The sequence below is a fragment of the Dicentrarchus labrax genome, unplaced genomic scaffold, assembly GCF_905237075.1.
Source record: "Dicentrarchus labrax unplaced genomic scaffold, dlabrax2021, whole genome shotgun sequence".
NCBI lineage: Eukaryota > Metazoa > Chordata > Actinopteri > Moronidae > Dicentrarchus > Dicentrarchus labrax.
The window spans coordinates 20,846,133-20,968,028 of record NW_026136712.1 but is presented as its reverse complement, the minus strand read 5'-3'; the positions used below and the strand labels follow the sequence as shown (position 1 = coordinate 20,968,028).

At 40.8% G+C, this 121,896-nt stretch overlaps 4 protein-coding genes and 1 long non-coding RNA gene across 9 annotated transcripts in view; 2 read left to right on the top strand and 3 right to left on the bottom strand.

Moving 5' to 3' along the window:
* Positions 1-2,839: 2,839 nt before the first annotated feature.
* LOC127373319 (PH and SEC7 domain-containing protein 1) lies at positions 2,840-81,169 on the top strand. Of its 3 annotated transcripts, none has more exons than XM_051417684.1 (17): positions 2,840-3,145; positions 23,472-25,984; positions 27,143-27,260; positions 28,666-29,206; positions 29,528-29,995; positions 36,383-36,577; positions 38,647-38,727; positions 39,512-39,624; positions 40,344-40,402; positions 41,959-42,048; positions 60,481-60,524; positions 68,100-68,293; positions 70,486-70,556; positions 72,339-72,496; positions 73,464-73,608; positions 75,065-75,208; positions 75,316-81,169. In XM_051417684.1, exons 2-17 carry the CDS (start codon positions 23,753-23,755, stop codon positions 75,586-75,588), a joined length of 4,926 nt encoding a protein of 1,641 aa, XP_051273644.1. In that variant the 5' UTR covers positions 2,840-3,145; positions 23,472-23,752; the 3' UTR covers positions 75,589-81,169. The 3 variants fall into 3 exon arrangements, with proteins under 3 accessions (XP_051273644.1, XP_051273643.1, XP_051273645.1); XM_051417683.1 differs by lacking the exon at positions 2,840-3,145 and adding an exon at positions 11,838-12,003; XM_051417685.1 differs by lacking the exons at positions 2,840-3,145; positions 23,472-25,984; positions 27,143-27,260; positions 28,666-29,206; positions 29,528-29,995 and adding an exon at positions 33,281-33,802.
* On the bottom strand, positions 5,565-17,058 carry LOC127373335 (uncharacterized). The gene is made up of 3 exons (XR_007886900.1): positions 16,658-17,058; positions 5,709-5,860; positions 5,565-5,604 (listed from the first exon to the last, which is right to left on the bottom strand). It is a non-coding gene; the product is annotated as an uncharacterized LOC127373335 (long non-coding RNA).
* A 1,592-nt stretch (positions 81,170-82,761) lies between the features above and the next one.
* Positions 82,762-100,294, top strand: LOC127373323 (inhibitor of nuclear factor kappa-B kinase subunit alpha). Of its 3 annotated transcripts, none has more exons than XM_051417696.1 (22): positions 82,762-82,961; positions 83,905-84,023; positions 84,196-84,290; positions 84,550-84,667; positions 85,643-85,712; positions 85,816-85,904; positions 85,988-86,077; positions 86,379-86,503; positions 88,970-89,077; positions 89,227-89,362; positions 91,122-91,316; positions 91,727-91,829; positions 92,056-92,179; positions 93,012-93,163; positions 93,283-93,344; positions 93,432-93,541; positions 94,643-94,692; positions 94,832-94,925; positions 95,549-95,696; positions 96,251-96,387; positions 97,711-97,810; positions 98,607-100,294. In XM_051417696.1, exons 2-22 carry the CDS (start codon positions 83,919-83,921, stop codon positions 98,670-98,672), a joined length of 2,277 nt encoding a protein of 758 aa, XP_051273656.1. In that variant the 5' UTR covers positions 82,762-82,961; positions 83,905-83,918; the 3' UTR covers positions 98,673-100,294. The 3 variants fall into 3 exon arrangements, with proteins under 3 accessions (XP_051273656.1, XP_051273654.1, XP_051273655.1); XM_051417694.1 differs by having other exon boundaries at positions 94,820-94,925; XM_051417695.1 differs by lacking the exon at positions 82,762-82,961 and adding an exon at positions 83,015-83,162 and having other exon boundaries at positions 94,820-94,925.
* A 3,452-nt stretch (positions 100,295-103,746) lies between these two features.
* On the bottom strand, positions 103,747-119,207 carry adam8b (ADAM metallopeptidase domain 8b). The gene is made up of 23 exons (XM_051417693.1): positions 119,105-119,207; positions 118,587-118,693; positions 117,651-117,724; positions 117,471-117,546; positions 117,011-117,087; positions 115,940-116,138; positions 115,210-115,275; positions 115,073-115,135; positions 114,812-114,981; positions 114,630-114,711; positions 114,391-114,530; positions 113,703-113,889; positions 113,254-113,343; positions 112,187-112,385; positions 110,648-110,750; positions 110,066-110,231; positions 109,898-109,978; positions 109,686-109,770; positions 108,445-108,565; positions 108,189-108,348; positions 108,018-108,065; positions 106,625-106,675; positions 103,747-105,744 (listed from the first exon to the last, which is right to left on the bottom strand). The coding sequence occupies exons 1-23, from the start codon at positions 119,139-119,141 to the stop codon at positions 105,613-105,615; spliced, it is 2,514 nt and encodes an 837-aa protein (XP_051273653.1). The 5' UTR covers positions 119,142-119,207; the 3' UTR covers positions 103,747-105,612.
* Positions 119,208-120,337: 1,130 nt separating this feature from the next.
* tubgcp2 (tubulin, gamma complex associated protein 2) overlaps positions 120,338-121,896 on the bottom strand; it is an 8,611-nt gene continuing 7,052 nt past the window's right edge. The window contains exons 14-18 of the mRNA XM_051418256.1: positions 121,795-121,896; positions 121,522-121,665; positions 121,274-121,390; positions 121,027-121,190; positions 120,338-120,829 (exon numbers count right to left, since the gene is read on the bottom strand). The exon at positions 121,795-121,896 is cut by the window's right edge and continues 19 nt beyond it. Of these exons, the coding sequence (XP_051274216.1) occupies positions 120,754-120,829; positions 121,027-121,190; positions 121,274-121,390; positions 121,522-121,665; positions 121,795-121,896 (603 nt within the window). The 3' untranslated portion in view covers positions 120,338-120,753. The remainder of the gene's footprint in view (positions 120,830-121,026; positions 121,191-121,273; positions 121,391-121,521; positions 121,666-121,794) is intronic.

Below are 121,896 nucleotides of genomic sequence, written 5' to 3'. Positions count from 1 at the left end.
AGCGGTCTAAAAGTGTCTGTAAATCTCTACAACAGTGAGTACAGTAAGACAGTACAGCTGAGAAAAGAGCTGTGAAGTTTAAAGGATTTTAGGAAAGAAAGAAAGACTCTTAAAGTTTGTAAATTATAGTGAAAAATACATACATACTATGTATTGCACTGCTTAGACAAAGAGCGCCAGGAAACAAACAAAATATGTTCATTTCTTCTTCAGTTTTGTCTTTTTGAACCATTAATAAAATAATCTATACATCTATACATTAATACATCAAATCACATTATTTCGTTATAGTTCCTGCACATTTTACATACTGTTCAAAAATTACACATTTATATAATAAAACAGATGTCAAAACGTCTGATTTTGTCTTAATTGTGACCCAATATGTAATTACTGCATTTTGGCTCTGCGGGGTCGTCATTATCATTCAGATCAGAGGGATTGAAGATGAGTCCATTAACCCACATAAACAACGAGCCGGGCTATTGCACTCCAGAGGACAATGTGAGGAAACAGCTGAAGATGTCTCTCAGCGTCGCTTTAATCACACAGGAGAGTATTTATTTCCCAGTGGAAATAATCAATGTCATTATTGTCAGGACAGATTCTCACAAAATAAAACTTAACATGACAGGATGCAATTGTTTGTATTTCAGTAAATGTACTTTTCTTTCGCAGTTATTTATGTCAAGGTCTTCTTCGGGGTCTCTCATTTCAAAGTGGAGAACAACATTTTTCTCTCAGACCTTCTTTTCTGCCTGTTGAGCTCAGTGGAGAGAGGACAGTGAATGAGGGGAGACAGAGCGATATGGAGGATGATTTGTATGTATGTATATATATGTGTGTGTGTATGTAAGTTGATGTAAGGATATATGTAGGGCATGAATGTATATGTGTGTATATATATTATACTAACACATGCAGGCTTTGAAAACACATTTCTCTCCGGGGACGGCGCAGAAATAACTACTGTAAATATGAATGTAACATCTTCTGATCTGAGAAATAAAATACCTATATACAGTTCATATTCTCTCTCTATATATATTGTGTTGGATGTTATAATATAAGTATAATTTTTATTTTTTTAATGTCGTGTGAGCACCTTGAGCAACTGTAATGAGCAGATTTCCCCCTGGGGATCAATAAAGTTTCTCTGATTCTGAACACGTGCAGCCTTTGAACACACATTTCCCTCCAGTGACGACAAATAATAAATACAGTGAATATCAATGTGATGATTTTCTGATCTGGCACCATTGTGACCTTTTAAACCCGCTCTCAGGACTGGATTACCCTTCATGATCCTCAGGTTAACTCCAAACTCTGAATAAAGACTGATTCCCTGATAACGTTGGGACATTTTATAAATATGCTTATTAATTTTTATGATGTGGCTTCAATGTTTATGTTCTTATTGACTTCTTTTTGTTATTTGTCATTGTTTAATCTCTGTTTTTGTTATAATGTAATCTCGGCATCACCCCTCAGTGTATTCCCAAAAATATAATTCAACATTTTGGGAAATATCCTTCATCACTTTCTTGCTGAGAGTCAGATGAGAAGTTTGATACCACTCTCATATCTGTCTGGTTAATACTGAGCCAGCCAACACTGGAAACAGGGGGAAACAGCTAGCCTGGCTCCGTCTTAAGGTAACAAAAACCAAAGTTTAAGTAACCAAGTTGCAGTTTGTGACGACTCCAGGAAGTTACTGCCAGCCTAGCTCTACTTGAAGTTTCATATTTACAGACGTCCAAGATTCACATCCAGGTCGATCATCTCCTTCTTTTTCTCCACAAGAAGAAGAAGAAGTGTTTTTAACTGATACCCTTAACGTCACCTTCAGTTCTTGGCATCGAGCCTCAGGGATCACGGAGGCCTTTGAGTTTGTTGATCTCACCCTGATCCCTCATGTATTGATCCCTCTGGAGCGTTTGATCCTTTCTTTATGAGATGATGACAGCTTCAATGCTCCGTCACATAGTTTATATTCTCAGAGTATCTGAACACACAATGTAAATAATTCACATCATTTTCATACTCGTGAAGCTATTCAGTGATATGTTGTTGTCCCGTGTGTATGGAGGCATCTGCATGCTTTTTATTTATTCAGGTTTTAACTTTAACTTTAAATCCTGTTTCTATGTGTAACAGAAATAAACTGACATTAGCTTCTTAGCTCAAAGGCCTGCTCGCAGTAGACTCTTATTACAGTGCTCTCTCTGTGTGTGTGTATATATATAGCCTATAATGTAGATCATGTATACATATATGCTTTAGTTACTAGTTAGCACACTTTACAAATTAAAGGACCAGTGTGCAGGATTTAGTGGCATCTAGTGGTGTAAGTTTGTCCATTCTGGGCCACTGTAGAAACATGCATTATAATTTTTAACAATCAAACAGACCATTGTTCTATTAGACTATTTCATTTCCATTTACCTTTCTTTACAGACGTGAACCAGATGCTGAGATATTGTCCTATATTTTCTAAGTTATCTAGCACGCCTTAAAATGTAATGGGGGTCCCCCCCCCCGACACGCCCCTGTGTTAATGTGTGAACTGTACCATGGCTTTATTTGTAGGGAAGTGAATTAGTGATGAATCACACTTATGCATGAATCATACTTCAATAACAACCACATTTTACACGTGATCTATGATGATGAAGATACAGACAGACAGAAATCAATCTGACTAACTTAAAGCTGCAAGTAAGTAATAAACTGATGCTCATGAGGAAGCAGAGACTGGGCATGCCCAGCCCGGTGGGGAGGGGGGAGGGAGAGAGAGAGAGAGAGAGAGAGAGAGAGAGAGAGAGAGAGAGAGAGAGGGAGGGAGGGAGAGAAGAGTTGAGATGTCTGTGAGCTGAGGCGGACGGTAAAAACCCGACGGGGAGCTGTCCATTTTACAGCATCACGTCTGTGTTTCCACCTGACGTGAAACAGACCGTCCCCTTCTCCTCCTCACCCTGCACACGACGCACACACACACACACACACACACACACACACACACACACTGGAGCTGGAGGAAGCGGATCAATGTGGACCGCAGTGTCTCATTTGCAGCATCTCATCATCTCCAGCACCGGGGAGACCATCGCTGCTGCCCCCCCCACAGATAACACCACATCTCCTGGTGAGTAATCTCCTCTGCTGCCGTCCGTCGTGTTCACTGAAGGAATGACTGTTGCGGGGTTTTTTTTTTCTTCTTGCGGTGTTTCTCTCTCTCTGTGTGCGCGCTGCTGCCTCGGATGCACGCAGTATAAGTGCACAACTTGAGCCACGTACAGTGAGTGTGCACTGCATCATTGACACACACAGCCCGGACCTGTAGGGTGCAGAGCCGCGGGAGAAAGGTCACTAACGACCGCGGTCATTGACGCATCCGTGCGTGCCGCTCGCAGCTCTGCAGTTAAGTTTTTCGTCCTTGGCAGAAAAAAAGTTGGCACTGGACTGTTTTATCTGATAAGGTGAGTGTGTACGTGATAGGGTTTTAGATTAAGTTTGTTGCACCTGAACACAAGAGGCACACAGGTGACTGCAGACCTGCTGGGTTTTTGAATGAGTAATTCAGGGTTTTTTTGGTGTCCATATGTCCTCAGAAACACAGATAATTGGAGATGTTTGTCTGCCTGCTGCAGAATAATGAGATTTCCTGTTGAGTGAAAGCAGAAAATAGTGATAGCTTACTGCAGTTGGTTTATGTTTCATGATTTAATATGGGGTTTTTTGAGTCTTCAGCAGTGAGGCAAACACAAACTTTGCCATCCATCCATAGACTTTTCTAGATTTTACATCAATTGAAGCTGAAACAATCAATCGATTAACAGCAGAAAATCTGCAACAAGTTTGTTTTTTAAAGCAAAAATATTTCCAGCTCCTCCAATGTTCACATGTTCTAGTTATCTAATGCTTCTATGATCACATTTGAATCATTTGACGGACTGAAGCATTTGATTTCCTGACATTTGACGCCAGTGAACAAACAATGAATTGAGAATATGATCAGCAGATGAATCAATAATAGGGGGGGAAAAAGAATCCCTGAAGAAATCTAATAATCAATATTTGACAGGATTTGGCTGTATGCTAATGCGAGCTCCTGTTGACAAATGCCACTGCAGGAAAAGTCTCTGCAGAGAGGACAGAGCGGTTGAAGACCCCGTCAAACGTCTCCCCTCTTCCATACGAAGCACGACAGCAGATCCATCCTCGTCCACCAAGGGCAGCTGGAAGCATTTTGTCTTCATTTGTTGCAGTTTATGAATCCCCCCCCCCTCACCCTCCATCTGGGGCTCAGTCTAGACTCTGGGTTTCGGTGAATGGATGATGGGGGTAGAAAAAGACTCCATTCTTCTCACCTTTCCTGGAGAGAAGTAAAGCACACACACACACACACACACACACACACACACAGAAACACACATCTACCTCCCTCCCATCACGTCTGCAGGGCTGCCTGTCGGAGCGTCTCTCTGAAGGACTCCAGAAGTCAACTGCACTTTAACTGCTTAGTGTTTGTTGTGTTGCAGAACTAAATGTTACTTTAATTTGGATTAAATAGCAGCCTTCAATTACTAAATGTGTTCAGAGTGAAAAACCTTAAGTACAAAGACCAAAACCAGCAATATGTTTGTCGATCTATCGATTACTTTCCAACTTTCCTTCCCTGTCTGAAGCCCAGTGGTTCCTACCTATGTAGTTTTATATTTAAAAAACACCTGGGCATTGTAGTTTTTTAGCAAACGTTACTCAAACAGGAGTAAATTGTGTATTTGTTGGGGACTATTTTTAGCTGCGGATTAACACAAATTTGTTGATTTAGCTCGTATTAAGAGCAGCAGGAGGGTGTGTTATCTTGATTATCATCCTTTTTTTTCCTTTTTGGTTTTTTTTTCCCCCCTTTTTTTTAAAAAAAAATTTTTTAAGGGATTTAAAATAAAAAAAAATTTTAAAAAAAACCACACAAAAGAAAACAAAACCCTTTTAACCAAAAAAAAAATTTAAATATAATTTTTTGTGGGTGGGGGAGGGCAACCACCACCCGAAAAAAAAAAAAACCCAAACAAAAATTTTTAAAAAAAATTAATTAAAAAAAAAAAAAAAAAAAAAAATAAAAAAAAAAAAAAATAATTAATTTATAAAAAAAAATTAAAAAAAAAAAAAAAAAATATAAATAAAAAAAAAATTAATATTTTTTAAAAAATAAAAAAAAAAAAAAAAATATAAAAAAAAATAAAAAAAAAAAAAAAAAAAAAAAAAAAAAAAAAAAAAAAAACCTTTAAAAAAAAAAAAAAAAAAAAAAAAATAAAAAAAAAAAAAAAAACCCAAAAAAAAATTATTTTTTTCTCTTTTAAAAACTTAGAAAAAAAAAGAAAAAAAAAAAAAAACCCCCCTACCCCCCTAAAAAAAAAAAAAATAAAAAAAAAAAAAAAAAAAAAAAAAAAAATAAAAAAAAAAATTTAAAAAATAAAAAAAAAAAAAAAAAAATAATATAAAAAAAAAAAAAAAAAAATACCAACAACTCACTTTGTGTATCTTCATCTGAACCTTGCTGTCTCTCTCCTCCCACCAGTTCACCAAACTCTACCTCATCTGTAAATATAATAATATAATACCAAATATATTATACAGGAAAGTAATTCAGCTAAAGTTTTTCCAACAAAATGTTATCATATTTAATTTAGATTTCTTATTACCTGTTGGTTTCTTTTCCCAGACTTTCATTTGTCATTGAACGCATCTCCTGGTGCTTTCATGACGCCTTATTAACCTTATAAACAGAGCTGTTATAGGCCTAGTTTTACTATTTATCGAACCAGCAACCGCCGTCAGTTAGCAGAACATCAGCCTGAAAAATAGAGAAATATCTTTTAAAGCACAGGATCCTCTGATTGCTGATCATTACATTTATTGACACTAAGAAATCCAGAATATCCGCAGGCTTGTCCTTCAGTTAGAGGATAACGGGTTGTGTTGTGGAGAGCAAGGACACACACAGAGATGCCTCACTGGCCTGTGTGCGAGCTGTGATAACAAAGTGGTTAGCACTAACAATGTTTGGGTTCCCATCAGCTCTTATTGGAAGATTGAGATGGTCAGCCCTGTTTCCATTCTCACGTTGTTAATGCTGCTGAGAAATAACAGCATTAGTGACCAGAGCGGTCTTGAATTACAGTTTTTTTTCTCCTTCCCACGTTTGTTTTCATTTCTTCCTACACTCTCCCACTCTTTGCTCACCAGCCCATGGTTACTGCCTCTGTCTTTTACATCATTTGCTCAGTTTTGGGTTGCCTTTTTGTTTCAAAGGAACTAGCATATTTTGCAGGGAAGAACTTGAAAAGCCGGCGTAGCTGTAATGAGAAGAGCTGTGTGGTGTATCTTCTGCTCAAAGCCAGGAATACGTTTTCGGAGGTGTGGTAGTGGGAGTCGCATTCAGGAGGTGAGAGCGCTGGCAATGAATCGGGCCTTTTAGCATTTGGATAGGAGTGAGCTTGTGTGATGATGGCGAGCATTAGCGCTTTACAATCCTGCTGTGTTTCCGTATAATGAGTGGTCGTCTGCTGCTAGCTGCTCCAATCTGTGAGGCTTTTTCTGTATGTTGGCTGCGGTGCAGATGGAGCGCTTTGCAGTGGCCTGGATCCTGTGTGATTAATGAAACGCAAATCTGTTGTAGAGGCGCTTTCTCCTCGTTACACGTTGAAATGCCTCCTCATTTTGTCGTGATGGACACTGAGACACAGTGCAGTATGAGTCCGGGGATACAGACTTCATTCTTGGCTGTTTGGTAACATTTCAATGCCAGTAATTGATTTTTTTCCTCAATGCTTGATAGCCCAGAATGCCCTGCAAAGTGTTCAGCAGCAAGTGGTATCACAGTTTATCTGATTCCAAAGGGCTTAATGAAGGCGTCGAGTTACATGTATCACAAGTTCTGTAATGCACTTGTGAATATTTGGACTTGATTCGGGTTATGATGCCTCGATTTGAAGGAAATGTCTTGTATTATTCCACTTGCAGGCTAAGTAGTGCAATACAGAATGTCTTCCAGGCAGTGCTGTAGTCAAGACCACCTTTCTCGAGTCCAAGGCGAGTCCAAAACCAGGACTAGTCAAGACCGAGTCAAGAAATGAGAATGCTTTCACCACTGACCATGAGATGAGTTTTTGCTACTAAAGTAGATAAACCAACTGACATTGCCAACCTTGGGACTGTCTACTAGCTTTGATAAAAATGTCCTTTGGTTGCTTTGTACAGGTTTGTGAGCTTTTTGGGAATCTTGGTGGCGTTTTCACCCCAGCAATGTAAACCACAAACCACAGTGAAATGATTTGTGTTAGGAGGCCCTCTCTTCTTGTTCCAACATTTTTTTGTTGGAGTTGCGAGTAAAAACAGCAACAATTATGGATGAAACAATGTCATAAATGTTCCTTTAATTTCCAATAATTCTATTTATGAGTCAGTTTAAATTTAGGATTCAACCAACAATGGTTTCGCCTATAAAACAGTCAGAAGATATTTCAGATCAGAATTTCCCAGAGCCCTGAGGTGACGTGTTCAAATGTCCTTTTTTTGTTCATAAAGATATTGAATTTACAATTATATAAAGGTGACATCTGAGAACCAGTAACCTTGTTCTGTTTCTTGATAAATGACTCAAATGATTGGCAGATAGTTGTCGAATGATTTTTGTTGCTCAACTAATCCATTAATCAACTCCTGTATAGTCTTTACCTTAGCTAAGTGGGGTAAAGACAGTTGGGATTGAAGGACAGATTGAAAGAAAGAGAAGATCCAATCGTGATCCTCCACTTGTCACACTAAGGAGTTTATTTTTAAAACCCCATCGATCAATGAGTGGCATTGTTTGTCTCTGTAGGACTTTCAAGTTCACCCCACCACTGGCCGCTGGAGGCAATCAACGCCATCAATTAATTTGATTGTCCTTTAACGTTATTTGTCTGAAATAGGACGGCGGTCGAGATGGAGAGAGTTGTTGCTGCTTTTGAAAAAAACTAAAAAAACATCTGCCTTCAGGAGTTGCTGACACTGCTGGAAGGTAAAAGCTGGCTCGCTGCTGCTTGGTGCAGTCTGCAGAGATGGGCTCCTGCTGATAGCTGCCTGTCATTTTCACCTGTTTCACCTCACACACACACACACACACACACACACACACACACACACGGAGGAAATCAGGTGCGATCAGGCGGCTGACAAACTGTTTTTTCTAGTATTGTCGAGCCACACTTTGAGGAACAGGCTTAGAAAGCGACCTTGAATCCCTTGTCAGAGGTGCGTCAGTGTCGAACATACTAACATATTAATATGAGTAAACATAAGCTGCTTTAGCTGTAGGTTTTGCCTCGTCTGTTTTCTGTCTTCTTAGAGGACCTGAGGAGCTGATGTTGTTACCCAGACAGACTCTATCCTGGAGGAAGCTGTATGACGAGGGCCAGAGTTTGCTGACGTTTCAGCGTCTGTTTTATTTAGATAAATGAGCTGCCTGCTCCAAGGGCTGAGTAGAGGTCAAAGGATAAAAATGCATAACTGCTATCTATCTATCTATCTATCTATCTATCTATCTATCTATCTATCTATCTATCTATCTATCTATCTATCTATCTATCTATCTATCTATCTGTCTGTCTGTCTGTCTGTCTGTCTATCTGGATGGTTTCTGTTCTTCTAGTTTCTTCATGAGGCCCATTGTATCATAATGACATGTTCACATATGTTCAGGTATCTTTCCATCTATGTTTCTATCAAGAAAACCGATGTGATTTCTGACTCTGAGCCCATTTAAAAACTTCTCGACTCCCTAAAACGTTGATTTGGGGGTCTGTTGTGCTTACGAGGTTTCTCTTCTGAGTCCCCGAAGGACGATTTGGATGAGAGGAGAAGGAGAATAGTTATAGTCGTGAAGGCCAGAGTTTATCAGTGGTTGTAAATCTGAGAGGGACCTGGTGTCTTATGGGCAGTCACCCTGACATTGGACATCACAGAGATACATAAACAGAGCGACTGATTGCAGATCAGAGAAAGAGTGCACGAATACCAGCTGAAAGTGTGTGTGTGTGTGTGTGTGTGTGTGTTTGTTGAGTGTGTGTTTACAACCTGGGTCAGTTTTTGCATAAAACGGTAAACGTTTGTTGCGGTTTGCTCTTTTTTGGGGGCTCAGCAGCCTCCCAGTGAACACGACCTCAGGGACAGACAGAGGACAGATTGACGACAGCGGTACCGAGGTGATTTATGGAGTTTCCAGGTGGACTTGTTGCTAGAAGAAGCTAACTGTCGCTAACAGTAATGTTAGATGTCGTTAGCTAGTTAGCTCGACTTAACCCTGGGGTGCCAGGAGCCAAAACCAGCAATAAAACACCTCTGTACTTTATTTCCTGTCCTCAGTCGGCATCAGATGCTGCATTCAGTCCCGGTCTGGTTGTGCTGTTCAGTGGGAGCTCCCCGTCCAACAGAGTCAGCTAATGGGTCCGCTACAGCTGCTCGACCAGGGGGCTAGTCCCTCTCTAGCTGCCTGTTTTTACAGGAAATAAGTAAATATGTGGAAGCAAACAGCTCTATGATTTACATTTCATGTGGGCTTTCCTGGACGGTCGCCACGTCTGATAAAAATCCAGTGATTGTTAATTTTAGCCGACAAAATCTAATCCAAAAATTAGGAGCTGCTGTTGTTTAATTTGGTCTGAAATCAAGGACACACTGTTCAAAAATTACTACAAATTATGGTTTATATTTCTGAACCTTTGAAGGACTTTACCAAAGTCAAAAAATACCTTCAGCCAGTGTGGACTCTCTACAGGGAAACATTTTACTCTGCATAGTCTCACTGAGTGGGGTTAGGAGGCTCAAAATGACCTTTTTGTTGCCCCGTTTTGTGATTTAAGACAATAACAGCGGTGTACTTGTACACTTAGTGCAGCTTCAACCATAACTTTTGCTTGGATTTGGTCATAAACACAACATTGAGTGTACAAACCTTCAATAAATCAAGGATTGGAGGTAGTTTAAACCTGACTGTGGATGTTGAGTCAACATGTTCGTATGAAGATAAAATGAGAGTGAAAAAGTGTTTTTGTCCATTCAAGGCTTCCATGGGTCTCTTTAATATTTCAGTGGAGTGAGAGCAAGCTTTTTTCCTGCTCTTTTCTCTCTGATGTTTCCAGACCCTATAAAAGGTTTTTGATGAATCCAAGCTCACATATGTCAGTCAGTGTCTTTGTCTTCTTTGAGGAACTTTTTTTTATTTAATATTCATCATATACAGATGTCCTGTAATGGATCTGCTCCAACAGCAATAAGAGGAACTATCAGGGTGTTGCTCTTTATGCGCTATTTAATTATTCAAAAACTGGCACAAAATAACTTGAAGCAGCATATTGCTATACGTACCAAATATAGATGTTACACAACACGGTCGAATGTTTCTGGACGCCTGAACTTTACAGCCCCGTGTGATTGTTGAATGTCATCACAAACTCATAAATTGCTGCTATAATTTTTTCCACAACTCCACTGCAAAAAACCTGCGTAAAAACATCCAAACATGCGTCGCAAGTTGTTAGAAAAGCTGCCATGAAATCAGACATTTAATAGACCAGAACAATCCCAAAATAAACCCACAAAATCCTGGAGGGAACTGATTATTGTTCAAATATCATTGTGTGCTGTCGGATTAAGATCTGCCTTAATTGGAGCTGAGGGGCCGCGGCCGAACCATGAAAGGCAACCCCAGAACAAAAGTACACAAGGTACTGTTATTGTATGTGTCCATATACTTTTGGCCTACAGTGTAGTTCTGTCAGAAGTTTTTAGTTTTTACTTTATTGTCCAGAATATGGAAGTTTGGTATTTAGAATTAAAATCACCACAAGACATCAAAATATGGCATCAACAAACACGAGTTTTAAAAGACATTAATACAGAAGTACAGACGATTGCTTAGATTGAGACTTCTTTCTACTATTTCCTACAATATAAAAGGTGATAAAGTCTAGATTTTGTATGACTAACAGTACTGGGCAGGACAGCAATAATAAAAAAATTAAAAGGTAAAACTAACAATATAAAAAACTAAACAAATTTGGTTGTATCTTTATCTGTATGCCTGCCTTTATATTCAGCCACTCGAATCTGAAACAAAACCTTCAACATAGTAATTCTTCCTGATATTTCTGAGCATGATGAGTAAAGTAAAATAGTTCTCTATTATTCAATCTTCTACAACAATGCACAGAAAATATTACACAGCACTGTCAAAAAATGCTGTTTCACGTGTGGTATTATGTGTGAAATTGGTGATTTTGCACGTTAAAAAATGTGAATTTATCACATGTAAAAATTCCCTAAAACCCAAATTTTTATATGTAAATAATAATGAATGAATGAATTGCTGTTCTACATAAACTCACGTGGTATTTATGTTTCTAATGTAGTGACCAGCTAGACGTCTTCATTTCCCATCTTTTCATTAACCGCTGAGGTGTTTGGGAGGAGGGGTTCACACATGCTTGAGATGTTCCCACCCTACAGATCAGACCACATGTCCAGTTTTCATCCACTCACATCTGCCACTTATTTATTTATTTTTATTTTGAACCGTGTCCCACATGGAGGCGATCCAGCCTGTACGAGTATCCCCGGGGCCTTTAAACACTCCATGCCTCCTTGTCATGCACGTTCCCTCCGTGCCTCCCTCCATATACCCCTACTAACTACTCACTGACTCAGCATGCATGTGAAAGGCAGAGGGACGGGAAGGGGGCAGGGCTAGGTTGGCTGAGTGTGAGCATTGCTGCCGGGGAGGGAGAGAGGGAGGGAGAAGGCAGGCTGTGCTGGTCGAACAGGTCTGCACTGCTCTGCCTCAGAGAAGGAGGGAAGATGAGAAGGAAGGAAGAAGGAATAACAGAGAGGATGAGACAAGATAAACCATGTGGGAGGTGTAAATCCTGTATGGATGAAGCGGCTGTGAGAGGAGGAGAGGTGAGTGTGAGATTGAGATGAGAGGAGGAGATGAAAGATTTTGTGTATGTGTTGGTGTGTCTATAGTACAAATGTAGCTACTGGTGTCTCTGGCTTGTGCTGACAGCTCGGGGTCGATCCTGATAAACAGTCGCTGAGGTAGTTGGCAGGTTTTGCAAGATGATACAGATGATCCACATGTGCGTGTCACGCTGTGAGACTTACGAACTGATGACTAATGGGCAGAAAGAAGTGGGACTCTCTTCGGTATATGTGTGTGTGTTTGTGTGGGTGGGTGAGATAGTGAGTGTGAAGGCATGAATGAGAGAACATGTGTGAGGGTGTGTGAAATGAAGGACTGCATATTTCTGTATAATGAATGCATGTGAACATGTCAGTACATGCAATACCACACTCTTATCTACGCCAATAATGAGCTGCTGCTGGCTAATAGTTGTTATTGAATTTCAGTAAATATATTGTGATGTGATCAGTCTGGAAATGTATACGGTTCAAATTATAACACACTTTAAAGCTGCAGTAGGTAACTTTTATCAAAATAACTTTTTGTCATATTTGCTAAAACTTTCACTAAATCCTGACAGTAGAGCACGAGACAGATAATCTGTGGGAAAACTCAGGTTCCTCTGGCTCCTCCTGGTGCTCCTGATGGGATTTACAAGAATCCACCGGGCCTGAACGAAAACAACCAATCAGAGCCGAGAAAGATGCTTCAGGTTGGAAGTGTCAAGTGTGAACCTATCGTGACGTCACCCATCGGTTTGTGGAGAACCGTTTTGAAGCCTCGAGTTTATTCCAGATAAACAGTAAAATATGTTTGTGAACAGATTTGAGGAGAGAAATAGTCAACGCAGTAAGTTCAAAAGTTTTTTTGAGTTAGAATAATTTCTCATCTCATTACAGTCACTGTAAAACCAGATAAGTTGATTTAACTCAAAATAGTGTTGAGACCGATTACGCTGAACATTTCATGTAAAACGAACTATTTTGTAAGCTATAAAAATATTCTCGATCAATTAGCTTCAGTACTTTTAAGTGACACTAACTTTATTTTGTCATTTGTATTTGTGAAACAAAATACCTAAAAAGTACTTTCTGTAACTCACAAAATTCAGTTTGTGCTGCTTAAAATGTTCAATGTAATCAGTTTTAACAATTCTTTTGGGTTAAAATTATTATATTGTATCATGACAGCATTACCTTTGAGCAGATGCAGGTGTCCTTATTGATGGTACTGATGTTGACTGCAAGCTCTTCCTCACAGCTTGACCCCCTTTTTGACATTTAACAGAATTTATTTTAGGCTTTGGAAATAAAAACCACATGATGAGGCCGCTGAGTATCACTGCCATATATCAGCAGGCACATCTTCTGACCATTCTGAAAGTGTAGATGGTGACATTAATGTACTGTAGGCGCGCTGCAGCCGAGGCATTAGAGCGGACAGATGATTTTTCACTGAGCTGTGTTTTGGTGCGCTGAAGGGTCACTCATCAAAGGGAAGAAACAGTCGTTAGTTGCAGCCTTATTTTGTCGATAGCCACTAGTTTGGAGCCCCATTAGAAGAGTCTTTTGGCAGGACTGGATAACATGGTTGACTAATTCTCCGCTTGAACTCTAGGATAAAAAGTTAGTCATCTTGTTTTTTTCTGTCAAAGTTGTCTTTGGCTTTATCTCTAGAAGGGCGTTTAAAGTCTCTCCAGCCTGGCGTTGGAAGACAGAATAAGAGCTATTTTGTCTGCATCAGTGTCACTGTGCCGCTGTCCTCTCTAAAGCCTGGCACATTGACCTGTTCAGCAGAACGTGACCCCACAGCGGAGATAATAGGGCGAGCGAGGTCGCCCGCTGGGAATAAGTGGTTTCTGTTTCTGTTTCTGTCACTTTCTGTGAGATTATAAAGACATTGCTGGTTGGGGATCATTACATCATATTATAGGAAAATGGTTTATTTAGGGTTTTCCTGTCATATGGCAGCTCAGAGATGTAAAGGTCGTAAACGTGGGGCCAAAGATAGTTGATTGTCTCATTTCCGTCAAATATGGAGGCTGTTGGTTATGGTAGCGGGCCACACAACCCAACACGGTGTTAAACAGCGCATTTAACCATTAGCAGCATGGATCTAGAGATGGCAATGAGTCTCTCTGTCTGTCTGTCCACCACTTTGGTCCGGACTGAAATATCTCTACAACTGTTGTGCCATGAAATGTTGTTCAGACATTTGTGGTTTCTTGACGATGAATCCCAATGAGTTTAGAGGAGCTGCTAAACACAACTGGCATAGAAAATAACATAGAGTAGTTTATTTATTCACATTAAACACTGCAAAACAAACAGCCCTTCTAGAAACCAGCCAACTACTCTTAAATATAATCACATTTTCTTGTGTTGTGTAAATAAATCTGTGACTTTATCTTAAATGAAGGCTCCAGAAACATTCACAACAACTAAACAGCTGCTTCATTTCAACACTGGGAGCAAGAAGTTGTATAAATGGTCTTACTCTGAAAATAATAATAAAATAATGTTCCTCTGCTGGGATATTATGCAAACCATTGTTGTTACTGGTTAAATTGAGCTCAATATTTGGGCCTTTCACGTTTTTTGCAAGGTTCGCAGCCACCGTAGTTTATCTGACACATTTAATATCCTCTTCTCATTCCCAGGTCTTCAAATACAGGCGCGAGCAGTGTTCAGTTAGTTGCAATCTGCACCTTTCCCACTGGATGCTGCTAAATCCTACACACTGGTCCTTTAAATAGTCCAAAACCAGCTAAAAATAGGCTCCCGGGAAGAAAAAAAAGGGACACGGCGTCCAGTAGTGAGACTCTGCATCTTATTTAATTAATTTAAATAATTTATACTGGGTTTTTTTATGCTGCCTGGAGGCTTTTTGCCTGAAAATCCAGTGTCTTCTTATTTCCGTGTCATCTTGTGCACACAGAGCAGCAACTATAAACCTTTGGAGGTAATAACAAACCCTGTGCACGGAGAAAGTAATGACAGGTGGACAGACTGGATGAACACCTACAGTATGACACATCAGAAACAACACGTTGAATAAGCACGAGTTTGACGAGCAGCTGGTTTGAATATCAGAGATTTCTATGGATGATACAGTTTATTCTGCTGTAATGTTAAAGTTTCAGGTTGTTTATTGTACGTTAATGCAGCCTCTCGACTGAAGATTCCCGTGGGCATGTAAGGTAGTGAGTGGAGGAGGCAGCGAGGTCATGGCCAATGTGCTGCTGATTGAATGCCTCTCCCTTCTTCTCTCCCCCAATAAGCCTCTCTGCATCTTTCTTCTCTCACACACACACACACACACGCACACGTATATACACACTTTTTTGTGCCTCTGCATGAGTCAGAGGACCCATCTCTTTTGTCTGACTGTGTCTTTGAAGGCAGAAAAGGAGAAAAGGAGAAGCTGAAGGCAGCCTTGTATCAAATGCAAACAAAGTCATGTTTCTTAGACAGCGCTGACACTCGCCGCTTTAATTCCAGTTCATCCTCTTTAGCCGCCTCTCGGTTAATTACGATGCAGAGCGGTGGAAGTTCATCGAGCTTGAGCTGTGTATTTTGGGTGTGACAGTGAGCCCTCGGCCATTTCTTGGGAATTTGCACTAGTAGGCAGCTGTGCCAAATACAGTATGATGTAACCTAATATTACATGTAGAGGAATCAATACCCGCTTTGATCAATGTGAGTGGATGATCGAGGGGGTTGGGGAGCTGCGCTGGGATAGTGCCTGAATATCTGCTTCCTATTTCATTCAAACCTTCTTAATCTCTCGAGGCTTTAATGTGTTACTACCTGTCATGTTGCTGAAATCATAGCTGCAAGTGCACCACGCCAGCAACAAGCAAACTGAGAGCTAATATTAGCATGAGCCCCCGCCTCACCCCCATCGTATCCAGGGAGCTAATATTAGAGCAGCACATGCTGTTTGGGGTTTAATTACCTGTGTGATTTGACGCATAAACGCTCAGCCAAGGAGTTGATCCATCTTGTGTGTGTGTGTGTGTGTGTGTGTGTGTGTGTGTGTGTGTGTGTCCTTCTGTGAGCATTGTGACCCATTAGGACAACAGGAGGATGAGTCATCAACACTGAGCAGCTGTGGCTTTTTAATTTTTTTTTACCGATGTATGTCGAGAGGTGAAGCTAAAGTTTTACATTTTGTCCTTCAGTGCTCCTGTTCAGCTCTGACTCCATGTTTCAGTGTCTCTCAAATGGGGGTACACGTGCCCCTAGGGGTAGTTTGGAGTACTGTAAGGGGATATGTGATCATTCATTTTAAAATGCTCATTTAAAAGAATATCAGCCATGCATAATTCCTAAAATAATTATACTGTAGTTCAACAAGTCCATCAAGAAACTCATCCAACTGTCCTCACAGCAACCCTGCTACAAAATGCTGAAAATGAATCAACTTTTAGAGAAACACAACCCGACGTTGGTGGCTGAGAAAGAGAGAGCAGAGCTGGTAGAGTGAGACAGAGAGTGAATGAAGAGAGGGAGCAGCGGTAGTGAGAAATAAAAAGTTATTTTCTGAATAAACACACCTCCGCACAACCCTGCAGGAAGTGCTGCAACGCTTGATTTAGTGTGAATACAGACTGAGTTTGAAAATCTTTTGTGATTTAGGTGAACTTACCCTTTAAACGGTCTCTTTGCGCTTTCTCGCTGCAGAAGAAAAGGTGTTACGTTACATCTGCTGTTGTGTGCTTCTAACGTGGACCTTCCTGTAACTCTACACTCCCATCACTCTGGCCGACTGCCAGCAGAGCTTTCTCCTTCATATACATGACTCTCTCATCCTGCCTTCTTCCTCTCTCACCGCCCGTCTCCCTGTTTCCTGCTCGCCATCCATCTCTCGTGCTCTTTCTCTCACCCGTCTTTATCTCGCCTGCTCCCATCAACATCTGTCTCAGATGATGAGTCAATGGATCGAAGGGGCATGAATGAAGTTGAGGCTCATCTCGGCTCTTTCCAGAATCGATACCGGCCAATGTTCTCCCATCCTACAGGCTTCCTCTTTCGGTGGCGACGAAGATGACAAATCATATCTAAGAATAATCCCTGTCCCTCCACCCAGGGGCGGATGTAGAGGGGCGCCATCGGTTGGCAGATGCCACCTGTAACCCCAGCTGCTGTCGAATTGAACACATTAATTTAGATTCATTTTCAAAACAATACATTAAAAGGTGGAACTTAAAACCTTTTATTTAATTATGTGGCCACATTATCAAGGAATCAAGGAAATGTATTCATCGTTATGTAACACGGGGCTGTAAGTTTGTAGTTCCTTCATGCTACACACATAGAAACAACTCATAGAATAACATAACGGATAAATATAATAGAATAAATCAACATATATATAGTTTAATTTATATACTTATACACACTGGAAATAATTCTACAGTACATCTTTTGAATTTGTATATAGGGAACGTAAACAGCAGAAACATAATAAGCTAATATGGTTTAATTGTCACATAAAATAGGTTTAAGTGAAAATAATGTATTATTACATTTTTATTTTGTATGTGCTTGTTCCAACATTTAACAGAAAAATTCAATGTATTTTGCATCGTTTCATACATTTTCCCCACAGCTCAAACTATATTTGATATTTCTGAAGTGTTCAGAGTTTGCACGATGTTTGTCTACACAACCTACAGCCGTGGATCAATCGTATGCTCCAGCAGGGTCTAAGAGGTTAAAGTCTCCATGATACTCTCTTAAATATATCTCTAGATCCGGCCCTGCCTCCACCAGCTCCGTCTCATTTATGATGAAGAGTGTGCCACGCCCACCTCAGTGCAGCCTCATGCATTTTTAAAAAAGCAGGGCTTTTATTCCATTTGAAGATCCACTAACTTTACTGTCAAACAGCTCCTGACAGCCTAAGTCACTGGTTCTCAAACTATGGTACCACTGGTGGAGCTGCCTTTAGTGGTTTACATGGAGGAAATAGATTGATTTAAAAACATATAATACTTTTAAAATAGGCTACTAAAACATTAAAATGACAACACTTGAACTACAAGATTAATATACATTTTGTGTTTCCTGTAATATTTTATTTTTAGCCTACTACATAGTCATGTTCATGCACGTGGCGCACACATACATCCATGGTTAGTAGTGGGCTGAAATGTGACGGTAAGATAGTCAGTGGAGGTAAAATGAATAGTTCAGAAGCACTGCAGTCGTGGCTCCAAACTGGAACTATTATGAAGGGAAGTGTGGATCAGGAGGACCCCTTTCCCACCAAATTAGCTCTGGTTCTTAAACTGGTCTCGTTCAGGATTCAACAACAGTCGACAATAAATAATCTCCTCCTGTGTGAACTGTCTGAACAGGGTCGGCCTGCTCTGCTGTATCTTATTTTTTGGCTTATTTTTTTGGCTTGGGAACCGGAGGGTTCAAGTCCAGCATGGACCACAGTAGGGAGTGTGGACTGGTAGCTGGAGAGGTGCCAGTTGCACCTCCTGGGCACTGCTGAGGTGCCCTTGAGCAAGGCACTGAACCCCTAACTGCTCCCAGGGAACCACCATGTGGCAGCCCATTACTCCACAGTCTCTCCACATTTGCAGTTCTATAAAAATATAATTAAAAAAATGTAATAATTTCCCCATTGGGATTAATAAAGTAAATCTTTAACGTCAGTCATAATGATAGTTTCTGAGGTGGCACATGAGGTAAAAAGTTTAAGAAACTACTTCATTGTTTTCCAAGAGCTTTGTTTTCGTCGTCTACACTAAATGAAAGGCATTTTTTAAAAATGTGGACGGAATTTTTAATTGCAGCCAGCTTAATGTGAAAGATGACAAATCATATCTATAATCTGCTGAGTGGCTTCATCCCTTAAACCATCTCTATCACATTTGTGATGCAGCCCAAGGAGCCACGTCGTCTTCCTCACACCTTTATAAACAATGGGACCCTGTGGAGTCTCCAACAACTGGACAAAGGCCCTTTTTTGTGAATGGTGTAGCTGTGGGAACAGTAGCTCCGAGGTGTGAGAATGACAAATGATAGAGTGTGACAAATGGAGAGGCAGTAAAAGTTGTTTGCTAATTAGAAACATTTTTATTGCATTTTTATTCTCTTACCCACATAGTAAAAAACATAATTAGATAAGAGCCAGTAGTGGATGTAAGGGTCAAAACTGCAGCAAACAGCCGGACAAATGTCGCTGCGACTCCACGCAGAGAGGCTGGGTAAAATAATTGAGAGCCAGGAGGAGAATTTGTTAGGCTGAAAGGATTGGTGAGATTGAGTTTGGTCTCTTTGAAGCGAGGGCAGAAACATCATTTGGGGTCAAGGAGGGAAAGTTGCTCGCCTTGCGTGCCAAGTCCCTCACAAGTTCTCTTTGTTCTGTCAACTTCAATTTTCGACACACACGTTCTCTCCCACTGCTACCATAAGGCAACTCCAATCTGTCGCTGCTGGCAGCAGTCTGGAGTTCACCATCCTCGTTTGAGTGACTTTCTTTTCTTCCACACAAGTGTTCTGTTGTCTGCAGCTTTATTGGCGTGGAAAGTCGTTTTGCATGAACGCTAAACAGAAGGCTGACAATTGGAAAGAATTCAGCTCGGTTGGGTTGAGTAACCGCCGAGGGATTTAGCTCAACAAAGAGAAAAAAGTGGCTCGAGCACAGGATTTAAAACGCGGGATAATGAAGACATTTCTGCGATGAGAGTTTGGTGTTTGGTGCGTGATGTGGTTGAGAACCTGAGGTGAACCTGGATCTGATGTTTGACTCGTCAGTGAACCTCTGAGGTTTTAAGAGATGCGGGTTGAGAGAGGCAGAAGAGGAGCTGGTACTGTTTTTAAACACAGGAAGGTCTTCAGTATCTCTGCTGCATCAACGTCACAGCGATTCCTAAAATAAAATGTGATCGGATCAGGCTAATCTGATTTTCCATGATTCATTTGAGAACTGTATATTCTCTCACAATCAAGTACTCAATCCCTTTAATAGATTGATAATAGATTGACTGAATCCTGAGCGTTTAATTGTTTTATTCAGAATTTAGATAAAGCTCTGTCGCTGGGTCTTATCAATGGTGAGTCAGAGGGGAGGAGGTGAGGGATAATTTCCTGCTTCCTCTCCCAGCAGGATGAGCTCTCTCTGACTCCAAGTAACATCTACACACCTCACAGTGCAACGTATATCCCACGGAGGACGATACATACAGGAGATTCAAAGTATGCATATTTGAACAGTTGCTAAAAGCTAAAAGCACATATGACTATATGTATTTATATTGTCTGCAATACAAACCCTAACTACAATATCTGCACATCAAATAGTGGACAGAACTGTCTTAAAAAGTGTCTTAAACCTGCAGTCTGTGTAACGGCCAGCAGGGGGCAGCTCCACCATTCAGTCTTATGGAGAAATGAGTCGACTTCTCAGTTGATTTATGAGCTCAGTACACAGTTTCCTGATGAGTTTATGGTCTCAATCTCTAGTATCAGTCTTCTTCCAAACGACATCCCATTGTTTCCTAAACTATGCAACCAATGAGAGCAGCTCAACTCGCAGTACGTCACCCGCAGTGATGGCACAATAGGTTCACACTTATTTAAAAATGGGAGATTTATTATCTAATGTACTAGTTTCTATCTGTTCTTAAATTGATCACAAATTAGTCTTTTAAATGTCAGTTAGTCAGGAAATCTTAAAATTGAGTTATTTACTGGTAAAAAAGCTACATTACATAGAGTGAAGCCAGTCATACTGCACTGGTACTGAGTAGTTTTCCAATTGAATTGTTGATTTTTTTTCTTATTCCTTGGCCTTTAAGAATAATTGATTAACATTCAGTGTATTTCAGTTATTACTGTGCTGTAGGAAGTCTGATTTCAGCTTTTTTTAAATCTAAAAAACAGCATTTTTCACTTATTTATATATAAAGTTAGATTTAAACCTCAACTTAATTTACTTAAAATGATCTTGCACAGACAGAGAATTTCATTAGTATTTAGTGTTTAATTCTTGTATTTTAGCTTTCCTTTGCAGTTTAGCAGTTTGTACCTGCTGAAGTAGTGCTATATTTATATTTAAAACTGTGGTTTGTCCCAAGGTCCAATGCTTAATGTTACATAGACATGCAGATTATTATGATGTCAGCCCAGACCCATTTTCGGATGTCCAGGGTGGGTGGCTTCAATATCTGGCAGCCAAAATGTCTTTTCAAAACCAACTCTGAACCTCAATTCACCTTCATATCACACTCTCTACATCTCCTTCATCATCTCACTCAAAACCTCACAGCATCAGTGAATGAAAGGTTCAAAACCTACGGTCAGGATCAATTTTGAGCAACAAATATCTTCATTTTTTATAACAAAAACAGATGCCCCTGTTGTCTGACCTCAGCATGGAGTCACATCGTCAGCAGATGAATGCTTTGATCTGACAAATAGATGGCAAGTCTCTTTGAAAAGAGACAAGAGCACTGCCAAGGCGCAGTCATTCAGTACATTTACAGTTAAACCCACTGAAAGCACATTATCTGAAAGCCTTGGGATAGCGTACAATAACATCTCGACAAACCTGCTTTAACTGAAGAAAAAAAAGTGAATGTATTTGTTATTGAGTCCAACCGGTCTGTGTTTATGGCGGCGCCTTTGTAATGCATCAGTTTGCTGTAATGAGGCGGAATCAAATCAGCTGGCCTCGAACAAGTTATAGCATGTACATCCCTGTCTGCATGCATTTAGAAGAGGTGTGAATTAAATGGATTTGGGTTCAACCTAATCTGAAGAGAGGTTTTGTTTGATTTGCAGCTATTTTGAGGCTCTCTACTCTCTTCCACTGTACTTTGGCTAGCTATAGCTTTTTGTTTTGGCAAGAGCGAGTGCTGTTACTCTGCTTAAAGATAAAGGCTTAAAGTACTATTATTTATTTTCATATGAATCAATTAGCATGTCAAACAGCCTCAGTTTGTTTGTGTCGTATTTACTGGGGAATTAAGTAAGAGGCTGCCAGGAGAAAGAAAAATTACCTCTATGGATTTCACTCCACTGTTTGAGATCCAGTTACAGATGGTAATGAATAAGCCTGGTGATATGATATAAATGTGTTATTGTCAATAAATCCCCAGTCAGACTCACATACACCACCCTGCTGTAAAGTATTGTGTATGTGTATCAATCCAGAACTAAAACAGTAATTAGTTTTATTCGTGCAAATGTTTTTCAGCCCAAATAGCTCAGATAATTAAAGTGAGAGTTAAACTCAAAATACATATTGTGCTATTAATCCTTTTAGATTGTTTTGAAAGATGTCTGTCTTCTCTCGAATGTGATGTAACCAGATCGGCTTCGTTGTGGTCAAAGAGCCCAAAAATATTTCTTTGAAGAACTCAACAACAACGTCTCTTTCCAGAAATCATGAACCAGTTACTCAAGATAATCCCCCGACCTCGTGAGCAGTTTCATGTAGGAACTATCTTCTTGCTATGTTTGCGAGCTCAGTGGTTCTCAGATTATTCGTAACTATATACCAGTACCAGTGCAAAACTAGTGTATATAAAGAGGTACGGTATCATACAAAACAACATATCATCGTGAACGTGATTGTGTTTGTAACGTGGTTTTACGTCAGATTACGATTTGAAAATGACAATATTGAATATAAAATATGGTTTATCAAACTTGCAGTTACAGTTTTTATTGAATTTATTGTAGTATAATTATTTTAGGAATTATGCAGGACTGATATTTTTTAAATTCTCTGGTACCCCCTGCAGTACTGTAGAGAAAAGAAACACTGAGCTAGCTCACCTAGACATAGCTAACGTTCAACTACAGGTTGGCAGGTGTAGTTTAGTAGAAAGAAAATGGTGCTGTCATGTTCAAAAAGTGCCCTCTTGGAAGCCCTTATGGTAGATAAAACCCAATAAAGTGTCCTCTTGTGTGTCCTTCTAGTGGAGATAACGTGATAAAGTGCCCTTGAGGGTGCTAATCCTAACCCTGACTAAGCTGTTTCACCATAAATGCATCACAACCTTCTGCCTGCTGGTGCCCTTTTTATTTTATTTTGCCCCTCAAACAGCCTGCCACTGCCTCGCTGCATGACATGTTCTTGTGTGTCCCCTTGTATTCCCTCGTCCTTTCGTTTCACAGGCATAAATAGAAAATAGCAAAAACCCAGGACAGATTGAGGAGAGAGACGAGGGATAGTTTCACTTTCAGTAGCCGTTGTTTGAAGTACAAAGAAACTCCACTTCCAATTAGGGTTTTGGAGGTGCTACTTGCAGAATAATGCAGACAAACCAGCACACAAGTATACAGTAAATCCTCATCCTTTGTGACCTGTTTTTATTCTGATACAGTGAGAAGACACTAACACGTTATATGTCAACAAATGCTGGAATATCCTGTGTGTCTTTTGCGTCATTTGAGGATAAAAAAAGATAACGACTCCTCCTTTCTTTCATTCACAGGTATGAAGAATAGGGAGCTGTTGGAGGGGTCCCATGGGCATGTTTGTCCTCTGGCCGTTCAGCCTGTGTGTCTCTGCTCTGCACACAGACGCGCTGGGAGGGAGAAGAAAGACCGTCTAAAAATAAACTGACACCCACCACCTGCAGAAAAACAGAGAAAACAAACAAACCAACAAATAAAAGGACACAAAAATAAGTTGTTTTTGTCTCTTTCACCCTGTCTGACTCCCTCCCTGCTCCATTTCTGTTTCTCTGTCCTCATTACGGCCTGAGAGGAGGTCATGTCCCAGTCTGGAAAAGTCCTTCATTTGTATGTGGAAGTGAGGTCTGCCCCAGATCAGAAGGGAGGAAACGAGGAAGGGATTGCTCAGGGGCATTCGGTTCAGGACAGTCCTGCGGAGCTCCTATCTCAGCTAGCGAGCCAGACGGCCTGCCAGACCGTCACTAAGACCTCCACAGCTCACCGTCTGGTTCAGGACTGCACACACAGCCAGTCTCCTTCTAGAAACACTGTTAGCTTTCAGCTCCAGCAAGCCAGAAGCTCCCCTGCAGTCACCAAGCGTTGGAGTGCACCCTGTGATGAAGTGTCCGTCTTCCACTCTCCACCAATGACCTCCTCCGGAAAGGTCGCTCTCCCTCACACACCTCCCAACTTCCGGAGGTTTAACGAGGAAGAGGTCAGCGATGGAAAGCGGTCTGTAGTCACCTTCAGTTACATTGAGAAGTCCAATGTGAAGACCTTGGACAGTCCACGCAACTCTGTGTGCGAGAGAGGTACCAGAGAGGAAAGATCCACCCCGTCTTACTTTCGTAAAAGGCTCAGCGACCCAGTTTGGTTTGGAAGTCCCGATTCATCGTGCAGCTCCAGTCCCAAGCTGACTTTCCGATCTCCAGGAAGTCACCAGCAGACGTACTCTCCCGGCCTTCGCCAACCAGCCTTGGACCCCATCGGCAGGGCAGCTACCCAGAGAGCTGTGGAGGAGTTCGGCTCCCCTCTACTGAGGATTAAACTAGCCCATGCACTTGAGCACACCTCCTCCTCACGCTACAACCAACAGCCGCGCTGTCAGTCCTGGGCTGGGTCTCCCGTTCAGCGTCAGACCATCAGCGCAAACCACAAAGACCACATCACCGATAGGATCCAGGCTGTTTGTGGGCTGCCTCGGAGCCCTGCGTCAGACCAGCTATCCTCCCAGTCCAGACAGCCTCCTCACTCGAAGCCTGAGTCCTGTGTCAAGACCCAGAGTCCTCTTCACTGGTCAGGGCAGGACCGAGGTGTGACAGGCAGTCCAGTCACTAAAAAACATGTTCACAGGACTTGTAACAGGAGCACTTCACCGCAGGGAGCAATCGTCCAACTTGGCAATAATGTAATCGAGGGCTTGAACCAGTTAAGTGACAGTAAATCCTCCTCTCCGGCTCATAGCCCTGAAGTAGCCCGCAGGCTAGCAGAGGAGGCTACCAAAGTATCTTCTATTTTCACAGAGGCAAGAAGGTCCTCATTGCACAACGCTTTAGGTGAGCCTGCAAGCGGCTCGAACTCTGGAGAATTTCACAATTCAACTTCTAATGCACAACAGTCTAAGCAAACGCTTAAGATGAACATCCCTTTAAATGACCAACACACGGCAGCATCTGACAACACAGACTCTCACCAGCCTGAAAACTCGATCTTGCAGTCACAGTCACTTGAAACAAACTCCCATAATAATAATGAATCACACGACGAGGGCTGCATTCAGAAAACCCAGCATCAGAGCTCAATTTTATCAGCAGCTCAGAGTTCCCCCGGCATTCCCTCACGTGTTCTCCGCCCTTCTCATCCTCCCACCGAGCTCAGCTCTCCGATGAGGGACCCCAGGTTATTCCAAGCAGAGCTTCGAGCACCAGATACCCCCACCCTGCATCGCCGCCAGCTCCCGCGGTACACCAGAGACTCCTGGTCCCCGAGCCCGGACAAGAGGGGAGACCTGAGCTGCTTCGAGAGAGGGGACTGCACAGAGCTCGCTCGCAGGCTCTTTATTAATCAAAGTGTCGAGGAGGCACCAGTTAGCTGGACGTCCAGGCAGCAGTGGGGGAGTCAGGGGGAGAACAGCCCAAGGCCGAGCGCTGAGCCAGGAGTTGGATCCATCAATGGCCAAACTGCTGATCGTCAACCCGGTCTCCGGCGCCGGCCACTCAGTCCCACAGCCCAGCAGAAACGGGCCGAGCAGAGGAGGAGAGAGATCCTGCTTCTCGGACCAGTGGTGCTAGACTCTCCAGAGGAGGACGAGGGTTGTGATGAGGAAGGACAGGGCAATGAGATGGAGGGATTTGGGGCGGGGCAGCAACCGCACCTACAGAGGGTAGAAGAGCCTCCAGAGGCGGAGCAGAATGGAGCGATGGGAGGGTCGTCCTCGCGGAGCTCCAGTGGGGTGACAGGCAGTTTGGGGGACAGGGACTGTGTGTCCCCAGAGTCCAGTCAGTCCAGTCACCAGAGCAATGAGACTGGGGCCGCCACCTCAGGAATACAGGTGGGCACAAATTACGCTTGATACTGATCCACATTTTGAATCCTAAAACTGCATACTTTTTATATCATTTAGTTAAAATAATAGCTTGACATTTTGGGAAATATGCTTACGATTAAAAGAAATGTTAAAAATGAATGTCTGTGCTGTAAGTATGAAGCTGGAGCCAGGCAGCAGTCAGTGTAGCATAAAGCCTGGAAGTAGGAGGAAACAGCTTGCTTAGACTAAAAAACTAACAACTCTAACCCCACTAATGTATCACGTATTCTTGTTTGTTCAATCCCCACACGAACTGACATGAAAAAAACAACTGTTTTTGGTTATGGGGAGTTATATGCTGGCACTATTTATTTACAAAAAGCAGTTTATACTGTAGATACACTCTATACTTTCATACTATTTGCTTTCCTGCCAAGAGAATGATGAGAAAATTGATACCAAACTCATGTCAGTGGACTAAGTATTGAGCTAGAGCCAGGAGGTGATTAGCTTAGCTTAGCATAAAGACTGGAAGCAGGGGGAAACAGCTAGCCTGGCACTCAACTCCCCGTAAAACAAATAAGATGCATTTTAACTTTGTAGAGCTAGCTGTTTTTCCCCTTGCTCCAGTCTTTATACTAAGCTAAGCTAACCTCCTCCTTGCTCTGGTTACATACTTCACACATAGTAATAAGCACTGTCGGGCTAGTTACTCAAAAATTATTACTCATTACTCTTTTCAAAAGTAATATTACTTTACGTATTACTCCCTGTCGACAGTAATTAGTTACACTACTAGATATATTCGTTTTCTGCTAGTCCTCACTGTAATGCATTAAGTTAGTTTAACTCAGAATAAATGTTGGAAACGGATTACATCGAACACAAACAAAAAATTAAAAAAGATTCCTAATTAAACAGCTTTTATAAGTAATTTTAAGCAACACCGACTTACTGATTTTGTAAAAAAAAAGAAGAATTTACTCAGTGTCACTTAAAATAACTAAAGCTACTTTAGTCTACTCCCCAAAATTCAGCGTTGCGACGATTAAAATCCAGATTTATTTGTTAAAATCTGAGTAGTTTGGAGGCGTAACTGTTGCAGTCAGTAAATGTCTGACTGTTCCTTTAACGCTGCACTGCAGAGCTCTCCTCCACTTTGTCTCTGTGTGTATCTTTCAGACGGACAGTGGCTCTGCAGTTCCCGTGCCCTCGCTCCATTGTCAGAGGATCGCTCGTGCCAAGTGGGAGTTTTTATTCGGGACCCCAGCTGAGGAGGCTGCTAGCAGGGGGGAGAAAAGTGAGAGCACGTCCACCTCAATTTCATCTAGTTACTGCACTTCAGTTTTCATATCACACCAGAGTGAAGGATGTATTCCTTCATCCTTCATGCTTCACGAGATAATGTTTCAGGGTGATCTAAAGGAAATAGAGAAGCCAGAGTCACACTGTGAGTTGTCAGTGTCACTGGATGTCATTGAGGCCAACATACTCATTCGGTGCCTTGTATCATTTAAAAGCCTGATATATCCTATTTCTCTGTGTCATAGAGATCCATCCTGCTGTTTTAAATACTCACTAGAGCAGCAAATGTGAATTAATCCACCGCTGAAAATAGTCCCCAACAAATACACTGTATCATCCTGTCTGAGTAATATTTGTCTAAAAACTACTTCTAAGCTGCATTTAGTAATTTTTATATATTTTTTCATATTTGCTGAAACTTTCACTACATCAGAGCCAAGAAGGAAAATTGATTGTTGAGTCCTATTGGTGTGTTACATTTACCTCGGAAGTCCAAAGTCGGAGCTGGGAATAGCATCATCGTCAGCAATACCAGTGGACAACATCACATTACGCAGTGTTTTGCTCATACAAACATGTCCACAGTTGGACCGTAATGTGTGTATGTCTGATTCAACAGAATCAGGGGGGCGTTCAAGTCCGACTGGAAACTCATAAAGTCTGAAATACGTCATGTACTACTGCACCTTTATGGCTGGGCACAATGGGATTTGGGCTAGAAAATATAGAATATCGCCACCTTCACCATTTAAACTTCTTCATAATATCATAACAAAACTCCTCTCTGATATATTATGATTAATCTCTCCAAGGGAAGTTATCTTGCTTTCCTCAGGGTGGTATCTGAGGTTGTTTCTGGTTCCTATATATAGTCCAATAATTAGTCATGTGACATATAGATTACCAAATATACACAGTATTAAAAAAATAAACTTTTCATGTGAGGTTTTACAGAATACAATATTAACTTAGATAAAACATTTATCAAGAAAAATATAAATGTTCATAAATACAGAAGGGTTGAACCAGGGTTTGTGCTTCCTACAGGCGATATCATCAACGTAAGAACATCAGAGCTGGTGGCCCTGTATGCTCACTATTCAAGATGCTTATATCGGGTATATCGGAGAAGAGTTGTGGGATGTGTTTAATTTTGATAAACCTAGAAAAATCAGTAAATATCTGATTAAAGTAAACAAGATGACAGATCTAATCAGACATTTATTGCCATCTTTCAGTTCTTCAGGCACTTTTGGGTCAGTCCCAAAACAGTATTGAGGTTTGATATTCATCCCCAGCCTTTGATTATGATTCTGGACCAATTAAGAGCAAGTAAATCTTTTAAATATGTTTTCTGTGCAGTTACATCATTCATTGAGTTTGATGTTATTCATCTGCAGATTCTCTGGAAACCTCCACAGCTCCTCCCAGTGGTAACTCCAGTGAGTCTCCCACCCCGACTCCCCCTTCCTCCCTGCCTCTGCTCTCTGCCAATCACGAGGTGCAGCATGTGGAGGTAGAACTGGTGACCCCTCCCCCAGCCGTGATCGGGACTTCACCCAAAACCGGCATCATTCGCCGCACGCTAAAGTATTCAGAAACCGACCTGGACGCCATCCCGCTGCGCTGCTACCGTGAGACAGACATAGACGAGGTGCTGCTGGCTGAGCAGGACGACGCCGACTCTGCGTTTGGGAGTAACCGCAGCGTGCAGGGCACTTCAGGGACGGGCAGCAGCCCGCTGGGGGGTCTGCCTTATGGGAGGACAGACGGGGAGGTGGCAGAGAAGAGAAGGGAGGACGAGGAAGAGGAAGATGAGGAGGAGGAGGAGGAAGAGGAAGAGATGGTGAGCTGGGCCAGCGTGAGGATGCAAGGAGACAACAGGAAGCAGCAGTACGCGGCTCAGGAAGAGCCGGAGGTGTTTGGTCACCTGTTGAAGAGGTGCACATGAAACACACACAGTCAAACACACACAGTCAAACACACACGAGTTCACACACGTTCTGGTGAAGTGGGATTTTCCCCTGACCTATATTTTGATCTGAATTTGGATCTCACTCATAACCTATTTTTTCAAGTAAACAAGTTTGGTGGCATTTCTGCATGAATTAGTAACAGCACAGCACATCCTATAAAGACTTAATAAAGACACAATCTGAGTCCCTTTTTCTAGATGTGTCCTTGGTTAACACACGTTTACGCTTCTCTTTATAAACACAGCTGTGTTGTTGCAGTGTTTCTAAAACCTCCCTCTCTGTCCAGACCAATGGAAACGTTTTTTGACAACCACCACCCAGCCCTGAAATCCCCCATCCTGGTCTCCGGTCCTCGTTGTGCTGCAGAAGACACCTTCAGCCGCCACTTTGAGAGCATTATGGAGTCTCACCGAGCCAAAGGGACATCGTACAACAGCCTGGACAGCGAGGAGCTGCTGACCTCCAGCACCCAGACAGTCCTGACCTTTGACCTGCCCACACTAACCCCTGCCATCCACGCTCCGGTCTGTCAGAGCGCCAGGCAGATCGTCCAGCTTAGCTTCGCCCCGCTGGCTCACCATGAGAGGCCCAGTCTGTCTGATTCTATCTTTACCGTGACCGGGGACTCTGACGCCACCCGAGCCCCGTCCAGCGAGAGGCTGAGCAGCGGTTCAGACGACACGCCGCCCAGAGGACGAGAGTGTGCACAGCTGGGGAGCAGCTGGTACAGCAACATCTCTTTCTCATTGCCAAGGTGAGTTAGCATCCAGTAGTATTAAATATTATAAGCACTAAAACCTGCATTCATTGATTGTTATAGCTCTGTTTTGTTCTCCACCAACTCCCGAGGGAAATATCTGTAGCTGAAAAACGCTCCACTATGTTCACCAGCTAGTTGCCAACTGCGTGTGTCTGCTGTTTGGAGCTGTGCAGGGAGTGTACAGTGGATTTTTTTGTGGAAAAGATGCTGCCTAAAGTAATAAGACTGAAGCAAAACAGTCAATTTGTGGGTTGTAAAACCAAAACAATGAGCTGAAAGACACTAAAATACTGAGAGGAAATACAGTGTAACCCCTTTAACTTTACATGTAGTCATCCGAGTCCATTGTTAATAAAACAAATGTATTAAAGCAGCTTTAAATTCAGCATCAGAACTACTTTTAGTAAAAAACAATTGTATTATTAAAGAGAAAATAATGTTAGTTAGTGTTAGTTACAAATTATGACAGTATATTGTATTGTATTGTATATTGTTGTGATACACAATCAATATGTCGGTGCAGCGATACGTTCTGGTGTGTTTGAACACTGAACTGCTTTCTGGCAGAGGCTCTGACTTTATGCACTTCTGGCACAAACCATTTAATCCCAGCTGTCCATAAAACTGAAAGCTTTTAATAATTCAGATTGCAGTGGATGCAGAACATGGTTGATTTCTACGTTTAAAATATACCCCTAAAAAACTGCCACGGCAGGTGTTTTATCCTTATAAGTCTTATGATATCTCACATTATCGCAGAATCAGCAGCGCTGTCATAAAATATATGGCCAAAAGTGTGTAGACACCATATAGTTTAGTGGGGGCTGTTTTTCATGGATTGGGTTAATCATGTTTTTTCTTCTGTAAATGAAGTAGCTCCTTGTCACTGAGTGTGTGACTCTCCTCGATCGTCATTGGGTGTCTTATTTACAGTTAAAGCTGCATTTTGTGACATTTTCAACAATATTGAGGCGGCTGTGGTTCAGGAGGTAGAGTGGGTTGTCCTCTAATCAGAAGGTTAATGGTTCGATTCCCGGCTCCTCTTGCTATCACTGTATATTAGTGTGTGTGAATGGGTGAATCGTGGTCATGAGCCTTTATGAAGAGACCAAACACTTTGCATAGATTCCCTCTGCATGTAGAGAACCATTTATTACTCAGTTCTCTTTTCAAAAGTAACATCATTACTTTAGTTATTACTCCCTGGCAACAGCAATTAGTTACACTACTAGTTATAGTTTTAAGCAGCTCCTCAAAACCTTTTTGTAGATCTCCTTTCATGTGTTTATTTACTTATTTTTATTGTGTCTCTTTTCTTTATTCATCCATATGTTAGTATTTATGTGTTTTTTACGTATGTATATAAATTAATATTACTTTTCTTAAACACCCCGTCTCCCCAAAACTTCAGACTTATGACGATTAAAATCCAGTTTTGATTGTTAAAATCAAAGTAATATGAATATTTCCATCTTCCAAAGTTTGCTTCATGATTACAAAAATGAATCAAAGGATGTGATTGTAGGATTTTAAATCATTAGGAGGTTACAACAAAAGTAATGTTGTAACTAACCTTTTAGGAAGGGTAACTGTAACATTATTAATATGTAAATTTTAAAGAACGCTAAGATCGGGGGTCTCTGCCTAACATTGTCACTCCATAGCGTTAGATGGTGGACACACAAACCGATGGCTGTGTATATTTTATTGATACATGTCTCTCTGCACCTTCTGTCATATGAGTATTTATTAGTTTGGGCTCATAAACAGACACAAAAAGAGAACTTGGCTTCACGTCAACCCGTTTCCTTTTGAATAATCTTCTAAAAGAACCTCATAAGCGGTTACAAATTACAGAGTTTTAGACCTTAATTCAGTATTAATGCAGTTTTTATTGCCTCCTTTCTGAGGTCAGAACCTTGTTAATGGACTGTTGTCAGTCTCCAGACGGATGAGTGTCTCCGTCTCTCTCCTTGTGCAGAGCAGTCTGCTTCAGTGCTTTGATGAGGTAGACCGGCTCTGTGAATGTCAGAGTCCTAAAGACTTAACTTCTGATGACAGCACTGCAGGATTTATTTATACAAATTTTTTTTTTAAAATATTTTTAAAAAAAAAAAAGATTTTTAAAAATTTTTTTTTTAAAAAAAAAAAAAAAAGAGAAAGAAAAAAGACGTTTTTTTTTGTTGTGTGATGAGGTAGACCGGCTCTGTGAATGTCATCCTAACTTACTGTGACAGCACTGCAGAGGTAGAGTGAACGCACCGGGTCACCTTGTTGCTTTGACCACTAGGTGGCGGAAGAGGACAGCAATCAGTGCTGTGAGAGTGAGTCTAGTGTGTGTGTGTGTGTGTGTGTGTGTGTGTGTGTGTGTTACGTTTCAGTTGTTAATGCACAAATTCACCCTGAAAGGTCAAAAACAGCTTCATTTTTCTTTCTTTCCTCGCTATTTAAACATAACCTGACATAGTTATTCTCTCTTAACCTCCTTCTTCTCTCAGCTCTTTCATGTGAGAACCAAATCACTCTGGACTTCAGGTAAATGTTTGCTCAGCGCTGATCTTATCACAGTTTTATAACCGGTCCGAGAGCTGGCAGCCCCGGAGCTGTGGAATCCGGGAGGGATACGGCGAGACAAATATTTCTGAGGGCTTTGTCCATACTTTGATAAAAAAAAAAAGTAGGAATTTCCCTCCCCTCCTTCCTCCCTCACGTCCCCCTTTTCAGATGGTCTGCACTGTTAGACAGTGGCTCATTGTGCAGCGCTGCCCGGCGGACTGAGAGGGGGCTCGGTTAAAGCAGAGGCTGACACTGGGAATTCTCTCAGGACCTTTTCTACTTTGTGCCGGCTCCTGATGAGACAACAGGTGGCGGAGCCCTAAACCAGAATGCCGGCTTAATCCTTTGATTATGAACACTCCTGCAGGCCCCGATGAGGCGTTTGCTGTAAACAGACTCCACAATAGCCTCAGACGTTGACAAAAGGCCACCTATTCTTTCCTCTGGGCAACAGTTTAGCGGCACACACCCAACAGATATCGCTGCGTGTTTTAACCTGACACCTCATATCTTTGTTTTCTCTGTAGGTGTGCTAAAAGCTCACACCAGAAACAAGGTAGACTAGACTCTGTACAACACCCAAAGGATGGATATACTGAGTGTGTGTAATTGGAGCTGCAGAGAGAGTGAGAGAGGGGGGGGGAATGAATGGAAGGCAGAAAGGGAAGGGAGGAGGATTTTTAGGCAATAGACAAGCCAAGTTTCATGCCATGCTTCGAATTCAAGGTCAGCAGGGGGACGGTGAGAGTTTACACAGTGGAACAGGGAGGGAGAGAGAGGGAGGAGTGAAAAGAGGGAACAGAAACAACAGCAAACAGACTCAGAGGGAAAAAAGATAGAGGAGGAGAAGGCATTGCAGGACAAACAGCTCTTTTACTTTGGGGGGGGGGAGGAATCTTGCTGTGAAGATCAAATGACAGCAAACACAGAGGGAGAGTGAGAAAGTGGAGGACAGAAAAGGGGGACCCATGAAGTCTCAGTCAGACTCAAAACCAGAGCAGAGGAATGCCAAAGTCTGCGGGCCTCTCGGGAGCGACTACAGGTGTTCCTCGGCGCTAGCGCCCGCTCTCCGGACCGGGCGGTGATGCGTTCAGGTTACGAGGCCAGGAGGAGAGGAGGGGGCAGTCTGGTGAGGCGAGGTGCCGGTCAGGGGGCGGCAATGAGGACGCAGTCTGTCTTCTGCTGTCATGGTTCATCTGCAGTCGGAGAGGAGAGGTATTTGTCCATTAGGCGGTCCTACCAAAGGTACGTCCCCACCCAGGAACCTGTCTCACCTGTCTGCAATGTGGGTGTACCAGAGGATTTGAATATCACGTTTGGCCAGAAGGAAAATTCACGCTGTGTTTTTAGCTGTCAGGAGTTGTGAGTGTGTTTGGAGGCTGGTTCACTTCAGTTTTATAATAGTACTGATGCAGAGCAGATCTCAGCTGGGAAAACTGTGTGACTGCTGTAATACTCCTGAACCCAAAGGCCTCTGTGTTAAAGCTGCAGCACTGTATGTTGTAGCATTGCTAGCAGCATGGCTCTAACTTTAACAGACATTAACAGTCTTCAGAGGAGCCTATTGGATTGGTAAACCCTTGACTTTACCTCTAGCACCTCCATGAGACCGGCTGGTTACACTGCAGTGGAATTTGGTACAGACATTAATGTAATCTATCTGATGGTTTGTTACACACATAGACAATGCAGAAGTGCATTCTCTGTACTGGCCAGCAGGGGGCCGCTCCACTGGCTGCAGTAACACACCGATACCATTCAGTCTTATGGAGAAATGAGCCGACTTCTCAGTTGATTTATGAGCTCAGTAAACAGTTTCCTGATGAGTTTCTGGTCTCAGTCTCTAGTTTCAGTCTCCATACAGCATGATGTTCATTTAGTAACTGATTCTACCGGCTGATCAAAAACAAAACAGAAACAAAACCGCCTCCTGTTACGGCACATGGCCATGTCCGTAATTATGCATAACATTAATGAATCCTAATAACCTCGGTGACCACCTGAGAGCTCCTTTAGCGCCACCATCAGGTCAACATTTATTTAAATAGGCCTACTTATATCAATGGTTCCCAACCACTAGGGGTCAACTTCACAGGAGGGTCGTGAGGCCTTTTAGATTTTTGACGGGCGGCTGTGGTTCAGAGGCAGAGCGGGTCGTCCACTAATTGGCTCCTTCCGCCACATGTCAAAGTATCCTTGAGCAAGATACTGAGCCCCAAATTGCTCCCGATGCTGTGTATCGGTGTGTGAATGTGTGTGAAAGGGTGAATGTGGCACGTACTGTAAAAGCACTTTGAGTGGTCGGAAGACTAGAAAGGCGCTCTACAAGTACAGGTCCATTTACCATTTACCATATGATTGTTAACAAATACATAATACAGACAGATAATTGTATAAAACGTTCCCCAAACAGGAAATAATCAGCTCAAAATTCATCCAAATCTCTGGTTTTACACAAACTTCCTGCAGTTACTGAGTTCACTGTTCAGTTCATTGTACAGTTTATAATATAATATGAAATATCTAAAATAATATGTCACCTAAGAAGGGTCGTCAGTTTAATAAATGGGTCCCTTGAGGAAAAAGAAGGGAACCACTGACTTTTAATTAAATACCTGCAAAATAACAACTTTCCCATCAGCCTCAGCTGTACTCTGTGTTTTAGTAGCATATGTGAGCATGCTGCTGTTTGCATTAAACTTACTCACAGTGGTCTCTTCTGTGTATGCGTAGTGTACTTTGTACTTACTGTACTGAAACCACTGTAGCTTTCCTACCCGGTCGCCTTGTGTTATTAATTACTGTTTGCTCTGGTGTGATTTTGCCTGACTCATTGACAGTATGAAGATGTGTCAGTGTGGGAAGCAAAGCCCTGGGACTGTGGGTTTTGTTGGCTTGTTCCTGATGTCGAGAAATACAAATGAGAGCTCTGCTTGTTCAGGAAGTGTTTCTGGCTTTTTTTTTTTTTTTTTTTTTCATACAACTCTCAGCTGTCGGGGCCGTCATTGTTGTTCTCCCGGCCGGCTGGCGTGACCAGAATTGTCACACAGCTCTCGACGGCAGCGACAAATGTCAGCATCATGTCGAATCCTAAGTAACTGAACTCGCCGACCTCTTCGTTTCTGTCGTCCACATTCCAGCAAAGCCAGAAAAGCAGTTCTCTTTTAGCTCAGCGTGACATAACATGCTTAAATTATTATCACAGGATAATTCAGATGTAATAAGTTTTGCACTTCTGAAGGGGCCTAATTAGGACGTGATAACAAGGAAGCGAGGAAGCTGGAAAAAAGAGATTTTGAATGCAGTTATTAAAGTGTAATTATGCCAAATGTTGTGTCTGAATGTAAAATGATTTGCATATGTTCAGTTATACTTGAAATGAATGTAAAATATGAGCTTTGTTTACTACTACATCATATATTTCTGCTCTCTTATACTTTCTATCTCTCCATAATGTATTTAGAGTATTTAATTTAACAGATGTTTATCTTTCTTTTATTCTACCTTCACTGTTTTCTCCCCTTTTAGTGTTTTAGTATTCTTGTCGCATCACGTACAGCTCGAAACTCTGATTTAAGATCGGTGCTGAATCAGATATTAATATTAAATTATTGATGTGCTGGAGTTATTAGTTTTACTATTATATGACCATTATTCTTTGTTCCTCCTTTTATCCATTTCTCTCTTTCCTTTTCAATTATTTACCAGACTTTTTTCAACTGTACTCCAAAATATTTCTCATTTCCCATCTTTCCCTTCCTTTCCACATCCTTTTCTACCCATCTATTTGTGTCTTTAATCCCTCACTCTTTCTGCCCCTCTCAGCAGGGACAAGGCCCGTCTGGCGACCGATTCGGAGCTGGACCAGGACCTCAGCGAGAGGCTGGGCCTGGACAGCAGCGAGACCCTCACCAACGGCAGTCACCACGCCGACGTGGCAGCCGCCAAACGCTTGGCCAAACGCCTCTTCAACTTGGACGGCTTCAGGAAGTCGGATGTGGCGCGCCACCTCAGCAAGAAGTGAGCTGCCGGAGACTTATTGTGTTGTAAAAACCTCAAAAGCTGAATCCTCAGAAGTGTGCTAGTTGTGTGGCGTTCGAGCCCACGTATTGTAATCCCGCATATAGGTTTATTATTCTGTTGCTTCTTCCTGTAGCAACCTCCCTGAATAGACTAGCATCAGTTAGCTGTTGCTAGAAAGGCCCACAACACCCTAGCAACCACTTATAAAAGCCTTAAAGCAACAGCTTAGCAACCACTCGGAACTGCCCTAGCAACTGCTTCCCTTACCCTAGCAACCACACTGATCACCATAGCAACACTCAGTAACACCTTAGCAGCTAACATTAATGTGGAAATGAAACGCTAGATGAAGTTTACAGGATGGATACCCCACTCTACAAAGTTTAACAGCAGTCAGTGAAACTGGACAAAAAGTGTAGCGCCATATTGTCCTAACGTAGCATGTTAGCTCACATCAGCTAACTAGTGACAGCTGTCAATCCCTGACATAAAGCAAAATATGCCAAATTTTTATTGCCCCTGGAGGCAGCAATTCATTTTATAAAGTCAAAACTCAAGGAAAGATTGTTCACTCCTCTTAACGATAAGTTGTTGTGTTATTCTATTAAATTATTACAACTTTCTTTACTTCCCCAAAGAACGAAGGACAGTAAAAGCTTCAGGCAATCTGCAGAGAGGAAAAAAATGTTGAACGGAGAGACCCGGACAGTCTGTATGTGTCTGTGGCAAACACTTAGTCACAGGTTAGTTAATGATGTGACTGAGTAAATGTGAGCCGATTGCGTCTGTAGATTGAAGAGAATCAGAAAAAAGTCTCAGTGACGGTGGAAATAAAGTTTTTACTCTGAAAAAATACGTCCCTACCTTAAAACAGCCGTTTTTTGAATGGAGTTTGGTTTGACAGTGTGGAGCAGAGGGTATTTTAACCTTTATAATTCACATAAACTGAGCTGACCTACCTTCTAATAATGAACCTTGTAAACAACATAAAGTAAGGCAGGAAGTGGAGATAAAACCGACATGTTTTCTTCTTCAGCTCGTAGTAAAACGTTGAATAATAAACATATAACGACTGTTCGACAGTGACATAACATGATTGTTTGCCTTGCTGGCTGTAGGATTTTGCCTCCTAATGGCTAAAAATCTACACGGTATTCTTATTTTATGGGATTAAACTGGCAAAGACTTCAGAATTTACATTTAAGATTCAGTTTACTCACTGCAGCAGCTCCAGATACAACACTACAGATCAGAAAATACACATTGAATCAATAATAGAAAAGAAAGAAATGTGTGTAATTATTATAATTTTTTATTAATAATAGTTCTACAACAATGACTTCTGCTACTAAAACTGTACACGTACGTTTACTGCCACATCTATCAGTTATGAAATGGTGAATAATAATACCAATAGCCCTGCTGATACTCTTATAATTAATAAGAAGAATTAATGGCAGAAGAGAGACACTTTTTTTTACTGAACTCAGAATAAATATTGCACTTCTCTTAACCAACATGTTAAATCCTCTCTGAAGCTGTAGTGAGGCTCCTCTCTACTGCATCTAATGTTTATTTAATGAATTACTAATCTCACAGGACCAGTGCATATTCAGTTTCCTGCACATTTACTGTATGTCAGTTTAAATTCTGCCCACAAAAGTGCTGTGTTTTAGTAGCTCTGCGTTCCTCCAGCGCCGTGCTGCTCGATCAGCCCATCAGTGTGTCAGCTGCTTGCTCGTGCTGATGAGAAAGAATTTGGGATTAAAGGGTTTCCTCACTTTCTGACAGATGCACCCTGTGAGTCTCCTCCTTTTATCTTTTTTTTATTTTATTAATTTATTTCTTTTTTCTGGCCTCCGGTCTGCATCTCCAGCTGACTGTGCCAGTACACGCTGACTGACTGACAGCACAAACTGAGGCCATTCACTGAGCTGAGAAAGCTAGCATTTGATCGTTTGATTGACATTTTGTGCTTTTATTGAGAGGGTTTTTTTTTTCTTGTCTCTTCTTCCTGTGTTATTCCTCTGTTGCTGTATGACTCCTTTATATCTGTCTGTCTACAGTAATGACTTCAGCCGTATGGTAGCGGAAGAGTATCTGAGTTTCTTCAACTTCACAGGCCTCGCTCTCGACCAGGCTTTGCGGTGAGAACACACAATGCATCCCTGGAAATCTTTAAATGCATTTAATTCCCTCTCCTGGCGTAAGAAGACAGCAGCGTTGGCTTTTAAATGATCATGTTTTCACTATTTGAAACACTTTATGGTCCCTTTCTGCTCTAATAATTAGTTGACAGCTCTTTTATTCTGCTGCAGTAACCAACCTGTAAATATTTGTTCTATATCATCTTATTACTTATTACTGATCTTATCTTGATGTTTACAGTTGTTTGTTGTTGTTGTTGTTGTTTTTAAAATATTATATTATATATAATACAGTAAATTATTCCTGCTAGTTTGTTTAAAAATGTTAAATGAATGAATGCAAATAATAAACTCTTGTCTGGAACAATTCTAATTCTTTAGACTGTGACTGTGGTCCAACCGCGTGTTCGCTGCGCCTCACATGATTCTTAATCCTTCCTTCTGTGTGATGGTGGCTTTGATTTGGCCTCAATTAGATGAAAATCTGCAGACGTTTTGCTTTAATCTTTGTTAGTATGCAGTGGAGACTCTCCACTGTTAAACACTGCTCTCTAGAGGGCAGCTGTGGCTTTGCATTTAGAGTGAAAAGACTGTACAGTATGTACAGTAAGCACTTAACAGAGGTTCATATAGTATTTTACTTTTATCTATAAAGATATACTGAGCATGCGTCATCACCTGTATATTTATATGCAGGGCGGACTGCAGTAATAACCATAAAATGTTGGGAAGGAGTTAGGTGTTAAAGATCTGCTGCTGACTGTCCCTGTGTTTGTGGCTGCAGGACCTTCCTCAGGCAGTTTGCCCTGATGGGGGAGACTCAGGAGAGGGAGAGGGTGCTGTCACACTTTTCAAAGCGTTACTTGGACTGCAACCCAAGAGTCATACCATCAGAGGGTGAGTGCTGCAGAGAAAAATGGAGATTTATTTTTTATGTCGCAGCAGGCAGATGTTTTTCTATGGAGGCCCATTTCTGCCAAAGTGATGGGAGGAAAAAAAGAAAACATTATAATGAGAAACTTTCTCAAAATAATGACTTTCAGATACTAATTCAAAATATTGAAAACATTTGTCATTATTTTGAGATTCTAATTGAAAATACTGAGGAAGTTTCTCATTATTTAGAAATAATAAGTCAAAATATTGAGAAAGTCTCATTATAATGATTTACCAAATCTTTTTGTTTTTTCATCACATTGGTGGAAATCCATCCATCCATAGAAAAAGCTCTTAAATATTAACACAGTGGAGATCTTATGGGGGGTATTATGAATTCAGTGGTGGACGTCGTTAAGGACACGTTGATTAAAATGTGCATTGATTGGTTTGCAGTTTCAAGGCGACCCTTGAAACAGAAAGGAGACATACTTAAAGGTCCAGTGTGTAACATTTAGGAGAATCTATTGGCAGAAGTTGGATATAATATTCATAGATATGTTTTGTTTTTGTTTTAATATAGGCATCATCGTGTTTTCGTAACCTTAGAATGTTTCTACAGTAGCCCAGAACGGACAAACCAAACACTGGCTCTAGATTGTAGTTTCTCCTGTCTGTAAGTCTTATTTCTATGCGAAGGATGACCGAGCTAACGCCAACTTGCTGTTTCCATCCCTTAGATGCAGTCCACACTCTCACCTGTGCCCTCATGCTGCTGAACACCGATCTTCATGGCCAGGTGAGTTATATGTGTAGGTGAGAGACTCTGCTGCACAGTAAGTGTGCAGGTGTTTGGGGACAGGTGTGCTCAGTCAAGCAAAGGATAAACAAATAAAAGATTAAGTTTTTAAGAGCTGCAGTCTCCTTAAAGGCCCTTTTGATTAACTCTGGAGTTTTGGGAATATAAGACTCTGATCACCAGCTGATCTGGGTCTGCGGGTCTGCCTGCTGAGCTTCTTTCACCATCATTAATCTGCTACTTTTATAGTCAGAGCCTCCCTTTGCAAATCTGGGCCATTGGCGGCTCTCCTCAGTGATAGCACGGCTCTGCGGATGAATGATTAATTAAAGTGGCTGTAGAGGTGACTGGATAGGGGATCAGCTCCTTTAGGGAAAAGAGTGAATCTGGAAAGTTTCAACATATTTTAACAGAAATATACTGTAGGTTTAATCTCTGTTGTGACTGTGATCATCCTCACTGCCGTCCTCGTCTTTATTTGGAGACAGCGAGAGAGGAGACCGGTTTATGCAGGCTGTGACTTTTTAAACTTTTTGAGTAATCGTTTCTGAAGTGAGAGAAAGTAGTGCCGATCGTACCTCCTACCTCGGCTGACTGAGACTGTTAAACTGTCAAGCACAACACCGGATTTGCACACGTACTTTCAGAGGCTTTGCACATGTACACAGGCTTATTATATTCTGTTTAGTATTTAGTTTACATCTTTTATTATATTTGGTTGTATTTTCTTTACTCTTTGCACTGCTGTGCCAGTTTGAATTTCTCCTACAGGGGCTCAATAAAGGAACTTATCTACATCTTAACTCATCTTAATATCCCGGAGCTAAATATGACATCTTCATATTTATTGTTTTACCTCAAGTTCAATTTTAAAATAATCTAAAAACCAGACAAAAGCAGTGAATCCTCACATTTTAGAAGCTTGAATGGGCAAATGTTGAACTTTTTTGTTAACAAAATTTGTTGCGATTGTAATTGTAGGCTGGATATTATCGACGATACAAGTGCTGATGCGCATAAATGAATTTCATAACAGATGTTAAACCAGTACTTTATTCTTTAGCTGTCTCTGATGAAAAGATAAATTCCTGCACACTTAACATAAAAAACATTTATTTATAACGTTTCGGTTCAAGAAATCAGACAAAATCTGTCTGATGAAGGTCGTCTCTACTTTTGGATACTCATCCCAAATGCCAAATATTTGAGTTTATACATATAATACATTTCTTATTAAATGTTGTTATTAAATGATTTAAATTAGGAACTATTAGTAAAGGTATATACTAGATATTAAAGACAATCTTTCATTACTCTGATCCAAAATGTATAAATTATTTATACATTTTATATTTTTAACCCTCCAAAATGCTGTTTTTTTTTCATGCATAATATCTTTTCATAGACAGCAAATAAGAGCTTTTAATATAGAAAGGTGCTTTATTTAAACTGAATTAATAATTGAATAAACCACATAAGGGAGGCAGCTGGTCTTAAATAAAAGAGGAATGTTTGTAGTATTAGTGTGAAATAAAAGTATATTTATATTTATTCAGAACATCGGCAAGAGGATGTCGTGCACGCAGTTCATCGGCAACCTGGAAGGACTGAACGACGGCCAAGATTTTCACAAGGATCTGCTTAAAGTAAGCCACTTTCAAGTCTAAAATAGCACACATACATGCACATGCTGTCACACACAGACACACATCCCAAATGGGAGTGAGCAGACTGTGTGCGCCAGCATTGTATTGTCCCTCAGATCTGTGCGACTGAGCCTGGCTGTCTGGCCTGCGCTCACTGCCAGCTGGCATTCACCTCATCTCCAGAGGCCTCCAATCAGAGGCCTGCCTGGGCCCGCCACTTCCTGGTACACTCCACTTACAGCGCGAGCCGGAAGACTAATTGTTATGTGATCAGGAGACGGGGAGAACAAGACGTAGCCGCCCTTCGGGGTATCTGTGCGTGACTTTGACAGCATTAGATTAGGCTATTAGCTTAACCCAGTTGAGTTTGGTCGCAATAGATCGTGAAGCATCAGACAGGGTTCAGACAGAGGCCTGGGGGCCACATGATGTGGCAAAGTAACCCAATCAGTGCAGGCTGCCTGTCCATTGGTGCGCCTAATGATGATGCTGTTGATTAGTTTTGTCTGCAGAGTGGTCCGTCAACATGCCACAGGGCCCCAGAGTGCAAGTCAACAAGTTGTAATGGGGTATTTATAATGCATGAGGGGGGGAGAGAGAGAGAGGCCACGGCCGTCTGCTGAGATGACGGAGATTGTGAAATGAAAAGCTGTGCCTGTTATTAAGGGCAGATAGCATCCAGTGCTGCGGACATGTGACCTGGAGCGAGGAGAGGCGGAGAGAGAAAGAAACAGTCCTACAGACGTGCATTAGCTGTTTTACTTATGCTTGTACAGATCCAGGAACAGTCTGTAATCATGCCTTCCACTTTCCAGAAGCTGCCGCTCTTTTATTCTCTTTCTCTCTCTTCTTTCTTACCCTCGAGCGACACTCTCTTTTCTCTCTTTCTCTCACTCCCTTGTTCTCTCATTCTCTAAATGTTCGGCCTTACTCACTCGCCCCTTATCTTTGCTCTGTTAAGCCTCGGTGCAGTTTAAGGTTTATCTCCAGACTGTGTCTCACCGCCACCTTTATCTCCACTCTTTCACCTCCACCCAGTTCTGCTCTCTTTTTTTTTTCGTGCCTCCTCGCTCCTGACCTGTCATCTCATATCTTCTGCTTGTTGTGACTGTGTTGCAGCAGCTATTCATGAAACCATTACTAAGTTTAAGGCTTATTAGGTTGTTTCAGAAAAGTACTGATTCAGGTTGCGATATTAAAACTTTTAGGAGAGAGAAGGAATTGCGTATAAACCCTTTGAATAATGTCCTAGATGGTAAAGATCTTAGTTCTGTGTAAACATCTGTGTCATTGTACAATTACAGTAAACCAATCTATTATCTATGTAAACAGGAAGTACCTCCAGCATCATGAAGCAAAACTTCCAGAAAACAGTTTTATGTGGCCAAATAAAAGCAAATCCTTCATCCTTTAAAGACTCATTGACACTGAAATGTGTTTCAGACTGACTGTGATGGTTTTCATGTAGAGACGTTTCTGAACTAACCTTGTTGGTCATTCAGTTACTGCCACAGGGTTTTGTAATTTAAGGTATATTGTTATTGTGCATGAGTTATTATCTGGTTAATCAAGCATATTTTTGATACTCTTTGTCATAGATTGAGATTTGAGCTACTATACAGCAAATCTTAAAGTAGAAATCCACCAATTTTACACATTAAAGTCTGAAAACTGTGGCGGTAGCTGCGACTGTAAAACCAGATAAGTAACATAACATTTTCTCCAGCTGAACTGTTCGAGTTCGAGTTGCATCGTGGGTAATGTAGGCACCAAGTTTCGACAAGGACGAAGAGTACATTAGATAAAAACGATAAACGATCAGGTTCTGCTGCATCGATCATTTGGTGGCGAACTCTTTTTAAAAGCGACATAACCTGATAGCCAGGGAGCAAAATTCACCAGCCACCAGCCAAATCTTGGCGCTCCAAAATTCCAAAATTAACACCTGGCAAGGACCAAATCCCGGTAAATTTTGGGTTTTGCGTAATTTGTTGTTTTTATAATAATAATAGTGATGTAAGTTAAATTTGATTAGAACAGAGACATTGAATATTAAATTAATCCATCTTTAATCACTACATCGTAACCTTTCTTACCCTCAAGAGTGCTTCAGCTAAATGTTATGAACTCCTTTTTAAAATACAAAAGCCACCAGCATGCAATCATTTTAGTCAAAAAATGCATGATGCAGTTTTATAGCCGGTAACAAATATTTTTGGCTTGTAAATTCTTCTCAGTTTGACCCTGAAAGTTAATTTTGGACGGTGGTAAAATCTCCCCTAGTAAACAATTACTATAATCCCAGTTTGAAGGTACATTCAGCTCTGGCTCCAGTAGCCTTTTCCTCTCCTCCCTTTTTCCTCTGATATCGCTCCATCATTTCCTGCTACAAAATGATTGCCATTCCTCCCTGCTGCCATTCTTGTATCCCTCATTTCCTCCACTCATTTTCTTGCTTTCCCATTTCCCCTTTTGTGTCTGGTGTCCTGTGTTTGTATGCGCTGTAAATACATTAGGAATGAGCCAGAGAAAATCCTCATTTTCTCCCTGGTGCTCCTTCTGCACAACAACACACACACACACACACTCCATATCTCACACATTGTCCCAGACTCGGCACTTGTTTCCTCTTGTCACCATCACATCTTTCCTTTGTTTCTCCACCATCCTTCTCTCCTTCTGTCCCTCTCTCCTTCCATTATCTCTGGGTTTAAAGTGGTTTATTTTCATCCCAGTACAGCAAATAATTGTGGGAGCTTCACAAGGTTGGAAAATAAAGTGATCACCTCTTGAGGAATATCTTGATCAGATATTTATTCATTGCTAGATTGCACAGCAGCAAGGGGGGCCTGTTTATGTTCATGCTACTGACAGGGCTCTGTAGATGGCAGTGTCTGTTGGTCGGTCCACCACTTTGATGAAATATCTCCACATCTGCAGGATGGATTGCCATGAAATGTTGACATTCATGTTCCCCAGAAGGTGAACCTTAAGCCCCTGACAGACCAAACTGACATCAAAGAATGGCGGTGACAAAAGCCGACTGTTGTGTTGCCTCACATCGTCTGTACGTTCTGCGCCGGCGCCGGAGGTAATAACTTTCCATATCAGTAGGTGGCAGTAATCTGCCTTAATTATTCAAAGAAGAACAACAGAAGACCCGCAGATATTAACAAAAGCAGCCATATGGATGTTGGTTTGCCTGCTCTCACTTAGAAAGTTTACGTAAAACAGCAACTTCTAATCTCGAAATATCCGTGTATTTCAGTATTTAGATGACATTAAGTGGAAAACTGAGACGATGCTTTTGCAGGTGCCCTCTTGATGACGTCACTTTTATCACGTCCGTTTCTCTTCTCGTGCACTGATTCGCTTCCCTGAGCAGCCAATAATTTAACTACTTTTTTTACGGCTGCGGCCGAATCCCGGACGAGCCCCCATTTATGTTTCCAGCTCGAAAATGGTAAGTCAAACTTATTTATTTTAAGGAAATTAGACATCTTATACAAAATAAAAAAAGGGTGAGGCAAAACTACAAAATAAATTGAATAAATAAAAAGCTAAAACTATCTGTAATAAAGAAACACGTAAATAAAATCCTCACTACCTACTCGTACATCCAAACTAAAATACAGCCTAAAGAGCACCTCTGCTCTGTGTGTATCTACACACAGTGTAGCTAAATGAGTGCGATAATCAGTTTGCTTTGATTAAATCCAAACCACTAAACAACAATGGTGAGGCACATGTGGCAATCTGCAACTGAACCATCTGCCATGACTGTCGGTCTGATCAGGCTCTTACAGTCTCTGTCCCAGGTGCGTTGTTGTAATTGGATGTCCACAGTGAGTGCTGATCCAATCACGGTCTTCAGCTCTAGAGAGGGGCAATAGTAGGGACAGTGGTGGACCACACAATCCACTTCACATAAAACCACTAGAACAGAGTTAATTGCACAGGTTGGTGTTGACTGTAGCCGGACTAGTAGGTTGACATTTATGCTGATAAGTAAAATGTTTAATTCCAGTCAGCTTTTGAAAAATATTGTCCCTACACAAAGTGATTTATACAACTTTTAGTTTAAATCGTTAACTAATTACAGTGTTTTTATAGAATAAATACACAGGAGCAGAATTTTGACATTTTGTGATGCATTTCAGGCGGTCACTAAGCTTTGACTCATAAAGTCTGCACTTATTCAAAGTTGGATAAAGTCAAAGCTCTGCATTAATGTGGGCTTCATCCATCATGACGCCCAATGCAATGTGATTATTTAAGACTGGGCCATATGTTGAAGCGTTACTCTGAGGGACAGGAAACACTGGAGTGCTGCTGAACTATAGAGCCCTGTAGCTAAAACAGAAATCAGCTGCCTGGTGGACTGGAAAATAATGAGAGGGACTTTGCATCCCCATGACACCTCTGGATAGTCTCTCTCTTCCCTGAGGTAGACTACCCTCCCTCTATCATCATCAATTAGTTCCTTTCTTTCTCTATTTTTTTTTCTTTGTCTCGTTTTCAAGCCTTTTTTTTTGCTTCGTTTATCTTCCTCAATAACTCTTGTCAGTTGTCGCTGATTCTACCTTTCTCTGAATTGTTTCCTCTCAACTCTCCCTCTCTTTCTCTCTCTCTCACCAGTTCAGCTTACTTTGATTGAACCTTGTGATATGTTTCCCATTACCACCACAATAGAGGAGCAGAATTGAGCAATCTCCTGAACGTGGAGTGTGTGAAGCACTCTCTCTTTCACGCTTTCCAGCACACCAAAGTAATACCTGGAAAGACTTGTTTTTACTTCATAATTCTTTTTGCATTGTCACCTTTAATAGCAGGAGAATTAAGAAGATTAAGGAGGAGATTGTGACAGAAGTGCTTGACCAGATATAGAATCAGGGGATGACAGTTACATGGCAAACCTAAGTGTGAAAGTGACACTCTGAACTCACAAATTTACAGAAAATCTTTGCAACAAGATGATATAATTTAAAAAAGCACCGATCAAGACACCTTATAGCTCATCTGGTAGAGGTGCCCCCCCATGTACCAAGGCTGAGTCCCTGCTGCAAGGGCCAGGGGTTCGAGTCTGACCTGTGGCCCTTTGCTGCGTGTCGTCCCTCCTTTTCTTGTCTATCTTGAAGAAAATGGCAAAAAGCCCCCAAAAAATACTTTAAATCAAAACTCAAATGAATGAAAATGATGTACAAAACAGGATGGAAATATCACGTTTCTGTTTGTTTCATATATTAAGGTGAGGAAGGTTACGGTCTCCTCATCGCTCCAAACAAACCGGATGTTTTTGTCTGCTGCTGTTTTTCACTTTTTCAGTTGAGCGGAAGCTTTAGTTGACATTTAAAGCTGTAGTAGATAATTTATCTAAAAATAAGTTTTTGTCATATTTGCAGAAACCTTCCCTACGTCCTGACAGTAGAACGTGAGACAGATAATCTGTGAAAAAATCAGGTTCCTCTGGCTCGTTCTAGTGCTCCTAATGGCATTTACAAGACTCAGGGCCTGAACAAAAACAACCAATCAGAGCAGAGAAAGATAGTTGATTATAACACCAGGAGGAGCCAGAGGAACCTGATTTTCTCACAGATTATGCATCTTATGTTCTACTGTCAGGATATAGTGAAAGTTTAACCAAAAATTACAAAAGGTTGTTCTTATAAAAGTTACCTACTGCAGCTTTAAGTCACATTCTTCATGTAGGTCACGATTTGTCTCTACTATCTTGCAGTCGGAGGTTTAAACAAGTGTTTTTGAGAATTGCTACAATATCACAAAACAAACCATCCATCATGAGACAAACACCACTACATGTGATGTAGCTTCATCTATTCTGGACTCTCTGGTTCTTCCGTCAAAGGTCAGCACTGTCAAGATGGCACGCAGTTGAATACCAGCTCACCGAAGATGAATTTTACATGACAGACTACAAAAAATGTACTTTTTGAGTGAATCCACTGATTGCAGTGATTCCATACTCAATTGATCTGTTGTTACGATAAAGATATAAATTATTATAGCTGATTTGAAAGATGTTGCAGTGTTTTTTTCCTCATGTTTAATCTGAAAAATATGTTGTAGACCTTGAGGAACATATGACAATGTGATTAAACTGAGCTGATAGGTGTCCATGTCACTACATCCCACCAGTACCAGGATGGATGGAGGTTGTACAGAGTTTACATTCAGCACAGCAACACATGTCTATTCGAGCACCGATGCTTGTTTGTCTCAATCAGTGTGTTCTCGTTATAGGATTCATAATGAGGCAATAAACTATCTTAATGTACTCCAGAGGATATTTTCCTCCCCCAGTTTCCCACAGCGCACCATCAGTCAACAGAGATGTGACAGACTGACAGGCTGCTTACTGAGGCCAGTCAACATCTCTGTCATTTAAACACTCATTGTCAGTGATATGAATAATATACAAAGTCCTGTCTCTGACATTATTGGAAGCTCAGGATGATTCTGGTTTATTACAACTTGAGTCTAATTTATGTAGGAAACAATGGCGGCTCGCCTGGTCACACACAACCTCGTATTCTAGATAAACAGTAAAATATGTTTGTGAACAGATTTGAGGAGAGAAACAGTCAACGCAGTAGCAGAATCTGGATCCAGATCTGATCAGCACTGTTTGACAGTTTGATCTGAGTTTGGTGAGTTGAGCTGGACGGACTCACTGAGAATGAGCTGTCAATCACAAGGTAGCCCCGCCCTAAAGCATACCCTGCTTTATGGTCTATTTTACTCTAAATGGGACCATCAGTTACTAAATGAACATCATGCTGTATGGAAGAAGACTGAAACTAGAGACTGAGACCAGAAACTCATCAGGAAACTGTTTACTGAGCTCATAAATCAACTGAGAAGTCGACTCATTTCTCCATAAGACTGAATGCAAGCAGATGTAGCTTAACATGTTAATTAATAAACTGGTAGGAAGTGCTGGTTGGTAGAATTTGTTACATTTGGACAGAGCCAGGCTAGCTATTTCCAGTCTTTGTGCTAAGCTAAGCTAACCAACTACTGTCTGTAGATTCATATTTAACATATTAGAAAGCAAATAAGTATATTTCCCAAAAATATTCCTTTTAAGGTCCAGTGTGTAACATTCAGAAGGATCTATTGATAGAAATTAAATATAATATTCAGAGGTATGTTTTCATATGTGTTTAATCACCTGAATACAGGAATTGTGTTTTTATTACTTTAAAATGAGATGGCGGAGTCTGCCATGTTTCTACAGTAGCCCAGGAAGGTCAAACACTGGCTCCTGCATCCTTCTCAGTCCGTTCTCATTCCCAGGTCATCAAATACCTCGGTCATCACAGACTCGAGGGGTGTTCAGTTAGCTGCAACCTGCAACTTCACCCACTGATGCCACTACATCCTGCACACTGGTCCTCCAAATCTTGTTGTGAAATCTCCACAAAATTGAGTTGCAAACATGTGAAGTGGAATTTAATGAACCAAACACTGTAATTAGTCCACTTTTATAATTAATCTTGTTTATTTATTTACTTTCTCACTCGTTTCCGTCAAAGACTTTGCAGATTATGTTTTTAGCTGCACTGCAGTTTTTGGATGAAATGTGTCCATAACAACACTGTTTGGGCAATTACCACAAACAGATATGATTAAAGACTTGTGGTCCCAATGCCACAGTAAGCTTTTAAGCCTCGATAACTAGTGTATGTTCCTTCACCCTCCTATACCAGCTCGCATGGAAAACATATCTGCTGTGTTGCTACCACAGCTCCCTGCAGAATACGAAACTCTGGCTGCTGGCCCAAACTAGTGCTTTGGAGGAAACTTTCTTCCTTTATTGTGAGGCTCAGAGATACATAGGTTTGCACTCCCTCTCGCTCGCTCTCTCTCTCTCCTCAGCACTGCTCAGGGCTTAAAGCTTGAAGTGCGAGCTAATGATGCACTGAAGTAGGTTACCAGCCCGCATTAGAGCAGGAGAACAAATTCTGCTGAAATGAAAATGTTGTACAGCTCAATCAGACGCCGAACCACGCTCTTCAAACAGTAATTAGGTGCACTGATGTTATCGATTGCGTTAGCAGCATCGATGGCGAGGGGGGAGAAAGATAGATGACTTATTTGTTTTTGTAAATGAGGAGAAATCATTCTTGCATGTGTCGCTGCTGTCGGTCTGGCCCAGCTACGGATGTGTCTGAAATCTGCACAGGAGCTTTAGTTGCCAGTGCTTGACGGCCTCGCCAGCTTGGGCAAAGACAAGCAGGTCACATCTGAGGAGGGAGAGGAATTGAAAGACAGATGCTACTATTTACGCACATCATTACCGAGTTACACATTCAGTGTGTTAAAAATGGTAATACACATGATTTTTTTGTGCGTTTAGGGTCAGAAATTCACATTACTTTAGGGCCACGGGACAGTTTGTCCTCTCCTGAGGGGGCTACTTCAACACTCGCCAGAAAAATCTATTTTTAACAAAAAATTTCATCATTTTAAACTCTAAAGCTGCGCAACTCTGCTCTTCCTCATATAGCATACTGCCCTTCATGTTGAGTGGAGTAATGTTGCTTTCTCCTTGCAGAAGCAGCCACATTAAACTCTTAAACCAACAATGAATTGATCCAAAGCCGAATGAATGATAATAATAACTATATCTTCTTCCTCTGTGCCATAAAGCTGAACCATGAACACACACACAGTACTTTATTTTGACTCAATCACACATACACCGTCCTGCTGCCCCAAATACTCACTAGAGCACCAAATGTGTATTATTCCCTGGCTGGAAATAGTCCCCTGCAAATGCACAACTTTTTTCCTTTTTGAGTAACAGTGACAAGGTTTAATATCTGTATTTGACAACCTGAGAATGAGAATGGGCTGTGAAGTCCATATTTAGAGCCAGGGTTGGGTTTGTCCGCTCTGTGTTACTGTAGAAACACGGCGGTTCAACATGGGGGACTCCACTGAAGGCGACCCTGAGGGTAAAAACAATGATTATACACTAATGAAAACATACCTATGAATATTATTTTCCGTCTCTGCCTATAGATCCTCCTGAATGTTACACACTGGACCTTTAAATGCTCAGTGTTGAGGTTTTTTTTGCATTTCACTGATGAGAGATCAACTGTAAGTAAAACAGTCCAGCTGTCTTTTTCTAGTCAGTAAACAAAAAATCTGAAGCTGCTGCAGTAGAAAAAGAAAGATGGAGTCTGCACATTGGTTCGATTTATTTATGTTTTCATTTGTTCTGTATCTCAGTCTTAAAGCCGTTTGTCAAGTTAGAAACCCAGAAATAAGATTGATAAAGATAAAGCGTTCATTCTGGATACATCCTCTGAAATAATTGAATTTCTCCACTGAAAACACACCTGCTGTCCAGCGTCGACCGAGCGCAGCAAAGCAGGCATCGACTGACACACAAAATCTCACACATCTTAAAAATAAAACCTAATAAATGTGGCGCTGTCGAAGGTGAAGGGGCAGAGGGAGCAGTAGTGAAGGAGAACGACAGAGTGTGAAGAAGAGACAGCTGCTTAGGTCAGCAGAGACGCAACGCTGTGGATACACTCCCCCTCTCCCCGAGCTGTCTGGACTCTCTGTGAGGGACGGAGGGAGAGATTTAGACAGGATGTGAAATATTGAGTGGGTTGAAGAGAGGGAGGGGGAGACTGACAGCAGACGGGAAATCTGATAGAGGGCATAAGGTAACAAAAAAAAACAGATTTATTTTGCTTTTTGCCGTTTTTTGGTTGGATTTTGGTGAGCAGGTGTTCCCCTGTTGGGCTGCAGCTTCATTTGAGTAATTCGGGGGTTAGGTGCTTTGCTCGGGGGTGGTTTTATCGGGATTCGAGCTTCAAGCCACAAGCTGCCTGCAGAGTAAAGGAGGGGAGATAATTGCCAGAGGACTACAAAGACAGACACACACAGAGGCAGCGACAGAAGCCACCCCAGAGCCTCCTCCCTCCTGTCGTCTTCATGCAGGTTGTTTGGGGGTATTTTTGCAGTCAAAGGTTATCTGCAACTCCCCCCTCGGCTCGCTGATGTTCCTTTCTTTTCCCTCCTGATTGTCACAGACGCTGTAGGGGTCCTACATGTCAGCTCGCCGACATGTCCACCCTGATGGTGCACGTCAAAAGACAGACACTTGTCATTAGGGGGTTTTCTTTGCTGTTTTTTTTTTTTTTTTTTTTACTCCACCGTCGCAGCACCTATTAAACTTTTATAACATTTTGAATTTAGCAGAGAACAAAAGATACAGAACAGCAGCAGTAGGATGAGGCTGTCGATTGGATACAAACAAATACACAAGTAGCCTACAGTTCATTACACAGAGGTTTAAGATGCATTAAGTATTAAAATACCCAAATATAACAAGGAATAGGAAAAAGTAGAGCGTGAAACAATGTCTGTTTTCTTTTTTACTTGAGTACAAATCCTAGCTACTTGTGCTTTTCTGATACTCTACCATGCACTACATCTCACCCTTACCCTTATTTTCCAGATTTATTTTGCCTCCCAAGGTGAAAGTAGCTACAGCTCCCTTCGTTCTGACAAGAACAAACTAGGGATGTCCCAAATTGTCCAATCCACCGGAATCCGAGCTCATCAGTTCCTTATAATCGATACCGGCTACCGATGTTTTTCTGACAGCAAACTTGCCCCAAGAAGGAGTTATAGCAGAGTGGAAGAACCAGCCATAACTTAATTTCATTTTTATAACAACATTAGGGCCGTGCAGGCAACATTAGCAGAGTTTTCCTTTGACTAAGAAAACCTAAATGAAAACAAATATTAGCGATTAGGAAAATATAGAACCGGTTCCAAATGAAACAGCAGGATGCCTTTATTCTACCCTTTGGTTTCTGCACTGTGTTCAGACTCGCAGATAATAAAACAGCTGCGTTGTTTAGGCCTACTTCTATGAAAGGAATGAATAAGGGAATCAGTCAATAAAATCATAAATATTCCCATCCTTAAAGATAACTGGAGCTCAGTTCTGATTTTGGATTTTTCCATCAGGAAACTCTCAGACAGTTTGTAGAAGAACCTCCTCAAGTATTTCCTTTTTATCTATTATTCCCAATGTTTCCATTGTGTCATTTGTTGAGTTATTGTTCATTAGGGTGTACTATACTGTACTGTATAGTTTGCCTATGAATCCGCTGGTACTTCATTTTTTTTCCCTTTCATTTTTGGTTGCAAACACTGCACACAGTCTGTGCAAACTGGCCCCAAATATTTGACAATCTACTGTTTATAACACTGTACAGGTGTTGTTGTGATTATAGATCCCATAAAAATCAGCCCATTGTCTGTGAGCGACACAGTCATTAAATCAGACAGTCACACTCCTGTAGCTCCACACCGTCCCTGTGGTTCACTCTCGAGTCAATAATGCGATTTGACCAATTTTTCCTGAGGAAACACCTCATTCATTTGTCTAGTAAGCAAAGGTTTCTGTCAGATGCTCGATTTTCTCCTCCCTGCTTTCACTTGGCCTCATTATTGTGTGTTTTTTTTTGTCAAGGGGAATTTTAATATCTGGTTCCACGTCGGTTTTTATGGCACTTAAAGTGTTCTTTTTCATATTTGCTGCAAACGTTATGTTGCTTTTAAAATTTGATTTGAGGTGGGAATAGTTTCGCTGAATGCAGATACACACTGGCGTCTAACATTCATATAATCACTTAGACATCCCATAAGTCTGTGTGCTGTGATGAAGTAGTTTGCGTCGTCACATGAGGCTTTTTAGATCGCATTAAATCACAAACACACTAATCATCAGAGGCATTTGAGCAGACTAAAAAGAAAAGTGAAAATGTGGTTGAATGAGTATTTGTAGAACATTTAAAGGAGTAGTTCAACATTTTGGAAATATTCCACTTATTTGCTTTCTTTCTTTCCAAGAGTGATACGTGATGATTGATCTCTGTGCGTTAAAGTCTCATCATTGTTGTGTTTGCTGCAGCATTTCCAATAATAACCCCACTGTTACGACAGAAACAAACTGGAGACAAAACACTGAACTTATCCTTTAATTCAGTAGCAGTGCTGATTACGCACACTCTGGTCGTACACACCTTTTTCACACTGTCCCCACGCTGCCAATTCTTTGTTTCTTCCTCCTCTCACCTTACCACTCGCTCCCACAAGAGCACTCCTGAATACTAATTGCTATTTGCGAGTATATATTTTTTTTTAAAAGTGTTTTAGTGTGTGTGTGTGTGTGTGTGTGTGTGTGTGTGTGTGTGTGTGTGTGTGCATGGAAGAGGCAGTTGGGAGACTGTGATTTTCTGGCGATGACTGAGAGAAGGAGGGAGAGGGAGGGGGAGGGAGGGAGAGGGAGGGAGGTACGCATTGACGAAGCGAAGGGAGAGTGAGGCAGAGAGAGAGGGAGAGCACCGTCCCTCTCCGCTTCTCTTTTCGCTCTGCGATTCAGGCAGCAAGCTCTCCGTTCCTCTCCTCCTCCTCCTCCTCCTCCACCTCCTCCTCCTCCGCATCAGCAGCAGCAGCAGCAGCAGCAGCAGCCGGGAGAAAAAGGGAAGGAAGAACGCTGGATTAGACGAAACGGGACTGCAACAGATTGATAAAGCAGAGATCCACACATGAAGACGAGGAAGATAGGAAAGACATCAGCGGCAAGAGAGCGGCATTTTTCACCCCCCCTCAGACACCCACACCCGCCGAATGTGCGATGGGAAGAGGCTGAAGAGAGTCTGAGACAAAATACTGACTGAGAGAAGTGGATCACAGATGGGGGCTGAACAGTGACAGCGGACCTCCACACACTGGACCCGGAGGAAGAAGTGTAGATCTGAAAATCAGCTCTGTGGCTGTACAACTGATGGTATCCATTTTACTGTGGGAGCAACAGGAACGTTCAGCCTTCGTTGTGCCAAAATCTCCGCTCCTCTTTCTCTGCCTCCTTTTAGTCTTTTAAACGTATTTGTGTTTATTTTGTGACGAAATCGAGGGTGCTGTTTGGAATCTCTGCTCTGAAGTCCGAGGGCGGCTGTCCCAACCCTCCCTCCCACCCCCTTCTCCCGTATCTCCCTCTATTGTGTGTGTGTGTTTGTGTTCATATAAGCATAAATAGCTTATTGTATGTCTGTGGGTTTTTTTTTTAACCTCCTCGTTTCCGCATTTTGCACCCATCTGTTTCACGCTGGCTGTCCGTTCACACCTCTGCCAGTGCCTCATACCATCTGTGAGAGTGTCAGCTTATTGTGTGTGTGTGTGTGTGTGTGTGTGTATGTGTGTGTACCTGTGAGTGCATGTGAAAGGATTAATCTCTGTTGTGTGTTTGTGGCTGGCTCTCACTAAAAGGTGGCAGCTGGATAGGTGTCACCTTTTGGTAACTTGGCAGAGGCTCGTATCCTGTTGAGAGAGAGTGTGTTTACTCGCTTCGACACAGTCACCTGGAGAAATTACAGATTCAACTGCCCCGAACTGCAGTTTATTCCTCCTTCCTCCTCCTTTATTCCTTCCCCCCCGGTTTAAACTTGAGCACTTGCACTGGAAGAAGGAGTGCTGGATTTATTGCACCGCTGTGACCGATTCTCACCTGCACCAGAAGAGAGTCTCGCCTTCTTGTGGCAGCAAAAGGAGTCGTCTGTGTACATTTATAATACATGGCCGGGCCATCAATAATTCAGCATCAGGTGGGTATCCCGGTGTTGCCTGGTGGGCGTTGATCAAGACATTCAGGGACAAGGCTGTTGGGGGGTTTGATGCCTGCTGATAGCACGGTCCGCCGGTGCCGCTGACAGCAGCCTGGTGATGTGTCGCCTCCCTCCGCGGTCTCCCCGCTGATCACCGGCTGCTTTCTGTAACAGCTGAATTCACTTCCAGCTGTCTGTTGGCACATCAGCCTCAGCATCCCCTGGACAGCATCCACATCAGACGATCCTCATTTCACACTTTTTTTTATCTCCTTTGATCCTCCTCCTCCTTTTTTTTTTCTTTTTTCTTTCCTGCAAGATAAAAACTGAATCATTTGGAGCAGGTTTTGAATGTCCAGTGTTTTTTGGGCTGACCATGATCGGTGTTAACAGCCTGCACTCCGCAGGACGCCTACGCTCGCGCTCTCTTTGCACTGTGCGCTACGGGAGGGACTTCCGGATGATGGACCCGTTTCGCTATCCCAGAACCCCTCGCTCTCGCTCGCTCAAACCCCTGGTGTTCCCGGACCTGCTGGGCAAAGCTCAGGACGGACAGAATCACCCACAGGCCAGAAAGAGGAGGAAGGTACTGAAAAATCTGCTTCCTGTTACTTTTACACATCGCAGAGTCATCGCGACATTTATCTGTCAGTTGATCAGCAGCTCCTAAACTCCAGAGATGAATCATTGTTTTTTACAACTTTATTTCATACCAGTGTGACACATGTCCCAGTAAATGATATCTTATCCCACATAGCATTGAATAACAGCTCATTGTCATTTAAAGATCTCTCAGATGGTCTTGGGGGGGGTTCCATTGTGGATGATTTATTCCCCACATCTGTTTACCTTCCACACACAATCATTGCTTTATTACAGATTCTATTGTATCATAGTTTGATTATACGAAGGAGATTGGTCGGCTGCCAAACCCTGATTGGCCGCACAGCACAGCTCAGTACAGCATGTTGTGTAAAGCCGCCACTCACAGCTAATGGCTCTCATCTGCTGGCACTTGGTGACGTTGATGAAGCAAGTAGGTGAAGGTGACGAACATCCATCCTTGTCTCATTGAGCCCCCAGACTGAATGAGCTGAGACTGATTTATACTCCACCTCCGTCTACCTTTTCTTTTTTATATTATTATTTATTTACCTCCCTCTTTATCTCTAAATCCACAGAGTCCCTCTGCTGTTGATACTGTGTGTTCCCTTAGGATTTACAGTACGGGGAGATTTTCCTTTTTGTACAAATGAAAAATACTCTTCAGGAATAAATCAGCTGTAACACAGTTTCACACTGAATCTGTTTTAGAAATATATGAATACATTAATCACAAGAAAAACTCTCATATAGGAAAAGTGCACCATTAAAACAGTCGTTTTAATCCACTACAGCAACTATTTATACAGATTAATAGTTAAAAGTTTCACATATTTTTTATTGAGCCTTTTTTTAATTTTCAACTATATCAAATAATTATAACATATATTCATTAGATATAAGATAGATGAAATAAAAGATACAGGATTGAGAATGAAACAGTATCAAGCGATAAAGACAAAGAAAATAATTAGTTTGAATATAAAGTAAAAGGTCAAATAAATGTGCACATATAAAATGAGTGAGAGGTAAATTAAATCTAAATTTAAGAACAGGAGTATAATTCAGATAAGGCGGTGTAGGATACATTTTCCCAGCACAAATGCTAAATATACACCAGTTCCAGCGATTTTCTTGCTTTTGTGGGGATTTACTGCTTTTCTTTGTCTTAAGTAACAGTAAACTTAATATATTGGGGCTTTGGGACTGTTGTTCAGACAAAACAAGCTTAATAACGTCGGCTTTAAGCATTTTTCACTCATTTTAAACAATTTATGAACCAAACAGTAAATCGAGAACATTTTCTGCATTATCATTATTATTATGCACTATTACTGACTGTGTGTGTGTCATTATGAGATTTGCACGTCCTTTATTGTCACTTTGGTTGCAGGGTGAATGTATTATCTATTTATTTACCAGAGACAATGCACATTAATCAACATTGCGGTTTACACTTGAATGTAAATGTGTTAATAAGCTCATTTGCATCCGTGGTCCCTGGGCAGCTTAGAACAAATGAGTGCCAAATGTCACGGGGCTTCAACAAGTACTCCAAAACAATAAAAACACAATTTAATACATAAATACATTACAGAAGTGACAGAGACATATAGAAGCAATGAGATTATGTAAAGGCAGTGGCAGAGATGGGCTAAAAATGCCTTCTGGGCAAAGCTATACGTTTTGTTTTATTGCCAGGTCTCCTTCACATAATGAACTTCTGCAGACAGAATATGTTGTCAGTAAACTTTTACAGCTCACAGATTCACTGTTAATATTTGATGTTGGCCAGATTTACGCTACAGAAGCAGAAGTCTTAGAAATCGGTCGACTCCCGGAGAAGCTCAGCTGTTTTCCTGCCTGTGATTATTAAAATGTATGAGCACATTGGGTTTGAGACTTAGTTTGAATGCTAAGATTTTTACAGTGGAGCGTATGGAAACCAGGACTAAATCTGTAACGGTCCAGGCTGGATGGTCATTAATATTCATGGACTCTCTGTGGAAGTATTTCTGATTAGGCGCAGTCTCAGAGAAAACTCTGGGAATGAACCTGATTAGACGCACTGAATCAAACCCCATTATAAACGCAATTTCATTGGACTAAAAGTCACAATGCAACTAAATGATATTCATAATAGGTTGGGAGCCTAAAACAGTAGAATTCAAGTGAAGACCATTAGCAGCAGTTCTTTAATCAAAGGAATGTAATGGGAAATGATCGATTTTAGCTGAGTATGAGCTTTCTGTCCCCGCAGATAGAGTCCTGGCTGCAGATGAACTGCCTGTTAAGTGTCCTCTCCATCACCTCAGCCGTCACAGCTGTCCATCAGCAGCATCCTCTGCCTCGATATGTGTCTTAAACTCTGATGGCTTCATGCTGTCCCCCCCCCCAACTTGCTCCTCCGCTGCAGCCCGGCTGTGAAACTCATCGGTGTATCACATACAGCTGTTATCGGCCGTTGTCACCCGGGGGCCGTTTGAATGAGGAGCGTCTGGAGGTCTTTACCATCGCTACGGATTTTGAGGAAGCCAAAATGTGCTGCGTCTGCGCTGACCGACTCAGCTTATTAAACTCCCCCCCGCCCCCCCTTGTTGTGAAGTTTTTCTGTTGATTATGATGATAATGGAAGTAAAAGAGGGCCTTTCCCGGGAGAGGAAACAATGACCCAAAAAATAATAAAAACTGGTACAAAGAAGTGAAAGGGAGTCCAATCGCAATCACAAGTTGGAATGAAGTTGAAGAAACCCAAATAAAGTTTATGGGCATTAAACATACACACAGATAGATCCACTGCTGCATGTTTTCTAAAATGCGTGTTAGGAGCAGTTAGGAATGGTTGATGTACTGAATATGTCAACTGAAAAGTCATTGATACCGCTGATACCATCCCTTTACTGTACTACAGTGTCTCCGGTTGTATTAGACCTTAGTTGGTACTGCTGCAACTGCTTTTTTATGCTTTGATTCATCAGGTATTTCATGGAATTTGCTAAAAAACTGACATTCGTGTGTTCATTTTATCCATAAACAGCAGGGATGCTCGATATGCAATAGCTTTCTGTATCTTAAAAAGAAGTTCATAACCTGTAGTTCACAAACACTTGATGGTAAAAAAGGTTAAGATGTAGCGAGCAAGGATGGAAGATTTAATATTCTATAACTCTGAGCTACCCAAATAAATAACTGACATCACTGTTGTTAAAAACAACAAACAAACAAACAAACAAACAGTTCTGACTCTTCAAATGACTCTGAAAGTTCATCAAAAAACATTCTTAGACTGCAGCTTTAATCGTCTACTTTTCTCTTACACTATAAAAGGAGCCATTTAGCATAAAGAGTAGTTCATATTAATACAGTGTTTACTATCGCTTAAATCTAATTTTACAATGTGGTATTGCTAATTTTAGTAAAACACATTCAACATTGCACCTAGGCGCAACTAGTGATTGTTTCCATTGATCAATCTGTCAATTATTTTTAGATTAATTGAATTTATCCTTAAGTCAATACAATGAAATGTTGAAAAATGTCCGTCACAGTTTCCTGTAGCCCAGAGTGACGTCTTCAAATAGTTTCGTCTGAGCAAAAAAGCTATTCATTGGTCATTTAAAAAATACAAACCTGAGAAAAGCAGCAAATCAATCAATAAGATAATTGATTCGATGCTACAGCATTTAGACTGAAACGTAAAACCAACTCAGTATTTGTCGTGTTTTTGCTTTTTAAGTTCATGTCTCAAAGCTGTAACTTAATTTTGCTCCGTGCGGGTCGATGCGTCAAAGTCTGAATTATTTATTGACCGATTGATTTGCCGGTCTGTCCATTGACAGGCCAGGTGCTCGCTGGGTAATGGCTCTGTAACCGATGTTGTGGTGGTTGACTGATTGGATGATTGATGGATTGTTTGGCAAAGAAAATGAGTTAAGCTCGGGCAAAGGGCAGTTTGGGGCAGCGCGAAACGGGATGACATTTCTCTGAGTACAATTTATTGAATGAAGCTTGCTTGTTTACTGTGCAGCTTCCACGGACGAACACACATTACACCACCTTCACCCTGTAATGTGCGATCAAATCGACAATTGATGAAGCCAAAAAACACAGCTGCTATTTGTCATATATGTCTGAAAGTGTGATTGTTCTTGTCTTTCCTCTGCAGGCGCTCTACAACTCAATCAAGAATCAGAAGCTGCAATGGACAATGTAAGTCATTTTACATGAACTCTGTTTGCTTTCATCTTCTCCTCCTCTGTGGCTCTGTTTCTGTCCTTGTCTATGATTAGCTCACATTTAAACACATGCTCCACACACACACACACACACACACACACACACACACACACACACACACACACACACATTGTCCTGAAGGGCAGGAAACAATAAGAGATATTGATTAACTTGTTAGCATCCTCATTAATGACGTGAGTGTTGTCTGGCATGTGAAGGAAGCATTAGTGTGTCAAGGGTTGCTATTCTGGATCACAGCTCCAGAGTGCCTCAGAGATGCCAATTAAGTCACTAGTTTTCCAAGCTTTGTTGCCATAGTTACGGCACCATGGATACGACTCCATAGCTACCGCATTGCTCTTTCCTCCCTGTGTTCTCTCGGCAGCAAACACTCGCACACGCTAACAGATGGATTCGCTGTACACACAAATGTACACAGGAAATACATACGTGTCCGTGTGGACGTGGAAAAAGCAAGAAAGCACAAAGACTAAGAGAGAGAAGAGAGAGAGAGAGAGAGAGAGAGATATTTAAATGGCTCTTTACCTGCATCCTGTACAAAGGTGTGACCACAGACTCCCACTACCTCTCCAAAAATAGCTGCAGCAGCGCTCCCGAAGCAGCTGAATAAAAGTGGTCAGAGGAGCAGATCGAGGAGGAGATCCACAGAGAGGCAGGCAATCCAGTTCAAACATCTCCAATGACATATAGACGGCTATTTAAACACTGCCACCGCATAAGAGGCCGCGTGGGGATAGGGAGGGATGTCATTTTTAGACACGTAAACACCAAAGAAAGAGAGAATCCACCTACCCAAACCAAATGAATTACAGATTAAGAGATTCAGCCCACAGAGGTCTGTTGGGTTTTTTTTGAGGGGGGGGTGTTTTGGCAGCAGAGAGTTGTTCGTTTTTTAATATTTCAGCCGGCCGAGATCATTGAAAGAGAGTAAATTCTGTCTGTGGTGGAGTTCTGCTTTTGAAAACCCTATTTGGAGGCAGAGCACAGTGTCACTTTTGCCACCACTTTCACACCCTACTTGCTTAGTTGATGCATATTTCATCACACAGAGGACATTTCTTCACTTGCAAACTCAGTGACTGAGATCACAACACCCTTAGAGACGGACGCACTTCAGTTCTGTATCGATTCTCAGTCCACTTTTGTTTGTCCTCGTGCACGTCTTGTTGGGGAACCATACAGTCTGTGCATGTATATTTGATTCTTTCCTATATATAGATCGACCACAGCATTGATTTACTAATTTACAAAAACAAAAAACGCACTCTCTCCGCCACCACGCAGTGTAGTCAAAGGCCTGTGACAGAGGTGTGATTTTCAGACGCTAAAACAAACTGCTTGCTGTGATTATATGAATACAAATTGTATATGTAAACCCTGGCATATACATCTCATTACAGGTGTGTGTGTGTGTGTGTGTGTGTGTGTGTGTGTGTGTGGGCACGCAGAACACAACGCAAAACACAGCGATGGATGTTATTTCACACCCCCACAGAGAAAAAGACACGCACATGGCCACTCTCGACGGTTGCAGTTGGATGCACCCACATGTTCTTCACTCCACACACACACACACACACACACACACACATATAACGCAGACATATACAGCACACACATGCTTCCTCATTCAGGAGCGGGGGTGGAGAGCAGAGGGAGAGGTGGTGGTGGTGGTGGTGGTGGTGAGCACGCTGCAGTAAAAGAGAGACGCAACAAGTCGGCGGTACAGAAGAAAATGGCAGGAAGATAGTTTGGAGGATGCGATGAGCGAATGGAGAGACAGACAAGAACCATCTGCTCTATTATTCCTTTTATTCTGCTAATCCCTTTTCTCCTCCTCCCTCAATGGCTCTAATCATCTCGTCTCACTGTTTTCTGCCGCCGCCACCTCTCACCTACAGCGGGAGAGCAGCCTGCGTGCCATCGTATGACATTAAACAGCACGGCTGGGTATCGATGCTCAGTGTTTCTAATGCAAACCGAGTACCGAAACCTGGCATCGAACGCATGGGCGGACCCTTTGTTCAGTCTTCAGTCACACAGTTCCAGACTCCATTCAAAATTTTGCCAATTTTAGGCGATTTTATTCAAGCAAAGCTCCTGTGTGGCTGCTTGTTTGAGAAGTTTGGCTTCGAACGGAGGAGGTTTGTAGAAAAACAAGTTTACTCTCTGAAAGTATAGAAGGAAATAAAGAAAAGTTTTGGGTATCTGAACCAAAACTCTGCTGTTATTAGAGCTAACATCCATATTAAACGCTAGAGAGGCTGTAGAGGGTTCATATTATCACCAGTTTCAGTGTTTATTCAGGGTTCAGTGTGTAGGATTTAATGGCATATAGCGGTGTAGTTGCAGATTACCAGCTCCCTATCTACAGCCAGTGTTTGTCCATTCCAGGCTACTGTAGAAACCCAAATAATGAACTTAGTAACTGCAGGAAGTTTGTGTAAGATTAGTGATTTGGATGAATTTTGAGCAGATTATTTCCTGTTTAGGGAACTTTTTATACAATTCTCTGTCTGTATTATGTATTTATATATAATTTTTAACAATCATACAGACTTAATATGCTTCTTTTTGGACAAATTCAGTGTTTCCTTCTCCCTGACGCTTGGCCGTTGTTCACAGAAACTAACCAAATGCTGACGTATCAGCCTACAGTGTATATTTTAATCAAGGATCCTGAGATAAGTTATGATAATTGTTATTTGGCATTATACAAATAAAACTGAAGTTTTCTAGCAATCCTTTAAAATCAAGAACGTGTCGCGACCCCCTGGGAAGCGTTGGCTGCCCCTAGTTGGGGGTCCCGACCCCGAGGTTGGGAACCACAGATCTTTATTTAACTGGATCCACTGACACATTCATGTCCAATCTCTTTTGTAAGCTCTCAGCTAATGCACCAAGCTCAGCACTGATCCGAGGAGTCTGAGGGTGAAGTCCTGTGTTAGCCTGTTTGATGAGGAAGAGAAGCGAGGAAGACGAGAGAACACAGAGAGAAAAGAGCATAAATACCCACAAATCAGTGCTTTCTGAACCCAACAATCGGACCTTTCCTGAAGTCTGGTTGATGTGGAGTTACAGTGTGAGTGAGTGAGGAGATGTTTGCCGTGTATAAGAGAGGAAGAGTATGGATGAATTCATGTCCTCTTTCACTTCGCTGTGTTTTTTTTTTTTTTTTTTCGCCCTTTGGTGCGATGACTCGGTGTCACAGGTGAAACACAGCAAATGTGTTTCCATCGGCTACTGATGCAGCAACGACCCAGAATGCACTGCTGTCACCGGGCCAACGTTCAGACGTCTTTCCTTCATATTGCATCGACAACGTTTCCTCGTTTCCTTTCCTTCTTCTCGCCCATATTTTGTGTTTTCTTTTCCTCTCAAACCCTGCTCCTACTTTTTACTTTTATTTCCTTCTCTTATTTCTCTTTCTTTCTTTTCTTTCTTTTCTTCTCTTTTAGTGTTTGTTATTTTCATTGCCTTTCTCATTTTTCTAAGATCCATTCCTTTCTTCTCTCGTCCTCTCTCTCTTTCCTATCTTTCTGGTATTTTTTTTTTTTTACTTTTCATTTACTTTTTCATTCCTGTATTTTCCTTTCTTTCCTCTCTTCTCCTCTCCCTTTCTACCTCTTTTCTTCTTTTCCTCTGACTGATTTCCTTTTCATTCCTGTCTTTTGTTTTCATATCTCTCTTTTCTTCTTCCTAACCTTTTGTTTTCTCCTCCCCTCCTCCTCTCTCACTCATATTATTGAGGATAATGTTCTGCCATCTGAGAAGGATCATCTTTGTCTTTTTTTTCCTGTTCTCTCTCTCTCTCTCTCTCTCTCTCTCTGTCTCTCTCTCTCTCCCCCCCTCTCTCTGTTTCCTCACTTCTCTCTCTATCTCTCCCCTCCATCCATCCATCCCCCCTCTCTCCAGCTCCACTTTGTCTCTGTGTAGAATGGGATTCAGGCAGGCCAGCAGTTACCAGGCAACAGGCTACATGCTCATTGGCTCCGTCTCTGCCTCCCTTTCTCTCTCTGGCTCCTGCACGGGGTTAACTGCTGTTATGTACTGTTGGTTACTCATAGCGTGGTCTCGGGGGGGTTCGGCATCCAGCCATTATTCTATTTTCGGGCTGAACTTTTGCATGGGTGCCGCCTGGTGAGGTAACAAGTGGAATTGCCATGTTACCTCACCGAGCAGATGCAGAGACACTTGGTGCTGTAGCCTAAAGCATCTATCATCTCCTAATGTGACAAATCCCTTTAAAAACACTAAGAGAATGCATACAGCGCATTGTGAGGGATTATTTACAAGAGAATGGGATTAGCTGCTGTAGCGACGTGTATAGTAAGTATTGTCTATCATTCAAATACAAACACATACTCTCTCACTTACATGATTTATAATATACTGTGATAGAATAAGACTCAGAAACAGAGGTTTACAGGGAGTTTAACAAATGATGATAATAACAATGCAACATTTAAAAATGGTGATTAAACAGTGAGGAGATGGATAGAAGATAAAAAGGTGGCTCATAGACACGAATATACAGGAAGATGAAAACAAAAATGGATCTTAAAATGTTTAAAAACTGTAATAAACAGTAATAAAGTAAACAAAAACAAAGAAAGATTTAAAAAAGGGGCTAGTAAACAAGAATATACACTGAGATAAAAAGCAAAAATGGATGGTAAAATATTTTAAAATTAGTGTTGAAACTGTAATAAAATAAATAAAACACATAAAGAATAAAAAAGGAGGTGTACACAAGAATCTGCATTAAGATAAAGACAAAAATAGATTATAAAATGTTTAAAAACTGTCATAAAACATTAAAAAGTAAACGAAAACACACAAAGAATAAAAAAGGGGTTAGTAAATAAGAATATGTATTGATATAAAAACAAAATGGATGATAAAACGTTTTAAAATTGGTATTCAAAGTGTAATAAAATATTTATTTTATTTATTAGACAAGAACATACGATAAAAACAAGATTGTATGGGGCAATAAATACAGATTACAACAAAAATCTTTCGTTTTCTAAACAAAAACACAAATAAACTGCTCACTTTCTGGAAGAAGAGTTATAAAAGACATAAAGAGACTCGTTTTACGGGAAATCCCCCCCCCACACACACACACACACATACAGAGAAGCACACGATGCTCATGAGGGTAGTTAAGAAGAAATAAAGCTGCAGCTGAGCGCAGCCGGAGCTCGGCGGATCCTCGGTGATGGCTCCTCCAGGCCGGTTTCTAATGAGCCGAACTTCAGATCCGCCAGCAACAACTCTTAGCCTGAAAACGTACTTTAATAAAGAATGCAGTAAATTACAATTATGTTCTCAAACACGTCAGTGCTCCAGTTTCAAGTAAACTTACACATTTTCTTTCCAGATTTTGTAAACCTCTTTATTTGAAGATAAAAAGGTTAAATACAGTAGGTCAAAGTTGTTTTCTTGGCTTTTTTATATATATATTTTTGCCTTTATTTTGAAAGGACAGCTCAATGTGGACAGGAAACGGGTGGAGTGAGAGGGTTTGACACAGGTCAGACTCATCCATGGATGCTGCAGCAAGGACTCAGCTACCAGGGCGCCCTTCAAAGACTAGTTCTGAATTTCCTGACTTATAATAAAAAGTGCTGTAAATCAAATATGAGTACAAATATTGATCATATTTAGAGCTGCACAATTCATTGTAATATTATCGCAGTCGCAATATGTCCGAGTGCAATATGCAAATCACAGAGGCTGCATTTATTTCGCTAAAGGTAAAATGTGACAAACAGCATCATAATGAAGTAGAGCTGCAGAGATTCTCTGACCTACAAATGTTCAGATTTAAGAAAACATGTTTGTTTGGTTCAGACCCTCAAAAACATTTCACATCATCATCAATTTAACACTGAAAATTACATTTGTGATTCAAAAAGGATCCTTAATCACGAATCATATCCCATTATCTGTCAGAATAATCCCAATATGATGTTGTTACCGTATCATGCAGCCTTACTAATATTAATATTATTGATGTTGTCAAAGGCCGTCGTCGTGGAGACAAAAGACAAACATCTTCAACAAAAACTGCTGCAAAGTTAGAGAACGCAACCTCAAAGTGAAGCACACGTCGTTGTCGCTGTGGTTCGTGATGAAGTTACTGGAGTCGGCTAACTGAAGTCAGAAAATGAGCTGAAATAAATACGTGTGTTTGGTGAATCAGCTGAACTCAAGTTGGCTTATAAGTGAAGACTGAGAGCGTCGGCTGTATTACTGTGCTATATGAGTACCGGCAGTGTAGTTTATATACATATAGTATAATAATATAGTATAATATAATAGTATAGTATATAGTAAATAGTATCATTCTTGTGGCTGCTAATTTGAGATTTAAACATGTGATTTCTGCCACTAGTGGTCTCTTTCACATTAAAACAACAACAGTGCAGTATTACTTTACTTACAACTCCCTGCCGACAGTAATTAGTTACACTACTAGTTATATTACTTTTGTGCTACTTCACCACAAAATTGTGTCCCAAAATTAAGACGATTAAAATATACTTTTGTTAAAATCAGAGTAATGGAATATTTTTCAGTGTTTCCATCTTTCAAACGTTTCCTTACAAAATAATTTTAAAGTTTTTTTTCGACTCTTGAGATTCATTTCTTGCAGTGTGGAGTTGTTGTCTTCATTCTTAAACAACAACTATAACTATTGATGATAAAAATCTATCTGACATGACTCATAAAGTTAAATTAAAGTTTTATCCATTATATTACATTTACGTTTGCTGTCTTCCTCTCACTCTCTGAATGAAATTCCCTATTTCTCTGTGTTTGTTGGAAACATCTGGGGTAGTCTCATCATTTTTAGACCTTTAAATGTGGAAATGGAGCATATAGGAAGCTTCCTCTCTCTTTCTTTAAGTCTGTAAAGCGTTAAAAGCCACAAAAGTCTTTCTCACCTCTGTGAGGCTTCATGTGAGCATCAAGAGGAGGAAGAGTAACCGTGCGTCTGCATTTCTGAGAGGAGTTGGCCCCCCCTGGGTAACGATGCCCCTGTTTTTCACCTCAAAGCTGGAACAAGATAGATGGTGTCACTCTTTTGCTGTGGTACTTTTTGATCAAGGAGAGCGGACTGCTTCTCAGGAGAGCAGAGCACACAGAAAGAGAGAGAGAGAGAGAGAGAGAGAGAGAGAGAAAGGGGGGGGCACACCATTAAAGCTTTGAAGGCATTCATTCACTCAGGTTTCCCCCAGATACACGCTGCTTTGTAAATGTCTTGTGCAACAAAAGCTCCGCCAAGACAGCAGCAGTGGCCGGCGATATTACTCATGTGTTCTGTATGAAATGAAAGTTTCCCAGTAAGTGTGTGAAATCTGTGGACCTCTTGTCCTGTGCTGTTCCTTGTGTAACGAGCACAGAGTGAGAGAGCAAAGGGACAGGATGAATGATGATGTGTTTGCTAATGAGACATGACACATAAGTGTTGATCACCATGGAATCTTGTTTTTTATTTTTTTTTTGTCTCCATAGCGACGAGGAAGAGCTGCGGAAGTCGTTTTCGGAGCTCGGGGACAGCCTGTGTGACTCCAACGCCTCTAAATCGATGAAGCGGGTGGGCAGCAGTGGGAAGCCCCTGTCGGAGGAGACGGAGGCCTCCGGGTCGCTGCTGTACAAGAACGGGTTCCTGGTCCGTAAAGTCCACGCCGACTCGGACGGCAAGAGAAGTACGACCTTCTCCCATTCACACTTTCCCATCTCGAGTTTCAAGGTCCATTCAGTAACTGAACCTTTCATCACATCACATGATGATCATCGGCTGATAAAGTTGCCTTTAAAGTTGCCATTATCCATCTTCTTTTTCCTAAAATGCTGTTTTCTACGGTAGTCCTGCACCATCCCATGGTTCCCAGCCCATATTAGACACTAAAGAAACATCAGCTAGGTTGGCCCCACATCATAATGTACAGTTCCACAAATTCAGAAAGGAAACATTATGTTGGTTACAGTTCTCTCTGTCATGCATTTTCTATAAATCTTACTAAAACAAATGCAAATAGACAAAACAAATGCAAATTAAAGGACCAGTGTGTTGAATTTATAATGTAGTGGCATCTAGCAGTGAAGTTGCAACTAACTGAACACTGCTGGCGTCTGTATTTGACGACCTGCGAATGAGAATGGGCAGTTAAATGTGAAGGAGAAACTACAGTGGCCATGAAACACAAGAGGTTTGGTTTGTCTGTTCTGGGCTATCTGTCTCTATCAAATATCTGTGCTTTCTACTCTTTACACTTTCAAAACAGGTTTCAGTTTTAATGTATTTGAGGGGAATCATCGATTTATTTTAAATTTTTTTGCATCCTTGCCCGTCTTCCCAACATCAAGACCGATGCAAATCAATGAGCGACCAAAAAAGACAAAAGACAAAACAGACAAGAGGATCAACCCTGTTTGAAGTTTCAGTTAGCTTTAGCTGGAAAATGAGCTTAAACAACAACAAATGTGTCTCAGTCGTGTTTTGTACTTTTTAGTGGTTCTGTATTTGTGTTTCATTCCCCAATACTGCAGCACACATCCCCAATAATACTGTATGTGATGCCATGTAGAGCGTGTAGTGTACAGCGTGTTGTGAATGTGAATGCAGGAAGGTATCTAAACGAAGCAGCCCCAACAGCACGTTTCATCCAGATGTACAGAAATTGGTAGACACGTGTATCATTTCCAGATGTACAAAAAAGCCTCTTGGAGCCACATCGTAAACCCAACAGGAAGTCGGACCTTTTGACATTTTACTGTATGATTATACCGTTATTTTTGCCATTTCCACGTGTTGCACTTCTCGTAGAGAATTGATCAGATCGACTTCAAAATTGGACAGTAAAATCTGAAGACATTCACGATGAAAGGTTATCAAAAGAGTTTTTGTTGAAGAATTCTAGAAAAGTCAAAAGGCAAAATCCACAAGCCTCTTTCCTTTTAATTCATCTCCATTAAATCCTCATCTTTGCATTCTGAGTGGTACGCCGACGACCGGGCGACCACAGAGCTCTTACCCAAAGCTTGTGTCAGAACCAATTTCACACCAGCGATCGACCCGAGCATCTCTGTCTTTCACTGTCAGTGTGAATACGTTCTGTCCGGCTCACGAGGAAAAGACGAGACACACATCAGCTGGCGGATTAGTCTCCACAAATAAAAACTGATTTATTATAAGTTTTATTTTGTTTAGTTTTAATTGTTTATTTTTGGTTATTCGTTTCAGTGTTAGTTTAGTTTTTTAGATAATAATAGGGGGGTTATTTGTCAGGGGATTTGAGACGTTCAGAATAGTATTTACAGTACAAACACTTGATGACGGCAGCTGACTCACAGTCATGTGGACGTCCCAGTGTCATGCTCGTGTTGAGAAATTTGACATTTTCTGTATATTGTTATTTTAGTTTAGTTTCCTAAGTACACATTATTGTCTCAGGTTTATTTCTAAAGACTAGTTTTTATTTTTATTTCAGTTTTTTACACCTAGTTTTAGTACTTAGTTTAGTTTTAGTGAACTATATATATATAACCTCACCGTGAGCACAAATTTGCACTTGATAATAAAACTGATGCTTAAATCTGATTTCTATGTTGTGATATTATTGTAGTTTATACGATGGTTTCAGTATATTTTGAAGAGTGTATGATGGGTGGATTATGCTACGGGTTGTGTTTATATTTGCTGTTATTCTCTCTTTAAGTGTGAGGATATATATTTTTACTACTAATGACTGTAAGCTAGGTTAGAGTGTAAAGAAGTTTAGGAACAACGTGGCGGTTGTAAGACGCAGAACTGGAAAAGTCTGCAGTTTAAAAAGAAGCCAAGAGCATGAAGTTGTATCTGAAGCTGTAACGTCGACACTTTTTCTCCTCTTCACAGCACCGAGAGGGAAGAGAGGCTGGAAAACCTTCTATGTCATCCTAAAAGGGTTAATTCTCTACCTGCAAAAAGTAAGTCACTCACATTACATACAGTGTGTTTTATGGAAAAGCCTAAAAGGGATGTGTGAGAAGCAATTTGTAACAGCTACTTGATATTCATTATTCAACCTTTAAAATAACAGGTGACCGTATCTCCATAAACATCCTGTTTTACTTTGATGCCAGCAACAAATTTGTAACAGAAGGTGAATCTTTATCCTTCGTGGTGGATACAAAATGTTCGTATTCATCACCTGCTTACAAACAATTCCCAGCATGCTTTACTTTAACAAAATACTGAAGATGAAAAAAAAAACGTCTTTGCAGTGCCGACCCAGAAAGTGAATCTGTCCAAGGGCGGGACTTTTATTGAGCCCATTTCCTGTTTACGTGTCGAACAAGTGCTCTGACATAATGTGTTGGCTTTGGTTTGGGAAAATCTCTGCCAACGTAACAGGCAACCGTCACTCTACCGCAGCCTGTTTCCTTAAAAGGAGCTCTTTTCTTTCATTGAGTAAACTGACTAAGTGACATACTTTAAATTATTTTTATTGCATATCAATAACAGTAGAGAACAACTGTACAATGAATCCAAATAGTGACCGCTGGAAGTTTGTCTAAAATGAGTGATTTAGATGAATTTGAGCTAATTTTAGGACCTTTTAATACAATTCTCTCTCTGTACTGTGTACTCTGTAAAAACAGCCCTTCTAGAAACAAGCCAAATATTCTTAAATATCATCAAATATTCTTGCATTGAGCAAAACAATCTGCCAGTGAGGTAAAACTGGCATAAAAATCAGCCACTAAAAGACTGTAATGGGCATTAAAACTAGAAAAAATGCCAAATATTTAAGCAAGTTGTGCTTATTACAAGTGAATATTATATATAATATTTAGGATTGCTGAAGACAAAGAAACAAGGCTTTTTAACTTTCTTCAGATTCCTTTTTTGCAGTGTATTTTTTTAAAATATCATAAATAATTAATAGACACGTGGCCATTGTTCAGCTCTTTGGGTGTTTTAGCTGCATTCTTTTCTAATGCAGGACGAGGCTGTTTATCAGAGACTGAAGGATCTGTGAATACTGCTTCTGTTCAAAGTTTAGATTTTAAATAATAATGTCTTCATAGAAATGAACCAAATGCTGAGATTTAGGCCCTTTTCTTACACCCCTTAAAATCAAGAAGGCCTAGTGGGGGTCGCCAAAGCTTTGACCCTGTAGTGACTCCATAGTTTTAATTGTTTCTTTCCATCACGGAGGCGACCTTGTTTGTGTGGGTCTAAAAGAGTATTGTTTTGGTACCAGAACTCTCATTGGGGCTGGTTATTTCAAGCAGCACCCGTGTGTTCTTTAGATCAGACACATCCACTGAGGGTGAAAACAGCTCCCTACTTGAAAATAAGTTGCTTTGGTTTCATATTTTGTATCCTTTACAGATTTGGGTTTATTAGTTTAGTAGGGGTCATTACAATGAATGGGCCCCGCAGCGCCCCCTAAAATCTGGCATAAAGAAAACCATTAGTTCATAAAAATATTCAAACTTGACTTCTGTTTTATCTGCAAAAAAGTTATAAAGTGTTGTTAAAAAGGCCGTAAATTACCCTGGCCATTCAAATTAATGTAATAAAACATGAATCTCATATGTCGTCATTATATAGAGTAACTTTCTCTCCCTGTTACAATGCAGCTAGTGTTTCTAACTTCTCCAATAAAATATGTTCTTAGTCAGCTCTCCGGCTTTAATAAGTGTTATGACCCCTCGGTGTTAATCATAGCATTCATTTCTTATTTATAATTGTCATGCCAGGGGGAATACCGGCCGGATAAACAGCTGTCTGAGGAGGACCTGAAGAACGCCGTGTCCATCCACCACTCTCTGGCCATGAAAGCTTCAGACTACAGCAAGAGGCCCAACGTGTTTTACCTGCGGACGGCCGACTGGAGGGTGTATCTCTTCCAGGCACCGTGAGTCTAATGTTTCTGAAATAACATATATAGACACTGTACAGTTATCCACACTGTTTTTCAAGGTTGGGGCTCAGCTCTTTAGTCCAAATGAAGGTAAATCTCAATGCTTCAGCATACTGGAAAACAGGAAATGGGTTGTTTTTTGTGTGTGGAGGAACTTGTTTGGCCTGAACAGAGCCTTGACTTTAACCTCTCTAACCGGGATCAAATCCCTGCAGCCAGCTTCTAACCACTGGTGCACAGACTGAAACCGGAAAACGGCACGTTCATCGATCACATATGGGTGTAACGCCATGGTGTCCGCATACTTTTGGCCATGTACCGTAGCTCACAGCTGAGCACCCACCCTCCGCTGATAACACGCAGTGCCAGCTGTGCACATGGACACACGCTGAGAGCACACGGACGGAGGCTACACACACATGTTGGACAGGATGTTTAGTGAATGTTAAGAGCGAGGTGGAGGTGTGTGCATGTGTGTGTTATCCAGGAAGTGGCACATGAGTGGCCACATGTTTCAGCCCCCAGGAGGACAGGCTCTGTGCTCCAGTTGCAGCTTGCATTTGTCCCAGATACTGTACCCCTCTCTGTGTCTCTCTCCTCTTTCCGTCTCACTCCTCTTTGTCTCTCTATCGCTCCTTCTCTCTCTCTGTCTCTCCCCGGGGATTTGAGCAAGGCTGTCTGATTCAATCGGATATTTCTCATGGGCCCCTAATGGGTCTGTTAGTGTAAAACAGGCCCTTTTCTCTCTTGCATTAATTGGCTCCAAAATAATTTCTTTGTCAACAGCAAGGCTGCATTCTCTGATAATGATCCCTTTGATGTTGTGAGCTAGCCACGTGCTGCACCGCTGATAAGTCTGTTTGTACCTACTCTGTGTGTGCTGGAGTTTAAGATCTGTGTGCTTTTGTGTCTTTGTTTTCTATGCCTGTATGCATGTGTGGGCGTGTATTATCCACTGCAGGAATGCCGAGCAGATGCAGTCTTGGATCACGCGGATCAACGCGGTGGCCGCCATGTTCTCAGCTCCTCCCTTCCCGGCAGCCATCGGCTCGCAGAAGAAGTTCAGCCGGCCGCTGCTGCCGGGGGCGACGTCCAAACTGTCTGAGGTGTGTGGCTGTTAGTCCTACAAGGGGTTGAACCTGGTCTGAGTCCAGGATCCTGTGAGGTTCATTAGAGCGAGCAGATGTAAATCCTCTTACAGTAAAATAATGATCCGGCTGACGCATCATTTTTCATAACATAAAGGCAGAGTAATTATAATTAAACTTTCATGAATAAACACTCCACTTAACACAAATATAATATATTACTAGTGGCCACTAGTGGCTGTGAGTGCAGGCATTTCATTCCTCATGTCGATCAGTGGAAACCCATTTATGATGTGTGTCGTTTAAGTGACATCAGTAACATCGGTAAATGGCCTGATAGCAATCAAAGCTATGAGAGAGTATTGCTGCAATTATGAGAAATACATTGTGCTCTTTTTCTTTTTATAACAAGTTTATTGACATGTTAGGAATTGTTAAAATGTGATATTTCTTAAATGGAGTTTGGTGCAGGGAGCTTTTAGTGGAATTCAAACTGATAATATGTATAATTATTTAACATTTTGTCACTACACAAACTGGAGGTAACTGTTAAAGTATGATAACGCTGTCTGACGATGACTGCTGTAAGTTATTCGTTTGATTAATGGTTTAGTAATGTGTGTATCGCTGGCTGATCGAGCTAATTATAAGTTTGTTTTACTCAGTTTCATGCTTGCCCTTTGTGCATCATTTAAACTACTTTCCTAATCGAACACAATGTGCTTGTTATTAATCGTGTTATTAACGACAGAGAGCAGACAGACTGGATGTGAAAGCTCTTGTAGTGTGTGACCTCCTGTTGCTGATCAGTCATGTAGTGTGACAACATCCTGTCTGATTGCAGCAGAGGAACTTTGTTGTACAATATTCAGCTTCGTCTACAGGGGAACAGATGATACGTTACTCCATATCAACACAGTATGTTTTTGTTCACAGTCCTTCTACAAACAATATTCAGGTGCCCAAATGAGAACTGGTTTTTCTTGCTGTAATCGTTCCTCCTGTTCATAACTGACCCGGTGTAATTTATTCTGTGTAAAAACATATTCCAAGGTTTATCTGAAGTATATGAGGCTTCCAATCAAGTGAATATCTTCTGAAGGCATCGTCTTTTTGGCACCAAATTCTCTCATTGTGTTGTTCTGCATTGCAGCTCAGCACAGAAACACTGTCCAGGGACACGTAAAGAGGGAATTTCACACAAATCAGAACAATTGTGTCCGTAATTTAAAATAAACAAAGGCAACAGGGATATGGCAGGCAGGCAGAGCGTGCAAAAAGAAGGACAAATGGTTTTGAAAAGATAACGGGAAGGCTGGGACAGAACGCTCATTAGACAATGTGGTGGGCTTCTGAGGGAAAGTGACCGTTGGGTGTGTTGAGGAGCTGATTGGGACTGGGTGCACAGGTGGGAGTCAGTAATGATAATAATGGAAGTTAAAGCAGGTGATTATCGATTCCTTGTGCTTTACAGGAGGAGCAGGTCCGATCCCACGAATCTCGTTTCAGAGCCCTCTCCACCGAACTGGCTGAGCTGCGCTCCTACCCTCCTGACCGCAAGGTCAAAGGGCGCGAGCTGGAAGAGTACCGGCAGCGAGACGAGTATCTGGATTTCGAGGTGAGCTGGAAGGAAATGGGAAAGGCAGTCAAGCATGAAATCATTATTACAGTACTGCCGCCCTCTCATTTGTCCAATCCTTAAATGTCTCTCACACGCCTTTATAGAAAACACGGTATGCGACCTACGTCATGCTGCTGCGAGCTAAGATCCGGAGCGGCGAGGAGGACCTGTCTGTGTTCGAGTCCCAGCTGCTGGAGGACAACAGGCTGCAGAGAGCTCACTCCAGCCCCACGCTGCAGGACAGCAGCCAGGCCAGTCAGGTGAGCCAGGCCAGCAGCACCAGGGACGGCGGCAACAGCAGCAAAGCCAGCGGCTGCAGCAGCAAGCCTCGGCAGGAAGGCCAGAGACACAGCTACCGACAGGCCGTCAAGAAGTGAGACGGGGCGGGGGCGCCGGGAGCGGCATAGCGTTGCACTGCCAGCGGCAGGCTGTCTCCCTGCATAGGTTTTTATTTGAGATCCAGGAGGGTTTGGAGCTCTGCTTGAAGGGGGAGCAGGAGTGAGGGTCTACCCCACGCCCTCCCCCAAACCATGACGCCCTACCCGGCACCCCAATCTTCTCGTCTAACAGAGGAGGGCTGGGAAACACCAGCGAGGATTGTTGGTGCAGGAGGTGGGAGGATCGGCTGGGAGGTCACAGATCTGCAGAGACGAGGTGTCTTTGAGAACGTACGCTGGGTGCAGCAGCAGACTGAACTGTGCAGTGAGATAAAGAGGGTGCTTATACGCTGAAGGGCACCAGACAGGGACGTACATCCAGCATCCTTTCCTTTTCTCCCCTTTTGTTCTTTCAAGGCACCTCCGGCCACGTTCTCCCACCTTTTTTCTTGACCTTTCACTCAGTTTTGGGACCAAACACACGTTTTAACACATTTTAAAACATCACATTTTAGACGACTGATGATTTGATTTCAGTTGAAATCACCACTCTGATTTTAAGCGCTGTAACAGACTTGTGAAACATCACCAGGTCTTATGGAGCCATTACATTCCAGCTCCTTCTTTTGCCACATCGCTGCGGCGTGTTCACATTCCACACGGGAGCCGGACATTACAGCTTTGGGCTCCTGTACGTGTTTCACTTAAGATGGTAATCTACGGACGGCGCTCAAGGGTGTGGCTGCGGTATACTACATGATGAGATGGTGCAGCTCGGTGCAGCTCGTCTCTCCTCTTTCCTCTAGCCGCCGATGGCCAATTAGAGGCAACAGCATCAGTAGAAGTTCACAGTACTCCTGATGTGCATCTCATCAAGAGAAAGAGTTCTTTTATTTTTTATTTCTTTGCTCTACTTGAACAAGCGATCCCTCTCCCAGTTGCTTTCCGCTTCTGTCCCGTGGTGTGCTTCTGTTCTCTTTCTATTTCTTGGCCGAAAGTTGTTTTCCTCCAGTGATCCGCATGCCTGCATCCAGCACAGCTTCTTTTAGGCCTTTTACTACTTTTGAGGGCAAATCTGAGAGCAGTAAAGTTGTTCTCTGGGGTCATTTTCTTCATGCCGGTGCCATAGCCAACATGTGTAATCTCTGTCTGTACTTATAGCCTCTCATTTATAAAACCCTATTTTAACACTCACCAGGCAGACCCTGAATGTTCTTGTTTTTTCAATATTTTTACAGTATTTTACAGTCGTTTGTTGATGTTGAACCTATTCCACCTGTGTATGTCAAGTGTATGATGAAATATGATATTGAAAATGTAAAAGGAAATATGTTATCCATACTCTTTGTAAACATCCAGGATATGTTGTATATAACGGCGCCATCAGCTTATATTGTAGGATATATGACAATATATTCAACACACTGTTGTGCAGATGCATTAGGTACACTCAAAAGTTTTCTTCTTGTAAGTCCCAAAAGCGCTACGCGATAATCATGTGTTGTTTTTTTGTTTTTCTTACATGGTGGTAATAATTCAGCACAATATGAGTATTATAGTAAAGCCTATGTACCTATCAAAGATTAGTAAGTGATCAAAGGGTTGTTTGTGACAGGAAGTCGCCACGCGGTAGTTGAAAAAATAGTGAATTCACGTGAGGATTTAAGCTACCGTGGGAGGTATTCCAAAGACAGCGCATGGTTCGCTATGACCTAATAGCATGATTTTAAAGGGATCAGGGTTGATTGTGTTGTCAGAGATGCATGAAAAAGGTGAGGAATGTAAAAAAAAAAAGAAAAAAATAGGAAGACAATGTGACTCATTAAGGAGGATGTGGTTTGAACACTGAACCACATGTGGATTGATTTTGGTAGCCATATACACCTCATAGCATTACTGATGTATAGCCATTTTCTACTCAGGCTTTAAAATGAGACCTTGAGCAGCTGCAGTGCCAGCGTCCAACCAGCAGGGAGAGCTGTCAACTTTCAGTTTTTTCAGCCATAAATCACACCTGCTGCACCTGCAGTGAATATGCATGGCATCGGCCACTCACCTGAGGACGGGGGGGGGACGGGCATCGCAGGGCTAAACGAGACAACACCTGTTTGTATTATCTAGTCTGTTGGAGTGTGCGTTTACTCGTGTGTCTTGCTGTATGTGAATTTTAGCGTGTGCATGCTGTTCAGAGGAGCCTGTTGTTGTTTGCAGCCAGTTTTTTTCACAATGTCTGACACATGTTTCATCCAGCATCAGTTCCCATGTTGTTAACAGATGATTTAATATTCAGGCTTAAGCATATCTCAGTGTGTCGGGAGCTGAAACGATTGGAGAAAGTGAGTCAGCAACTATAATCGACAAAAAATCCCCAGTTGCAGATGAGCATTTCCCTCTTTTCTTTGTGTTATGTCAGTGGTTCCCAACCTGCGGGTCGGGAGCACCACTAGGGGTCGCCAAAGCTTCACAGCAGGTCGCGAGGTCTTCTTAATTATAAGGGGTGTAAGAAAACTTTCAAAAATATACACAGTAGGTCTGTATCTCTGCATTTTATTCATTTCTGTGAAGAAAACTAATAGAAATTGTTGTTTTTAAAGTTCAGATTATTATTTAATATCTTAACTTTGAAGAGCTGAACACAAGTTGTATTCACAGAGCCTCTGATAAACAGCCTCGTCCTGCATTGGAAAAGTTTAAATAACCAAGGAGCTGATAGAACAATGGGAAGAAAACACTGAATCTGTCAAAAGATAACCCTATTAAGTCTGTACGACTGTTAAAAATACATAAATATCAAAACTCATCTCTGATCAATATTCACAAGGAATAATCTCATAATTCATCCAAATCGCTTGTTTTATACAAACTTCCTAATCACTATTCACGTCACTATTTGGGTTCATTGTACAGTTTATCAGTTGTTCTGTATGCACTGATTAAAATGTGAAATATCCATAAAATCCCAAAAAGAGTTGGGAACCACTGACAGTAAAACTGAGTGTATTTGAGCTTTGAGACTGTTAAACTGTTAAACATTTTGTTGACCGAACGATTAATCATGATCATAATTAGTTGCAGCCCGACTGCAGTTTACTTCATCAATATCTCATCTCATCCTGGGATTGTCTGCACTTCCAAGGGCGTGTCCGGGGGGGGGGTCTTATGGGTACCCACGAGGCTCCCCTTTGCAGACACACCCACTTTATGCTAATCCAATGAAAATGTGGGCAGAAAACATGCAGTTTTGTGCATATAAGATGTTATTTTCGCCTAGTGTTTTTGACTATTTCTGCATACTGGGGTCCGTATTAATTGGGAAAGCAGAGACACATACTTGATGTCAACCCCTCAGTGTCTGGAAGTCTGGAAACGCCCCCCGTGCACTTTCATTTCACTGATATCACTTTTCAGTCTGGTGGTTTAAAATAAGTGGATATTGTTTCCCTCCTGTATCTTTTACCGGTTACGTAACGTGACATTACAGCTCTGTATTTATTAATCGTGTTTGACTCTGCTGCTGTTTATAATGTGGCCAAACTGTCAAAGAGCTGCCAGACTCACGTTGAGTGTCATTCATGAAGAACGGTGATGAGTTTTGATTCAGAAAGTCCCGATTTAAGTCATTCTTGAATATTCAGTTGCATCAGATCATCCTCAGAAACCCCAATATTGCATAAAAGCACTTCTCATTATTTAGCCTGGAACTTTACATGTTTTTGTATTTCACATGTAAGCAGCAGTTGAGTTACTGTATGCCTGAAAATATCTTCTACCACAAATATACACATTGGATCACACGATCTTCCTCAGCACGCAGAGTTTATCCCCATTTTTACGAGAATGTTTTAGTGTTTTCGTCGATCAAAAGAGGAAATTCATCTCCACCAACAGTATTTTGATAATCAATTGATCCTTGCAGCCAACATTTGTTGGTTGCAGCTTCTTAAATGCAAAGAGGGAGGGGATCTGACTGGCCATCCTAATACCACCCCATTATCCTGACCTCTACCACTCCACGCTGTCTTTCGGAGGCTGTAGCGAGCTTTGTTTTAAAGCTGGTATCATATGAAACTAGATGACCTAACGCATCGATCGGTACCTACCATGTCATGCTTGCATGTTGGGAAGGAGCTAAACAACGCTCTAAATTAACCCAGATGTTTGTCTTATAAATCCTTATAAATCGTTAGTCTTATAAAGTTGCTTCCAAGTTAGAAAAAAAAACCCTGTTTCCACATTGTAACAGGCTGCTCACATTAAGGGAAACATTCAAACCCAAGTTTTTTGCACTACAGTTGCAAAGAAACCTTCATGGCTGCAATCATGTAGACCTACTGGCTTTATGTCGGCATGTCTGATATGTAATAATCCGTTTATAACATACCCACATCAATAATTATAATAATAAAGCCACATGATCCATGATGATAAAGATACAAAAAGGTAGAAATACATGGCAAAAATAGCATATTTTCAATATTTTAGAGACCTGCCAAAATCAAGGGAGCTCATGTGTTATTAACTGTAGTTCGCACCCTGCAGTTACCCTAAAGACATATGTGGTATCTCTGAAAATGAGTTTTAAATGGGGTGAAGAGGTTAAAGACGTCTCCTCCGGCTGTTGGAAATTGCTTTCTGTACTATTTTTTGAACATTTCCAACAGATTAATCAAGAAAATAATCAGCAGATTAATTGATAATCACAATAATAAGATCGTTATTGGATCATTGAACTAAAACTCAGTGGCGGCTGCACTGATACGAGCTCCTGTAACAGATCTGACTGATGGGTATTACAGACACAGGCTCTATACGCTCCACGCAGTATGTATGGATGTAGTATGAAAAAGGAAAGCAGCTCTTCAGAGCCTTCACCTTGACAAAGTCTCCAAGGTCCCCCCCCCTCCTCCTCTTCCTCCCTCCACGCGTTGTCACCGCTCACTTACATCAAAGAGCAGCTGCAGGATCTCCATGGCACTGGTTAGCATGGAAATGGCTGGTTCCCCTGGTGACGGCTCTGTGATGCTCAAGTGAAAGTCACCCTGTTGCACTGCGTTCACGGCGGCAGGGTAACCTCTGTTAAAGCAGCAGTGCACGCCCAAACTGTCCGTTTCCATTCGAAGCCTCATTTCTGAATGTGACATGTAAATAAAGCATGAGATATTACGGCCTGCGTTCATTTATATTACGGTTAAGAGTATTAAACGAAGGGTTAATATATAAGGTAGGTCAACATGTTGTTTTTTTTCCCCCTGTCCTTGAGCTCATGGTCATTTATTTTAATTTTTTAATTTTAATTTCTATGTGAATGATGAAGGAGCTTTATTTAACGCTGTCGTATGCTGTTGTTGTTGTTCTAGAGAATCGAGCCAGCTCATACAAACCTTTTTACATGTGGAGGTCTGATCTGATCCATCTCAGTGTTTTTTAGACTGGTGCAGGTACAAAGGCAACGTTCATCTAATGCTACACACACAGTGAGCGACATGTGTCACTGCCTAAACTCACCGAGGAAATGTTGTTTGTGAGCTTCTCATTTTTTGGGAGGCATAGAAGATGAAAATAAAAGTGTTTTGGAAGCTTACCTGTGTCCCAACGTCATTGTGTTAAATATATTTAATGATATATTTGTTTGACAGCAGTGAGGATATACATTATGTTATTTAGTTATACAGTAGATTTAAATTACATATTAAAATACAGCTTGTGTTAATGTTTCAGTAATGAACTGATAATATAGGTCTGGTTGTTTTTGTGTCCTCGAGCTTAAGGAGAATCTGTTGAGACTCTATTTTGGTCTATTTTTATCCAAATATATCAAAATATAATCACCATAAAATAAGAAGTATAAAGTATAAAGTGGCATAAAATAGAAATACTCAAGTAAAGGTACCTTGAATTTGTACTTAAATACAGTTCTTGAGTTACTTTACATACTGATATTCATATAGAATATTCTTATATATACATACATATTAAAGTGTCATATGATTCAAATTATATTCTATATGAGCAGGTTTAAGAATTACATGTAACTAGGAATGTAATCAGGATACAAAAAAACGTTACTTTTAGTAAAAGAATTAATTATTTATCAGGATTACAGTTTTAAAATACATCAGTTTTTCTTTAAAAATACAAAAACAGACACATTGTTGATGCTTAAACTCTATTTTGTTTTCTTATACACATCAGTTTGGTGTCCAAAAGTAACAGAAAGTAATCAAGTTACTTCTTATCAGGGTTGGTAGGGTTACTTTAAAATGTAATCCAATACTATTACTAATTACCTGCTATAAACGGATTACACCAGAGAAAATAAAGTTGATTCCTTCTCTTTTTTGTGTCATGATTACGTAACAGAAAGTAATCTAGTTACTTTATTTTAATATTGTGATACTTGGATTATGTTACTGACGAATTTTGTTTAACAGGTAATTAGTAATTGTATCAGATTACCACATCGGATTACATTTTAAAAAGTAACAACCAACCCCGATAAGAAGCATCACAATATTAAAGTAATTTGATTACTTTTTGTTTGGATTACCTCAACCTTTATGATTACTAATTACCTGTAATCAGTAATCAGATTACAATATTAAAGTAACTTGATTACTTTCTGTTACTTTAGGATCACCTCAACCTTTATGATTACTAATTACCTGTAATCAGTAATCAGATTACAATATTAAAGTAACTTGATTACTTTCTGTTACTTTAGGATTACCTCAACCTTTATGGTCACTAATTGCCTGTAATCAGTAATCAGATTACAATATTAAAGTAACTTGATTACTTTCTGTTAGGATTACCTCAGCCTTTATGGTCACTAATTACCTGTAATCAGTAATCAGATTACAATATTAAAGTAACTTGATTACTTTCTGTTAGGATTACCTCAACCTTTATGGTCACTAATTACCTGTAATCAGTAATCAGATTACAATATTAAAGTAACTTGATTACTTTCTGTTAGGATTACCTCAGCCTTTATGGTTACTAATTGCCTGTAATCAGTAATCAGATTAACATGTAATCAGTAACTGTATCCCTCCGCACTGTTACATAAACTGCTCTTTACATCTTAATTCCGTCGTTTGATGGTTGTTGCACAGTTTTAGCGGCGCCTGAACGCAGCCGCAGCCGCAGTGCTGTTGAACGCGCCTCGGTTTCGTTATCACATCCGGGGGCTTCGGGTGACGTCGGGTCGCAACGGCGCTGCATTGAGCCGAACACAACACAACACAACACAACACAACACAACCAACAACAACAACAACAACAACAACAACAACAGCACAACAACACAACAGGACGGACTGCGCAACGTTTCCACCGAAGAACGGCTCATGACACCGTCGTAGAAGCGCGAGGTGAGTCTCAACGGTCTCTTCGCGAGCAGTTCGGCGCGAGCACGTTCGTTTAAACGTCACTTAACGGCCGCTCGAGCCTCCATTTCCTAATGCCAGAGAGCTCGCGACGCGGGGGGGGGCCGTCTACCTCCTGGAAATGTAGCTGTAACGCTAGTTGGGTAAACTGTGGATGTAGCGTTAGCTCAGCTGTTAGCCAATAAGGTAAATACAGTTCGGGAGTGTGTGTGTGTTTGTTATACGGGTTGTTTTTAGTTAAATATCACGTTTTAGAATAGATAAAATGTGAACTGGACATCGGTACTGCGCACATATCTGGTGTTAGCCTGGCAGCTGTTCCAGGATGTAGCCGGGACCCGTCTGCTTTATAGTTTTATTAGCTAACTGTGGAGAAATGTAAAGATCCTGGGAGGTAAATGATATATAATCGGATTAAAGAAGTAATAGATTACATGTGTATAAGTTACCGACTCTGGATATAAAGAAAGGAAACCTAAATAATGAAGACGCGGTCAGATTATAGTTGTGTTTAGTAAAAATAGGATCAGGATTATAGTTTTAAAATGCATCAGTTTTTATTTTCAGAGACTTTAAACACAAAACACATTTCTGATGACAAAGATCTTCATTTCCTTTTAGTTTTCTAAGGTTACATTCAAATCAGATCCAGTTTATTTACATAGCACATTTAACAACAACCAGTGTTAAAAGATAAAATAAAATAAAAGTATATAAGGCAACAACAATATAAAGTTAAAAACCCATTAAGAACAATCAAAAGCCACAGAAAACATCTAAGTTCTGTTGTTTTTATTTATTATTTACATTTATTTTCTCTTGTCTTTTGCATATTTGGTGTTATCCAAAAGTAATCCAGTTACTTTAATATTCGGTTACTGTATGTATTATATCGTCACGTAAACCTTGTTTCTACACTTTGGTCCAGCTTGCGTTGCAACGATGGAGAAACCTCCCTTCAGGCAGAACCAGAGCTGCGGAGACTGGGAGCTGAAAGAGAGGCTGGGCATGGGAGGTTTTGCCCATGTTTACCTCTACCAACATCACGTGAGTTCAGAGCCACACAACACTGACTCTGCACACCTGTGACACCAAAGATTTACATGGAAACACCTTGAAAAGTAACCAGTACGATATCCGTGTCACTGCGTCTTATTGGGATCGGAGACGTATGTGTGCTGATATAATAATGGAATTATTCCTGTTGTTTGGTTTGTAGGAAACGACTGAAAAACTAGCTGTGAAAATGTGCCGTCTAGAGCTCACACCGAGGAATAAGGACAGATGGGGCAGAGAAATCCAGATCATGAAAAAGTTTGAATCATTTTTATACGTTTTCTTCCTGCATTCATTATCCAGTGCTGTCCTGATGTAATTATAATGTCTATACTTACTCACATTCATTATAAGTTATTCATTACCTTAAGGGAAACTGCAGACATTCAGACGGATGAAATAAGACATCTGAAGTATTGTGCAGTCATTGTAGCCGTGGATGACTGTGCAAATTTTTGTGCGGGCATCATTAAATAGTAACGACTCCTCCCTCCCTCCCTCTCTCTCCCTCGCTCAGGTTAAATCATATCAACGTTGTGACAGCCCGAGATGTTCCAGAGGACATTTTGAGCATAGCCTTAAATGATCTTCCACTGTTGGCCATGGAGTACTGCTCCAGGGGAGACCTGAGGAAGGTGAGCACTCAGGACAGGAGGAGGCTTTGAAAATGTCCGTATGAAGACAGATTTTCCTCTGTTTCGACTTTCCATTCACACTACAAAAGTTTTTCACACCCCAAAATGACGCCTTTTCACTCGATAGCAGTGTGGATAAATCTAAAACCACCCTTTTGGAAAACGATGACATGAGCCTGACTGGAATTTATATGTTTATTTTTGTCAGACTTGTAAAATAGAGATTTGATTGACATGTTGGTGCAGTGCCTCCTTCAGCTCACTCAAGTCTTTAATCATCATCTGTGATGTTATCAACATAAAAATAAAGTGTGCTTCCTGGTCAAAGTTATGTTTTAAAAACTACCTCACTACCTTTCAGCGCCCAGAGAGTGTCGGAGCAGATAACAGTCTTCCTTTGCCTTCCTTTACTTCCATATTAGTTTTGAGACACAGTAAAGATTACACCCTCCCATGCTGTTGCTGCATCGCTCTGTGTACACAACAAAAAAGAAAGAGATTTGACTGACTGACTGAGGTCTCCTCGGTCTGGACTCAAACCGTCAACCTTTGTGTGGCAGTTCTACTGTTAGGGAGTCTTTGTACACTGAAATAAAATGTTATGCTTGTTTAGTTGTGTGAAACTGAAACAACTGTGAGTTTCGTGTGAAAACGAAGTACATGAGAGCGAACAGTTTTCTGAAGTTTGTGAAGCTGTGTCAGTCTCAGTCAGATGTTGGCTGTGTTTACGGGGGGGTTCCCGTGTTGCTGGAGATCGTATCAGAAATGGCCTGAGAACACTTGTGTGGACATACTTGGATTTCAAAATGACCCAGCTCAGTGTAGATGTAGTAATTTGTCTTAAACACACGCCATACCAGTTGCATACATTCATATTGTCGTAGTGCAGCTCATCAAGTCGTGTCACCATTCTGTCATTTCATGTGTTGTTTACTGCCAGTGATAGAATAAATAAATCATTTGTGTTGGTTACAGATGCTGAGCAAACCTGAAAACTGCTGCGGTTTGAAAGAGAGTGAAGTGCTTTCATTACTCAATGATGTCGGTATGTCTGATGTTTTTCTATGTGGAGCTTGCTCATTCAGACTTTATTAGTATTTCAGTGCCTTATCATTCAGTTTACCCCCCCCCCGGTTTTTCTGCTGCAGGATCTGGTATCCAGTATCTGCACGAAAACAAGATCATACACCGAGACCTTAAACCTGAAAACATAGTGCTGCAGGATATCAACGGAAAGGTAAACTGCCACGCTTTGGTTGTGTTCCCGTCCCGTTTGACTGAACGTCTTAAAGAAACTTACATTCGCTTGTTCTTCTACAGCTGGTTCACAAAATCATTGACTTGGGCTACGCTAAAGATCTGGACCAGGGCAGTCTGTGCACCTCCTTCGTTGGCACGCTTCAGTACCTGGTAAACACTTCAGCAAACAAGGAATTTATTTTTTGATCCTCAGATGCACATAGCTTTATTTAATCTGTGGCTCATCCTGATTCCCTATTGAAATCCTTTAATCTTCTTCCTGCCTTCACAAATGATGACATGTAGAAAAGCTAATTAACTGGGTGGTTGTTTAACTCAAAAGCAGGTGTAGAATGAAAACTAAAAAATATCATCACTTGCTGTAAATTGTCAAAATAGGTAGAAATGTCATTGTTGATAAGATGGTTGTCAATCAGATGTATCCTGTTCAAATACACTTCTTCTCTCCAAGGCTCCTGAACTGTTTGAGAACAAGCCATACACTGTTACTGTGGACTACTGGAGCTTTGGCACCATGGTGTTTGAATGCAGCTGCGGTTTCCGTCCGTTCCTGCACAACCTTCAACCCGTGCAGTGGTGAGTGACCTGATAAAACATTATTACATGTGTGCAGCAGTGATTTATTTATCCAGAAAGTTGTCAGAATATATCGGATGGAGACTTTAGTTAGCTCTTAAATCAAAGACTCCAGCAGAGGTTTGGGGGCGGGGCGAGACATGAGGGAAAAGATACTGAGTGAGATGAAAGGGACAGGTGCATGCAGGTGTTCTCAGGAGAACAGGAGGTAATTTGTTGTATGTACCGGTAAGTCTGCTAACTTGGCTGCTCACCAACACAGTCAGCACTTGCAGCAGCAGAGGGTGTGACACACACCTCATGCAGGCATTTAAGATGCTTTAAATCTCTCAGCAGTTTGAATGAAAACATTTCCTCCTTTCTGAGTCATAACTCTGTTTAATCCCAACACACAGACACAAGACACACATTTTTAGATTCAGTGTGATGTACACTGTCTGTATACAGTGTAAATAAATACAGTACAATTCAGTATCAAAGTAATCTAGTAATAGTTGCCTGTAAAGAGGAGCTGCTAATAGCTCATTGGGCTTTTAAAGGTCCAGTGTGGAGGATTGAGTGGTATCTAGCGGTGTAGCTGCAGATTGGAACTCCCTTGCTTCACCCTCCCCTTCAAGAGCAAAGGAGGAACTATGGTGGCCACAAAGTGCGCTGACAGCTATAACTGCAGCCAGTGTTTGGTTTGACCATTCTGGGCTACTGTAGAAACGTGGCGGACTCCATGGAAGGCGACCAACGGCGTCTGTAGATTAAAACAACTCAAACACAATGATTCCTACATTCAAGTGATTATACACTAATGAAAACATACCTATGACCATTATATTCCATTTCTGCCTATAGATCCTCCTAAAGGTTACACACTGGACCTTTTAATCCTGCAAATATGTAAACATTTGCCAAATTAAAATGTCTAGTCTCAACTCGTAGCCCATAACTAACTGACTGACTCCATGGCAACGTTTAAGTCCCCCAAATTATTGAAGTTCCAGTTCCAAAACTTAGAGCATGATTATTTCCCACGTAGGACAAAGAGTAATACTAAGAGTGACAAAATCCATTAATAAATTATTTTCATAATGAGAGCCTCAGTTTAGTCTTTTATGTGTGTTTCACTTGTGATAGGTGGGTCCATTATACAGCAGTGGAAAGCATAAAGAGTACATTCACTCCCACACACCTGCAGGATTTCTTCCATTAAGTCAAATGACTGTTGGAAAATGTCACTAAGCACAAGAAAGGTCAAGAAATCTCTCTTCATCTACACGAGATAGAAAAGAGTTTGACTGCAGAGTCTACCACAGTGCACAGAGTTTAACACACTGAAGCTGCTCTGTAGTCATAACAGTGACTACGGTTGCATGCACACTAGTTTTCCACTATTATTACGAATATTACTCTATTCGGCATTCGATACGGGTCATATAAACAACTTATTCCATTAGGATATTCTTAACTAGGTCTTATTCCAAATGGAGCATCTTCCAGTTTAGACATTCTTTAACAGCTCTGTGTGTTGAAAACAAACCAACTAGACAACAGTTTGTGAGGCTGGAACAGAGGTTTAATGCACCAAAGAAAAGCACACTGTTCTGTTCAGAAGGAGAAACACACCGGCCTTTAAACATCATGAACGACTGTTATCAACAGCTGTGTGTAAACAGGACTGTTAGTGGATGTGAGACAGCTTAGTAGGAATATTGTCTTTTTATAAATTAGGGCAAAATCTGGAATATTTTGTGTAAATGTCGTCAATGTCAAATGTAGAATATTTGACTCAAATATGTATGGTTAAATATAATTGTTGGCTAAATAACTTAAAACCTACTTGTGTTCAAACAGCTTTGAATTGATATAAGTAAAGAGAGTACATGTTTAACAGCACACTTATAATAAAGAGGACCAGCAGATGGAGCCAAATCAACAACATGAACTTTCTATCACAGTTACTACCTGACTGGTGTGGTGGCAATTTGTTTAATAAAGCATACAAAGTATGATCTTGTCTTTCTGTAAGCTTTTATTCAAGTCATCCTTGAATGGTCTCAACGCCACCGTCACACGCTCTCGTATGTGAAAGTCCGAAAGAGCCGAGATTGTAAGAAGCAGTATTGTTTTATCCCTGTTGGAGCGTCACTCTAACACAGTTACACATTCCTGAGTTCTGGGACAGTGAACAGACAGACAGTGTGTTGAGATGATTATGTCCTTGGCTTCTTAGTGAAGTCTCATCATCCCGCTGTTTACTTGGGCATAGAGTGTAGTTAGAAACAGGGCTAAAGGTTGTATGCATATAATAGCCTCTTTAACAGTTGCGTGTGGTTTTACGATGACCGGGTCAAAGGGTTGTATAGGTTCTTAAAAGTTTTCCATCAAATTATTCTACAGTTTTGTTTTACGTCTCATAAAAGAATCCCTTTATGATGTGAAACTATCCATCAGCATCTTGTCTCTTGTCATCCACAGGGCCAGCAAAGTGAGGAATAAAGGTCCAAAAGACATCATGGCTGTAGAGGAACAGAACGGAGAAGTCAAGTTCTCCACACACCTCCCCTACCCCAACAATCTCAGCAGGTTGGTACCCTGTGACTGCTCATACACTGTGCTTCCATGAGAGAGGAATTACACATTGCTTGTTAAAGTGAAAGGGAAACTCGACTTTTTGGAGAGTGTTTGGTGCCAGTTTCTCTCCTTGAACACACATTTTAATGGCTGTTATGTAGGACGCTGTCGGAGCCGATGGAGTCACTGCTCCAGCTGATGCTGAAGTGGGATCCTGTCCAGAGAGGAGGCAAAATCAGCCCAGACACCAAGAAACCAAAGTGCTTTGAAGCGCTGGAGCAGATACTGAGTATGAAGGTGAGTTCCTGGCAGAGCTCCTTTTCTTAAACTTTTATCTCGCAGCCTTTCACCAGTGCTTTTGAGCCGCTTGAATCTGGGTCAACCAGCTTTTACATATTTCTCCTGTAACTGATCTCCTGAACTGTTCTTTGAGATGTTTTTAGACCAGTGCCAGAGTTTCTGTACTGACATCAAAGTTTTTCTACAAACCTTCAGTTTTTTTTCCATTTAACAAAAGAAGCCAAAAATTCTTAGTGTTGTTTTAATGTTGTCTAAACACAAGCAGCCATACAAGAGCTTCACCTCAGTAAAACAGTGTCTCACTCTCTGATCAGAGAGTAAAATAAGATCAGGAATCTGATCAAACACTTAATGCCAGGTTTCAGTTTTATATATTTGCTGCTATGAGTTAAAGTTGCGATACACAGCTGGTTAATGAATTAGACCAGGGATGTCAAACTGATCCGTGAAAGGACCGGTGTGACTGCAGGTTTTCATTCCAGCCATGCAGCAGCACACCTGACTTGGTTCATTCAATCAACTGAACTGTCTTCACACAGTCATTTCAGGTGTCCTCTTGCTTGATTGTAACAAAAACTTGCAGCCACTCCCACCCTTGATTAAAGCGTCGGTGTGGCTGCAAGGTTTTGACTGTGTGAAGACAGTGTGATTTAGACATTGAAATGTTTGGCCTCTGGTGAAACATTTAACTCTTTAAAGGGAACTAAGCTGGTGTCAAAGCGTGTTAACAAGTCTGGGAGAGTTTTACTGCATGTGTTGTTGATGAGAGTTGTATGAAGTAGTGATACGCAGACCGGCTCTGAGTGAGCTCATCTGAATCTGCATGTTGGCATAAATCATCCACCCGCCACCCACCTGAATTATTTTCTCCCATTTTGAGACCACATGGACATTTCACTCCCCCTCTGCTGACTCCCTGTAGGCAACATTGTCTTTTTTAATTATCTCTGTGATTCTTGTGTTGTATTGAGAGTTTTTCTTTAATGATTAAGGAGGCTGCTTTCAGTAATTGTAGACATGCACGCACTAATGTCATTGTAGCAAATTAATTAACCGTTAAACCATATATTATAATAATTGTGCATCGGATTTAGCTCTGGTCTCTTCTTTAAGTTTGTATTCCACATTATATCTGATCATTTCAATGACATGTACTGAAACGAATATATATGTGACACAAGAAAGCTATTTATTTTGCCAGGTAAAAAATATACTTGGCCAGTTTTTTTTATTTGCTAGTCACCTTGGACAATCAAATAGTTAATTTTGGACACTGAGTGCAACTTAAAACACTGCAGTTATAAACTCGACAGGACAGAGGAAACTTCTGAAATAAGTTTTTCCGACAGCTCTGATGGAGATATTTTAGATGTGTAGAACATTAATAAACTCTGGATACTGACCGATCCTGTCTGTCAGGAGATTTAAATAATCAATGAAGACACTGTTGTATCTGGATCATAAATTCCACTTAATGGGCTTTGCTGCGTTTCAACCACCCGCAACACAGCCGCTATTAATCCGAATGATCATTAATAATATAGGGTCAATGTTTTGAGAATGAAGAAGAATGTGTGGAATAAATAAGACGATATTTCTGTTTTTTAAACTGCCCATTGTGAGTTGTAGTGTAATACTAAATCAGGGGAGTATTACTTTAAGAGGTTATGACCTTCAGTATACCAAACATTTCGGTAAACACTGAATTTCTGTCCCTGTGCTTTGTCCTAACTGCTTTCCTCTTGTGTCTCTCCAGGTGGTTCACATCCTGAACATGACCACGGCTCAGGTTCACTCTTTCCAGCTGACCACGGACGAAAGTCTCCACAGTCTGCAGAAACGCATCGAGGCCGAAACCAAGATCGAAGTGGTGAACCAGGAGCTGCTGCAGGAGACGGGAGTGTCCCTGGACCCCAGGAAGCCCGCTGCGCAGTGTGTCCTAGACGGAGTGGTAAGCAGCGTAGATTTCACACTGTGCAGCAACGGATAGAAATCAAACAGAACAAACAAACACATTAAATCGCTGTTGACGATACTTCCTGGTTTAAGACGACTGTGTGTTGGTAACCTCCCTGCAGACCTCTGTTGTAGTTTGTCATCATCCATCTCACTCTCTTGAAGAATAACAAACACTTTCATGTTACTGTAACCCACTGGAACCTTTACAAAGACAGGTGGGGAGCAGCTGTGTCAGTGCTACAAAAAGCTAAAATTATGCAGAACAAGCTGTGTCTGCAGGTATTATGATTCACACACACTCACCGTATGAGCGCAGAGGGACTTTGAATCACCCACTAACACTCTTTTGAGCGACAGGAAATGTTTTTTTCCGTCTGTATAAGTGTTTTTCTTCCTGTGCAGAGAGGGTGGGATAGCTACATCGTCTACCTGTTTGACAAGAGCATCAACACGTACTCTGGTCCCTTCAGTGCCAGACAACTGCCTGACAAAGTCAACACTATAGGTGAGTTTATTTTACCTGTACCTAGGATGCATCAATCTTAATACATTTAATAAAGCACGGGGCCACTTATTTCCACCAATTTTCCATCACATGTCTTCCTGTATCCGTCTGTCAGGTGTCAAAACTATGATATAGCAGATGATCATTTTCTACAGTGATGAATACCATCCCTAGTGACAACTTCCTCCATTAAATGGCTGTCATGGGTCTTGTTTTATGTTTGCAGTGCAAGAGGCCAAGATACAGATGCCCCTGGTTGTGTTGAAGAAGGTTTGGGGTGAAGCAGTGAGCTACATCTGTGGCCTGAAGGAGGACTACAGCAGGCTGTTCCAAGGACAGAGGGCTGCTATGTGAGTCACATGACAGACTTCTGTCATCTGTTATTTTTACCACGAAAAACATGACGTGCATTTGGATTCAGTTTACAAAATCATAAAGAAATTTTCTGAACACAAAAATATCAGATTTAATCCTGTTTACAAGGGTTACTGTTGTAAACAAACATTTAGTTGATGTAAAGGCAGCTACAGCTCATATTGAAGTATTTATTTCATCAAAAAACTCAATTGAATCAATCACTTTCAGTTAGTCAATGTTGTGTTAATGTTATATATAACATCATTAGGAAAAATGGTTCTATACTGCAGAAAGCTTGTATAATAATTTAGGCCGTACTGGTTTTCCATCATACGTTATCCAGTGTGATTGTGAAATGGTTATTAAATTGTGTTCTTTGAGGTTTTAAAAAGGTTTTTGTTCAACTCTGTTAACCCTACAGAAATCCTTCCAGACAACTCCTGTACAACTGTGACAACATTTCAAACTTTTGATTGACTATTTGGTGTAATCATTGACTTGTCAGTTGTATTTTATTTCCAGTAAACCCCTTTTTATTTTACATACCGCCTGTCTAATCCATCCGAGGCACTTTATCAGCTAATTTAATCCTGTAGGAGACTTTTCCTCTGTGGACTACTTTAAATGGTCTTTTCCCCTCACACTGTGGTTCTTGTCCCTGCTAACTCCCACTGTAAGCTTGTTAGCCATGTGTCTGATACACACAGAGTCACCAGCTGCTTCCCAACGTCCCCTCACACCTGCAGATACTGGTATTTACTTGCTGGTGCACTGGAGCTTTTCCTTCCTTCCAAACCTTTCTAACACTTAATTGTGTCCTTCCAGGTTGAGTCTCCTGCGCTACAACACCAACCTGACCAGGTGTAAGAACAGCATGTTTGGCTTCTCTCAGCAGCTGAAGGCCAAGCTGGACTTCTTCAAGAGCAGCATCCAGTACGACCTGGAAAAATACAGCGATCAGATGCACTACGGCATATGTGAGTGTTTACTGGCAGCTGTTTGCTGTGATAATGGGGAACATTTACATATGGGAATGTTTTTATAGCACTGAGCAAGATGTTGTTTGGTTTGATGAGCTGGTTGTGTTCGTCCAAAGCCTCTGAAAAGATGCTGAAAGCGTGGCAGGAGAACGAGGAAAGAGCTGCTGCGTTTGCACAGGTGATGCAGGTTTTAAACATTTTTAATGGCCTGTAATGTGTCTCAGTGCAAATCATCACAGTGGCATTGTCCTGGTTTGTCCTGCAGGTGGCAGAGGTGAGCCACTTGGACGATGAGATCATGGCTCTGCACTCTGAGATAGTGGAACTTCAGAGGAGCCCGTACGCTCGACGCCAAGGAGACAAAATGGAGCAGCTGTGAGTGTTAATGCGGTCTGACCTGACAATACGTCCTCTACATACTTATAAACAATTGTCTTTCTGCCATGTTTTGTTGATTTTAAAAAAGATAAATGTGATGATAAGATGATGTGAAATCCAGCTTTAGACCACTAGTGAACAGTTTTGGATCCTGCTTATCTGTTAAAGGAGTTTATAGTGCGCAAGAACTTTGTGGAAACTGACAGTATTCAATCTGATGTGCAGACATTTCCAGAGCAGTCGTTCTGCTTTCTCATACTTCTTTATGCCTTTATGGCCAGAGGGATTATGTTTTTGTCTCCCATTCTTCCCAACGTGATAGCTCAGGAACGCTTTGAGGGAATTTCTTCTCATTTTAATACACAAACGTGCATTTGGACTTTGGATGAACCAACTTAGATTTGGTGGTTCAAAGTCAAGGACATTACAAAACACATTTTTAGCCATAACTTAAGAATTGATTACTATATGTCACAATTGGCTGGAATGAATTAAATATTCAATTGGTGACACTTGTGACTGGATTATGGTACAATTTCAGACAGATGTTTAATGGGATACAACAGTGAAGTGAGTTTGTTCTGCAAAAGGTCAGGTTCACTGCGATCATATGTCCTGTGGCCAATATTCAGCTCTCTCACTCAGAAAGAGAAGAGGAGATTGTGGCTCTGAATCTGCAACACTTTTCACTCGAAGGTCAAAGGTCATTGTGACCTTTAAAACTGAGTTTTAGCCCTAATTTAAGAAAGAATTGGCCGATTCCAGATGACTGGGACGACACAGTGAGTCAACAATAAGTAGCACAGTGCGGGTGTCTACTTCATTGTGATGATCAGCTGTCCGCTCACCACCTGCCGCTGGATTCGATTTGTTGTTTAAAAAGCAGACAAACCGTCCTCTGTGCTGCTGCAGAGCCAGAGACTCGTGGGGCAGACAGACAAACTCAGGGTCAACAATATTGTAAACATGCTGCTTCTGACAATAATCTGCTGTTTGAAAGACCACACAATAAACAGCTTTCACTCTAAATGTTTTATTGTATGTGCTGATTAGAATTCAGTCTGGTAAATGTTTAAATGTCATTAATTCATATTGCAGAGAGGAAAAAGCGATTGAGCTCTACAAGCAGCTGAAGATGAAATGCAAAAGTAAGAAACATTTTAAATTACTGTCATTCAAACTCTTATGTTCTCACAGTGTAATTACTTATCCAGTGAATTCTTTAGTTTAAACTGAAATGTGTGTTCAGTAGTTTATCTGATGCTCATCTCTCAGCTCCTGACGTAGATGTGAGCAGTGACAGCTCCGAGATGGTGAAGGCCATCATTCAGACGGTCCAGAACCAAGACAAGGTCCTCAAGGATCTGTACACCCACCTCAGGTGAGAGTCCAACACCCCTCGAAGACACTTATTCTACCTTCTCCAAATAATCAAAGAGCCAGTAATACAATAATACTGTATGTTAAAGGTTATATATGAACGTTTTACTTGCCACTGGATGTCGTACTAGAGCCACCAGCATCTCAGACCAAAACAGTGGGACAGAAATAAAAGAAAAGTCACTGAAACGTCTTTGTTGGTCTATAACAATTGTAATAAATCCTTAAATGACAGAGTTAGATGCAGAAATATTCATGAAAATGGCTGCAGGGTAAGCTAATGTTAATGCTTGAGGACAAATGTGCCCGTCGAGGTACCACTGACCGGCAGTCTGACAGCATTATGGAATAGAGATAGACAGATAGATATAGTGGACAGAAGCGTAATAAAAACTCAACAAAACGGTCTTTGTTAACCTGGTTTGGTTGAAATAAATCCTTAATTCACCAATGTAGATGAGAAAAAGAGTTCCAGTCGCTCTACTCTGCTGCACACGGACCAGACTCACAGAGTGACCGTATCTTTCCATAGCTTTAGCAAATAGTTGTTTGCTGCTATATTCATGTTTTAGATGTCCTATATAAAATCTTTAACATCTGCCCTGCCTGTGCTCCTCCCAACAGTAAGATCCTGATCAGCAAACAGAAGATCATTGACTTGTTTCCACGAATTGAGAAAACTTTGGAGAGTATCAAGGATGCAGACAACACAGTGATGCAGATGCAGATAAAGAGACAAAGAGAGTTCTGGCATTTACTGAAGATCGCCTGTGTAAGTGTTTATTTATGCTGGCTGTGAAAACAAATCCTCCTCTGGGACAATAAATATGAGTCTACATTGTCAGTTTTTTGGAATACAAAGTATGACGTAAAACGATGTGTTTTATGTGTGTCAACGCTCAGGAATCACACATTTTATGGGACATATGATATCACTGAGATCCTTATCAGCTTTGGTTTGATATTCAGAGTAATCTGCTGTAATTTAATAAAACCACGTTGCACTGTAGAGCTGAAACTAATGATTATTTTCATTATCAGCTTCTCTACAGATTATGTTCTTGATGAACTCATTAATCGTTTGGTTTAAATTCAGCGTTAAAATCCTCACAATTGAGGCTACAACGTGGGTAATATTTCTGTCCACTGTTACCTCCTCAGACTTTACTCCTCTAAATGAACAAAAACACAGACAGCAGGAGGATGTGCAGCCTGCATTCCTTTTGTAGGAGCAACCCAACATGTTTATTATTGCTGCATGTGACAGTAAGATCTCTCTCTCTCTCTCTCTTTGTCTCTCTCTCTCTCTCTCTCTTTCTCCTGCAGGCCCAAAACATGTCAAGGAACTCGATAGCAGCGAGTCCGGAGTCGTCCAACCTGCTGCAGGTTTCTCAGTGGTCGCAGTCGGCACAACCTGTCAGCTCCCCTCACCCCCTAACCTCCCTACCTGGGCCCAATGACAGGTAACTGACAGATCAGAGTGTGTTCATGTGACGTATGATTGTCCTGTCGATGCCTGTATTCACCCGCTTGTGTAAAAACAGATCTCTACAAACTGATCTCAGGATAAACAAAGAACCCCATAAAATAAGTGATTGCATAAAGGATCAGCCCCTTCTTGTAAATATTTAGTTGGAGCACTTTAGGCAGCACAAACATTGAGTCTGTGGATGGATCTGTATTAGGCGACTTTGTATCTGTAGCTCTGGTTGCAAAGGAACCCTGAGGTTTGTTTTTTTTTTGCCACTAGGGGGCAAAAGAAACATTTGATCACTCCTCTGAGCTCCCACACAGGTGTTTCCAGTTAACCTGTCTGATTAGACCTCTCCTCAGGACTGCGTGGGTGTGTATCCTGTTACTGATTGACGTCTTCCTGAGTCAGCTTTGTTGCACCTATTAGAGTGGGACAAATCACCCCTTTATCATTCTTACAGGAGATTTGTGATAAATTCCCACAGTGCTCTGAGCAGAGGTCCACCTGTGTGGGCGTACACAGGCTTTAAGTAAGTCAGCAAACATCCAGCAGACACAAAGCAACATCACCGCAGCTTATATGACCGTTTGTAAGCAGGAGCTGTCCTGTATTGGAAACTGTATAAGAAAACCTTTAATTTGTTAAAATGAAAGTTTTAGTGTACAATAGTCTCATCACAAAGAATCTAAAAATAATAGACTATCACATCTAAATCTACTCTTTCTCACCATAAATACTTGGGTCCTACACCAACTGTAGTCTTAATGGTTAGTTTAAACAAATCGATGGCTTCTATAAAACCTCAACGTCCGTACTTCCAACATCCACAATGTATGTCTCTTTTTCACTATTATATTCCTTTAAATAATTATGGAAAATGGTGTTTAATACTGTAACATTGCCCCTGCAGTGAACCTCTCATTTCACAGGAAACACTGAGTCATGTGATCTATTATATAATTATTGATTATACTGCGTGGTGTTGGTTGTAACCGGCTGTTAAATCTTCCCGATACAGACGTATTTAAGCTAAAACCCATTGTTGCACTCTGATTATACGCAGATGATCTCAGTTTATTATATGTTTAACAGTCGGCTGCACAGGGGAGGGTTTAAGTGTGACATTTTTTGTTGCTTGTGTGATGTTTTATTGTGCGTTCAGTCAGGGTTCGGCGGTTGGTGAATGTATTTGTGTGTAAATATGCCACACATAGGTCAGTGCTTTTTCTGCCCCAGTAGAATACTAGACGTATTGTACATATGGTGGCGGTCTCGTGATGAATCTGGCCTAACGACCTCTGTTTGTTTTCAGTGACGCTGCACCGCGTCTGCTGCAGGAGAACCAGAAGTACCTCAGTCAGCTGACCAGCCTGATGCAGGAGGCTGCGGACGAACAGACCAAAAGCATAGTGGTGAGTTCACTTGTTTTAGTTTGATTCTTAAACGAATTCACCGAACAGTCGTTTGACTCGAGAAGCTTTGAGCTTTAATCTGAATGAACTTTGAGTTTTAATCTGAGACGGAAGTGAAATATGTAACTAAATCAGACAGAATTGATCATTTGTTTGTCATATTCGTAATAAATTAACTTTTCTATCTGATATTGAAAAGACTTTAAGCTAGGAATGCAGATAAATTATCACTTATTCATCGTTTTTCATTCATTTAAATCATGACAAATAAACACGCACAGCACATATCAATTACCACATCATTTGTACTACAAATGAATTAACCATACAGTAACTGTAGTGTTAGCTAAACAATACTTTATGGCCCCACCAGGGGTCACCAAAGCTTCACAAGGAGTCACAAGGCCTTCTTGATTGTGAGGGATGTAAGAAAACTTAAAAAATATACACAGTAGGTCGATATCTCAGCGTTTTGTTCATTTCTGTGAAGAAAACTAAATGAAATTGTTCTTTTTAAAGTTTAGATTATTTAAGATATACAACAAGCTGTATTCACAGAGCCTTCCCTCTCTTATAAACAGCCTCGTCCTGCTTTATTAAAGTTCAAAGAGCTGATAGAACAATGAGAAAATAATGAATCTGTTAAAAAAAGAAGCCTATTAAATACATATGATTGTTAGAAATTATAAAAAAATACATAATACAGACCAGCTGTTGTATATTCATCCAAATCGTTTGTTTTACACAAGACATTTTTGTTTCATTCCCGTACTGTGTTGGTTTTCCCTCTTTCAAGGACCAAGACTGGAGCTGGACGAAATACGAAACTTTAACAACAAAATTAAAAAAGAGAAATGCGTGAGCGGCGTCCTGCGTCCTCCGTCCCCGCCCGTGCTCCGAGTAACACTACAGACTGTAAAGCAGAGTGGCGTCACACGTTGTACAGTTGTACATGGACTCGGGATATTCTCTCCTGATCTTCTCCGGGGGTGGGGGGACGGAGTTCACACATGCTCAGTGGCGTCTGTCCACTCCCATCGTCTCACATGGTGGAAGGTTTGATCAGTGAATATTGTTGTTTTATATGAGAAAACAACGAAGCTGTGTCACTCCACGTTTTCCTTTTTGCTGCACCGTATTCATCATAATAAAAAAAACAAAAACAGATCATTTCTACTGTTATCGAGCAAACTGTAGCACCAGATTTGGAAGGTTTGAGGTGGATTCATCACATGGGAGAGTATTGGACAGGAACATGGGAACTAGTTCAAACTTGTGACATACAAGGAAAACACAGGAAGTGGCCGGGGGTGGCGGTGGGAGGTGGGCGGTGGGCGGTGGGCGGTGGGCTCGTGGAGGAAATTACAATCAAGCAAACAGCACTTTGATACTCCCATGTATCCTCTCTGTAGAGTTTTTGATTCAGGCTGCCAAAACTGTCGCAAGATTTACAGTCACAAGACATAAACTGTTATTATCACGCATAATCAATTTGATATGTTTTACTATTCACAGTCTGGGGTTTATATTCTGTGTAAATGTTATGATTTAAGTCTCTTTTTTTGTTTTTAATAATGTTATATATCATTGGCAGAAGTCGTATGTCACATTATGTTAATACAATGTCTATAATGTACATCTCTTTAATTGTCTACAACATACAATGGGTTTTTTTTTTGTCTCATTTATGTGCACATAATGTTTCACTGGATGGTTTTATGCTGCGTTCATGTCATATAGAGTTAAAACCAGTCAGTGATAAACTTTCGATGCAAATCTAGTGCACATTGTGAACTGCTAAATACATAGAAAATATATTATTTCTGCCAGTAGGGAGAAATTACTGAAACAAACAGACCCAGTGATGGGTGTGAAGAGTTGCTGCTTTTCTTTGTTTTCTATGAACTTGAATATGTTTAGGTTTCAGACGACACAAGATACACAATTTAAAGTTATATAAAACAGAAGAAAGCAGCAAATCGTTGCATTTGAGAGGCTGTAAAGAATATTTGTCCTTTTTGTTTGAAAAATCACTGAAACAACTAGTTAATAAAACAGTTGACAGCCTTATAATCAAAGAATCAATTATTCCTTTCATCTCCAGCCAGAAACACGAGACTTTATCGTCCATCAGCTATGACATGAACGTGGCGTCATACATGGAGGCGTGACCCCGACTGGTTTCCATAAAACATCGTAGCACAGTCGGCGTCTTCAGTAAGCAGTAAAGGAAATGGTTGAATGTTTTGCAGTCGTACTGTCGGGTGGTAGCCAGAGAGAAATTAACCTTCTGACTTGTATTTATGAAGTTAAGGTGCAATGGAAAAAGATTTTTTTTTTTTTGTATTTAAGTAACTTGATTTCCTTTCCATGTGTTTCCATCTGACGGTTTAAACTCGTCTCTGAATGTTTAATTTTTGGAAATGTCCTTGTATGAAGATCAAATGTTTGCCTGGTAATTAAATAAAAATGACTTTGGCATGATGTTGATGTTTCTGCTTTCAGTTCACGTTAAAGCTTAAAATGGACAGCGCTTGAGTTAATGTACTTAGTTACTTTCTACCACTGGCAGCTTAAAATAAGACGAATAAAAACAAACTGAAACAGGAAACAGTAAAAGGTAGAGCCTAACCTATACTGGATGTTTTTCAACCAGCTAATCTACATCAAACATTATCTAGAGTGTTGTTGCTGACATTAGCTCATTTAAAATGTGACTATATAATCTTACTAGATGAATTTCAATGAAATTTTATTATTGTTAATTAAACAAGAACTAAAAACAGAACTAGACTTACTAAAATTAAAATACACAGGAAATGTTTTAGTTTTAGGCATTTTTCACAGCAGCCATTTTTAATATGAAATAGTAGGGTAAACCCAGCTGTTACCAATAATACTAATTAAGGTTTCACCCAGTTTAGTTGTAGTTTACCTTCCCAGTGAGCAAACATTCAAAATAACAGCACTCGGACTCAATGCAACAGAACCTTAATTAACAGCGGTGGCAAAAGTAGAAATACAGATACTCAAAAAAAGACGCTGGTATTACTGATTCAAAGTATAAAAGCACTCTCTTGGTTTCTCTGAAGGTGATTTTTACCGACTGTTTCTGTCCAAAACTAACTGAAATGAACTGAAACAGGATGGAGTCTCTCTTGTTTGTTCATGTTACGTCGGCTGTGCGTGATATACACCGGTCTTAATAAAGAATAATTCCCCTTAAATGCATTAAAACTAAAGTAACAAGCCTGTTTTTAAAATGTACCGCGTAGAAAGTGGAGATATTTGTGTAAAACTATTTCTTTCACCTGTTAAATAGCGTCATTGGTGTTTACCCGACTATCTCATGTCAGAATAGCTGCTGTGAAAAAACTCCATTGTGTTATATATTGTGAAAAGCCGACAAATTAAAACATCCTCTTCCTCTTTGAACGTTTCATCGTGTTTTAAGCAACAGCTGTGATCACACACTTGCTCTGTCCTCTGACCTATTTCAGGTCATTATTTGTGACACATTCGAGGACACTGTTGGAAAAGTACAGTTACAGTTCGTCCTGGTAAAAAAAAAAAAGAAAACAAAAAGGAGAAACAATCGAGGTAATTTGACTCAACCGGAGTTGCTCAGCCTTCAAACTGTGATTAACTGTGAGTCACTGAGCTGCAGATTATCTCGATCACTTCTTCCTTCCTTCTCATGACCGGTGTTTTAGGTTTTTTTATGGTTCAGTTGAGGACTCAGTGTCAGTCCGCCTTTACGTCTGTTTCACCACGTGTGTCATGATTTGGTGACGGATAAGTCTCTCTGTCCTACAGCAGAAATATTCAGAACCGATAAGCTGCCACGGTTATATTCTGTTGTTTTGGGAGTTTAAACATCTGAGTCTGAGGCACAGTCATAGAAACCTTGAAACATGGATTGCAAATGAGCAAGAGAAGAGAACATTAAACATTAACAGACCGCAGTCTGAAGTCTGTGCGGTTGGAAAGTCTGAGAACAAACACAGGTGGTTGCACGTTTGACTGAACGCCCCCCCCAGGACCATCTCCTGCAGATCTGAGCCCAATAAACCACTGATCTAAGCGGGAGACAGGCAGAGACAAAAGTTTGCTGTAGAACAAGCCGCACTCATTGTTAACTGTGTTATTTTACAGGCTTCTTGGCTCGTGAATCAGAGTGAATCAGAGCCCCATCGCTCAGGCCTGCATTCCTCAACGCTCAGCTCTCCCCAGTCTGAGAGCGCTGATTTACACCACTGCCTCCAATCAGATTTTTTTATTTCTTTTTGAGCCATTTATGGTTAAATTTCCACATCAGACATTTAAATATTTGTGAAATTCGTGGGTGGATTCGTGTTTTTTTTCAGTCCTTACAGAGAAATTAAGTCTTTCCAAACTTCTGCTAAAGTTTCCTGCAAGTATCATCTTACTTCTACAGAAGAGAACTTTGTGTCAACAGTTTTTCTCTTTCCTGTTTCAATATGACAATGACAAAGCAGAGAGTCCTGACCTCATCCCCCGTCCAACGCCTTTAGGATGAACTGGACTGTGAGCCAGACCTTGTCCAGGGGCGGATCTATCTCTCTGGGGTGGCCAGAGGGGGGCATGGAGACTTTAAGGGGTGCTTAATTGCACATGTATTCACACATGTATTTGCCTGGGAAAAAAAACCCCAAATTTAGATATTTGAACTAACATGTTTTTTAAATAGAAGTCTATATATATAAAGCCTATTACTTAGTCATAAATTCAGCCATAACAGATCATTAAAGGTCCAGTGTGTAGGATTTAGTGGCTTCTAGTGGTTTAGAACAGAGAAACTACAACGCTATCTAGAGCCAGTGTTTGGTTTGTCCGTTATGGGCTACTGTAGAAACCATTGACAGTATATATAAGGGTTCGACATGTGGGATAAAACGTCTCATTCTAAGGTAACAAAAACACAACTATTGTTATTTCCAGGTGATTATACACTAATGAAAACATATATTCCAGTTGTGCCCATTTCTAACGTGTTATTTTTTAAATAAATCTAAATTATTATGTTAAATTTGACAGCATTTGACATTAAACCACACATCTAGATCCACCCTGACCTTATTCACCTTTAACAAGCGGTTAACGCAGCACTTATAAAGTCGATGTGGCTAACGTGTTAAAACAGCTGCTTACTTCCCCACCCAGCACTTACTGAGCAAACTGAGTCACATTTCTGTCCAGTAAGGGCCAATATTCCCTCTCTTACAGTTCTGTTTTTGGTCTCCACCACCTCCAAAGAAACACAACTGTCTCTTTAGCTGCTAAATGCTCCACTATGTTCACCAGCTCGTTGCTCACTTTGTGTATCTGCTGTTTGGTGTACAGCAGGTGGTGTTTTCTCTGAAACCAGCTGCCTGCTGCTGGATATAAGTGATGAGAGTGAATCAAAACTGTAAAGTTGTGGGACTTAAAACCAAAACAATGAGCTAAAAGAGGCTAAAACCAAGATACCTGCTAAACAAAGCACAGTGGTGCAAGACATTTTACATTAAACAACAAACTTGAACCTCATGATGGCGCTAGAGGAAATATCACCATTGGTGATTGGGTCCTTATTGCTGATTCATTTCATACAGTTCTGAGTTTGTTTCCCATGAAAAACTCTGGCTCTGTGTGTTAAACCACAAACAAAACAACCCATCAGCCTTTTGCATCCGATTGTTTGAGAAGTCTGAGCAGGAAACCCAGATAATGGGAGCTCACACTGGGAGCCCGGCTGCACAGCTTCCAGCCCATTTCCTTGAGCTTGTCACTGGAGGCCAATAAATATGGATTAACTGTTAACTGATGTGCACACTGTTTGCTGGGAAGAACAATGGGAAGACTTATTGGGGGGTTAATAAAAAATGTTACACAAGATAAAACAAAAACAGCACAGAGAAAGAGACACAACGAACTTCTTAGAGAAAAATTCATCTTTTAATCATTATGCAATTCACATAATGAAGCGCTAAGTAAAACACAGCGGATAAGAAGTCCTCTGTCAAGTCTTGCGGTTTGTTTAATCTGCTGATGCAACACAATCATCTCATCATACTTTTCTCTTTGTTTGCTGCAACAAAAGGCCCTCTTAAGGATTTTTTACATCTGATGTGACCAATTGAAAGGTAGGACTGTGATCATGTCAACTTGTACTAGCAGCGATTTGCCATTAATTTACAATTTAACATACCACAAGGTATAAAAACGATGAGACTGTTGCCCTGGAAACTTAACAGTGCATTAAAAAAAAAGCCCCCTCAGGACTGAAATCAAACAAAGGAGAGTGTAAATGTTTCAACCACAGAAAGACACACAGGTCATCTGAACGGTGCAAAGCCTCCCGTACTGCGTGTACCATTCGTAGGGTTTCAAGTATAGTGCAAAGTGACCTGGTAGTAGAAGGCACAGACTGGCTTTAGACAGTTTAGGGACTGTACAAAAATTATTGGTGAGGCGAGGGCAGCTGAGACCAATGGACCCTCCCGTCGGTGCAGATAAACCTGCTGCACCCGCCCCCATAATGTCTGTAATGCTATCATACACCTATAATAAAAAGTTAAAGCGGCTATAATCAATACTTTTATAATCACAAGGTATCAAACTGTGAAAGGGGTCTCCTGATGAACCTGCAGAGAACTGACCCCTCCTAAGCCCCGCCCCTTTTTGGTGTGCTCCAATAACAGTTGTGCTAGCCTCGTCTATGTTGAAAACAATTTTAAGATGGTTAAAAGATAAAAGCTATAATGTTATAAAAATGCTGGCTAACTAGCTAGCTAATTTATGCTAATTGTTAGCTAGTTACATCAACAATTAGTTAGCTGGTTGTTTTGCTAACATTAGCTAGCTAAATTAAAATATTGCCGTATATATATGTTGCTTTTATCTTAGAACCATCTTTTCAAAATGTGCTAGACTTGTCTATGTTGAAAAGACAACCACATTAAGTTAAATTTAAGGCTTTTCAAGACTTATTTTACATCCGTACTGACAAAAAAACTATAATGAGAAATTTTTGTTTTGTCGTTACAGCGCGATCAATACAAATTTTTCCAAAAAAACAGAAAGTTTATACAAATAACGTTAACTCCATTAATCCAAGCAATTTGTAAGTCCTGTCAAAATCATGTTCAAGACATTTTAAATCCTAAATTATTCAAATTATTGGATTTTAGACTCTTTAAAACCCTTGGACACCCTGTCTTATTGGTATCAGCATCACTCTAAGGGTACGGGTATTGGTACTGGTATGGATACTCAACCCTACGCAGCAGGCAGCTGTTGAAAAAGCTTTAAAACCCCCACAGTTAACTACCTATAGAATATAAAATATATATCTACCCTTCCTTCAACAAAAAGGAAAACCCCACCCATCCCAATCCTCTTTCCCCATGTAATAATTTCCGTACAGTCCCTTGCACAAACATTAAATAAATATCTTAAAAAGTAAATTTTCATGTGAGCAGCATTTTGCTCACACTTATAAAAGTGCAATGAGACAACTTACAGTAACGTTACAAAGGAAGTTAGCAGAAAGAACCTTTTACAAACACAATGACAACTGCAGCAGCAGTTAATGGAGAGTTTTCCACAGCAGTTGTGAAGCTGTTGGTCTCAAATCAAAGACATTCTCAGTCGGTGAAGCCTCGGTCATCCTTGCAGGCTTTTAAGAACAAAGAGTAAACTTTTCCACACTCTTTGGCCTTTGTGACTCACACAGAATCGCTCTCTTTCTATATGTAGCTGAATGTCCTCTTCTTTAGTCGAACCTTTTATTGAGAATTTCATGCGAGTCTGTGAACATGTGGCTTCGCTGGGGGCAGTGGAGGAGGAGCGCACGGTTTGATTCTGGCAGCCGGAGGAGGGCTGGGCTTGACTGGAGGTACAGGAGGAACACTCGGACTGGCTGCTTTATACTGAAAAGCAAAACAAGACGAATTTTAGACACATTTATAAATGCGAAGCTGCAACTTGTGGAGGTGTGAGTACAGTGTTTTTAATGTTTGGTCCCAAAAAATAGAAAAGCAGTCTAACCCATGACAGAAAATGGGCTGCAACTTTAAGATAAGACTTTTAATGATCCCCGGAGGGGAAACTCACATGTTGTAGCAGCACAAAGTTAAAGAGGCAGGAAACGGATAAAGAAGTATTTAAAATGGATGAATAAATGGACCTAGGTAGCCCTTAGGGTGCAGTAAACTTTGCATCCCATGCCATCTATTTTAGTCTTCTTGCATGCAAGGTTAAATATTTTTTCTTTTATGTAATGGCTTTGAAACACCTTTTGAACGCCTTATTATGTTAGATTACCCCAGATATCCCCACATAAGAGACAACTATAAGATTAAAGACAACAAACATAGAATACAAAACTATTTGGAGAATATAGAGATATCTGGCTGTGACGACCAACTCGAGGTCAAAACTTTAATTCAAATGTGTTATCTGGCACAGGATGAACGCTCGAGGCAGTGTGATGAAAAAAATGGCTGAAAATTGTCACATTATATCAGACAAATAAACTTAACTGAATGAAAAAATATTTATCTTAAGACTATGATATGATACTGGAGATACATTTACTACATACTGTGTATATAAAGCTGCAAAAGGAATAAATAAAACAAAGGAAAGAGATCAAGAAACATATTGTGTCTTTTATGCTTCTAGATAACTGGATTAAATGTCTTTATTAACTGTACGACTCCTTCAGCTCAGAGTGTTGTTGTGACCAACGTCTACACTTATTAAAGCAGCTGAAATCGTCTGCAGTGAACAGCTGCAGGTGTGACTCACCTGTGTTTTATTCAGAGGTGGTAAAGGTTTAACTGGAGGTTGAGGTTTCATCTGTGGTAAAAGAGAAAAAAGAAAGTCAGTAAGACTTCTGTGTTTTCACTTTTCCTGTCGTGTTTCAGTCAAAGTTTTCTCTCTGACAAATGTTGTTCATTTATTCTGATTGTCGTAAAGTTCAATGACTCTGTCCAGTCCCTGAAATGAACGAACACTCACCAGTACTGAGTACCGGCACACTTTTGTCCGCATGAGTACCCTTACTTCAAGTAAGCGGTATATACAATAAAGGTTGTTAAATAATTGTCTAAAAATAACTAGTTTGACACTTTGACGCCCCCAAACCCTGTGTGCAAGTTCAGGCCGCTGTGTTTCGAAAACCCTGCATACAGCTGAAAACGTCCTCGTTAAAAAGGATAAAGAATGGCCAAACAATGAGGGTTATGATGTGTTTAGGGTTGTGCTGAATTAGGGTACTGGCACCGACTTTGTCCACAAATGTTGCTAATTTTTAACTTTAATGTAACTACATGTATGCGAGACTCACATACTGTTCACATTTTCACACTTTGGCCTTAAGCTTAGAGTAGACCCTGGGATAACGTAGCCTTGTTTTCACGCTGCACTCCTACCAGCCGTGGGTTAAATGTCCGCTGGAACACGTGACTTATCTTTTACATTTATTTTTACATTCTCTTTACTTTACCCCAGTTTTTAGTCCATTTTCAGAAGATACTTCCACAAACTCAGGGCTAACTCTGCTCCAGCGCAGGGCCATCCAGCTCTAGGCTTAAAGTCGGGGTTAACCCACTTTGGAAGAGTTTTTTTGGGCCTGAGGCTAAAAAGGCTCTGAGAATGATTTTATTCCTGTGTGAAGTGTGAAAAGTGTTATTTACTCAGCTTTGTATTCAGAGTTAACTGCACACTGATCCAAACCAAATAAAGCTTAGTGTGCCGCTGGGACAGGGAGTTATAAAGTTATATTTTTCTTGTTGTCAACAAATCCCATAAAAACCAACAATGGATTAATCCTTGTAACAAGTGTTGTGTATCCAAAGCCTTCCTGTGTGCCATAGAGCTTAACTGCTGTCCAAGAACTATTAAAAATATTCATATATGTGATGTGATTTTAAATGTTACAGACAGGGTGGGGAAGTCAGAAAGTATTGAGAGACGGACTAACAGTGTTGGTCTTTTCAGGTGATTCATCAACAGAAGGAAAAAGATGGAAATACAGCCACCTTGTCCTTTACGGAGCTTCACACCACGTCTGAATACAGATAACTCTGCATGCATTATTTAATTTAACTTCTGAACTTTAGCAGCCAACTTAAGTTACCAACCCTGGATGCGATCCTCTGTTTGCATTATGTATTAGATGTTTTTGTCTAAAGCTTACCGGCTCAGTCTGTGAGGTAGACGCCACTGAAGACAATTTCTTTGGTGGCTGGAAAAAGAAAAAAAGAAGCACATAATAAGTATGAGAGTACTGCTGTAAAACACTTGAGCCTGCCCACACACGATGAACTAATTGATCCCTGACATGACTAACTCCTCCGGCCCTGTGTACCTGTGGAGCGGGTCGGCTGGGAGTCACAGTAACAATCAGAGGAGCGCAGGCTTGCGCCGCTGTTGATTCCATGAAAGTGGGCTGACTGATCTGAGGTCTGTCTTTACCATTCGGCTCCTGGAACATCGGGTTCAGCCTGTCTGGAGCTGAGTGCACTTTCCTGCGAACACGACATTTATTCAGCTGGGAAATGGAAGACAGACGACAGACACTGGACAGAGCTGCATAGTAGATGTGAGAGAATGCACTCAAGTACCTTTTGGACGTGTAGTTGTCCATGTTGTCCTTTTTACAGCACATCAGGCTCGCGATCACTACAGTGATCACCAGGAGGATGGAGAGAACCGCACACACACCAGCTATTATCCCATTCTGACCTGCAGGCGTAGATGGGGAAATTACACTGCTGCACATCGTAATGTAGTTATTATAATCCTTAATACACAATGTATAGCACATTAAATGTATACTAAATATATTAAATATAAATTATGAGCAGGTTTTTTTCAGCCTTTGCTTATTGTAAGGGGCTCGAGGGATGGAAATGCCTGAGACGGAAATATCTCAACAAGTAGCTCAGTGTACGGCTGCCACCATGACAAAGAAAGTTTCTCGTTAAATTAGAAACTTCCTTCTGGGCTACAGTGTCTCTTTATGCTCGGACTTTTCTTTACCATAACATCAGCTCACCACAATGAGAAGAGCTTCTTGTTTTTTTATGATTTTGTGCGATACAGATTCAGGTACTGTTTCTTTTGTGGTGATAATGTGAAAAATACAGTTATAATGTAAAAAGGAGCTCGTTTAAACAGGAAGGTCGTTATAATGAGGCAGCGAGCGTTTTCTGTTTGTCATGGCGGCAGCAACATGACAAACATTGAGGAGGCAAAAATTATACAAAGCCTCAACAAAGGATGACAAATACAAGAAGATTATTTTTGTTATTATCATTTCACCATAATTTGGGGAGTATGCACAACCAAGCAGCGTACGGAAAACATCGGTTTCACAAGTTTTTCGACTTGTTTTGGAGAGGAAGGAACGCCGTACGGCCTGTGCTGAGACATTTCACAATACTGGCCTGTGTCTCTTCTTCCTCCTTTATTTCTGTTTTCAGCTGCTCACCGTGAGATCTGAACCGTTGCATAATCACTTGGCCCACTCTTTAAAACTTTCTACTGTGGCAGCTCCAGATAAGAGATACCACATGTGTGCCTCTGTTTTGTAAGATGATGCAGCCTAACTTCAATAAAGATGCAAACTCTCATTTTATATCAGGAACACTCGATTCGGTCAGTGCTGGAAACAGGAGATCAGTCATAATGAATGATTCATGTTTTTTACTGGAAGAATGATTCAACAAGCAGGTGTGAGCTGTTTTTATCTGCACCGCTCGCTCAGATCCGGACTTCAGGTTAAACTCATATAAATAGATCATATTTTGTATTAGCAATTTAGATAAGGTCATAAAGTTAGTTCCAGTAAAGTGTTTAGTACCTTGAGGTAAATCTGCATACTGGATGTCACAATAGGGTGGAGCCCAGCCAGGATTACAGTGGCACTCGTTCTTGTGATTACACACCTGAAGATAAAATGCAATACAGTGAATTTAGACATGAGTCAAGCACTCGGACGTGCAGTTTCGGCTCCCCAAGAGTCCAACTGAAAACAGCTACAAATGATTTCATGTCCTAAAATAACTCACTCACCCCGTTGTTGTTGCATTTCTTTGCACAATCCTCCGTTTTCCCATAAACCGATAAATCCACACATCTGTTGTCGAAGCAAACCTGTGGGCAAACGTTTGAATCTGAGCAGAACGTCCGACATGGCTACCAAAACTCCACGTAATGTCTCTTCCCCGCTGACAGTTTTACCTTATTTGGTCCACATTTGGTTCCTTTTGGCACCATGTCCATGTTTCTGGTCTTGTCGTCATCCTCAGCCAGTTTGCATTCTATGCCGTACACAGTGTAGGATGCCCTTTTACCTGTGATGGACTCGCCCCCTCCTCCACAAAATATCGATCCACACTTAAGATTTCTGCAAAGAAAAGGAAAATCAACAAATGAATGAAGAATTTGTTGGGCTTGGTTGGCCCTGTGGTCTGAAGCATCAGACTGGGACAGACCCAGAACACGATGGAGGGATTATTATCTCATCTGGTTGTGGCCTGCACCACAGTGTGCCCCCACAACCCGGCCCCGGATAAGTGGAAGAAAATGGATGGATGGATGGAATTGTTCAGCTACATTAACAAAATAGCACAAAACTGACCTCAAACATATAAACTTTCATGTGTTTTTTTCATAGTTTTTGCTACTTTTCAGTCCTGGAACTGGAGCATGCTGTGTTCCAGGTCTCCTTTGGGAGTATTTTGTGATAAACTTTGGATAGAAACCCAGTGAGGCCTTCAACAGGAAGTTCTGTGTAAATGTGTAAATGCCGTTGATACGTACGATTCAGTACAGGGGGCGTAGTTGGACTGCGTCTTCCCACAGTTTGCACCTTTTTCCCCCCGTTTGTTCAGGTTAAAGCACACGTCTGATCCAACTCTGGTCCCTGAGGAAGGAAGAGATTCATTCTCTTAAACCCATTTATACCACACTGCAATAAAAGGAATCTTAAGAAAGTTAAAAAGTCTTGTTTCTACAAATGAGTCTTATTTTTTGTCTAAAGAGAAAAATAATCTTCTCAAGCATTTTTTGCATCATAAAAGTAATCTGGTAAGATATTACAGCTAATATTGAGCTATATTTAACAGAACAACAATGGTTGCACAATACCCCAGCAGAGAAACAAGATTATCTTCCGTATTTTCAGAGTAAGAGCACTTGCACAACTTCTCAGTTTAAGAGAAAGTCGTCTGGTCCCAGTGTTGGAAATTAAGCAGCTGTTTAGTTTTTCATTGTTTCACAAGAAATGTTAAAAATAAGAATGTTTCTGGTGCTTTAATTCAGAATAAAGTCACAGATTTTAATTTTGTTTAAAGAAGTCATATTGTAAGATTTTTAGATTCTTAAATTCAGCCCAACAAAGTGAACAAAATACTTATTTTAAGAATCTTAAATAACTGAGTTTTCATTGCTTGTAATAAACACAACTTGCTTACATTTCTTGCATTTTTTCTGGTTTTAAGGCCTTTTATGGTTTTTCAGTAGCTGATTGTTTTGCTAGTTTTAGGAATTCTAGCCAAGCTAAATTGTTTTACCCCACTGGCAGATTTTTTTGCTCAATACCAGAAAATTTGATTATATTTAAGAATGTGTGGCTTGTTTCCAAAAGGGCTGTTTTTCAGTGTGGGAGAGGGGAAAACAAGTTTGGTATGACTTCTTAATCAAAATTGAATATCACAGAATTATAGAAATAGAATCTAAAATGAAGTTTTGTGGGTTTTTAACTATTTTCGGCTGCACAGAGTAAGTTTGTAATGACAAAGTTAATATAGAAGCAAAGAGAAAACCCAAAGAATGATACAAATAAAAATACTGAGATAATAAGTCAACACTGACTGTCCAGATCAGTTGAATATATGTGATATTAAGTCATAACTTTGAGATTGTGAATGAATTCAGGGCTGCACTGGTTCTCTGAACACTTACACAACATTAAATCTACTTAGAAAGGGGGAAACTGGATGTTCAGGCACATGGGATGATGTTAGGATATCATTAAAATTGGACACGCTAGAGATTAATGTTGATTTTTAAATACACAGAGACTCCTATTTCCTGTGAAAGTGCTATTCATTAAACTCTCTGTAGTCCCTTATAATGAAAATGCACACCATCAAATGTGGCAATTATTCTTAGAAAGAGCCATTTCCACCATGTGACACTGAAATTTACTGAAGCTACTCGAAATAGACTAAAAACCAAAGCTCCTCGAGGCTCAGCTTGTCTGTTGAAAAGAAAATAAAAGCCCTGGCGCACACAGTCACTGTCTTGTGTCTTGCTTTCTCTCCAGTGACCACACTGACAGCAGAGTGCTGAGCGTACCTGGTCCAAACAGCCTCCAGCACTGCTGCTCATGTGTGGGGCAGCGGCCGTTGTAGCAGTAGCCCTGCGCCTGGTTGTAGCACGGTTTGCCGTTCATCTCGAAGCTGTCTTCGGGACAATCCTCCGACACGCCGGTGCAGTACTCCGGCAGGTCGCAGCCACTGGCGGCCTTTCTGCACACACTTCCTGCCGCTGTCACCTGAGGGTTAAAGATTTGATTTAGGGGGGGGAGGAATAAAGAAGAGCCGGCTCGAGCACAAGTTGGTTGAATAATTAACTCGTTCAACACTCGCACCACCTCTTCCAGGCTTTGATGCTATCATTTGAGGATGTGGGGGACTTGATGATGTGGGTTTCCTGTTTATCTTTGAACTGCTGTTTCGCTGTGGGTTTAAGAGTAACCTTCTCCTTATACACAGCAGCAGGGTGTGTCTGTATGGTTGACCTTTCTGTAACCTACGCTCTCTGTCCGCCTAGAGCCCAGTATAGAGGCTCTTTTAGTCATGCAGCGTGACTATAAGGAAATATCTAAACAACTATTGGAAATAGATTTTAAACATTCCTGGTTCCCAGAGGATGAATCCTTGTTACTTTAGTGATCTCCATAGTGAAATATCACAACCAATATGTCCCCCTCTGGATGAACTGCAACACCTCTGGAGATCGATTTCAACTCACACCTGCAAAATCAATATCCTCCCATCATCCTTAGCAGCACTTAGCATCCTAGCACACTAAACTACAGTAAGACTGGAAACATTATACCATCATTTTAGCATTTTCCTAGTATGGCTGCAGATTTCTTTGTCTTGTTAAAGGACCAGTGTGAAGAATTTAGTGGCATCTAGTGGTGTGGTTGCAGACTGCAACTCCCTCGCTTCACCCTCCCCTTTCCGTGTGTATGCATATTCCAATGCCTCTATCTATTATATTCCATTTCCGCCAGCAGATCCTCCTAAATGTTACACACTGGACCTTTAAATGGTGGAAATCCAAAGAGCAAGCTGCTGACAAAGTCTAAGAAAGCCACTTTAAAAGCTTCATTAAAGGCAGCTGTGTAAATGTACCTGGCAGTTGTCACAGCATTGTCCATGAGCACACTGAGAGCCTTCAGTCAGGCGACAAGTTGAAGCGTCACAACACGGGTTCCTGCATTCCTAGAAAACACAATCAAACACGATCTTCTTCAGTTGAGTCATGTTTGTGTATCCAGTTACATCTTCAACAGGAAATGCAGTGATGAAAGTTAACGGAAAACAGAACAGATCTAAATCTCCCACACAAACATCTCTGCCAAGAACGTGAGCTCACAGGAAAACTATTTTAAATTTTGAGGCCAGCTTGGGATGCCTCTGATTCCCTTTTATTAACTGTAACCTCGCACACAGGAAACCACACCAGTCAGCTAAAACAGTAACAACCAAATGACGTCCTTCACCAGAGGTTATATTAAAACTTTCCAAGGTCCCAAAAATGACTCATCTGTTAGAGTCAGAGCCTCCACTGAAGGTTTTACCTCCACAGTGCCACAGTCACACTCCTCTCCGGGGTCCAGCATGGCGTTGCCGCAGCGAGGGGCGATGGCGATGGTCTTAACGGAGCTCGGCTTGGACAGGCAGCTGGGCTGAGCGCGCTCCATGAATTCAGCGAGCTGCTCTATGCTGCAGTCGCTGAAGAACTCCGGGAATGCTTGAGTTCCCGTCCTGAAGAGGAGGAAAACAGGATTTACACTACATGGCCAAAAGTGTGTGGACACCTGGACATTACATCCGTATGTGATTGCTGAATATTTAATTCTGTTAATCTGCTGCTATTACAGCCTCCACTCTTCTGGTTTCTGTCTTTCCACAAGTGCAGGCTAGTCACTTTCTGTCACACTAAACTAGTCAAACCACCTTCGTGCACCGAGACACTGTCATGTTCAAACAAGAAACAAAAGAAAACTGCCACAGAGTTGGAAGAACTCTACAGTCTGAATATGAGTGAGTGCTGCAGCATTAAGATTCCCCTTAATCAGAACCAGTGAGTGACTTAGCCCAAACCAAGGATAGAGGGCATATGTATCATTCTTAATGTTTTATCACCACGACAGAAACAGCAGGTAGCTGTTATAGTATGATAATGCTAATAATTATAAGCTCATTTTACTTTTGTTTGTTTATTATTTGTTAATTTTACTTCCTGAAAACCGATCAAGACTTCACCTGAGCTTATCCGCCATCACGCAGTTCCCGCTGTACGACGGACCGCACACACAACCCGTGGCATCATGGGACAAGCCAAAGTTATGTCCCATCTCATGAGCGATGGTGGAGGCGAGGCCTATCGGGTTGTCATGGTGATCCTGGAGGAGAAAAGCAGCAGAATGTATCACGAGATACCGAAACACTCTCACCTTCCACCTGCGGCCGTTGGTAGGATTAGTGGAAGTCGTTACTCGTACCTGATTCACTCCGCCGGAGTTCTCAGAACACATGGCAAACTTATTCGCGAGTCCAACTGTATCTCCATCAAAATCTTTGCCACTGTTGAGGGACAATGAGGGACAAAGAAGTCTCACATCAGGTCAAACTGGCTGCATTAAAGCGTTCAACGTGTGCACGGAGATCTGAGACTCATCCTTACGTCACAAACTGGGCGTTGTCGTGCTTCGTCTTCGGCAGAAGGCTGGCCTGTCGCCACAGGAGGAAATTGTCCAGAGCCGTCTCCGAATTAAGGTGAACGTTAAAGTGGTCTTCGTACGTCCAGATCTCCAAGCCCACCAGCATGACCCGGATGTTCAGAGATCGATACAGCTGCAGGCGGGGAGAGGAGACGTCAGTTATTTCAGCGAACGCACCGGGAGCTTCCGGTGGCGAGACGAGGGAAGGAAAAACATGCTTTTACCTTGTCAACGTGATTTATAACTCCAAGAATACGGGATTTAGTCTGGCTTCCGTATCGGTTGTACTGGAGGAAGAGAAACACGGTCAGATACGATGTAAAAGAACAGCTTTAAAAGGGATTTTAACTATGATATTTACCTCAGCATTGTCCACCACCACAAACAGCTCCACAAACTTCTGCGGACCTGTGATGGTTTTAGATTTCTGATAAAAAAAGAAAAACCGTTATATTAATATTCTCATTTAAATTGACATAAAGAAGTACAAAAAAAGATCCGTCTACTGCTTTATATCTCTTATATCAGCTGTTTATTACTTTTACTACAATAGAAACTACACATTAAAGAGACATTACAGGTAACGCTGATGTTTGTGACCAGCTCACAAACAAATATTTGCCTGTAGCGTCTTTAAATGTAACAGAAAGCAAAGAAAAGGAAATAAGAACAGGATTATTTGATTATTATTCATATTTTACTCACTCATACACACGCACACTAGTTAGTTTCAGTTCCAGTGTGTCACTTCCCTGTACATCTTATCATAATATTTGACCATATTTCTACAGAATAATTTTTCTCTCACATTGGCGGAAATGGGCCGCCATAGGAAATTAAGCTTGAAAAGTACTTAAAATGTTTAATTATAATTATTATTATCATCATCAAAAATGTATTTTTAAAAGATAAACTTGCGTCTCCACTTAAGAAGACTTAATTTTCACGATTGGAGACTTTGAATTTGATTCTAAAATCTGCCTTTACATAAAACATGTCTTTAATCTGGATGTTACAGTGTTAAGAGTCACTTTTAGACCCCTGAACTTCCATCATCTTCTGGCTGAATTGGATAAAACCTAGTCACCTACCCACAATCTGGACCTGAAGAGTCCTGCGGGTCGAGGGCCCTGGTCCTGGTCCCGGTCGTACGATATGGTGGTGTTGGACGAGGAGCCGGGCCTGCTGTTGAACTTCAGGTGTTCCTGTCTGTAAACTGCGTGGTCGTCGTCCTCAGACTGTCCCAGAGGCTCAATCAGGTAGAGCTGCTGCCGGGCTCGCACAAAGCCACTGAGAACAAATTGTATATGTTCATAAATGTGATTCGACTTATAAATGGGGATAGTTTTGTCCACTATAAACTGTCTGTGAACACAGGAGCAGTGGAAACAGTACCTCTTTTGTCCACAGGGGTCGCCAGAATCAACATAAAAAAGTATTCCTCGTGAGGGCTTTAAAGGGACAGTTCTTCCTCTTGCCTGTAGTGCTGTTTATTTATCTAGATAGTTTTAGTTTTGGAGACATCAGCGGTTGGTTTGCGATGCTTTTCGAGGAGATAGCTAGCGTTACATCCTCTGCCGTCAGGAGCACGAGCCTCTCGACTGTGAGTAGATGAACGTTTCCTACTGTGCGGTGATACGTAGAAAGAAAATAGTCCCTATATGGAAGTTCTCAGAGCAAGGTTTAGGGATTATCTTGAGTAACCGAGTCATGATTTCTGGAAAGAGGCATTACTGTTGAGTTTTTTGGCGCTTTTAAGCACCACAAACCAACCGCTGATATCTCCAAAACTTAGATAGATTAGATAGATAAATAAACTGGTACTTTTTTGTGTTGATTCTAGCGACCCCTGTGGACAAAAGTGGTACTGATTCCACCACCTTGTTTCATTGATTTCAAGGGGGAAAAGGCATAAAAACAAATTAAGGACATTTAAAAACACAATAAAAAGGAAAATAAGTTCAATTAAAACAGATTATATACAAGTTATACTGCAGTAACTGGACAAGGTGACATTCAATAAAGGAAAGGAAGTGTGGTAGAAAGATTAATCAACTGATGACCAAACACCATGAAGCAACACATTTCACAAAAATCTGATAAACTTTTACTGACGGCAAATTACAAACAGGATGTTCTGAAGCAGTGAAACATCTTCTTACCTAACGCCCGAACAGATCCCGACGCTGACCGAAGAGTCCTTCATGCCCTCGATGTGACCGTGGTAGTAGCAGTGCTCCTGGGTGGAAACACGATCAATTAAAGATGAATCTGTGCGTTCAATCTGCCGGAGTTAGTTTACATTCTTCTCAAAGACTCACAAAGGGAGTTCTTTGTCTTTAATGTCCATGAGATTATGAATCAGAGGTTAGGTATGTCAGATCTTTATCATGTTTGGGTCACTTACAGTAAACTTTTCATTCAGTATCATTGCACTAAATTCAGTGCACTAGGTCAGTTCAGTTATATGAATAAATACATTTTATTGTACAGAAATGTCATAAAATAAAGAAAAACATCTAATTTCCCGACTATAAAACATTATTTTCAACTACTCTATTAAAAATGTCATCTTTTTGTCTTAATTTAACACTTCTGAGGTCAATTAAAGTCAAATCTCACCTCATTTGGTGACGTTGTCACACGTTTTCCGTCTTCTGAATAGTGTGTTTCAGTGTAGCCTTTCCCAAAAAGATTCCTATAAAATACAGTCGGAAAAACATGTTATATATACATAACATATATTTACATTTTTAAATATTAAAAATACATATTTTGTTAAGTGGGATCTGAAATGTTTACCTGTTTTTTTCCAGGTGAATCGTGTGCTTCTTCCCTTCAACAGCTAACTCGTACCGAACTGTATCAGGATAAAGCTGTTGAAAAATCAAGATCATCACATGAAAAAGTATTGATAACAAGGTATTGATAACAATTAGACCAATTAGCAGCAGTGGAAGAATGACTCACAACCTTTACTTGGGTAAAACCACAGTAAAAATACTCTGTTACAGGTATAAGTCCTGTAAGTTTTAATGTAAATGTACTTCAGGGAGTTTTAACTGGTTATGAAACAGTCTCAGTTTAATCCTGATGCCTCTATATGACCTCTCTGATCCTGTAAGAGGGGCAATAACAACGGTGGATTCATCAATTCAAGGACAATGGATGCATATTGAATATAACTGATTATATATATTCCATAAAATACCGTTTATATGAGCTCATAATTGTGTTTGAGGTTTTAAAAGAAATCGGATTCTTGAAATAAACAAAACAATACCGCTATTGTCCACTTAAACTATTAAAAGTAAAAGTACTCATTAGGCAGAATCTCCCTTAATTAAGATGTTTATATTATTATATATTATATTACTGAATTACTGTAATAAACAGATGAGAAAGTAACATTTAAAGTCTCTTTTTTGAGTATTTCCATCTAATGCTACTTAACTTTATCACATTTTATACTTTTTAATGCACTAGATGTATTTGTAGTTATTTTAAGAAGAAAGGTTTAACATGCAAAACATTGTGATATATATAAAATATGATCCAACAGTAATTAAAGTACAGCTACAGTAGTTAGATTACAGAGAAATATCTTTTTATAAGTACATTAGTGATAATATTCAGCTTTTTATAACATCAGGTAGTTCTTCCACCAGCTCCATGACTAACAGGTGTCACAGGAGGGTGAAGAAGGTGAGGAAGGTGAGGAAGGTGCGTTGTACTCACCTGGTTGTCCCGCAGGCTCCTCTTTAGTCTCCCCGCGAGTCTCTGAGGTCTGACCACCTCATATCTCTCCACGTGAGACAACATCCCCGAGCACTGCACGAGACAAACTACACACAGCAGGCAACATTTCATTATTATTATTATTATTATTATTATGATTATTATTATTACAGTAGATTTATGAGCAGAATGTGGAGATATTGCTGCTTTTAATGTTTCACAGACTTCTAGGAAGTCATCGGCACTCCCTAACTAATTATAGACTATTTGTTTTTAAAACACTACAACAATAAAATGCATTAAAGACACATTAATTAACATTATAACAGGCGGGAAGCTCATTAAAGCTCATCAAAAGCCACTAATTCACCTTTTTTCTACTGATTTTAGCTCGTTTGGACACTTTAAAGCAGGACCAATGACCGCATAATAAAAGTATGTAACATTATAATGTATAAGAGCTGTGAGGAAGCTGCACTGGAAACTTAATGAAAGTGTTTTATTATAGATAAACTCACCCCACATCAGCCACACTGAGACCTGGTTCGCTCCCATGATGGTGCACTCTGCTCGGGCTCTCTGTCTCTCAACCACCGTTAGTCATCGGTCGTCCAGCAGCTGTTCCGTTAAAGCTCCGCCTCCCGGTTCTCTCTTATCGCCGCCTCGCATGTTTACCGGAAAGAAACCGTCCAGCGAGCTCCGATTTAGAAGAATAAAACAAACTCCCGCTGAAATTTTCATTGTAGTTATTTATTTTATTTTTTATTTAATTGTTTTATTATTTATTATATTGTATTTTACATTCACAAGTGCATTTTTTAAAAGTTGCTCCAAGCTTGTGGCATTTATAAATGATAATAATATAATAAGTTAATTAAATTTAACCAATATTGTTGTTGTTGTTGTTGTTGTTGTTGTTTTCCTCTTTTCTGTTAATATGTGCTGCTGGATTCATTGTTAGGCTGCTTAGCATCCATTAATGTCTGTTTGTTATCTGAAGAAACGACCACTACTTCATACTTTAGTTGTTTTCATTTCTGCTATTGTTTTTAATTTTGCAATCTTATATTTTATATGTTCTAGGGGTTATTATTTTTTTTTTTAGGTTTTCTTAATAATAATAATAGATAAGATTTATTGATCCTCATTCCAGCAGCTCCAGATACAACACAGCAGATATAAAAACACACATTTTATATTCAAAAATGGAAAAGAAAAAGATAGTTATATATACATTTTTATAGTTTTTTATATACAGATGTGATTAATAAGGAACATTGCACAGGTCACAGCAGGAGGTAACATAGTGTAAATAAATAAATACAAATAATTATGTGTATTTGTTTATTGTTGTTAATATTGGTGGGTCAAAATTATCATTTTTCATTGTACTCAAATACTTTAACAACGTAATACAATGAACTTTGTACATTTGAAATTTAATTAGATTTTTTAGACTCAATTAGCTGCTGTATGAAGAATAAACTAATATTTTAACTTATACAAACTCTTCTGTCAAGTTTCACGCTTTTATTTTGAAGTTTGTCCCGTCAAGTTTCCGGTATGACTCTTCGGTTAATTTTTTATTTATTTTTACCAATAACTACTTAATAATAATAATAATAATAATAATAATAATCAAGTACTTTACTATTTTCAACTGACAAAAAATAGTCAAAAAATAAATTAAAAATAAATAATGTGTATACATTTTGACTTTAAAAGCATAATTGTGAGAATAAAGTCAGAAATAGGAACATCAGAATTACTTTTATTTTGTCAGCAGGGAGGTTGCCACGGTAACAGTCAGAAACAGTGCATATTTAAGGCAAAGGGAGTCTTCATTCAGTAAAGTTTTAATGAATACAAACATACATTGTTATTATTGTACAGGTACAATAAGTTACCCATAAGAAGTGCCACAACTTTCATTTTCAGAGCAGAATAAACATTTTTGAAGCATTGAAGTCAACAAACATCAGACTATAACTCTACATCCGATACAGTCCATAATATATAATCACATACACACACTGGAGTATCGGCTCTTTTGAATCAACAGCCGACGTCTGTGTGGTTATTATCTGGACGGTTGGTTGTTGGAAGCGATGGACAGACGCGAGGAAAGGATGTTTTTATTGCTGGGTGACAGTAAATACACAACCTGCTACGCTGCTGCTTTCTGACTCCGCTCTATGGCCATCCTCTCCAGACGCTCAGTGTAGAATCCATTGAAATCCAGCCTGTGACATTATAAGAGCAGAGATTAAAGTAAAATATCAAGATTAAATAAACTTCTTCCCTCAAAAACCACATTAAAAAAAAACTTAAAAACTTAAATTTTCAAAGACCTGTCAAAATAAAAGCAGTAACGAATGGAAACCAATTGGTCGGAAGCTGGAAAAACCACACAATGCACGCACAAACACAGCAGTTGTACCTGTAGATGATACTGATCATGCTGTGCTCGCAGTCGTTGGTGCTGTAGATGCTCAGCTTGTCCAGCAGGTCCAGCAGCAGCATGCTGAAGTTGCTGTCAAACTTACTGATGGTGGCCTCGAAGCCTGCGTCCGACTGGAGGGCGTCCACGTACTCGGCTAAAAACTGAAAGCACAAACGTGTCACTGGAGACACTTTAACCCCCAAAAGAGAGAGATATCAGTTCAACCGTGGCGATGAGCGTTTACCTTTGTGGTCAGCCTCTTCCTCTCGGCATCCTCAGCATGTTCGCTCTGAGTGGGAGGTCCATCCATTGTCCCTTGCTCCAGAGAGAGGCGCTCTAACCTCATGCTCTGAGTGAACCGCTGTAACAGAAAAAAACAAACATTTTAAAAGAAGCATTTGGGATCCGACAGGTTTTAACGACCCTCAGTATTGCATGTTTGTATATATACATATCATCATATTGCACAGCTCTAATAGGAAGTCATCTAACCTGCATGCAGTTTGTGAACATGACGCAGACCGCCATGAGTTTGGAGAAGATCCTGAGAAGCTCGGGGTTGGTCAGCATGCAGTCCTTCAGGCAGTTGTCCAGGAAGCTCGTGTGGTGGCAAAGCACATCGTCAATGTTTGACGCCTGGAGAAGAAGAAGACCACAACACATACTCTGCAAAACCTGTCTGTCTCTTTTTCAGTGTTCACTCACATGAGCGCAGAAACAATAACAGCGAGTGATCGGGACAGACAGGAGAGCTCATTCACTCACTGTTTTCAGGTTGTTCTCCATGATGTGCCAGGTGGGCTCCATCACCTCAAACATCATGTAGTACTGGATGTTCTGCACAAAGTTGAGCATCCGCTGTCGGAG

Excerpts from the sequence above, each read along its gene's own strand:
- adam8b (XM_051417693.1), bottom strand. The coding sequence starts at position 119,141 with ATGGGAGCGAACCAGGTCTCAGTGTGGCTGATGTGGG. Across the intron at positions 114,531-114,629 it reads ACTCCGGCGGAGTGAATCAG|GATCACCATGACAACCCGAT; the intron begins GTACGAGTAACG and ends TTTCTCCTCCAG. Across the intron at positions 108,566-109,685 it reads GTATGCAGATTTACCTCAAG|GTCAGAATGGGATAATAGCT; the intron begins GTACTAAACACT and ends CTACGCCTGCAG.
- LOC127373323 (XM_051417694.1), top strand. The coding sequence starts at position 83,919 with ATGGAGAAACCTCCCTTCAGGCAGAACCAGAGCTGCGGAGACTGGGAG. Across the intron at positions 89,078-89,226 it reads TACCCCAACAATCTCAGCAG|GACGCTGTCGGAGCCGATGG; the intron begins GTTGGTACCCTG and ends GCTGTTATGTAG. Across the intron at positions 93,542-94,642 it reads GGAGACAAAATGGAGCAGCT|AGAGGAAAAAGCGATTGAGC; the intron begins GTGAGTGTTAAT and ends TTCATATTGCAG.
- LOC127373319 (XM_051417684.1), top strand. The coding sequence starts at position 23,753 with ATGTCCCAGTCTGGAAAAGTCCTTCATTTGTATGTGGAAGTGAGGTCT. Across the intron at positions 29,996-36,382 it reads ATCTCTTTCTCATTGCCAAG|CAGGGACAAGGCCCGTCTGG; the intron begins GTGAGTTAGCAT and ends TGCCCCTCTCAG. Across the intron at positions 60,525-68,099 it reads CAGAAGCTGCAATGGACAAT|CGACGAGGAAGAGCTGCGGA; the intron begins GTAAGTCATTTT and ends TTGTCTCCATAG.